This window comes from Spinacia oleracea, chromosome 6, assembly GCF_020520425.1.
Source record: "Spinacia oleracea cultivar Varoflay chromosome 6, BTI_SOV_V1, whole genome shotgun sequence".
Lineage (NCBI taxonomy): Eukaryota > Viridiplantae > Streptophyta > Magnoliopsida > Caryophyllales > Amaranthaceae > Spinacia > Spinacia oleracea.
The window spans coordinates 126,423,435-126,536,437 of record NC_079492.1 but is presented as its reverse complement, the minus strand read 5'-3'; the positions used below and the strand labels follow the sequence as shown (position 1 = coordinate 126,536,437).

Here is a 113,003-nt window from a genome sequence, read left to right as displayed (position 1 = left end):
GTGAAGTTCCTGAGGTACACTTGGAACATTCAATGGAGTTTCAGAGCTGGAAGTTGTATCTGTTCCAGTTTGAAGTCACAAGAGGAGCAACACAGTTACATATCAAGAGTTCCGAATATCCACAAGAACTATTACAGACTCATAGCCAAGAGTTCCTGTGTTAACTAGAGAGGAACTCATCAATGTTCCTTAGCTGGAACGTCTGGAGCTTCTGAGTTGCAAGTTCCAGACAAAGGGAAGACATGAAGTCTAGGTAGTCCACTGTACTTAGAATTTTATGTAAATATTAATTATGCTAATGGTATATAGAGTACTCAAGGAACTTATGATTTAATTAGGCCATTTATTTTATTGGAAGCGATTTTTATGGAAAACATTTCATAAATAAAAACAAGTTTTGCATATTTAATATAAAATAGATTTACGTTTTATTTTATTTAAACAAAACTTATTTTCCTAAAAATACTCCTAAGTTTTTGTAAATAAATAAAATCTGTTTTAAAGAAATGTTTTAGGGTTTGATCGAGTCAAATCTCCAACTGCTTCATGGCTGAACGTGGGAAGTGGTCTTCCCCTTGTTCCTCAAGTCAAGGGACGTGGAGACCAAAGTACTGGCAGTTAGCAGTTGAGGTTTTGAAGGGAACTAACCCTAAGGATAAACACTATAAAAGGGAAATCGTTTTTGGTTTAAAGCACACAAACATTCAGAGAGTTTTTGCTTTCCTAAAAACGTTTTGTCTAAGATTTTCTAAAACAGTTTGTGTCCTAGTTAATTCAAAGTTCCTAAGTTTCTTATATCCTCACAAAAGCATTATTAATATCTAGAGTTATCCAAACACGAATTATATTTTGTATTAGTAAGGATAGAGTTATCCTGTTTAGACTTAGAGTTTAAGTCTGAGAGAGAGAAGTTAAGGAGTTGTAATCGAAGTAGATTACTGTGAGGAACACGAGTTTGAGAGGAACTTGTGTTGGAGAGATTATTGTAATCGAGGCATTACCATAATAAAAGAATTCTCTTCTTGATTAGTATCAAGAAGTTTTCACAATTGTTGTTATTGTCTTCTCTATTCTCAGTTTCTTGATTGTTTCTTAAGTTCCGCAAGAAACTTTATCAAAGTTCAAATTACAATTCACCCCCCCCTCTTGTGCGTGTTCCTACTGGAATAACAGTTGGTATCAGAGCCAGTACTCACCAAAACACAGGAAACCCTGTTTGAGTCAAGTTCCTGAAAGTATGAACTCACAAGAGAAACTGGAAGAAGGTTACTCGACACAAAGGCCACCTATGTTCAATGGCAAGTTCTACTCATACTGGAAGAATAGAATGGAGATATTCATCAAAGCTGAAAATTACCAAGTTTGGCGTGTAATTGAAGTTGGAGACTTCGAGGTAACAAAGACCAATGCTGAAAACGAGGTAGTTCCTAAACCAATGTCTGAATTTTCTAAAGAAGACTTTGATAAATATGAGATGAATGCCATGGCTGTCAAAATCTTGCATTGCGGGCTTGGACCTCATGAACACAACAGAGTCATGGGGTGCAAGAACGCAAAACAGATTTGGGAACTACTTCAAGTAACCTACGAAGGAACTAATGAAGTTAAGCGTTCCAAAATTGACCTTTTGATGTCTAAATATGAAAGATTTGAGATGCTTCCAAAAGAAACTATTCAAGAAATGTTCACTAGATTTACTAACATAACCAATGAATTAGTTTCTCTTGGTAGAATCATTCCCACAGATGAACAGGTAAGAAAAATACTAAGAAGCATGCCACAAGATGATCGCTGGAGAACAAAGGTCACTGCACTGTTTGAGACCAAGGACTTCACCAAGTTCAACATTGAACAACTTGCTGGTTCCTTGATGACACACGAACTGCATCTTGGAGCTGCTGTTCCCGAGAGCTCAAGAAATCGAGGACTTGCTCTAAAGGCTGAGGAACTCGATGAATCTGAACCAGATGAAGAAGAGGCTGCCATGCTGGTCAGAAGAATGAGAAAGCTCTATAGGAACTTCAAACCAGGAAACCAGAAAGGAAGGAACTTTGCCAAGAAAATCACTAGTTCCAAAACTGAGCAAGGTTGCTTCAAATGTGGAGAAACTGATCACCAAATTCGTGAATGCCCTCTGTGGGAGAACGACAAGACCAGAGGAAAAGGGAAGGAACAGGTCAAAGATCGCTTTAACAAGTCTACCTTCAACAGACCAAACTTCAAAAAGGCCATGATAGCTGCATGGGGCGAAGCAACAGATTCAGAAGACGATGAGGAACAACCAAATGAAGAAACTGCAAATCTCTGCCTTATGGCTAGAACAGAAGGAACTGACCAAGTTCCATCAGAAGAAGTAAGTTCCTCCACTCTTCAGTGTCTCTCAAAGTCAAAACTAATTGAACTGTTGCTAGAAACTCTAGATGATTACAAAAAGCTAAGTATATTAAAAGCACAAAGTGATAGAGCCTTGGAACTCAGTAAAGACCATATAAATTATCTGAACAATATTAGATCTGATGTCCAAGGCAGGTTCTTTGAATTACTAGATAGAAATACCTCTATTAATGAGTCATTCGAAAAAATTAGAAATGAAAACATCCTTCTACAAGTTCAACTCAGTCAATATAAGATGTTTAATTTAAGTTTAGATCCTACAAAATCCTTGGAAATCAACATGGGAATTTTTAACATCGACTTAGAAAATTTAAACAAAGATCTGATCACCACAAAGGAACAAAAAGAGAAACTGGAAAGGGAACTATCCATGGCCAGGGCACAGAGACAACCACCTAAAGTTCCTCCCAAATGGATTGAGAATGCTCAATCTAAGAGAACAGAAGGATTGGGCTTTAACCATAAAAATAGTCATAAGAAGAAGTATGTGGATCTTCCTAGTGTAAAAGTCTGCTTCTCATGTGGAAGTGGAAGTCACATAAGTACTGAGTGTTCCAAGATGAAGGAACAGGATCAAAGAAACATAAATTATGTAAAACAAAAATGGGTTAAGAAGTCTGAAGTTATAGTTGAAAAGGAACTCGAGGAAACCCGAGTTCCTGTAACTAACCTTTGATCTCTTTACAGATTCTAGTGAAGGGGAACAGCTCGTGGTATCTCGACAGCGGGTGTTCCAAACACATGACAGGAGACAAATCTAAATTCCTCTCACTAGAAGCCTACAATGGAGGAACTGTGACCTTTGGAGACAACATGAAAGGAGAAATTATTGGAATTGGAAAAGTTGGAAGGTCAAGTTCCTACGCCATTGAAAATGTATTTTTAGTCGAGGGTTTGATGCACAGTCTACTAAGCATCTCTCAATTCTGTGACAAAGGAAACTCTGTAAGTTTTACTTCTGAAAACTGTCAAATTATAAACAATAACACTGGGAAGGTTATTTTGGAAGGAACTCGTAAAGGGAACACATATTCTGTGGATCTCAATACAGTTCCCAGGAACAATCTAACCTGCCTCAGTGCCCTTGAAGAAAATTCCCTACTATGGCACAGGAGGTTTGGACATGCTAGTTTCTCGTTGCTTGACAAACTAAGATCAAAGGAACTGGTTCGAGGACTCCCCTCAATCAAGTTCCTAACTGATAAAGTGTGTGATGCATGTGCAAAAGGCAAGCATGTCCGAAGTTCCTTTAAATCTAAGAAATTGGTAAGCACCACAAAACCATTGGAACTCATCCATATGGACTTATGTGGACCAATGAGAATTCAAAGCAGAAGTGGGAAAAAATATGTATTAGTTATTGTTGATGATTACTCTCGCTTTACTTGGGTCATATTTCTAACAAGCAAGGATGAAACGTTTGATGAGTTTGTTACATTTTCAAAGAAAATCCAGAAAACCACAGGTCATCAAATGATCCATATAAGATCAGATCATGGAACAGAATTTGAAAACTACAAATTCGATGAATACTGCAAGGAACAAGGTATGGACCACAATTTCTCAGCTCCCAGAACTCCACAACAAAATGGAGTTGTTGAGAGGAAAAATAGAACCCTAGAGGACATGGCAAGAACCATGCTAATAGCCAGTTCCTTGCCTAGGAACTTCTGGGCTGAAGCAGTCAATACTGCTTGTTACATTATAAATAGAGTTATGATTCGAGCAATCCTAAACAAAACCCCCTATGAGCTACTAAAAGGTATAAAACCCAACATCTCTTACTTTAGAGCCTTTGGGAGCAAATGTTTTGTCCACAACAATGGAAAAAGGAACTTGGGGAAGTTTGATGAAAGAAGCGACGAGGCAGTGTTCCTAGGATATGCCTTAAATAGCAAAGCTTATAGAGTTTATAACAAAAGATCTATGTGTGTTGAGGAAAGTGTACATATAATATTTGATGAATCTAACAAAACTGACATAGTACAGGAACAAGAATTTTTCGAGATTGGTTTATCTCGTGCTGCAGAAAATGATGAGGAGTTCCAAATAAGCAAACACACAGCAAGAGGAACTGCTCAACAAAATCAAGAAGTTCCCGTACTAGAGGAACAAGCAGAAAACCAAGAAGATCCAGAAACAACACCAGAGGAACCCCAACAGGGAACTCAGGTCATAGAAGGAACTGACGAAAATGCCACAACACCAGTAGCTCAATTTCAACCTAAACCTTGGAAGCATCTAAAGTCCCACCCAATGGAACTCATTGTGAGTGACATCAGAAAAGGAACTCAGACAAGGTCACAACTAAGGAACTTTTGCGCATTCCACGCGTTCCTCTCCATATTTGAGCCAAGAAATCACACTGAGGCTCTGGAAGATGCTGACTGGATCATTGCCATGCAAGAAGAATTAAATGAATTCAAAAGAAACAAGGTATGGCACTTGGAACCCAAACCAAAGCACCAGAAGGTGATAGGGCTAAAATGGGTGTTCCGGAACAAGAAAGATGAACATGCAACAATCATAAGGAACAAAGCAAGGTTAGTGGTCAAAGGTTATAATCAACAGGAAGGCATTGACTTTGAAGAAACATTTGCACCTGTTGCTAGATTAGAAGCCATTAGAATCTTAATTGCTTTTGCTGCTTTCATGGGTTTTAAACTTTATCAAATGGATGTTAAATGTGCTTTCTTAAACGGTTTCTTAGAAGAAGATGTTTATGTGGAACAGCCCCCTGGATTTGAAAATCCCGAATTTCCAAATCACATCTACAAATTAGATAAGGCTCTCTATGGACTAAAACAAGCCCCTAGATCTTGGTACGAGAGATTATCAAAGTTCCTCCTTCAAAATGATTTTAAAAGAGGTAGAATAGACAAAACCTTATTCTTAAAATCTAGAGGAACTGACTTGTTAGTAGTTCAAATTTATGTTGATGATATATTATTTGGAGCAACTAATGAAAATTTGTGCAAGGATTTTGCAAGCTTGATGAGCAGTGAATTTGAAATGAGTATGATGGGGGAACTCAACTTCTTCCTTGGTTTACAAATCAAGCAAACCGAGGAGGGAATCATGATACACCAACAAAAGTATGTGAAGGAACTCCTAAAGAAATATGAGCTAGAATCAGCCAAAGTAAATCACACTCCCATGGGAACTGCTACCAGATTAGACACTGATCCAAATGGGAAAAGTGTGAATCAAACAAAATACAGAGGTATGATTGGATCTCTATTATATTTAACAGCCAGTAGACCTGACATTTCTTTTAGTGTAGGACTATGTGCAAGATTTCAATCAAATCCAAAGGAGTCCCATCTAACTGCAGTGAAAAGAATACTAAGATATCTCAAAGGAACTGATGACCTATGCCTTTACTATCCAAGAAGTGGATCCTTCGAGCTAAAAGGATATGCAGATGCTGATTATGCAGGTGACTTAGTGAATAGAAAAAGCACATCAGGTATGGTACAGTTCCTAGGTCCATGCATGGTTTCTTGGGGTTCCAAGAAACAGAATACTGTTGCTCTATCCACAGCTGAAGCTGAGTATGTAGCTGCTGCAGCTTGTTGCTCACAAATTCTATGGATAAAACAACAGTTAAGAGATTTTGGTATTATCTATGATTGTGTTCCTATCTATTGTGATAACACTAGTGCTATTTGTATTTCAAAAGATCCGGTTCATCATTCCCGAGTCAAACACATCCACATCAGACACCATTTCCTTAAAGATAATGTTGAGAAAGGTTTGATCAAATTAGACTTTTGCCAAACTGATCACCAAATTGCTGATATTTTAACTAAGCCTTTGAACAGAGAGAAACATGAGAAAATGAGAATGGAACTCGGAATGATCAAGCTAAGGTAATTGCCAAATTGGAGTTCCTCTAAGGCAAAAGCAGAAATCATGGTACATATAGACTATTACAAACACAAAATCCTGTGTGCAAACATAGTTGAAGCTTACCATCGTGGCAAATTCACTCACACTTCAAATGAGCAAGGTAAGCAGTTCCTTTCAAACTAGTTAAGTCAGAGATACGAAATTAAGCAAGTCAAAGTCAAACACAATTTTTTTTATTTCCCTTTTATTTTTATCTATTTTTTATTAAAAACCGAATACCCATATTCAAAGAATGTTTGGAACGGTTCCGTTGGCAATAAATAGGAGAAACTCTTCACTTTCCACAATCAATCCATGCAACCCCCTTTCTCTCTCTCACACGCCTTCTCCACTGACATCACCTTTCCTTCCACCTATAAAATAAAAAACCTCAACCATGGTTCTCACAAGCAACAACACTGATCTCACATCCCTCAAACGAAAGAGAAACCCTTCATCACCTGTTCCCATGGATACCTCACCCATTCAATCGCCAATTCCTCTTCGATCCCACAATCCAATGCTCGCAATCACTCAGGGGGAACAAACCAACACTGACATCGAAATGAAATCCCCAATCTCAAACCCTAGATCCTCCACAAGAAAATCCAAAAAACGACGAGTGGAAACTTCTGGTGAAAACATCGAGGAAACAGAGGAGATTGCTCAAACTCAGGGGGAAGTAAAAGGGTCCAAGAAACTCACTGCAAAGGAAAACAATCTGGTCGAGGGGTTCGCAATCAACTCAACATGGTGTGAAGCCACGAAATTTAAAGAGTTGATGGAAATCCTTGAACAACAAAAGTGGGTAAGTCTGTTGAGTACCTATGCCAAATCCCCCTTAATTCCTGAAGCTATGAAAGAATTTTGCAAGAACTTTGCATGTGTTGATAATGTATGCTCAAGTAAAGTGAATGGAACTCGCATCGAATTTGATGCCTCTTATCTGGAACAGCTGTTTGGTACACCCAATAGGGGTTTTGATATGTGGCTCAAAGGTCAAATCACAGTGACCATAGATAATGTAGATGAGAAAGATATAGTTGGTTCCATTGGAGGAGATTCTAAAGTATCCACCTCCACCTCACACAACTGCTTTTCACCTCTTCAAAAATTGCTGTTTAATATTGTGTGGAGAGGTGTAGTTCCTCGAACTCAGAAAAGGAACATAGCAAGTCTGTTTGATGCATGTCTCATGTATTGTCTTGAAAGGAAAATTCCCATAAACTTTCCTGCAATCATGATCAAACACTTATCCACCTGTATCCCCAAATTCAAAATTCCATACTCCTCCCTTCTTACAGAAATCTTCAAAAGCTTCTCAGTTGACCTTAGCCCATACTTTGTGATTCCCTTAAAATCCACCCAAATCCTTCAACTTGAAATGCTCCATCTGTTAAATCTTAAAGTGGTTCAGGGTAAAGTCATTAGGGCTGGAAAGGAAGAGAAACAAGATGAGGAAGATCAGGAAGGAATTGCAGTTAAAGAGGAAGTGGAGGAGGAGGAGGAACTCGAACAAATAGAGGTCCCTTTACCTCGAGGGAACAGGAAGAGTGTAGGAAAAAGAAAGAGCATGAGGGTAGCAATGAAGGAGAACAAGAAAAGAGGGCCTGTCTTCATGGAAATAAATGAGGAAGGGGATGTCAAGGAGATGCCCATAGAGGAGGATGCTGTTCCACTGAATCAAGAGGAACTGCCTGAAACTGTTAGGCCAAGAAAAAGGACACCCAGATCCTCCAAAAAGTCCAAAGCTAGTCGTGTTCCATCTGAACAGGAACATGTTCAAGATCATGGGGGTGCCTGGAACACAAAGGATGACCAGATATTGGAGCTAAAGGCAACAGTTGCTCGTCTGGTGGAACTACAGGAGGGAACAGATCACAGGATTAGCTCAATGCAGGCCCACATAGGTGCATTGGTTACAAGTGTCAAGACTCTCCAAAACGATCTTCACCACTACTCAGAACAAGCCAATGCAACTCGTGCCACAATCCTCACCAAGATCAACAATCTGGAATCTTTTGAGGAGACTGTGATAGAAGAAACTGCTGGTTCTGGTTCCCCATCCCAAGCCTAAATCACCCTATCCCATGTTTCTTTTATCTTTTGCCATGGAACAATCTTTTTAATTTGCTTTCGGTTTGTATAATTTCTAAACTTGGGTATTTGTTCCATCTTATTTTGACTTGCTTGGTTCCACATATCTATGCTTTCTAGTCTTGATCATTACTGCTTGCTTTCAATTTACTGTATGAGTTAGTTTAATACTTTGAGGCTAGCTTAACTTGCCAAACGTTGATCGTGGGGCACTGTGTTTGGAATGGCTATATTTCGTGCTATGCTTTTTGTTGATGTCAACAGGGGGAAGTCATGGGTGCAAACTTCCAAGGCACACTCAATCCAGTTCCTGAATCAATCTCTCTGAATCTCTCTGTAAGCCAAGGGTGCTCCTCTTTCTTCTCTCTAATCTTTCTCTTTTATTTTTCAATTTTTTCTGTTTCACAATAGTCTGTATAAGTTCTTGTTTGTTCGTACTTACTCTCTTTGTAAAAAGTTTGCAAGTGTTGTCATCACCAAAAAGGGGGAATATTGTTGTTCCTAAGTTTTGGTTGATGACACACACATATTGCAAACTTCCTGATTATGGTTGCTAAATGACTTTGAACAGGCATATGCCCAAGTTTCTATTAGGATAGGAACTTGAATAAACTGGTGAAGTTCCTGAGGTACACTTGGAACATTCAATGGAGTTTCAGAGCTGGAAGTTGTATCTGTTCCAGTTTGAAGTCACAAGAGGAGCAACACAGTTACATATCAAGAGTTCCGAATATCCACAAGAACTATTACAGACTCATAGCCAAGAGTTCCTGTGTTAACTAGAGAGGAACTCATCAATGTTCCTTAGCTGGAACGTCTGGAGCTTCTGAGTTGCAAGTTCCAGACAAAGGGAAGACATGAAGTCTAGGTAGTCCACTGTACTTAGAATTTTATGTAAATATTAATTATGCTAATGGTATATAGAGTACTCAAGGAACTTATGATTTAATTAGGCCATTTATTTTATTGGAAGCGATTTTTATGGAAAACATTTCATAAATAAAAACAAGTTTTGCATATTTAATATAAAATAGATTTACGTTTTATTTTATTTAAACAAAACTTATTTTCCTAAAAATACTCCTAAGTTTTTGTAAATAAATAAAATCTGTTTTAAAGAAATGTTTTAGGGTTTGATCGAGTCAAATCTCCAACTGCTTCATGGCTGAACGTGGGAAGTGGTCTTCCCCTTGTTCCTCAAGTCAAGGGACGTGGAGACCAAAGTACTGGCAGTTAGCAGTTGAGGTTTTGAAGGGAACTAACCCTAAGGATAAACACTATAAAAGGGAAATCGTTTTTGGTTTAAAGCACACAAACATTCAGAGAGTTTTTGCTTTCCTAAAAACGTTTTGTCTAAGATTTTCTAAAACAGTTTGTGTCCTAGTTAATTCAAAGTTCCTAAGTTTCTTATATCCTCACAAAAGCATTATTAATATCTAGAGTTATCCAAACACGAATTATATTTTGTATTAGTAAGGATAGAGTTATCCTGTTTAGACTTAGAGTTTAAGTCTGAGAGAGAGAAGTTAAGGAGTTGTAATCGAAGTAGATTACTGTGAGGAACACGAGTTTGAGAGGAACTTGTGTTGGAGAGATTATTGTAATCGAGGCATTACCATAATAAAAGAATTCTCTTCTTGATTAGTATCAAGAAGTTTTCACAATTGTTGTTATTGTCTTCTCTATTCTCAGTTTCTTGATTGTTTCTTAAGTTCCGCAAGAAACTTTATCAAAGTTCAAATTACAATTCACCCCCCCCTCTTGTGCGTGTTCCTACTGGAATAACATTAATATTTCTTATTTAAGTTCGAAATTAACTTATTTATTCGAAACTTTTCGTTTATGTGAATTAAGTACGTTTTTTTTCTTTCTTTTTGAAATTAAATTAAATATTCAAAAAAAAAAAACCTTACTTAAGTATATATTTATTCGTTTAACATTTATTCGTTTAATAAAAATTTCTTATTATTTATTCGTTTAAAAAAAAAATATTCGTTTATTATTTATTCGTTTAATAAAAATTTCTTTTTTATTAATCGTTCTTGTTTCATTCTTTAAATGCTTCAATGTTTTACTTATGTTGATTTATTACGAGAGATGGGTAATATAGGAAAGGGCATATAGGATAGAATTGTATGTGCATTAGTAGTTAATTGCTAGCATAAGAAGTTCATTGCTACGTCACTACGTGCATGTGTTAAATGTTTAAGTGTTGCATTTAAATGTGCATAAAGAATTGTTTGCTTCCACCAACCTATTGCGTTATTGAACTTTGTTTATGATTTGGTTGAAAAATCGTTAGTGAGACCCGAAATTGTTTATTTCAGGAATAAAATGTTTCTTTCCAAGTACACCAACATAGAATCCTTCGAGAAACCTGATATAGAAACCCCTGATAATTACGTGAAGAAAATTGTGTTTGGATGTGAATATCATGATAAAGTTCAAGGGCAGCCTATCTTAATAAGAGAAATACCATAGCATCCACTATTATTAATTGCTTACCTAACAAATTTCCATACCTAGAGCTCAAAGATAGATTTAAAGACATGCATTCTGATGATGGAACACCAAAGTTGATTAAGTATGGGATTAGGGATGGTAGGTGGAGATATGACTTAGAGATCCTGACCACCATTATTGAGGTCGTAGAAAAGGGGTTCAAGGAGGATAGAAACTCATGGAGTCATGCTTGGTATGCAGTTATAGATGAACCTATGGGAGTTGGTGTAAATAACGATCTAGAAGGAAATGATGTAGCCGTTGAGGATGAGAATGTAGGGGTTGAGGCAGAAAACCCTAACCCAAGGGACCACGAGCCTATCATCGAGATCTCTAGTGATTCGGATGTAGACCCTGAAGCTGATGGTGAAATGTCAAGTGAGCCTCATCAAAATGAAGGCATGGGAAAGACTCAGACCTGGAATAAGAGTTCGACGAATACTAAAGATCTAGATTTCACTCCACAAGTTTCCAAGGAAAGAACAGATATGCGAGATGCTTTAAACATTTGAAGTTGTAATATTTAGTTAGTTCTTTTATGTTTTGAAGAATAAGTAGCAAAGCTACAACAGTTTAAAGTTAAAGCAATAGAAGTTCGAGTTGTTCTTTATTCTTTTCAAGGATCTAATAAACCTCTATAGAGTTAGCAATAAAAGTTAAAGTATTCTTTTCGTTCTGAGAATTCCATAATACTCTAAGTTCTAAGTAGCACGCAAGGGATTAATTCTTTTTATTGTTTGCATACTCGATGTGAATTGTGGATCAATTTATTTGCCACAAAAATAGTAAGTGATTTGAGTGCATAAAGGAAATGAGGGGTAATCTAGACCCTTATGACCAATATGATTCAAAATATTATGCCTTATGTGCGGAATGTGGATAATCTTTATGGATGAGTGACGATGGTTACTCTAATATTGTTGTACTTTCTTGAATAAGTGTTTGTTGATGTGATCACTATGATCAAATATTTTCCTTTAGAGAATACATATAAGTTATGTTTCGAACCTAAAGTATAATATATTAATTTCAGGTCGTGTTATAGAATGGCCAACAATAATGACCTAGTTGTTGTTATTCGCCTCTTGGGGGAAAAGCTGACCCAAGAGAGAACTGAGCGACCCGATTCTGTTGGGGACTTGTTGAGAGACTAACCAAAGTTAAGCCACCATACTTTAAGGGGCAAGCTGATCCTACCTTTTTAGAGAACTGAGTTAGAGAGTTTGAGAAACTGTTTGGGGATGTGAACTGTCTTGAGAACATGAGAGTGGGTCAAGTTGTACTGTACTTGGAAGATGAAGCTGATTTGTGGTAGAGAGAAAAAGGGGTTAGACTTAGCGCTGTTGAGAGATTCAATTGGGATTCGTTTGTTACCGCCTTAAGGAAAAAGTTTTATCCTCCTTTTATGAGAAAGCAAAAGGCACAAGAATTCATAAACCTTAGGATGGGATTGGCTAAGTTTGTACAAGTCTAAGATAGACGTACTGTGAAATTCAGAAAGTAAATTTAAGGAACCATATTGGAAATTGACCTCGTATAGATGTTTTGAGAAGTCCAATAACCCTTAGTTATTTCGGTAATGCAAGTGAGATGAATAGGGAGTGTGAGCTATGTCTCTGTAATGTGCAAGTTGGGAGTAAATAAGTTGGAGTGAAGATCGAGGATGTTCCCAGTGTGAATGAATTCATTGATGTGTTTCCGAGTGGAATTGCGAGTATGTCACCAGCTAGAGCATTTGAGTTCACTATAGGGTTAAATCTTGAAACGACACCTATATCTGAAACACCGTATAGCATGACACCTCCCAAAATGAGCTAATTAGGACACAATTGCAAGAGTTGTTTGGTCAAGGAATATATTAGGCCTAGTGCATCACCGTGGGGAGCTCATGTGTTTGTTAAGGAGAAAGATAAGAATAGGGAATTGTGCATTAATTTTAGGGAGCTGAACAATGTTACCATCAAGTATCCCTTGCCTAGAATAGATGACATATTGGACTAATTGAATTGGGAGAGTGTGTTCTCGAAGGCTGATTTGGGTTTAAAGTACCACTGATTGAGAGTAGCTGATAAGAATATACTTAAGACCTCAATAGGATTCGTTATTGTCATTAAGGGTTTATAGTAAAGTCTTTTGGGTTAACCAATGCACCTGCATTAATTATGGATTTGATGAATGAGATTTTCTACGAATTCCGAATTAAGTTCGTTATTATATTATTGATGATATCCCGATTTATTCAAGGAATGAGAAAGAGCATGACAAACACTTGAGGATTACTTGGAGACGCTTAGAAAGAATCTAGTTTTATTAAATGAAGTATACAAATATTGAAGTCATATGTGTATAAGTGACATCGACGGAAAAGTGAAGGACTAAATTGATTGAGAACTATGTTACGTAAGGGAATAAATTTAAGAGAAAATTTGAGTGGTCCAGGATCGTTAGAAATCATTTGTTGTCTGGAAAAGATGAAAGGAAATACATGAATTGGTGCAAGAGCTAAGGGTTAAGCCCAAAAGTTATACACCCCTGAAAAGCGTAATGAGGTTCGGTAAAAAAGAAAAGTTAAATAGAAAGAGTTTCTGTAGATCCTCCTAAGATTCAAGCTGTGAGTGAGTGACCTACTCCAAAGAACGTGTCCGATATTTGAAGTTTTCTAAGCCTAGATGACTATTATAGGAGGTTGTGAAAGACTTTTCGAAGAAAGCAAAACCTGAAGGAAATAATGCCCTTGGTCCAAGTATGCATTCTATGATAAGTCTAATAAATGCGGTTCAGTATTAATTAACAAGTTAATAATTCAGTGAGATCAAGTGAGCTGAATGCCTAGCTAGAGGCCGCTTCAGTTCAAGTGGAATTAATGATATTAATCCACAGCTTACTCTTGACTGAACCCGTAGGGTCACACAAATAGTACGTAAACGGATCAAGTATTGAATGGCATTAAATACTCTATCTATGGATATTCGGAATCGACGGATCTTGGTTTCAGTGGGAGCTGAGATCGTCACAGGCAAGAAATGAATACTCCGGAAACGATGATATTACCGGAAACGGAAATATGGATCGTATCGGAAATATAAATATTATCCAAGTCGTAGATGTTGCCGGAAGCGGAAACATGGTACGTATCGGAAAATATTATCGGAAATGGAAATATTACCAGAATCGGAAATATTGCCGGAAACGGAAATATTGTCAGAATCGGAAATATTACCGGAATCAGAAAATAATTCCGGAAACAGAAATATTAAATATTTGTTCGAAACGGAAATTAATTCCGGAATCGGAAATGTTAAATATTGTTCGTATCGGAAATGAATTCCGGAATCGGAAATTTAATCGGAAGCGTATCGTACGAATAAGCATCGGACGAGGCCTGCCGGACGAGGGCCCAGCACGAAGCCAGGCCATCGCCCAGCAAGCCAAGCGCGCCGCACAAACAGCCACGCCAGGCCCAGCGCAAGGCCAGGCCCAGCAGGCCGTGGCAGCGCGCACAGCGCGCGCAGCGCGCGCGGATGCTTGCGTGGGCTTGTGGCTCGCGCAGGCCTCGCTGCGTGGGCTGCTGCTTGTGCGCACGCATGGGCGGCCCATCGTGGCTGCCGTGTGTGTGTGCGTAAGTGTTTGTGTTCGTGCACGTTTCCTAAAACGTGCAGAGTTCGGTTAATGATTAAATTCCTAATTCTATTTGATAAATTAATTAAATTAGAGTTCTTGTAGGATTCTAGGTTTAATTAATTTGTATCTGAATAGGATTCCGATTCCCTTTCCATACCCCTATAAATATGAGGCTTGGGCTCACAATTTATAATGAGTTTTAAAAGTATTCAAAGTGAGTTTTTGAGAGAAAAATTCAGCAACACATCTTGCTCAAAAGTGCCGAAAATTCTAGTACCTTAAGGGCGATTCTAGTTGGTCAATCTTAAGGCGGATCCGGACGTGCTGTGGACTATCTACGGAGGGACGACACTTGGAGTCCTAAAGACTTGTTCTTGCTCGGTTCGGGCGCAGCTAGGGAGGGCACGCAACAAAGAGTATGCATCTAAATTATGCTATATGATTATGTGTAAATAATATGTAATCCTGGGTTAATGGTTGTTTCCGCATGATTTATGTAATATCATATGTATCATAACCTAACAGTGGTATCACGAGCCCCTTATTATTTTCATAATCTAAATTGCATGAACATGGTTAAATATTACAAATTTGCAAGAATTAAAAGGGGTGATTAATTTTCGTAATTGTTAATTAATTGCAAATTGCGTTTATTTAATTATACGTACGCAGTTTTTCGGCAGTTTCTTCGTTACTCATCCAAATCGAGTGATTTTTGTGTCAATTTCGCATGTAAAAGGCATTCTAAAATTTTGACAAAAGTAGTATTTTTCTGCCGAACCCAGAATTCTCAAATTCGAAGCCTAACTATGACTTTTCGAAGGTTTTAGTTTTTCGAATGCAAAATTTCGTAAATTTAAGATGTTAAATTAAATATTTGCGATTCTTGTTGATAAATCTTGAATTTTTTATTGACCTACTGCATATGTTTAACAAGTTTGAATGCCTAGTCTTGTTAATTATGCAATCTAATTTGTAATTATGATTAATTTGTTGAAAATTAGAATAATTTAGAATTAATTTGATTTTCATAATTAATTGTAATTTAATTAGAAACCTATGATTAAAAACCACCATAAAAATTGTAAATTTATGATAAATTTTAAATTTTTATGACCTAGGCTTGAATCCATAACAATCGGAAATCAATTGAATAATAAATTTTCGATTTTTCGCCCTAAAATTATGAAATTAATAATAGTTATTAATTTGTCATTAATTTTATAAATTTTAAATTTTTTATGCGATTCGTTCATATAACTTGCACGCACAAAGCAATGGACGCTTCGTGTTACCCTTAAGGGGTGTTGTATAATGCGGGCATGCGACGACGAGCAAGGGAGCTCGTCGCCCGTGCGGCACGAATGCAATGAGCAAGGGCGTAGTGCACGAGCACAAGGCAGCAGCCCTGCCTTGTGTCGTGGGCCACGAGCAATGGATGAATGGGCATGGGCGAAGGGCGAGCCAAGGCAGTCGCGTGTGGGCAGCAAGCGAGCTGCGCCACAACGCGCACTGCCTCGCGCAAGAGCGCGCAGCCTCGCGCGCAGCGAGCGCAAGCTCGCGTGCCACGAGCGCTGCGCCCAGCGTTTCTCGCGCGCACAGCGAGCGATGTCGCGCGCCCAGCGAGCGATGTCACGCGCCCAGCGAGCGATGGCTCGCACGCACAGCGAGCGATGTCGAGCGCCCAGCGAGCGATGTCGCGCGCCCAGCGAGCGATGTCGCGCGCCCAGCGAGCGATGACTCGCGCGCAGCGAGCGCTGGCGAGCGCGCACAGCGAGCGATGGCTCGCGTGCGACGAGCGCTGGCGCGCGCACAGCAAGCACCACAATGTGCGATGGCTTGCGAAGGAGATGCAGCAGCTATGCGACGAGCGCATGGGCTGCGCGCACATGGCCAGCGATGGCTGTGTGCGTGCGGCCCATGGGCGTGCAATGCGTAGGGTGTTTGCGTTACGATTAGATCGTTTTGAATGTTTAATTTGAAAATTTCAGTTCACGTAATTTTAATTAATTTTAAAATTAATAATTTAAATTATTTTCTTGGATTTTAATTTTGAATATTGTAATTATAATAAATGTTATTTATTCTAATTATTTTACTAAAATTAAAATCATGAATTAATTTAAATAACGACTGAAATTAAATTAAACTTTTTGGATTCAATTATAAATTTATATGAGCTTTAAATTTTAATTAAATTTGTATGTTTCCGGTTAGACTAGAAATACATTTTTATGTTTAAAATTAGTAAAGCATATGAATTTATTGGTTTAAGTGGGAGCGCTTTTTAGTCATAAACTCTTGATTAGGTCTACAAATCCTTAAGGTTAAAACAACTTGATTAGAATTAATAAGGACTGAATAATTGGTAGATTATTGGTGCCCTTGATTAATTGCTGCAAATGTTTACGTGATGCATAATGTGTTTTACTAACCAGCTATGTGGGCCATTCATGATAATGAATGGGTGAATGGTATATATAGTATATGTACTGTTTTGCAGGTTATGAAGTGACTAGTATGGCCCAAATAGGATAGAAAATATGGTCTGCGTACCATTAATTTGAATGTAATTGGTCTAAAGTACCAAAGTTGTTTTTCAATTCAAATATGGTCTGCGTACCATCAAATAGTTGTAATTAGTTTTAATTATAGCTTATCCTATTTGAAGAAAATGGTGCCTCCCACGGAGATTTTCAAGACGGACTTTGAAGTTAAAGCTTCAAGATGAAGTCGGGCCATACTAGATCACATTTATCTTATGCATGTTTTAAGTTATTTATTGCTTTAAATATGTCTTAAAATGCATGAGATCAAAGCTTGATTATGTTACATGATTAAGGATTTTAGTTCACTTAAAATCTAACCAACATAGTAAGAGCTTAAGTTCCAAACTTAAAAATTGAGTTAAAAGGTGCCATGCCAAAATATACACTTGCTTGGATATCCTTTACATCAATCTAGTAATAGTTTTCGCTCAGCGAGGTGTTACTTATTGGTCATAAAGGGGAAAGGTACACAAATAATTGTGAGTATATGTTAGTTTTGGTGAAACTCAACGATATAAGTAAGGAGTCCTTTTATGTCGTGGCAAAATCGATAGGTTTACCTAATAAGTTCTTAGACGTACCTATCAACCAAGAATAGTTTCTAGACTATTAGCAAAAGGCTTTTGCTTACCTAAGATGTTTTAGGATTAAGTCGACAAACTGTGCTTAGTTCTTCAATGATTTTAGGGTCTTGGAATCATTTTATTCACACCTGCCGGAACAATAAAATCGAATAAAATGCTAATAACTTGTTTGAATTGCATGGTTGCTTTAATTTCAAGTTATTATTCATGATAAATGTTTAGACTTTGCATGCTTCAATGTATGTTTTAATTATTGTTTATAATTAAATATCTTGCACTGAAGTAAATCCTTTTAGAAAGGTAACAGTAAATTTCCTCGATTGGTAGTGAATCCAAGAACGATTCACGGAAATGAGAGAAAGTGAGCAATTTAAAATGTACGTTTCTTATAGCGACTTTCATGGTTGTTTTCGAATATCAAAGTCGAATGGCAAACCAATTGGTGCTTGTGAATTCAAAATACACTGTAGTTTTGAGATCATAAAGCATTGAGTCTAATACGCTCAGCTTTACCAATGGTTAACAACCTAATATCTTTGTCCATTTAATTCTCGAATGAGTCTAGTCCCTAGACATTCGAATAGATCGATGCTTAGAGAACTTTAGAAGCTTCTGGTAAGATCATCTAGTTGAAACTTAATATTCAACATAAATTAAATGTTAAGAACCTTGTTGGTGACATTGGACATGTCTAACAAAGTATAAAAGTCAACACTAAAGAATTCAATTCTTAAGACTATAAGAAAGGGTACAAGAAATAGGAAAACGAGGAACAAATGAAAGGAATTTACGATTCCGTTTCTACCTATAAATTTATGTTTAAAGAGAAGTGACCTAGCAATCAAACTTCCTTGGTATCATATACCGCTTGAGGTTCTTACTTCGGTAACAACTCAAACAATGGAAGCTAGGATACACTAATGACCTACAAGTGGGAAATGAAGCATGGCAATGCTACATTAGTTGTAGGGTCATCTAGTTTGTTTTAAGTCCTTTCAAAGGCTGGAACTAAATGGCTATTTTGTTCCATAATCAGCATACCTAAATTTCTGCTTCAAACACAGAAAGACTCACATTCAGAAGAACAAAAACAATGCTTGTTTGTTTGTTTATTTGAATGAAATGGTCATTTACGGAATGAGTCAATATGCTTGATTAAAACAAACAACTCTTTAAAGAACTTTACTAGGTTCAAATCAACCCCTTGATTTGAGTTCCACTAATCTTTGGCATTGTTACTTAGACCATATCAACAAGTTAACATTCAAAAGCTCTATTTTAATGGACTTTTGAAAGTTCATTGATTTCTAGATCAATTTAAGACAACTAGTCTTACTTGTTGAAAGTAACAAAAGATATGAACTATTGTTAGAACGCCTAGACAATAGAGTTCAAAGCTAAAGAAAGATTTTATGACTTTATTATTTCACATGGATTTGAGTGAATATAGGTTTATTTACTCAAATGTGATATAAGTTGAATCTGTTTGGCTAGTTCAAAGATTCAGAAGTATAAAATCCACTTGGCAAGAAATCATAAAGATCTAGGTTAGATCATGTTGATGATTACTTGAGACCAAATATGATCATCAATGATTGTGTGTTGTAATTTCACAATCTAGCTCCATAAGATATGGCATATCTACGTTGGAATGATCGAAGTCAATTAGTACTTGATTCGATCAATGATGAATCATAAAGACTTTTCCTATAATTTCTAAAACAAAATGCTCAACTACCACCAAACTAAACCAAATTCGTCAAAGCTATTGAAAAGTAATTTCAGAATATCTTTTCATAATATATCTAAAGAGTTCCTAAACTCAGTGGGAGCTTAGTGTTTGTTATTCAACAAACTAAGGCCCAAGTATAGATATATGTTTCATTGTGATTTATTCAAATGAGACACAAGGGTATTGTTTCTACCACGAATTTTTGAGAACATAATGTTTGTTTGCTCGAAATAATGTCCTTTTGGAGATTCGTTTCCAAAATGACAAGTGGGAGAAAATAGACCTCGAAAGTTTTCGAGGCGAACAACAAACATAAACGGACATTCCGGAGGCTTTTCGAAGTGCTTCAGAAAATCCGAACTTATTCTTTAAGACTTTAGAAGTGGCTTTAAAGAATAGACATCTCTTAGAAGACTTTACAAGTGCTTCAAGGAGAACATAATATTCAAAGGAATTTAAGTGGCTATTGATATTCTAATGTTTGATGTTCTATACCCAAGTAGGCATAGAATTCAAGCCACTGAAACTATGAGATTCTTCTATTAGATAGTAAAGAAACATAGAGATCAGGTCAATGAAACTATGAGATTCTTCTATTAAATAGTGAAGAAACCTACAACTTGCAGTCAAACTATTATCATGTAGATTAATGAGTTTGTGACTTGTAAGAAAGCTATGACGAAACCTAGATTCCCTAAAATGGTTAGAGGCCATATATAGACTCAAATGTTTTAAATGGTTAGAGGCCATAAAACATACTCAATGTTTTGATGACAAAATTGAAATTTTGTTGATTTGCAAGAATAGGTTCACACCTATTGGTTGCAAGTTTGTTTTAAGGATAAAAACCATCAAACATGGAATTGTGTTCACACACAAAGCTAGATTAGTTGCTAAAGGTTACAAGCAAATTCATGGTGTAAATTGTGTTGAAACCTCATGCATAATCGTAATGCTCAAGTCTATAATTCAAGCAATGATTGCATATTGGTACATATAGCAATTGGATGACAAAACGTATTCCTCAATCAAATGTTGGAATAAACTATGTACATGGTATGTCATAGGATTTGTGGATCCAAATAAATGCTTGAAAGAGAAAGCTAGCTTATAAAATCTAAGTACAGATTTAAGCAAGCAATTGGGAATTGGAACTGTATTTTAAGTGAAGCTAATAAGCATTTTAGTTTCATAAAATATACATGATTCTTATACATATATAAGAAGTTTAGTGGGAGTACATAAAAACTTAATTGGTCCTATGTGTATCACACACATATCTCTCTATTGTAAAATAACATTCAAATGCTAATGACTTAGATTTGAGATTATTCATCAATGATGGACCATGGCGAAACTTAGTGCATACTAGGTATTAAGATCTATTTACAAAGATCTTATGATATTGTTTTGGATTAAGTAATGGCATTTACTAAATCAAACACGAAAGTCTCCATTGGAGATATTCGACCCATGTGAATAAATCTAAGTAAAGGATGTTTTAACTATGTATAAGCATTTACTAAGTTAAACATCAAAGAGTCTAAATGAGATTCTTAACCTATATTATATGTCAAAGAATTTAGCTGAATTTAGTATCTACTGAAACTAGATAAGCTAAAGCTACATGAATAGAATTCAATTGGGAAATATTCTGCAAAAGAATTTATCATGTATGATATAATATGAGGATCGCCAAAAACGTATCGTATGACTTTAGGCATGACGAACATATACCAATCTCTATTGATCTAAGTGAAGATCAACTAGATTGAGATCAAGAATACTTATGGTACTTGAAAAGGTACATAGGAATAGTTCTTGATTCAAGGAAATAAAGATATGCTAAATATTGATGCTACACGCATAAACACTGGCAAAGGATCAAGCAAGACCCTTTGGAGTTAACCATTGATAAGGACGAGCTATAGAGCATCGTGTTTTGAAATGGCAACATGGATTGGAGACCATGAGTTGTTGCGTGGGAAATTAAAATAATAATTTCTATGTTCTAAGATATAGTTGAAGAGTCTTCCACATATCTATGAACTGCTTGGATAGGTAAATCCAAACAAAGCATCACTAGCAACCTATACAGTTGAAGTAAAAGTGATTATTGCCTAAGAAGCAATAAAACAGGGTTGTTTAAAGTTCTTCACTGAACTTGGGTAGATCACCTATCTGCTGGCTTGATGGTTCTTCATTGAAAAATGCGTAGAACCACTCTTGAAGCAAGAAAAACGTCTGCTAACTTGATGGTTCTTCATTGCAAAATGAGTAAAACCACCATCAAAGTAAGAAAGACTAGATCACATAATAAACAAACTCGAAAAGATCTTATCATCATATCTCGAAGAACATTCGATGAAAAGGATATTAAGATTGGCAAAGCATGATAACTAAACCTATGCAACAAGTGAGAAGCAACACTCACGTTGTAGCACTGGAAATCAAGCATAGCTTTGAATTCCATGAATTGTTTTAGAAGATGGGTTTGAGGCCCATGGTTATAAAACATTTGGGTTGAACATTTATCATATATGAAATATATTTTCATATTCCATTTAATCTTGGTTTAGTATTAAATGATGAGTCCCTTCAAATTTGACGATATATTCAAGATAGACTGTCAGGACCAGTCCTGTGACTAAGAAATGTCTATCAAGTGAACTTGAATGTCAAAGGTTGAAAATGGTCCCTAGTCGGAGTTTTCTATAAAATTGGACGCATAGAAAACGTTAGACGATTAGAATGCAAGATGACTAGTAGTTCTGTTTCTTGAACTATGTGGACATGGCAATGTTATAATCATTTGCATAGATACTTACTTTGGGAAGACTAGTATCGGACAAGACCTATGAAACTTTACTGTAAGAGATGAAAATCTGTCATAAGTAAATTTCATTAAATTATTAGACACTAAATCCTCAATACCTGAGTGATTTGAGATTACTTGTTTGAGAACTGGTTTCTTTGACGTTGACCAACCGTCGCACCGTAAAAGGAGGCTATAAAGGCAACGCTCAGGTAATCACCTATCAAACGAAGTCTAATCTCAAGATCGCAAGATTGGGATTGTCCTCCCATAAATCGGGATGAGATGCTTAAAAGTTGTACAAGGCCACTCGGAGAGCTAGAAACTGTGAAATGCATGGCCGTGCTCGGATGAATCATAGGCTATGATTATCTGTTTATTTGATCAGTTGAACTCTGAAACCGAGGAACACCTCTGGACATAATAAGGATGACAACTCTTACCTTATGTTCAAGAGCAAGCATCGAGCGACAAAGGAATTAGGAAATGCACACTTGTCCCTAAGGACAAGTGGGAGACTGAAGGAAATAATGCCCTTGGTCCAAGTATGCATTCTATGATAAGTCTAATAAATGCGGTTCAGTATTAATTAACAAGTTAATAATTCAGTGAGATCAAGTGAGCTGAATGCCTAGCTAGAGGCCGCTTCAGTTCAAGTGGAATTAATGATATTAATCCACAGCTTACTCTTGACTGAACCCGTAGGGTCACACAAATAGTACGTAAACGGATCAAGTATTTAATGGCATTAAATACTCTATCTATGGATATTCGGAATCGACGGATCTTGGTTTCAGTGGGAGCTGAGATCGTCACATGCAAGAAATGAATACTCCGGAAACGATGATATTACCGGAAACGGAAATATGGATCGTATCGGAAATATAAATATTATCCAAGTCGTAGATGTTGCCGGAAACGGAAACATGGTACGTATCGGAAAATATTATCGGAAATGGAAATATTACCAGAATCGGAAATATTGCCGGAAACGGAAATATTGTCAGAATCGGAAATATTACCGGAATCAGAAAATAATTCCGGAAACGGAAATATTAAATATTTGTTCGAAACGGAAATTAATTCCGGAATCGGAAATGTTAAATATTGTTCGTATCGGAAATGAATTCCGGAATCGGAAATTTAATCGGAAGCGTATCGTACGAATAAGCATCGGACGAGGCCTGCCGGACGAGGGCCCAGCACGAAGCCAGGCCATCGCCCAGCAAGCCAAGCGCGCCGCACAAACAGCCACGCCAGGCCCAGCGCAAGGCCAGGCCCAGCAGGCCGTGGCAGCGCGCACAGCGCGCGCAGCGCGCGCGGATGCTTGCGTGGGCTTGTGGCTCGCGCAGGCCTCGCTGCGTGGGCTGCTGCTCGTGCGCACGCATGGGCGGCCCATCGTGGCTGCCGTGTGTGTGTGCGTAAGTGTTTGTGTTCGTGCACGTTTCCTAAAACGTGCAGAGTTCGGTTAATGATTAAATTCCTAATTCTATTTGATAAATTAATTAAATTAGAGTTCTTGTAGGATTCTAGGTTTAATTAATTTGTATCTGAATAGGATTCCGATTCCCTTTCCATACCCCTATAAATATGTGGCTTGGGCTCACAATTTATAATGATTTTTAAAAGTATTCAAAGTGAGTTTTTGAGAGAAAAATTCAGCAACACATCTTGCTCAAAAGTGCCGAAAATTCTAGTACCTTAAGGGCGATTCTAGTTGGTCAATCTTAAGGCGGATCCGGACGTGCTGTGGACTATCTACAGAGGGACGACACTTGGAGTCCTAAAGACTTGTTCTTGCTCGGTTCGGGCGCAGCTAGGGAGGGCACGCAACAAAGAGTATGCATCTAAATTATGCTATATGATTATGTGTAAATAATATGTAATCCTGGGTTAATGGTTGTTTCCGCATGATTTATGTAATATCATATGTATCATAACCTAACAAAACCAGTGACCAACTTGTTGAAAAAGGAATCGAAATTCAAGTGGAGTGAGAAATGTGAAGAAGCTTTCCAGATTTTAAAGGAATGTTTGACCTCCGCACCTGTTGTTGTGTCAATTGAAACCTTATGAGGCTAATTACCCTACGAATGACCTAGAGCTAGCTGCCACTGTGTTACCTGTGAATATTTGGAGACATTACCTTTATAGGGCAACATGTAAGATCCTTATCGACCATAAAAGTTTGAAATTTTAGCAAAAAGGGTCCAGTTGAATCTTGGGGACAACATTGAAAATGATACTGCTTTCCACCCTGTAACCGATGGTCAGCCTGAGAGCACTAACCAAACCATGGGAGATATGTTGAGAGCATGTACTATTGACTTTAAAGAGAAGTTGGGAGATCATTTAGATTTGATTGAATTTTCGTGCATCGATAGTTTCCATGCGCGCATTACGATGTCACATGTTGAGGCATTGTGTGGAAAAAGTGTAAAAGTCCATTGCTGGAATGATTTGAGTGAAAATATTGTATTGGGGACATAATTCGTTGAAGTGGAAGTATCCAAAGTTATTCCCTGAGATGAGTTACGAGGGCGTAACTCGTTTTCTTTAAGGGGGTAGAATGCGATAGAAATTCGCGCTTTTTACCTATTTTTATAACAATTTTATGCATTTTATGCTAATTTTTAGCAACTTATACATGTTGGTGCAAAGCAAATAAATTCTCCGCATAAGAAAAAGGTGTTCATGAGTAACACAAGCAGATTTGAGTTGGAAAAAGAGTGCACATAGGTGGCACAAATACTTCTCTAGTAAGAATAAGTTAAAAACTTTTGGGGAAAATGTGGGAAATTTCGTATCAAGTTTCGGGACGAAACTTCTTTTAAGAGGGGTAGATTGTAATCCCCCGTAAATTTATAAATTTTATTAATATATTTTAACGTATATTATTTATATTTAAATAGAATTTATGAATTTTAGTAATAAATATATAATTAACGTATATTTATTTTATTTTAATTACGTTCTAAATATTTAACGATTTATGAAATCAAAAAAAAATAATTTAGAATTTGATGTTGAAAAGAATTTATTACTTGCTTGCCAAAAAAAAAAAGAATTTGAATTACGAAAATACGATTGAATTTAGAAAACAATCTTAAGCGGTGTTGTATTCAAATACCAAACCCTCTCCTCTCCTTCACTTCACGTGAAACCCTCCATTCACGTGAACCTGAAAAATTGCTCAAGTCCCTTTGTCCCAGCCGCCACCAGTCGCCGGACACCTACAACCGTCGGACCACCGTCGACCTCCCCTTCTGACCGGTAACTCCTTCCTCCTCTCCTTCGTTCTTCTCTTTTTCTCTTTTGGTTTCAGTTTCTTGCACACCAATTAATCGGTGTTGCTCTGTTTTTGTTTTCGCTCAGCCGCAGCACCACCGCAGCGTCGCCGCCCAACCTACATCGTTGCGCCGCAGCGTTCTTCGCCCACACCAACGTCCTCCTTGTTCTCCCACTTGCTCGCCGGAACTCCTCTTCGATCTTCCTATCCCGCAAGCACGAGTCAGTCGCAGCCACCACCTCTGCACCACCAGCTTGCGGTGTTTGTTGCCGCCGTCTCTGACCGCCGGCTAGCCACCCCTTTTGTCTCTCTTTTTGGTTATTTCTTAAACCCTAAACTAATTAATGAATTTAATTAAGTTTTAATAATTTAAATTATGTTCTTGAATTTAAATTACATGTTTTTACGATCTAACTAGAATTTTCAGATTTACATATTATGTTTAAATAATGAATTTAATGACGTTTTAATAATTTAAATTACGTTTCTTGAATTTAAATTATAAGCTTTATGATTTAATTGTGAATTTCAGAATTATAGGTTTGCATAATTAAATTATTAATTTTCAGATTATGTAATTGAAATGAAATAATGATTTTAATTATTAAAGTATGATTTTTTTAAGGTTTTTAATGGTTGTAAATCATGGTAGAATGTTGTGGATTATAAAATTTATTGTTTCGATGTTCTAAGAACGTAAATTGGTCTTGGTGAAGTTTGTAAACGAATTTATATTGCTGAAAATTTAAGTATGATATTTGCAAAAGTTTTTAACGAATTTCAAACATCGAATTCGATAATTATGATGCTAGGAAATCAAATATTCAAGTTTCGATATTGGGGAAGGTCCTAAAGATGTTTAGGATGCATTTAGAATGCTTTATTATGGTTGCCAATGATTAGAAATTGATTGGGATTATTTGTTGGTTGTTTTAGGCGGAGAATTCTCTTTAGGCGACTTTTGGAAGTGTTAAAGTGGCCTATTATTTGTTTACACAAGGTACGTACATACCTGTGTGCTTGGAATGTGTGTTATTTGTTGAATCTAGGTTGAAATTTGTTGATGAACTTGGTTATGTTGAAATTACATGTTTAATATTGTTGGGTGGACGTGTTGAACATATATATTTCGTTATGAGAATTATAACATGTTAGTATGGATGATTGATGCAGACATGTTGGTTGGGAACACTACATTATTTTATATATATGTATATTGATTCAGATCGATTGATCGTTGTTCCCTTTTAGCTTTTCACTGCTTTATGAGGGCCGAGGACCTTGTTTAGTAAGTTGAAACCTTATACCTATATAGAGGGGTTGTTCAGTATTAAAGGAAAGGTTGAATTAATTGGAATAAGTCTTGATTGATACCTCTGTGATCACTTACTTAATTCCAAGATAAAAACAGTTGAGAATAATTGTTGATTGTATGACTTATGTGATTGTTGAGTCATAATAAAGTATTAATCTGTAAATCATGTAAAGTGAAACTGAGTAGCAATAGCTTTAGACTGTGCACGTCTATAGTGACGGACAATCAGGAGTTGGGGTCATGGGTCGCTTATGGCTTCCTCTGGGCCGGATTGATCACCGGTTCTATTTTATTCAAAAGTCCCTCGATATCGCAGGTCATTGGGGTTTACGGAGTCGCGCCCGTACCTCGTCTTCCTTAGTGAAGAAGAAGAAGTTTCTAGTAGACAGCTCAGTCCATTGACTATTTCAGTTAAAATAATGTTAATGATACAAAGGTCTAGTTCAGTCAAATATAGTCTTCAAGTTAATATGTTTTGGTTATCCTTGCTTATGTTTTATTAAGTATCATGTTAGGATTGTTCGTTTAATAGAATCATGTTAGGATTATTATTGATTTAGTATGTAGTACTCAGCTTTGCTGATTACGTACTTTTGCTTGTGCATGTTGATCATGGCTATGCCTTATTGATCCTGTGATGACCCAATCTTTGGTGAGCAGTCTCTAAGGATCAATAAGCATTGTCCATCTGCAGGTTTGAAGATGTTGCATCATTGGGATCGGGAATAGAGAGCTTGTATTTAGTTTTGATTTGCTAAGTTGACTTGGGTTTGTTTAATTGGACTTTAAACTTGTTAGTTGACCTTATTTTCGTTGATTGGTTTTGGGATTAACTATGTAATCGATTATTTATAAACCTAAAGTTAGTTTTATGTTTTCCGCTGCAAAATTCTGAATAAGCCGTTACGTTTTCACACGGGCGATAATGCCTTGATAATTCTCTATGTTTTATATTAAAAGAGTACTTTAGAAAAGGGAGAATTGTCGGGGTGTTACATGCAAACATTAGATAATTGATTCAAAAAATTTCACATTTTGGATGGTAATTAAAATCTGGATTGTCACTCATATCAGCCATACAACGAGAAAGATAGTCCATGCCTAAAGCAAACAGAAAAGGAGACACATGATCTCCTTGTCTAAGACATTTTTTGGCTTTGAAAGCAGGACAAGGCTTCCCATTTAGAAGAATGGAATAGGAAACAGTGGTAACACATTCCCTAATCCATCTGATAAACAAATCCGGAAATCCCATCTCATTCAAAACAGTAAAGAGGAAGGACCACTCAATTGAGTCATAAGATTTCTTTAATTCCACCTTTATCATGCATCTAGGAGATAAAGTCTTTTTATGATACCCTTTTCCAAGTTCAGTAGCCATAAGTAGGGGTGTGCACCGGTCCAAAATCGGTCCGGTCCGGACCGGAACCGGAATGACCCGGAACCGGAATCTATAAATTTCTTCGTTCGGAGACCGGTCTGGAATAATTCCGGACCAGACTGGTCCGGACCTGAAAATTCCGGTCCGGACCGGTTTTTGTCCTGTTGGACCTGTTTAGCGATTTTCGTTTGAAAAATATTTTCCTTCAAAAATCAACTGGTGAGTAGAATACTTAATTTCACACCAATTTTTCCTTCATAACATACAGTTCATATACATTAATTTTGATCTATAAAATAAACTTATACCATAGACTTACAAATTTTGTTCTATAAGATAAACTTATACGAAGTACCATACATTCAATAGTCCATTAGCTTTAAAAGCGGATTTAATACCTAAAAAGTAACAACATCGATTTAGAATGACCAAATGATTAAACTTGAATATTAGTTGGATAGATTTGTAACATCAGAACTAAGAACATCCATAAGAAGATTACCTTTATTTATTAAAAACATCAAATTACATAAAAAAGGGTAAAAGGGAGTGGAAGGTGAACCGATAAGGGTTCGCCTAAATGATTCTGGATCGATTACTAGCTTTAGTTAAGATGAAGGCCACGTGAATGGGATAATATTGCCCTTGACGAACTCACCGATTATCTTTGTAATAGTCGACACCGCCGCATCGAATCGTAGATCTGAAAAACAGGTGGTCTAAGAAGTAGAAAGAAAGTGGTCGGGATAAGAAGTAGAGAAAAACAAAGACTAACAAAGATAGAGGAAGTAAATAATGGAGGTTGGGCTGAGAAGTAGAGAGGAGAAGGAATAACAGAGGAGAGAGGAAGAGAGGAGGGTGATTTAGATCTTGAAAAGTTGGAGGGTCGGCGGAGTAATAGAGGAGTAGGTTAAATATGAGAGCAGAAATTAAAAATACAAAGCATATATATTTATGTATTCGGGTTTCCGAACTTGACCGGAAAATTCCTGTTTTTACCCGGTCCGGTCCGGAATCCAGAAACTCATTTTCTTTTGGACCGGTGTCCGGTCCTGAATCCACCGATCTGGTCCGGACCGGACAATTCAGATTCGATTCCGGACCGAATTCAGGACCCGGTCAATTTCTGCGCACCCCTAACCATAAGGATATAAAATCTTTCAATTGTATCCTTTACAAGTTCAGTAGCCAGATCAGTAGCCATAAGGATAGTCTTTCTATTGTATTCTTTTACAAGTGCTTAAATTTTTCTATTCTCCCGACTATTTAATTGCAAATTTAACTAGTCCTTGGATTTATTATTCACCCCAAGCACTTGGACACGTGGACCTTCATTTACTAGTTTGCTTTACTTAGGTTTACTCGCAAAAAAAATTCCCTTAAACAAAACTTTCAGCCTTGACCTTCAAAAAAAAAAAAAAAACTTTCAGCTCTTTCCCCGCGTTTCTCCCCCCCCCGCTTCTCACTGCTGCTTCCCCACCACCACCCACCCCAAAGCACCACCATCGTTGCTGCCATCTTCTCTCCTCTCCAGCATCTAGGTCGTCGACTCTCCTAACGCTGGAAACCTCCACCGCAACCGCCTCCTCTCCTCTCCTGGACGCGCACCGCCACCGTCGCTGGGTTCATACAAATAATTTCCGCCGTCTTGTCTCCGCCGACCAACACCCCCTTCGCATCTTCTCCGCCACACTACCCACCCACTCACGAGTCACGACTGTAAGCTATCTCAATTGATAAACCTTAGTGCGTACTTGTTTCAATTTTCTCTTACAAATAATTTCATTATATTATACAAAATGTCAAATTTATGATAATAACACGAAATTGTTTTATTCAATTGACTAGTATAGCATAGTAAAGTTTGCACTTTCACTTTTTCTTGTGTTAGTAGAATGGATTCTTCCGGTGATAGCAATGCACTTATTTTGCCTGCTAAGACAAAAAATCGAAAGGTCAAATCGAATTCTCAGGTATGTATGGAGTTGCTTACAAACTGTTAATTCATTCACTACTTCACCAAGTTTAATTATATTGGTATGTGTTTTACGGGTGTTTCAGCCGATCATAAGCTGTCAAAATAAAAAGTTGAGTAATTCCCAGAAAAGGAAGTTAAAGAAATTGGAGGTAATTTTTGTCTTTTTGTGACAGTGTTGTTATTTTTTCTCCGAGTTTTACTCCGTAAGTGATTAGTGATTGGGTGTGGTTATGTAGGAGGAAAAGGAACAACAATTATTGCTGTCGAAAAGCTTGGAAAACTTAGAGTATGTTTGAATTTTGTTGTAATTCCTAGATGACTGAGTTTTTATCGGTTTTTCTTTCTTGTTTAACTTTCACATTTATGATTTCAGGAAGTATACCATAAGTGACAATGCATATTCGTTTCTCCGGTCCTCACAAAACATCGGTCAGGTTAGATTTTGGGTTTACTTCCTTTTTACATTAGAAAAAAGGATAGACTGTTTTTTTTGAGCAAGCTAAATTGAATTTGAAACACTAATTCCAATGTTATGCAGCTCCAATTTATATAATTTATATGTTTGCTTGTTAAAAATTTAAACTTCATTGCATACCATTATGAAATTAATCTTGATTACCGTCAATCTGTTCTCATCAAATTAATTGGTTAATTTAGTAATTTGAACAATCCCTAATGATAAGAAAGCATATGAGTAAACATATGCCTATCTCGCCTGAATCTGTAATAGAACGGGAACATCGAAAATAGAGGGAAAAGGGTTTATTTGCTACCTATCTGAATATTTGTTTGGAATTGTCGAACATAGATAGTACACGGTCGTCATCTCAGATTTCTTTTGCTCATGGGTCTTGACTTGTTCTTACTGTTTGATAGGCTGAGACAACGAAGGAGAAACGTAGGAGGGTTATGCAATTTTCTAAGGCTGGTTTAGATGTACCTGTGAGTGATATGGGTACCAAGAGAAAGAAAGTTGGATCATGCGAAAGTGAACTTGATGATTCTCAATGCTCTCCATTGGAGGTTGCGGATAAAAATGTCACCTTCAAACCAGTGCTTATTGAAACAGTAGCCACAAATGGTTTTACTTACTCTGTGCCTTCTCAAGGGCCAGACGAGCAACACAGTGTTGATGATCATGGAGGAACTGAGCCTGAAGAATTGATTAAGGTAGCTATCGGAGATAGCTGCAAAGTCACGAACCTAGATGCTGGAAATTCATCACACATTCAGTGCCCTGATACTGACAAGAAATCTGTTGCTGCAGAGGTTAGTATATCAGCTGGTTTATATGGATGCTTACTAATTAGCCCGATCCTTGTCCAATGTCACAGAATAATTTTACACCTAGATGTCATGCATCATATAGGAGAGTTTTTAAAAATCTTTATTATAAAGGGAAGGTGGATTAGTTTTTAGGGCATCCCAGAATGAGAATTTACACTTGTTGTGCTATTGTGGAGTGATGATTATCTTTTATGTGATTTGTATTTGGCTTTGCTGATCTAATGACATTAGTTTGTCATTTTATTGAGCACTAGAGTAATGAAATTGCATATTTATACTCAAGTTCTTGCAATATTTGAGCTTCCAACAAAGAATATCAGTAGTTTGAGTGTTTGAGCGTATCTCTATTTTGGGAATATACAAACTGAGCACTTACATGTTAGGAGATCTTAACTTAAACACACATGATGCTTTAGTATGCTTCGTTTGAATTTAGTTTTTAAGCTCCATGATGTATCTCTTTTTCTTAGAAGTAGATGGTTCAACAAATGACAATTCGTTGAGTTTGTCTTAGACAAAAGAAGAAAGGAGCAGGCCTTAGTATTGCATAAATTGTCAGACATTATATTTTTCACTGGCCTGTTGTGCTGAGTTTGGGAATCTTAATTTTGACTCTTGCTGATAAGCAATATGTATGATTGTGAGCTGTTTTTTTCTTTTTTTTTTCCAACAAAAACCAGATATATGTAAGAGCCCAATAGGCTTTGTACTTACTGTCTGATCAATTGCTTTACTTTCCTAGTACGGTGGTTGACCTGGTTGGTTGATACTTATTATTTGCCATGCTATCAGATTACTGTTATTTCCATATATTGATCTGCTGTCTCTATAGATTCCAGAGACCCTTTTCTAAAATCTATTTCAGCATTAATCTTGACTAATAAAATTGGGCTGCTGGTTCAGAGTGAACTCAATGGTGATCCCCAAGTTAATTCTTATGGAACAAGATGCGTCGAAGGTGATCCCATTCCAGGACCTCGAATTGCCCCTACTGTGGTACATGTGTCACGACCAAAAGATGTGCAAAACACGAGAATGGATCTCCCGGTCATTATGATGGAGCAAGAGATAATGGAAAGTATAAACAATCATAGTAGTGTGATCATTAGTGGAGAAACTGGGTGTGGCAAGACCACACAAATTCCACAGGTGAGATGGAGAAAGGCTACTTTCCTGTAATTATTTCAAGTTTTCCCAATAGCTTATTTCACCCCCCTTTTTTTGATTGCAATTGGCAGTTCCTCTTTGAAGCTGGCTATGGCTCAGGAGATTGTTCCATGAAAGGGGGTGTTATTGGGGTAACCCAGCCTCGCCGTGTTGCTGTGCTTTCTACAGCAAGACGTGTAGCATATGAGCTTGGATTTCGACTTGGTAAAGAGGTCGGTTTTCAAGTCAGGCATGACAAAAAGATTGGAGAAAGCTCCTCCATCAAATTTATGACTGATGGAATTCTGCTTCGAGAGCTGCAGGTTTGGTTTCCCTACTTCTCTTTGCTTCTTAACATTGCAAAGGAATATAATCACATGGCTTCTTTTTATTCCCTCCACCAAAGATATTGTCCTTGTTGTTTATTACGAATTATGAAGGACTACATTTAATGATTAGAAATGAACCTGTAGCATTTTAGTATAGTGGGAATGTGGGATTATGGGAAATTGATTGGGCAAATATGTATTTATTTACCCTAGAGTCCCAGACTCCCAGACAACAAACTGGGATAAACCAAAATAGAAAGGTGGCCAATCTCTTCTAATGGAGGGAGTACTTCTGACTCGTGGAGAGTGGAGACAGTATACTGAACAGATATGATAAGCAAATGACATTTTGGACATAGGAATCTCTCACGAGAAACACAAGATTTAAGGATTAACTATTACAAAAAATAGATACTATCTTGCTGCCATTCCTTTTGTTTATCTACTAATAATTTTTAGCTTGCAAGTTGCAACTATTTGCTCCTTTTGTTTTCTACCCGAGCATAGTCTCCTGGACTTCTTGCTATGTCTTATGGCGGTTTGGCCTTTCAGGCTTTCAGCTGGCATGGCTCTTTGTGATTCCCATGATGTATTGTACTCCTTCCGTCCCATATTAGTTGTTATACTTACCTTTGCACAAAGTTTTAGGTGATAAGTGGTTGTTTGGTTATCAATTATTATTTTATTGAAAAAGTAGATGTGATAGGAGTTGGTTGGGTATTTTTTTAATTGAATGAGAGAGGGTGTGGGGACAAAATAAAATTTAGTGGGAAGGGAGAGACAATATAATAATTGTGGGGATATTCCTAATTTAGAAGTGTAACAACTAATCTGGGACGGACGAAAAAGGAAAGTGTAATAACTAATCTGGGACGGAGGGAGTAATACTTGGTGAAATTAATGTATTCTTCTCGTGCTTATCTCTTGGTTGGTTCATTAGTAGTCTCCACTTGGGGAAATTGCTTTACCCAATAACTAATTGGAGTCTAGCTAAGAGTGTATATGCATATACCCAATAACAAGGAAGCACGCCACGATGCCTCTTAGCTTGGTTGCAAGGTTTCTTGAGGATGAAGAGGTTTTGTGTCTTTGCAGCCCCCAAAATGATGTCACTTTGTAGCCTCTAAAATGACGCACACCCATCTTAAAACACTTCATCTGATCAAATTACACACAGATGCAGAGATATCTATCAACTTCCACTAGCAACTTGATGCTGCTGCTGTCATTGTTATGTAATATTCCATGCACTTTCTATGCAAGTCCAACCTATTTCACTTCCATATTTGAAGAACTGCACCAAATTCCTCATAACTTGCCAATTATTCCAGTAATAGCTTCACCAACGTAATTAATTACTTGCATTTAAGAATAGCAACTAGCCTGTAATACTTATTAAGAACCGATTCGATTCTCAAAATAGGCCATATAAAGTCTGGTTAAATTAATATTGTGCATCAAATTTGATTACATTAGTGGTGTCTAGGATTTCTGATATTGATGCAGACAACTAAATTTTCTTTGTTATGATGATGCAGAGTGATTTCTTGTTGAAGCGTTACTCTGTCATAATTTTGGATGAGGCTCATGAAAGGAGCTTAAACACAGACATTCTTATTGGGATGCTTTCTCGTGTTATTAAGGCACGCCAGGTAATTGTTTTTTATATTTGATTTAATAGGTGGATTGGAAATCAGTATTGAAGTCCTTTGTATTTGACTTAGTCTGTATAGATTTACATAATACTATAATCACTATGGGCTGAAATGTTGTTTATGGTTTATTTGTAGTTTCAAATTTTGTTTAGTTTCGTCTTCTCATATAATCTATTATATATTTCAGAGAGAATATGAGGCACAACAGCTTGTTCAAGGAGAAATTGAGCCTGATAAGAAAATATTCCCTTTAAAACTAATATTGATGAGTGCTACCATGAGGGTTGAGGATTTCACTTCAGGAACATCAATATTCCCTAAGCCCCCACCTGTTATAAAAGTTTCAGGAAGAGAATTTCCTGTAACAATACACTTCTCGAAGAAAACGGTGCTTACGGACTATATTGGTGAAGCCTATAAGAAGGTCTTAAAAATTCACAAGAGGGGGCTGGCTTCTGGTGGCATACTGGTGTTTGTTACTGGCCAAAGGGAAGTAGAGGACTTGTGCCGTATGCTTCGTCAAGCATCAAAGCAATTTGAAACCAGAAGTTGTGAAGTTAGTACAGATATTGAGGCAACTACAATGACCGGCATGGGCCAAATTGATGGGTATGATATGAAAGAGATTGATGAAGCCATTAATACTCATGCAAGCTCGACTGAACAACAAACGGACAGGTTTAGTTGTTATGATGAGAGTCATGATGAATCAGACAACAACGACACATACTCCTCCTTCAGTTCGGAGTCAGACAGTGAGTCAGGTTTTGAAAGTGATTATGAAGATCTTGAAGATCAGAAGACTTCTAAAATGGATGATAGCAGTGTTGACTTTACAGATGTAAACCTTGATTCTTTGAAGGCTTCTTTTGAAGGCTTGACAGATAAGACTGCTAAAACATCAGACATGAAAGAATTAAATTCTACTACACAGGATGTTTGTTCAAATCAACCTTTCAGCTCGACTAAGGAAAAAGGAGAGAAGAAGGGTCCTGTTATTGGTCCATTACATGTTTTGCCTCTTTATGCTATGCTTCCAGCAGCTGCTCAGCTTCGTGTATTTGATAAGATAAAGGAAGGGGAGCGTCTAGTAGTTGTTGCCACCAATGTGGCTGAGACCTCTTTAACAATTCCTGGGATAAGATATGTGGTTGACACTGGAAGGGAAAAGGCGAAAGAGTACAACCCCTCTAATGGAATGGAATCATATAAAATACAGTGGATAAGTCAGGCATCAGCCAATCAACGTGCTGGAAGAGCGGGAAGAACTGGACCAGGTCGTTGTTACCGCCTCTACTCTGCTGCAGCCTTGTCTAATGAATTTCCAGAATTCTCATGTCCTGAAATTTTGAAAATTCCTGTTGATGGTGTTATCCTCCTTATGAAATCCATGGCAATTAGTAAGGTGAGTATCTTCTGTATCTATCATAAGTACTGAAGTAAATGTTTACTTTTGATGAATGTTCTGATTTGGAAAAAAGGGTCAAATTTCCATATTTCGTGTTGTGGCGGTTGTGTGTAAGGTATTGGTCAATATGTATACAATTTCAATGCTTTAATATCTGTTGAGTTTTTTTTTTTCTAAACCTGAAAATTCGTGTCTGAACGTACGTTGATTTTTAAGTCAGGTCTTTGTTTTCCAGCATTGTATAGATACATTTTGATTTGTGAATATAACTTTTTCCTTTCATGGTGCAAGACTTGTGTAACTATGAGCTCCATTAGGATCGTAGAATCCCCTGTTTTAATTTTAGAAAGGGATTGGAACTTGAGTCTATATTTTTGTTCTTGCTCCCATTTTGTCCCGATTGCCGTAGAGTTCATTTATGCTAGTTCATTTATGCTAATAAGTTTCTCTGGGACAATATGGGTTTCTGATAATGCTAACACTGTAGTGCTTTACCAGGTTTACTCATAAGTCCAAAGTAGTACTTGGTGTTTGATTCTAGGGGAACTGTTTAGTATAGGTCATTTTCCAAAATGACCCCACTTCATTCTTCCATAGCAAGAAAGTCTATTCAGGGTTATCATTGATGATTTAACAATTTTACTTGAAATTTAAGTTTATTAACTTATTTTAGATAATGCCAAATAACTGAATAAGTGAGGATCGTTTTGGAAAATGGTTTATACTTTATAGTAGATGCCTACCACTTACCACAGATAACTTCGTTCGGCTCTGCTTCGATGTCTTTGCTAGGGTTTTGTGTTTTGTATATCTGTATAATCACCATAGCATTTATCGGCTTTAATTTGTTTTGTATATCTGTACTTGGTGTTTGATTTTCTGTGTCTTCTGCATTCTACTTTGAGATCTGTACTAATATTCTACGTCCTTGTATTTCTGTATGTTTTAGGTTGCAAATTTTCCATTCCCAACCCCGCCTAATGCCACCGCATTAGTGAAAGCAGAGAAATGCTTAATGGCTCTTGAAGCACTTGATAGTGATGGTAGGCTGACACCTTTGGGCAAGACAATGGCTCAGTATCCCTTGAGCCCACGCCACTCTAGGTTGCTCCTCCTTGCTATACAGATTACAAAAAAGGAGATTAACAATGTACGGCCAAATCTAGTTTTAGGTTATGCAGTGGCTGTAGCTGCTGCCTTGAGCTCGTCAAATCCTTTTCCTTTTCAGTTTGATAGAAGTCAGACCAATGCCGAGGGCACAGAGCTGGATGATGATTCTGGTTCTCTCAGCAGCCAGAAAAATGGAGACCAGCAGCTATCACGGAAGCAAATGAAGAAAACCTCTAAGCTTTCTCGTGCCAAATTCTCTAACCTTAAGAGTGATGCATTAACTGTAGCTTATGCCTTGCAGTGTTTTGAGCAATCTAAGAACCCATCTCAGTTCTGCACAGAAAACACACTACACCTCAAAATTATGGTTGAAATATCCAAGCTGAGAAAGCAACTATTACAATTAGTGTTTAATCAGAGATATAGTGGTTTGGAGCAAGACTTCTCATGGACTCATGGAACCATAAAAGATGTGGAAGATGATTGGAGTGTCTCTTCTGAAAAGAATCCCCTTTCGGAAACTGAGGAAGACGTCTTGTGCCAAGCTATTTGTGCTGGATGGGCAGATAGGATTGCCAAGCGTATTAGAGGAGTCAGTGTATCATCATCAGGAGATAAAAGAATCAATGCTAATAGGTATCAGGTGCCCTTGGTTGATGAAACAGTGTTTCTTTATCGGTCCTCATCTATCTCTAAAGCAGCTCCTGAATATTTGGTGTATAAAGAGATTACTTGTACGAAACGGCCATACATTCAAGAAGCAACAAGTGTGAAGTCAGAGTGGTTGGTGAAACATGCTGGATCCTTGTGCACATATTCAGCACCTTTAGTAGATCCAAAACCATTTTATGATCCTGTTTGTGACCAAGTATTTTGTTACATTACCCCATATTTTGGTCCTCACTTATGGGAACTCCCACGAAACAAGGTGCCAATAAAAGATGTTCAACAACGTGTAATTGTCTTTGCTTATGCTTTGCTTGATGGTCAAGTCCTACCATGCATAAAACCTTACAAGACGTACATGGCAAGCCAACCAATCAGCATCTTGAAACCGGAAGCATTGGGTCAAAAACGTGTTGGTAATCTTTTAAGCAAGTTGAGGACAAGATCAAGAACAATTGATAGTTGTGTGATGCTAAAAGAAGCTTGGAAAGAAGATCCTCACCTGTTGCATTCAGAAATACTGGACTGGTTTCAGAAGGACTTCCGTTGTCAGTTTGAAAATTTATGGGAAAAGATGCACCATGAAGCTCAATCTGGAACACAGGGCCGGTTACCTGACCGAACTAGAAAGAGAAAATGCAATGTGAAAGATTGATTTTCATATTTTCTTTTTGATTTACATTACATGGTTAAGCACAGTGCACGTTTCAAGAACAAGGGTACCAAGGAGAGGAAACTGGCATGAAAAGAAAAGCGTTTTGCACAGGTAAATTTGTCTGCTATATAGTTGGTGCATAAGTAATGTTGTATTACTATTTTGGTTATCTTGTCAAAATCTACTTACTAGTGATTTGTGTCTGCCAATCTCCAGGGACCTGCTGTTGAAGCACCTGCAGCAGCTAAGCAACTTGACAGGAAGCCTTTCTTCTTCTTCTTCTTCTTCTTCTTCTTCTTCTTCTTCTTCTTCCTGTCTCTAGCTTTGTATTTGTCAGAAATCAGTCCAGGGTTATTTACATGTTGGCGACGTAGCTCAATTGTTATTTATACATGTAGCCTCTTGTGTACCTAATTAACACAAAATATAGCATCAATTCGAAGATTTTTTAATTTACATTTGAATTATTTGAATTATTATTACGACTAGCAATCTAGAACGGGTAAACATTTAGGGCATCAAAACTCAGTGTAAACTTGCAGGTGTGGAAATTTGCAGGTGAGGAAACTTGCAGGTGTGGAAATTTGCAGGTGGTGGTTTCATTGTAAACTCAGTTATCAAGAATTGAGTTGTTTTTAGGCTCGGTGAATATTGAGTTCATTACATTTCTTGTATATATTTTTTAAGTTAGTTTCTTTGTTTTTTCTAGTGTATTTCCTTGGTTTTCTGTGGAGTTGGTTTATAGTTTAGATTTAGCATTCTTTTTTCTTTAGTATAAATATAGTGTCGGGCATCGGGTTTGTATTTTTCCGGAGGATGGAGCATCATCATATACCGTTCGGCTAGTCGTCTATCTTTGAAGCCTATTCACTAAGTTTACTTGGAACTGGAGCTGGGTAGTATGAGGTTAGAACGTAGTTTCATTGTATGTTCTGTTCTACAAGAAGTTTGTTATATAACTCGGAGTCATTGTAATTCACCCATTCGAAAGGATGGTGTCAGGTAGTCCGCCTGGGTTTTTTTTCCTTATCGAAAAAAAAGGCATCAAAACAATTATATTATTTCTTACTATATTAGATTTTATATTAAACATTATAAAATAGATGAGGTTTTTCTACCAAAATCTTTTTGATTTTATTGCTTATAATTTTTTGTCGGAGTTCTTGGTAAGGTTTTTCTATAAACAGAAAAATCTTTCTATAAACAGAAATATCTTACTCCATACTACCTAACCAAAATTTCCATACAAAAGGGGTTATAATGTTATATGGAGAACAACCTAGTCATTTAGCCGAACATGCTCTGTTACATTTTAAGGAAAGCATTCTAAAAGCATGTAATAATTATATAAGTATTTGGGACGCATGAATTAATAGAACAATCATCGGTTTTGACTACAAATTACTCCATGTATTCACAGATAATCTTCTTACACGACCTTACTGAGATTCTAATTCTTATTTACAATGGGTGTACAATAAATATTGTGCACCGGAGTAAAAGTTAACTCAAAATGCTTAAAAGTTAAGCATATATATGTAAAAGTTATCTATTTTTCAGTGACAAATTTTTTCATTTAGTAAAACTTATTTCATCAAAATACCTAATAATGTATAAAATTAATCACTTAACCCTTTAAAATATTTACCTATCAATTTTTTTTTTACTAATATAAAAGTTAATCAAAACTAGGTTAAAGTTACAAAAAAGGGGGTTAAGTTATCTTGGTGTACAATAAATTTATTGTACACCTTGTGCGCACAAGACCTTTTGCTTAATATATCTGTGTAGCTAATTTTTTTTTTATTTTTTATTAAGACGATTAATAAAAATTCCACTTAGCTTTATTAAGACGATTACTGAGACTCTTAATATATCTGTGTAGCTAATTTTTTTTTTATTTTTTATTAAGACGATTAATAAAAATTCCACTTAGCTTTATTAAGACGATTACTGAGACTCTTAATATATTCTTGTTTTTCATAGATTTTGATTTCATGTTAGGAATAAAAACTCTATTCTCTCCTTATTGGAGAGCTTTTTTACCCATTTATTGGGTTATTTGTACCCATTTATTGGGTTTTATCTCTCTCCTTGTGAGAGTTTGGGGCCATGTTTTTAATTTCGCAGGGAAAGTTGATTTATTGATGAAGATTTGTGCGGGGTTACAACGGATGTGATTCTTACGTCTACAATCAGTTGAATCGGATTTAATTCAATACCAAAGCTACAACAGATCGAAAGACCCCCTCGTGAAAGGTTGTATCAAACAACGATGTGAAAGAGGGTATTTATCATTATCAGATCTCATCTACAACGATCGTGTTTTGCCGGATTAGAATTTTATTTGATCCAAATTATTTTGTATTTGTTAGTTTTGATTTCTATTGTACATGTCGTATGACTATTTTATCAATTAACTGATTTTTACCTTAAAAAAAAAAAAAAAATTCCAATTAGCCAAAACAACAAGTCGACAAATAATCTTCTTATACGACTTTATTGAAATTCCACTCCACCAAAACAACAATAAGGAGTACCATACTTATTCAAAATCATAAAATCACTTGGATCAAACAAATCCTATTTATGTACTCCGTAAATAAGAATGTCATTTTAGTCTACTTTTAACCCCCAAATCTCCAAACTCTTAATCCTCAATTTAGGTGCATTTCTTACTTTTGAAAATTAAAAATTAAAAAAGTTCCTAACTTCCCCATAACCCCCTAAAAAAGAAAAACTGTCCCATAACTCCCAATAACTTCCACGTTAATTTCAGATCTTTTACCAAACTGACTATTTTTACAACTTTATTTACCAAAATAGCTACTTTTGAATTCTATTTACCAAACTAGCTACACTATTTATTTACCAAAATGACTTTTTGACTTCGAGGTAACAAAAACCAAAGAACCGGTTTGGTTTTATTTGATTTTTTAAAAAATCTATATAGTGAAACTTTTTTTTTTATATATTATTTTTATATTTTTTAATAAAAAGAAAATTTAAGAACTTTAACTTAAATTTAAGAACTACATAACTAACCACTGAACCAAAATTTGTCCAAAACAACCTGTATTTTCAGTAGAACTCGCTAGTCAAGAAAAACCGAATGACATACACATGACAATGAACCCAAAGAAAGGTAGAAAACGAGATACCCGTAAACATTCAAATAATAGATGTCAAATCTCAATCAAAGAATACACTTCTCCAATTTGCTTAAGTAGGCAATTAAATCGGTAAGAACCAGAGCTTTTGTCATACTAGCAATAAGAATGCAAGTGAATTAATTTCCAGAATTTAAATCACCTCCAACTAGCAGGGAACCAAAGAAGAAATTTTAGCAAATCCATACCGAGCCCAACCACAATGAGAAAATGTCAGTTAGAAATAGTTTCGATTTCTTATTACAATTGAAACAAAAATTCCAGAACATTGAATATAATTGATTCTTAATTATGCAGAAAAATAGGCGTTGAATGTTCAAAGAGAAAGAAGCTACATACTTATTCATTTTCTTCTTGGAATCTCCAGTCGGAAAACATTAGGGCTTATGAATGCCAACGATTGTCAATTGGGGAAGTTGAAAAACGCCAGACTCCAATGACGTCGACTAGGTATTACTCCGTATAAAAATAAAAGAACGCAAAAAATATACATATAAAAACTATAGTCCCTAAAAAAAAAATCCCAAATCAGTTCACTATTTAAAAAAACAAAAACTCAAACCAAATCGGTTCACTATTAAAAAAAAAAACTCAAACTGGTTCATTGGTTTTTTAATTCAAAGTCAAAATAGTAGCTAGTTTGGGAAATAGAATTCAAAAGTAGTCAATTTGGTAAATAAAGTTACAAATTAGTCAGTTTGGTATAAAGATCCATTAATTTCCTCAGCGAGATTGAATATATCTCATACGTTGCACGGGTACATTCTATTAAAAAGCAAGTAATATGTTAAAATGTAGAATACTCCCTCTGTTCACAAATAATCTTCTTATTCGACTCTGTTACATCTCTTAATACTTTTTTTTTTGAAAGGACATCTCTTAATATTTTAATTAAAATGAAGATTTAAGAAGTCATTATTTAAGAAGAAAATGAGAAACACCATATGAGGAAAGGCACTACCGTTCACGTGGTAGGAGCAAATGAAAAATAGAGGAGGCATGGGCCGCCATTGGCCCGTGAATATCTTTTATTTGCCCACGGTTTTGCTCGCAGTCTCCACTTTTTGTCAACGCTCACTCTATAAAGTGTTTCAGCACACCAATCAAATCCCTTTCTCTCCCATTTTTTACACCTACAAAATCTCTCCTTTTTCTCTCTCTTACTTAAACAGTACAAATCCCTTGAAACTAGACCTTTTTTTTTTTGTAAAATTTAAACTATTTTATTTTTTGCATGAGAATTTTCTGAGATTTCTAAGGTACTTTCTCTACTATTACTCAATTTGGTAGTAGCATTTGCAATTCCAGAATAAGAAAACCATTTTTTAAATTCGTTCTAGTGATGATTGTTTTTGATTTTCCATTTTTTTTGGTGGGGTAGGTGATATTGTTGCTGAATGCTGTTGCTTGGATCAGATGTGAGGTTTCGGAGTTCTAATGCCCGGTTAGTTCATTCAAATGGGTTGGTTTCATTTTCTTTTTATACTTCTTTTCATACATTTGATTTATTGGGATTGGTGATACTACTAAGAAATTGTTGGAAATTTAACTTGAAGATTATATTGTTGGATGTGTATATGAAGATATGGATCCAGGATGAACTGTTTGAGATTGTGATGTTAGAACTTGAACAAATTGGATGTGGAATTTGATCAAATACCCTTTGAGTAAATGAGAAGAAACTTCAATCTTGTTACTGTTATGAAGTTGAGAGTTATGAGAATGTTGTCTGAGACTCAGAGGTGGGGGAATGTGCTGTAGGGAAATCAATCGTATTGGCCCAATAATCGAGATTGGATCATTTAGAGTGCGCCATTTGATTTGTAAAGTTCAAACTATCTGTAATAGTGCCAATTATCTGTTTATGTTGCTCAAACATGTTGAAATCGATGGACTTGTTTGAAGTATTTGATTTTGGTTTTTGGATATACTCTTTTTCTGACATAGTTGGAGCACCATAAAGTGGGGCATCAGGAATAAGAAATTGACCCCTTGTTGTATTTTATCGAAAATCAACCATGGAGTATAGTTTGTCAGATTATAGGATTTTGTTGGGTAATGTATTGCATTTGCCCTCAAAAACTCACCATCTGTGCTACTGTCCGTATGCTGCTGTTTGATCCATTGTCCGGGCTTAAGTATGTAAGTTGTGGTGCGTACTGTCATCTTCGAGTCTACTTATTTTATATGTAATGGAGATTTCAGACATGATGTGCTTTGGTTATGGTTGAAAATTGAAATCCATATTTGATGTGCTTTTTTATGTTTTGTTGTTAAACCTCACTTAATATGGATGAAAGTGTTCTTTCTGTTCCCTTTGATGATGCTCTAAGCTCTTTTGATGCTTCTTTAATTGGTAATGGTATTTATTTTATCAGATACTATGCTCTTAACTCAGAAGATCAGTGTTCCTTAAGCAGTTAGCACATGTTTTTTCTTATAAAATCAATGTACAAGGTGAAAGTATTGATGAAATTCTCCTCCTTGTCTCAGGTGAATTTCTGTTAGTGTGAAATTGATTAAAAGATGGAGTCATGTGACTGCATTTATCCACTGTGGCAAGATGAACTCCTAGTGAAATACCAATATCTATCGGACATTTTTATTGCCCTAGCATATTTCTCCATCCCTTTGGAGCTGATTTATTTTGTACAGAAGTCAGCATTCTTCCCATATAGATGGGTGCTCATGCAATTTGGTGCATTCATTGTTCTATGCGGGGCGACACATCTTATAAATTTGTGGACATTCTCTATGCACACAAAAACAGTTGCTATAGTGATGACCATTGCGAAAATGTCTACTGCTGCTGTATCATGTGTAACAGCTTTGATGCTTGTTCATATTATTCCTGACTTATTAAGTGTAAAAACAAGGGAAATGTTTCTGAGGAATAGGGCTGAGGAGCTTGACAGGGAGATGGGTCTTATCCTTACCCAAGAAGAAACCGGAAGGCATGTTAGAATGCTAACTCATGAGATCAGAAGCACACTTGATAGACACACAATTCTGAAAACTACTCTTGTTGAGTTGGGTCGGACACTTGATCTAGAAGAGTGTACATTATGGATGCCATCACAAACTGGCATGACTATGAGACTTTCTCACACTTTGAACCACTCAATGGTAGTTGGATCTACTGTTTCAATTAATCTTCCTTTTATTGCTGAAATTTTCAACAACAGTGGAGCAGTGAGAATACCACATTCATGTCCACTAGTGAGGACTAGGCCAGCTGCAGGAAGATATGCTCCCCCTGATGTTGTTGCTGTTCGGGTTCCTCTTTTACATCATTCAAATTTCCAAATTAATGACTGGCCAGATGTCTCAGCTAAAACCTATGCGGTGATGGTTCTGGTTTCCCCCACTGATGGAGTTAGGAAATTTCGGGATCATGAGCTGGAGCTAGTCGAAGTTGTTGCAGACCAGGTAAATTTTTTCTTTCTGTAGTACTGCTGCATACCTTTGAAAAGAACTGTGCTGCTTACCTAAAACCATCTTAAATATGTGAAGTTCCCCATCATAATGCTTAAGTGTTGCTTATCTGTGCGCCATAGATAGTGATAATTCAGACATTGTTAATCCGTCTCTCTCTCTCTCTCTCTCTCTCTCTCTCTCTCTCTCTCAATGTGGCTTCATTTTGCTTTCCATTCTTGTCACTCAGAGATGCAAAAAGTTTGCTAGGGTCAAATTCTATGTTGCCAACTTGCCAAGCTTAGCTTCATTATATATACTTGGATACAAAGAAACAAGCAAAAAGTTAAGTAGATGAACTAGCAATTATAAAGTTGCATCTTAGACTGGACATCGTGATACTCAACTTCTAATCTTTCCCTTGGTACCCTGTCTCCAACCATGTATAAACTAGGCCAATGACGATTTCTATGTTACTTTGTATTCCTCATTCTTTACAGATCGGATTAAAATTCTACTTAAATTGTGGAGGAGAAGCTTTTTACTTAAGTTTCTGGTGACACTTTTTTGTGGTGAAGGGTTCAGTCTGATTATGCCATAATGAGGTTATCGCACATTGACTGTTGTCGCCTGATTGATGTTTAGTATTTCCTAAATTTCTGTAGATCACTGAGCTCAAAATTGAATGCCATATCAATAGGCTGCTGTTAAATCTAGGAGATATCACATCATGACAACTTGCAGCGCAAGAATACAAACTTCTGATAGCAACTCTTGAGGGGTTTGCATTTTAGTTGATTATTATTTTCCATGGTTCTTCTTGATGACATTATAGGGGTTTACTCATAGAGTCATAGGGCACTTAAACTATCTACATTTTGAGGGACTTCTTTCTGCATCCCCCCTACCTTCCTTTACATTCACCATTCATTCTGTGATTCCTTTCCCCTTTTGTTTTGAGGGCACGAATAAGAGGGTTCTCTACAGCTTTAAATAGATCAAGACTTCTGTGCTGTTATTCGATGACTTGAACATTAAATATCTTGGGTGATTTCGAGTTTTGACTCTTTAAAACTTCCTCATTTTGTAACAAGACATTGTAAAGTAGACTTCAATTTTTATTTTTATTTTATTTTTTTGTATCTATTTGTACAGGTAGCTGTTGCTCTTTCTCACGCTGCTATTTTGGAAGAATCTATGAGAGCTCGTGATCAGCTTATGGAACAGAATGTTGCTTTGGATTTGGCTCGACGAGAGGCTGAGATGGCAATTCGTGCTCGTAATGATTTCCTGGCAGTGATGAACCATGAGATGAGGATACCGATGCATGCTATAATCGCCTTATCATCTATTCTTTTGGGGACTGAGTTAACACCTGAACAGAGAGTAATGTTAGAAATTATACTCAAGAGTAGCAACCTGTTGTCGACATTGATAAGTGATGTGCTTGATCTTTCTAAACTAGAAGACGGTAGCTTAGAGTTGGACACTGCCACATTCAACCTTCATGGGGTTTTCAGAGAGGTACTTCTGTCACTTCTGACCGCCTTTTTATTGGATTCTGTTTTATCCGTCTTAAGAAATTTGAATTTTAAGTCCAACAAAAATGTATTTCTGGTGTTGTAGGTGATTCATTTGATAAAGCCTGTTGCATCCATAAAGAAGTTATCCCTGACATTCGGCCTGGCTCCAGAGGTGCCTGTTTGTGCCTTCGGCGATGAAAAGCGGCTGATGCAAACAATTTTGAATGTTGTTGGTAATGCAGTAAAATTTACAAAGGAAGGTTATATTTCAGTTACTGCATCGGTTGCTAGACCAGAATCTTTGAGAGATTGGCGAGCTTCCGACTTTTACCCTGTCATGGGTGATGGTCACTTCTATTTGAGAGTGCAGGTTGATTATATTTCTCTGCATCACTGTCAGCTTTATTTGGTTACACTATGCTTTTTTTTACTTTATTACTATCATAGTGCGAAGTATAACTTTCTGTTAAAACTCTTTAAGAAATACTCTGTCAAAATTAGCCTTCTACTTGATACAGTTGAACTAGCATCTTGAGGCCTTGTTCGCTTCACCTGATATTTACTGAACTGAGATGACTATTACTGATTATATCTGCTTTAACTTGTAAAAAATGCTGACTGAAGCTGATATTCATAGATGAAAACTGAATTTTGCTGATCTTTACTGATTGAAATTGATCAATACCGATTAAAATGGATATTGAAAAGACAGACATATGCAGAATTTGTTTTTACAAGTTGAATAGAACAGGGCCTAAGTGTACTTCTGCATTCCTGGAAAGTTGAAAAATCTTGTTACTACTCAGCACTTTCTAATTGGTACTAATTCTGTCATTTACTTTTACAGGTTAAAGATTCAGGATGTGGTATTAACCCGCAGGATCTTCCTCTACTATTCAATAAGTTTACTCAGTTCAACAGAAACAGCGGTGGTGTTGGTATTGGACTTGCTATCTGTAAAAGGTAAGACCAACCTTTCTTTCCAATCGAGTTTTGCATGCAAGAAGTAATAGCAAAAAATGGTTATCTTTTATCTTTTCCCTTCTATGTTTTTTTGTAAATTTTCCATCATTTGTTCTGCATGTCTAAAAAAACTTGCACATATTTCCTTTCTCTTGGTTTTTTGATACCTTTGATTCACTGCAATGTCGTAACCCCTCCTTTCTCCCATCATCATCTAAAAAAACAGGTTTGTAAGTCTGATGGGTGGTCAAATTTGGGTTGAAAGCGAAGGCCCGGAAAAGGGAACCATAGCAACATTTCTTGTCAAACTTGGGATGTGCAATAATCCAAGTGATGCCTTAGTTCAACAGGTTGTACTTGAAGGGCACACAGAGCAAGGGAGTACAGAGTATTTAGCCAATAATGATGGCATCAATTCAACCTTTCCATACTACGAAAGAAGTTTCTGAAGATTTACTTGACTGCTACTGCTGCTGTGTCTGCTTCTTCTCTGTCCCAGTAGTTACATGTTGTGAGAATTACAAGAAGATGAACCAATTTTATACAACTACCGTGACACTAAGAAAAGAGGTGGTTATGCAGATGTCTGTGACCAAACTATGCCCCCTTAATTGCCTGAGGGGAAAGGATGACCAAGATACTTAACAGAGGGCGTTGTCCACATATTGTACATGTTGCAGACTTACAGCAGGGAGCAGCTTCATTAAATCGTTACATAGAAATTATTATACTAGGCATCTGAACTGGGGAATAAAACCACGAACCAGATGTACAGTATTGAAATCCAAAACACTAGTCTTCTTGCTTTTCTTATTCAGAAGTTGGAATTTCGGGGAGAGGGAGGAAGGTGGTTATGGGGTTAAATCTACCCTATAGATATATATGGGCATGGAAGAATTTGTTTTCCATATCTATTCCGACACATTGTTAGAGCTCTGCAATATATACATATATATCATTGGTTCTCGGTCATTTGCAGATCTTTGATTCAACTATTTGGTTGATTCATAATGAATGCACTTGCCTGTTTGTACAACTTTTACGTCTTCCTTCGGCCTAAATCATTTACACATTCATACAATACCAAAATACTTGTATGTCAAATTGAAATTTGGAACTAGTAATTCCATCAGGTCAAATTGAAGGGGAGTGGTTATGAGATCAAGTCAACATCCAAGTCATTGAGTTTTTTAAGTTCGGGGTATAAACTTCAATGTCTTTGTATGGTAAACACCAAGTTTGTGGGAACTGAGTTTGCCCCACGTAGAAGGAATAGTGTTTTGTTCGATCGGTCTTTATCATTAACGTTGGTGCTTTGTATATCCAATTACAAATTCATTGAATTCTCTAAATCTATCCAAGCAATCGTTGTTAAAACTTAAAATTTAGGATGGTGGATTGAGTTGAGTTGACCAAAATGTATGTGATTATATAAATAACATTTTGGGACACCAAAAAAACGTAAATAACAAAAAAAGTCGTTGGTTACTGTTTTCTTTATATTCTTCTTGCTTTCCTCGTTAAGCGCCTTTACCGAAAGACCAATATTCAAAAATCCATCCCTCGCATCCTCGGCCGCTAGAATTCGAGCAGCAGAGGCGGAAAGGAACATGACAAGAATAGCCATTACTATGAGCACAAAACGCTTTGTGATTAACTCACTCATTTTTGGCCTTTTGTTTTTCGATGATGATTATGAATTGAGTTGAGTTGAGTTGAGTTGAGTTGAATTCCGGGTGTTGAATGAAGCATTTATACGTACAGTATATGCAAAGTAATTAAGATCAATATAAAATAAAATACATCTATCCAAACAGTTGTACCAAGCCAATTAATTAAGCAATACAAACTGTTATCCGATGATACACGAAGTATTACGTGCGTGGAGTGTTTAATTTACACTTTGATTTGATAATGATTTCTTCCTTTAATTAATAACGATCGAGTCCACTTAATTGACATGGGACAAAAATCTAATATATGTATATTATATAAGGGGGAGTTTTTTCAGAAAATTAAAAGCGGCTATGTAGGATTATATATTTATAAAAATCGGACTTAATTTTGTAAGATAATTAAATTTATTTTTTAATAATTAGAGTTTTTGAGATAATAAATTCCGATGGATCACATCTATCTATATATAATAATAATAATATAATAAAAGAGAGGGAATCAATGTAGTGATGACATTTGTTACTCATTGATTGACCTCTCTTTTAATATTAAAAATAAAGTTAAAAAATAATATTAAGCAACAAATATTTTACAACACAATAATATCACGTAATATATGTTCAACTTACTGTATTTTTTGTTACCATAAAATACGGTAAGTTTTTTCCCATTTCAAAAGAACTTACTGTATTTTATGGTAACAAAAACTAATATGAAAAAGTACATAAAGAATTAAAAGATTTATCAATATTTTTACTAACTTATATATAGAGGATTTCCTATATATATACATAATCAAATTCTACACATAATCTAATTCAAACATACATCGCATATATCAAGATAAGTATTTGAAATTTATACGGTTTATAACAGCCATATACTACATATAACTACCGTATAATCTATTTAGCTTATGCTTGGCCTAAACTTTTAACCGGAAATTGACAATTATTCTAGGTTTAACATACATAAAACAAATTGCCAGTTAACAAATATAACTGATTCATCACCACTCACCAGTTATCAATAAATTTGAGATCTTTATACACACCATTTAACATTAAGATATATTGTTCAAAATCTGATATTTGACACACTTCCCGGAAATATTAAGTTTTAATAGTTGTAATATATAGAATCTTAGTGCATACGGAGTGTAATTTAAACATTTTAACTATAATATTAAGTTTTTTTTAAAAGTGGTAAGCGTTAAAGATAAGGTTTTGAACGCTCAATAAATTATACATTCGTCAACACAATATAGCTGTAAATCTGACAATCGTCCTACAATAAAATAATTACGGAGTACTCCCTCCGTCCCGGAATACTTGACCTGTTTTCCTTATCGGGCCGTCCCTTAATACTTGACCTGTTTCTAAAAATGGAAATGTTCTAACAATATTATATTATTTCTCACTCTACCCCTATTAACCCACCTACCCCCTACTCCATACAAAAAATAATTAAAAATTCAACCCCTACTCTCTCCCAACCCCACATCTTAACACATTTCCCACTAACTACATTAAAATAATACCCCACTATCAACTACTACCTATTAAATTAAATAAGTCAATTCAAGTATCTTAAACTCTGTGCCGGTCAAACCGGGTCGAGTATTCCGGGACGGAGGGAGTATCATATTTCATAAAAAAATACGTAAACCTTCTAATTACGTATAGTAATAATCGATTATAATACAAAACTCCGTATATTCTAAAATTATTATTTGACCGGCTATATTGTTTAATCCGTATAAAATATTTTTCCCCCTAAAGCTAATGTATAATTAATAAATATCGAAAGTACATATTGATTGAATCATCTAATATGAAATTTTCGTTATACTACGTTTACATATTTCATATGCTTAATAAATTTGATCAAAATAATGATTAAATATATTTTTCATTATTGATATACCGATTTGACTAAATATTTCCAAAATAATTTTGAACAAATTATTATTATGTGATATCTATTATTGTCCTATTATGTTATCCAATATTTTCTCCATACATAAACCATTTATAGAAAACGATATAAAAATAAAATAAAATAAAGTATGTATATATTAGGAAATAGGTTTTTGGCAAGGAAAAATTGCACTAGAAATTAAGTGACATGTGTCATTCATGGTATCTGTTTTAGTATAAGGTAACAGATATATTTATATTCATGGGGGTAAATTTCTTAATTTAAACGTACTACTAAGTACTAAATTAACATGTTTTGAATGTACTCAATACATCTAGATAATAGAGTAAAAGAATTATACCGAATATACTTCAATATCACAATATTCACAACTATATGACAATGATTTGTTTCATACATGAATGAAAGTATTTTAACATATTTTATCATTTCATTTTGTAATTTCTGAATATTTTAAATGGGAAATAACTTCAATAATTTTTAGTTTAATTTTTATGAAGTATTTTTTTGGGGCTTACTATTTACCGTCCCATATTACTCAAAACCGCCCCATTCATTTACCCTTATACCCTTCTTTATTTACCCCCTCCTTCAACATATACCCTCCCCAAATCCAACCACCACCGCTGGCCACCACCTCCGGCCACCATCGCCGGCCACTACTATCAAGTCGTAGGCGACAAAATGCCCGAATCTTCACAAGAGTTTTTTTTTTTTTCCGGATTTTTTTTAGAAACTTATGCATTTTTAGCTTGTACCATGATTCAAGCTTATGAATTTTAAGCTTGTACCATGGTATAGACTTATGAGTTTTAAGCTTTGACCATTGTATTGACTTATGCAGTTTAAGCTTGTACCATGGAAGAAGCTAAAAATTCATAAGCATGTATGTACCATGGTACAAGCTAAACATTCATAAGTCTATATTATTTAAGATTTTGATTTATTGTTGCATTTGATTTAATGTAATCGGAAAAAAAATAGATTTATGAATTTTTAGCTCCTTCCATGGTATGGACTTATAAATTTTAAGCTCATTCCATGGTACAAGCTTAAATTGCATAAGTCAATAGCATGGTCGAAGCTAAAAACTCATAAGTCTGTACCATGGTACAAGCTTAAAATACATAAGCCTGTACCATGGTACAAGCTAAAAATACATAAGTTTCTAAAAAGAAATCGGACAAAAAAAAACTCTTGTGAAGACGTGATGGTGGTGGCCGGAGGTAGTGGCCGACGATGGTGGCCGGAGGTGGTGGGGTGGTGTGAGAGAATTGGAAAGTAAGATTAAGTAAGGGTATTAATGAAAAATAGTGTGGCGGTTTTGAGTAATCAATCGGTCTTGTGCGCAACAGGTGCACGTTAATATTAACGTACACCACAGTTTTACACGTGCGAACCTTTTTCACCCAATTCCTTCCCTTTCCTTCCTTTCACGCAATCAAGAGGAGAAAGAAAAAAGAAAATAAGAACCGAAAAAACCAGAGGAGAGATAAAGAGAGAAATTCGATTAAGCGATCGAATGGCGATGCAACAATGGAGAATCGAATATCTGCAAATGTGAAGGAGAAAACGCGAAAAAAATTCGGCGAATGGGAGCTTCTCCTCATGCGATTGATAATCGTGTAGGTATGTATTCAACCTCTTTGAATTTAATTTTTTTTTAATAGATTGAGGAATTTAGGTATATATTCAAAATCCTTGGATTTAGTTATTGTTCTGCTAGATTGGTAGTGAAAAATTCGTTGATCTATTCGTATGTCAGGTTGATTTGATTTTGATTGATTTTCTAAGTAGTTGTTGTCTTGATTCTGATTATTTTATTAAATTTGTGGCTGTGAGGATCGTTGTTTCTGGTCTTACTCTTTCTGATGTTTTGGTTTTGGTGATCTGATATTCTGTTTTGGTCTGATGATCTGATGATATTGCTAAACTGCATTGAGGAGATGACTGAGTAACAAGTAAGGCAGCTTCACTTTGATCTCGGGTCGTTTAATGAAAGGGTGTACAGTAAATTCATTGCGGCAACCTCACTTTGATATTCTCCTCTTGTTAGTTGTTACCATATCTTCTAAGAGTTACTAGGGAATTGCTGGTTTGTTTATTTGATAATCTGCAATTTAAAAGATTTGTTGAGGGATTATCAACATTGGCTCTTGTTTAAAAGGCTTGAATTAGTTGTTTCCTTCAAATGGATTTCATGATGTTGGTGGTGGTTTGTAGGAGATAATTTTTTGTACCTATGATTTGACCTCATATGTTGAACACTTTGCTCCTTGTTATGATCTATATCTGTCTGAGAGTTACAGCAGTCCGATTTGAATTGGTTTTATCCCGTTGTTGTTAGCACTGTGGTTACTTATTCTTTGCAAGTGTTGCAAGCCTGAGCTCAAAGTTCTGTTCTGAATTGCTTAGAAATGATGCGGGTGTACGTTGCAGCAGCTACCACTAGTGATTTCAGCACTTGATGCATATATGGGAAATGGCTTACATAGGTATTGTATCTCATGATTTTTATACCAAAATTTCAGTGAAAATTAGTTAATTCCTTTTAAATAGGTCATTGGTTGCTAACCCTCATCTTGTTGGTTTGAATGTATGCAACATTCCTCATTTAAAGACTGTGACTCAACTTCTCACATACATGGAAAGCTCCCAGCTCAAGTCATCCTCTCAACTTATTCCCTCTGAACAGGTAAGTCACTTTGACCCCCTTTCCCCTTGGTAACCACAAATGAAATTAGTCTTGTATCATGTTTTAGAATTGCTTCATCACTTTTGGTCTGGAATTATGCTGCTGGGTTTGGCTTCGATATCCATACATGCCTTTGTCTAATGAATGAAATTCGTCTTTTCTCAAAGATTTGTTTATCAGCTTGTATACTTCTAGAGCATTGATGCCATTTCTTTCAAAAAGTGTATCAAAAAGTTTTAAAACCTAGGTGGAGAAAGCATCAAAGCAAAAGAACGCACTCCTAGTTTTACATTGTGTGTTTTCAATATTGTAAGCCTATTAGCTCAACTGGTCGAGCACCGTGCAACTTGCGCGGAGATGTAGGTTCAAATCCTACATAGGCTATTGGTTTTATTTAAAAAGTAAGTCGGTATTTTGGGTAACTTTTACCAATTTAGGGATGACTTAAATTATATTGTTAGTCATTTCTCGGTATATCAAAACACAACCCAATAGTATGTAGGCTATATGGGACTTGAACCCACACCATGTACATAAATGCACATTGCTCTACCATTTGAGCTAATAGCCTTAGTGTTTAAACATTTGCATACTGAGTAGACTGGTACAAAACTTTTCTTAACTTTTAACAATTTTCATAACTTTAACCTATAAAACTACAACTTTAACACAGAAAAGTACAATGGTGTGAAATAAAAAGAATGCATGACTCACATTAGCTGAAGAAAAGTAAAAATATAAAAGTCGGACTTTTAGCAGTTAAAGTTAAGTTATTAAAAGTAAAAGTTAGGTTTGAGATGACAAAAGACTGTCTTAACTTTTAGAACAATTTTCATAACTTTAACCTGCAGAACTACAACTTTAACACATAAAACTACATGGTGGTGAATAAAAAGATTGCACGACTTACATTAGCTGAATAAAGGTAAAAATGTAAAACTAAAGACTTTTAGCATTTAAAGTCAAAAGTTAAGTTTGAGATGACGGAAGACTGTCTTAACTTTTAGAACAATTTCTTTAACTTTAACCTACAGAACTACAACTTTAACACAGAAAACTACAATGTCTGCAATGAATAGATTGGATGACTTAGAGTAGCCGAAGAAAGGTAGAAATATAAAAGTCAGACTTTTAGTAGTTAAAGTTAAGTTATTAAAAGTAAAAGTTAGGTTTGAGATGACGGAAGACTGTCTTAACTTTTAGAACAATTTTCATAACTTTAACCTAAACACTACAACTTTAACACATAAAACTACAATGTGTGCATTCAATAGATTGGATGACTCAGAGTAGTTGAATAAATGTAGAAATATAAAAGTCACACTTTTAGCAGTTAAAGTTAAATTATTAAAAGTAAAAGTTAGGTTTGAGATGACGGAAGACTGTCTTAACTTTTAGAACAATTTCTTTAACTTTAACCTACAAAACTACAACTTTAACACAGAAAACTACAATGTCTGCAATAAATAGATTGGATGACTCACAGTAGCTGAAGAAAGGTAGAAATATAAAAGTCAGACTTTTAGCAGTTAAAGTTAAGTTATTAAAAATAAAAGTTAGGTTTGAGACGATGGAAGACTGTCTTAACTTTTAGAACAATTTCTATAACTTTAACCTACAGAACCACAACTTTAACACATAACATTACAAAGTGTAGAATAAAACCGATTGTATGACTCACATTAGCTGAATAAAGGTAAAAATGTAAACAGATTGCATGTTCAGGTATAACATGTCAAGTTTGAAAGCCCTTAAGTGTAAAGGTGTTATAGTCGATAATGCTCTATTTGTAAAATAGTTTTCATATCAGGAAGGAGAAATACTCCAAAAAGGACCTCCCATCAACAACTCAAACGTTAGCTTAGAAAACAATCACAAATTAGACAATTGAAATCCACAACTAGAAAACATCGATTTGCTGCTAGAGCTCCTCTTACGGATCAAATCAGTCATGAGTTTAGTTTTGTTTGCAATTGCTTCATAGTTACTCCCTAGGGCTTCGACAAAACCTTATGAAAATAACTGGATACTCCATAGCATCTACAGAGTAATTCATAAATCCAAGCTTTGTCTTCTGTTCTGGTTATAATACCATCGTGAAATCACAATATGAAGTCCCAATGAGTACTATATCCGGTGTGTTATTTAACTTCAGAACAATCAGTATTTTTAAAACAAAATCTCAACATAATTCGAATAATAAAATCCTAAAAATCGCAACAATCGATCAAACCTATTAGAAAACCTAAATCAAAACATAACATTGAAAAATTATGCACAATGAAGAACAATCGCAAAGAATCAAGTAGAAACCCTAAAATATGAAAACATAAATATCAAAAAACGAAAAGACGAAGTAAACTAACCTTGAAGAACAATCTAGGTAAACGAAGCCAGATCGCATAAGAAATTGCGAAGAAATTGCAGAAGAATGCAAGAGATTCGATCGCATAAGAGAGAGAGGAGAGAAAACAGGGGAACATGGTTGAAGAGAGAGAAAGAGCGAACGACAGAGAAGCGTTCTTGATTTTGCGAAATAAAAGAATTAAAAAAAAAAGTTCGACTCACGCGTGTGAGTTTTTGCGGGTTGTCTAAAATGGGCTTGGTGTACAATAATTTATTGTACACCTATTGTAAACAAGATTTTGTGTTGACTAATATGGGGCGGTTTTTATTATGGGTTTTACGGCAGGAAACTTGGACTGGACTGTGGACTGTCATAACCGTATATAGCACTCATGAGTCACGAGTCACGAGTCACGAGTCAGGCCAGATCGCCAACCAACCACCTCAAGCCAAATTTGAATAAAACGCTTCTCTGGAAAAACGTCTGTGTTGAAAAAGAGATGGTAGCTCCAGAAAATCGTATGGCAAAACTTCCGCGCTTTTTTCTCATGTTCGTGAATGCTTCACCCTTTTTCCACCATTGAAAAGCGACACAGAACTTCAACAGGTTCATCAAACATCAGTAAGTTAATTCAACCAACTATAAATTCTTTATTCTTGCTCTTTCTCGCACTAATTTATTCAAATTTATGTAATATCTTCCCATTAATTTGTTCAAATTATCAAATTCTTTCAGATTTTACTCCTTCCATTTCTCAATTGACCTATTCAAGTGCGCAAACATGATAAGGATTTGTTAATATTTGCATTGTTTTTATAGTTTGATTTATAATTTTGCATTAGCTCATTGAATAATGGTGATGAGGAATGTTGGAAGTAATCACAAAGAATTGAATAAAAAATCAATTTTTTTAAGGTTTTTGGTAAACATGATGATTTCCTGGTGAAAGCAAAATTGTATAATAAAATGGAGCGACTATTGTTTTTCCGTGTTCGTTTTCATAGATAGAACAAGAGTTGAGTCATGAGACTGATGAATTCATGAGTGTAGATATTGCAGAACTTTTCCGTACTTTACACACAGTTAGGTAGTTAGGTGGAGCCGAGTACTAATCAACTGCGACTTACGAGTTATTTATACATGACGCCTCTAATGGCCAAATATCTGGAATTGATGCTTGTATATCTCTAGACTTTGGGGATATAAGATGAGCAATGCGAAAGCATAGAAGAAGCCTTTTGCTGTAGTGGTACATTACCAGGCGTCATACACTTGCGTGTTCTTATTCTAGTACATGCTCTATGTTTGTTGTTTCAGCGTGTATTTATAGCACGTTAAGTGAGCATGCGTGGTTTTGTAGGAAATGCTGGGAAAGGAGGGGGGGTTCAAGCGTAAACTACCTTGTCTCTGCTGTTGCAAGAGTTTTTTTGCTTTCAATATATGATTTGTAAGCCATAGGTTCACTTCAAGTAACTATTGCTTAATGACACATTTGATTGAGTCACTATGATCGTAAACTGTAATGCGAAGTATTACCCAATACTCCATGTGTTCTAAAATGTTTGCCTTGGTTCCCATTTGGCCATTTCTTCTTGGTTAGGATTCTTTCTTTTTATGCCTCTCTTCGAGTCTTCCCCATTAAAGAAAAAGAAAATTAGCTATCTCTCCTTCCATTAGAGTTAGAGAGAGATAGAGCTCATGGGAGCAACTCCTTGGTTTTCCCTCACATACCCTCCAAAGAGAAAACTAAAAAGAACAGTGGGAGTATAACTTGGTTAAAGAAAAATAAATTATGCATATCTTTGTGAAGGAAATAAGCATTAAGGATTTGAAGCTTCTGTGGAAAAGAAGGTATTCAAGAAGCCTTTTAAGTTTTAATTGTTGTTCTGCAAAAGTGTGCCTTTGAATTGCTCGATTCATTTACACATTGTCCTTGGAAGTACTCAATGACTCTATAAGCAACCCTCACTTCCCCTGTTTAAGTAAAGCTTATTTGCAAATTTTTCCAGGTGTTGTAACTTCTGTTGCTGCATCATTTTTGGTGTATTAGTTGTCATTGCCCAAATGTGGTAAAGGGAACCACATTTCAGTCTTTATGGAACTTGATTAGACAAACTTGAAATTCTACCTATCATTGTATTTTTTTTTTTTTTTTTTGGGGGAGGTAATTCTCAACACTCAACAAAGGCAAAAGTAACAGATCTGCAAGCCTGAGCTTTCCTTGAACATCGTAGCTAGGTAGTTTATGCAAAATTGCAAACCAACCTAGGTTTGCTCAAGTCATTGATTCTAAGTTGCCAATACTTCATTCATAATGTTCAGGTTAGGGGCTCGTTTGGGATGAACAGCTTAAGTGCAATTTTTTTGGCGGGTGATCTTCTGTCCATGTATCAAGCGCCATGTCATGGCCCTATTGGGGACAAAAAGAGGCTATTTTTTCTACAGAAAAGGTTAGTGCTGGAATTCTATTATGATAATATAGAGTATCTTCTTCTGTCATTATGTTTCTAGTTTGGAAGGTCCAATTTCTGACGTTAAAAAGCAACCTGATCAGACTGGACTAGAGCGAAGTGGCCTGATATTGAAGTGTCAGTCAGTCTCAGTCCCTTGGGTATCAGATCGTTATTCTCACCAGGATGTTAGAAGCCAGTGAGAAGCAAAAGTCTTAAGCATATAAAGCTCATTGAAGATGCTATGAATGACAAGAGGAATGTTGCTGATGATTACATGAACTCAGTAACTTACAAACTAAATATAACTTCTGGCGAAACAGGTGGTCCAGTTTATTTAAAATGTTGGATTCGACCACCATGAAATTGGAAAAGGAAACATGAACCCCGGTCTTATTGAAGCAGAAAGCTGAAGAATACAAAGCTTCAGCAGAAATAGCTTCTCTCAAGTCTAGAGGCAGCGCCGATGAAGCAAGTCTGGGTGAACGAGCCAAGTCCACAAAAGAAGAAGCTAAGGGATGGTGAAGGAAGTATGATATTGCTGCTAGGGAGGTGAAATCAGCCTTTGGAAAGGAAGCTTTTGTGCAAAAATGTACAACCAGAATATGCACTAAAGGGAAGATAGGCTAAGAGTTAATTTTGCTAAGACTTTGACTGAAAAGGTCTGAGTTACCCTGCCTTTTTCAATTTATATTTCCTAACAATTCTTCTGTCAATGTTCTGGTTTTTTAATGCTCTAAGAGAGAGGTGCATTCATTGACGCCTTCACTCATTGTCATGAAACTCTCTGTAAGGATATATAAAGGGGCATCTTTAAATGATTTATATCTATTTATCTGTTAATTATTTAAATTGCAGGACCAGGGGCTTTAGGACAAGGTTGTAAAGATGGACCAGGCTTTGCAATAGTTGACAACTTTTAGCTAGTAATGGAGGTGAGTTTATATGGACTTAAGGATTGCTCTATTAACTAGTCTTCAGATTTTCCTTATTGTGTTATTGTAGAAAATGTTGTGCAATGATAGATCCCAGCATTCAGTAAATAACGGTTATAATTGGGTAAAGATAACAGAATAATTGCAAGGATTTGCAACTCATGCACTATTGATATGCTCTACTTTTAGTAATTTGAAGTTTGACATTCTTGTTCTCTTGTTTATCACAACTAGTACTTCCTCTATTCTCTTTTGATTGCAACATTACTTTATTTTGGCTAATGGTTCTCTCTAGCTCTCTCCTCATCACACGGGTCCCTCTTCTTATATGTCTCCTCTCTTAAAAAAGTGTGCATTCTCCCATGTCGCAAACAAGAAAAAAATGGAAGAAATATATTGTTTGTGAATGGTGACGGACCTAATGACTTGGGAGTTATTATCATTCTCCAGTAAGTTCATCATCAAAATAAACTTTAACAATAAATAGAGGAGGATTTGAGTTGAGGGAGAAGGAAACTCTTAGTATCATCGTCCACTATTGATTGATTGTGTTTGCAATGTGCTGAAAGTATAAGATTCTCATAAATTCAGCTCACTTTTACCTACTTCCTCCATTTCTTATTAACTGACAAGTTTTTGGCACTATTCAATTAGCTAATTTGACTTCCTTTTGTGAGTTAAACTTAAGCAAAAACTAGTGATGTGTGTGTGTGTGTGGGGGGGGTGGGGGTAGCTAGATTCACCGCATTGTATACTTTTCGAATATCAACTTTTTTTATAATGTTTGCTTATTCATAGTTGAAGATATTATTGTCTAAAATCATGCATGGGAAAACGTGCTTAATGAAATGTGTCAACTAAAATGAAAAGGAGGAAGTAGTTCGCAAGTACGATATTGGGTACAAGTGCACAATTTGCTACCAAGCATTGTTAAGTTACGCCAAATTGTACCATATTCACCTATATAAATTCGCCTTGTTCAGTTTGCTGGTTGTGGGAGATTAGGGAATTGGGTAACTATGACTCAGCTCTTCGACTAAGGCTCTTTTTTTTCCATTTATTTTTCGAGTAGATAAGACAATCCTAGTTAAGATAAAACAGCCTTATATTAACTAAATAATTCCTTAAAACCTATGCTTTGTACCCTTGTCAGTACCCATAATTCCTTCAACTCCTCATTTAGTCTAAGTACCAATGTCAGTTACGTGACACTTTAATTTTCATCCAAACACCTCAATTGTCTTGATTTATTTAAAATAAAAAAGAAGTGTAATAATAGAGAAGTAAAGGGAATGATGGAAAATTATCTGAAACTAGTCTCACAAATGGACTTGAAATCACAATACAAACAAGTTTTAGCAAACAAGTCAACCTGAAATATGTTTATTTGTAATGCGATAAATACATGCAAAATTCTTATAAAATCAGGAATATGTTTCATTAGTGTCATTCCAAACCCGTGCCGTAGTTCTAATCCTCATGTCCAGAATTTTGAATATTGGCATCTGTAACAATCGCTTATATATACCCATATCCGGTATTATTTGAGTTTGTGTAACATAGAACTAAAAGGATCATAATTAAGAAATTGATAAATAAAAAAAGCTGGCAAACCAGGGGTAATATCAGCACATTGCACTTGTGGAATCGTGATAACTGTTATGAATTAACATGTATGACAACAGAAATTAAAAGTAGAGGAACAAGATTTTGATTGATAGAATGGCATCAGGACAAGTTTTCGAGTGTCTGGATTCACTCCCAAGAGCTAAACAAAACTAAATGACACTTCAAGTATTTTGGATGCTTTTCTCTTTGCCTACACTGCCTTATTATAGCAATTATGAGTCTCTTTCCCCTCTAACCAACCAACTACCTTCCTCTTTAAGCTACCCTTAACCAACTAATTATGCAATAACTAAACTACCCCTCGCTATTACAATAACACCTACAATATTTGACTATGCCCTTTAAAGTTTTAACGCTTCACCTTAAGTTTCACCTGACCGTGCTCTCTTCATCAAAAGCGTAAAATCAATACCACATATAGAAGAATAGAAACATAGTAGAGACACAACAAAGGAATATGACCTATGAAAACAATTAAAGGTTAGGATATAGGACAAACTCAAGAGTCGAAATTCCGTTATGGTCTAATTCGGATCGGTATACCGGGACTCACTTCACTCCTATTGAGCAAAGAAAAGTTGGCATAAATTCTCATATGTTGCACACTCACTTTGTTTTGGATCTTTTTACTTATTTATCATTTTATACTTCCATGATCAATTTATCTTGTAGGCTCTTCTAATTAATTGATTCCATTTAGGATTTTTTTTAATGTAGTATTAATTATAGTAATGTAATAAACTTCAAAAGGTTGAAAGTCGCTTAAATTCTAAGGAAATGTTTTTTCTTTAAATGATAGTAGCCTATACCTCATTTCTCCACATAGAATTCTAGTTGTTGTTGCAAATTGGACTTGGAGAAACGGTGGTCTTTGTAAAAGTGTTACTTGGATAGTCCTGTAGTTGTTTGATTTTTTAGTTTTGTCATATTTATTTATTCTATAAATTTATTAGGGTGTAATTATATTTTTTAAATGAGTTGAAAAGATCCATTTAATTCAAACTACGAAGTATAACAACTTGAAGTGAAAAAAGAAAATATAATTATAATAAAAGTATGAATAAAATGATCCAGGTATTAAAATGGATTAAGTAAAAGAAGATAGATTTTATGATATTTTGAAGTATTTTTGTTAGTTATAAAGTTTCAAATTAGGAGAGTAAAACCTTTAAAATATGGGCACTGGATTTTAGGTCTGGTGTAAAAATGACTAAGAATATTATTTTTTTGAAATGTGGCCAATTCAAAATGGTGTTGGAAAAAAACGGATTGAAAAGGAAAAATATATTTAGTAGTTATAGCCCATGTATGTGGTTCTCTTCTTAAGAAGGTATGCAATTTCTTATAAACGTTTGATCACGATAACGGTTGTAGTGGATAACACGGATGGTTTGCGGTTGTTGGAGTGTAAACTTGCAATAAGCTCAAAGCCTTTACAAAGTGATTGCGATACGGTGATGCGGCTGGAGCTTGTGATATAATTCCCACTCAAAGTGTGTTCTACTGTTCTCTACACAGAAGTCATTGTAGTTGTGAATTGAACTTAGGTAGCCCTTATTTAAAATCAATTGAATTTAACTAATACGAACTTGGACTTAACTCCTCTTTCCCGGAATAACAAGATCAGAACTAATTGTAGTTGTGAATTGAACTTAGGTAGCCTTATTTAAAATTACTCGAATTTAACTTATCTGAACTTGGACCTAACTTATCTTTCCCGGAATAAGGGAAAGAAAAGGCGAGGAGAACAAAGCCTAGAACTTCGTTAAAGCTTTCCATGGAGTGAGATTAAAAAAACATTCCTTTGGTCAATGTCGCATTAGTCACAACCATGTCATTTGTACAAGTTCCTTAAATTATTACTCTTTCTTTATAGGAGCATTCTCACATATAAGGTATTATGTAGCACATATGAGGTTCCTATTGGTAGTTCTCAATTTCCAACCATCCTAAAGTTCTTGAAATAGAACCTAGTATTCTACAAGTAGTGAGCCTCTGTAACATAGCCCTATTCATGTAAGATGATTTGAATGGCCAATTTGTGCTTAAACATGCTCTTCTTTTACAAAAATGCGAAGGGATTGTTAATAATTTTATGTGAACAATTTCTATTTCATTTGATAACATATTTTGAACTCCAATAAAATGTATGATTATATGATGTTTTTTTCAAAAGTCATGTAGTGTGTAATCATATGACTTTTATAACCTGAGTTTAAGTCCCTAAAAAAGTTGTTGTATCTTTGTTTGTGGTCCATGGAAATTATTTTTGTAAAATTATATGATTGGAGTTTTTCAGGGGATTTGTTCCAATCTAGTGTTATATGTTTCTATATTCCTTGAAATTTTTACCTAATAGGTTTAAACTGTTATGGAAAGATATACAGGAGATTTAGACCGAAGACCATGGGTATTATTTTATTAAGTTGAAGAACAAATAATTTAATATGTGAATAGGCATATTAGAAAACTCATCTTAATCTAACCATGGTCATCAATATATGAGATTGAACAGTTGCACTTCCTTCGCTATTATTGATATTGTATAGCTATCCTGGGATATTGAAGTTCTTTGATAAGAAGTCTAGCCTTGTTTGTGCATCACCATCTGATCTTCTTGTTTGTAAGTATGCATGCTTCCTTTTCTACTGTTTTCTGTTATCACGTCTAACATATATATGTTTCAGTCTGTATCTTCATTGATTAATCAACCAAGTTTCATACTCAGAGAATAAATAATAATTGTTTACTGGTAACCTTTCATGCCCAAACTCGCCTATGCATATCAATGTATTTTGAAATTTGCTATGCGCTAGTTCAAACACGGTTGAATTAAGGCTGCATACATTTGCCAGTGGTTGGAAGGATTGATATTGGGTCATTGCTGTTATTATTGAAGTATGTGTTTATATTCAATTGTACCATCCCGTATAGTGTCTGATATTGATTTATCCCTATGTGTTATTTTCATGCATATTATCTGAGTGGATTCTTTACAATGACTATCTGCTTTCCTTTTATAATATAATCTGGATTCATGATTATACCAGTTAACCACTGTAATTATTGCTTCATGCTTGGATGGTATGATTTTTTTTAAAGAGGAATATGAGTTATCTAGATTTGTATGAAGCCAGTCATTAAGGACTGTGATCAACAAATTATGATTGGACTAGGTGTTGGCGTCTTGGAAGTGAAATTTATGGAGAATGAGCTCTCTTTATGTTTGTAAGGTTTTGTGAGGTGAAAATAGTGAATGGAAACTCTAATGTTTCGTGTATGGAGTATGGAGTGGGCTATTCAAACTTTGGAAAATGTCATATTCAGAAAATGGAGAGAAATTTGCATCTGCTTGATTGGTGTAAAAAGATGTGGGATTGGAAGCCTTCAGGATGATGAATAGCCCACTCCATACTGCATCTGCTTGATTCGTGTAAAATGATTTTAGTGCTGGTTTCCTGATTTGATATTCTTACTGTGGCTCCAAATCTTTTTACTTTGAATTGGTCAGTACATCTGGGCGGATGGGGAAAAAATAATTTTTTTTGTGTTTGAGGTTATGCTGAACTTGTGATAGTGAGATAGTGATATCATACTTCATGATGGCAGATTAGGAAGATCAAAATTCCTTAAGATTTCACCTAATTTTGTTAAATGGATAACAATTCTAACTAGTTTTTCATGGCTGAGAATTTTATTGGAACCTATCTTAATGAAAACTCAAAAGGTTGCTCAGTTCAGAAATGAACATGGTTTCTTGTCTGGATTGGATTACTTTCTCTGATAATTTCATGGCATACTCATTCTCATACCTCCTAGGTGGATGTAAATGATAGTTCAAATACAAATAAAGAAACACATTTAACTTAGCAGTGATATGGATTACCATGGATGTGCATGGGACATTTCTAGTAAAATTACGTACAAACTCATTACCATTTCCCTGGTTCGTAACCTTGTACGTGTATAAATCTTTGACGATTTTTTTGTGGAAAGATCAAGGAATTAGGATCTGACAGTAAGGTCCTATTTCACTCTGAAATGGTTAAGGCCTCAGGATTTGACAGAAAAGTAAAGGTCTCCACCCCCTCTCTTTACCTGTTGTCAAAAATCCTTCCATGAAACTAAAATTTCCCCTGTAAAATTCTAGATTAAGTTAACCAACCGAGCTGTGAGTTGTGACCATACCCATTGTCATTATATTTTAGCTTTAGTTACATTATTAGTTATCCCTTCATAAAGAATTTGATTAATTTCTCATTTAACATAACCTTTGAGTCCATGTCATCTTTTTCTTTATGGTAATTTTTTCCCTTCTTGTGGATATTGTGAACACTTGTTAATCCCAAAGTCCTACTATTTTTCAGGTTCATCGAGGCCTTTTGTGGCAATGGATTTTTGTAATTGCATTGGTGAACGGTCAACTGATAACTTTGTGGTGAAACTTCAGCATTATTCTGATGCATTAACAGCTTTTGCACATTTTATCATTCCCCTGGCGCTTATCTATTTCATCTGGTGGCATGGAATTTTCCCTTACAAATTGGAGATCATCTACTTTGTAACATTCTCCATTCTCTGTGGGGTAAGATATTTGACAGACATGTGGAGATATTCCAAGTTCTCAGAAACTTTTGCTTCAGTGATAACGAATGTGCAACTTTGTGCTGCTGTAGCATCATGGTTGACAGTTGTGGTTTTGTATTTTGTGATGCCAAAGCTACTAAGTCTAAGAGAAAATGAACATCTTCTGAAGAATAGGGTTGAAGTTCTCAGTAGACAAAAGAGCCTTATGCTTCGTGAAGTAGCAACAAGACGATCCATTGTAAGCTTAATAGATGATATTCGAAGCACCCTCGATGGGGAATGCGTTGTTAAGTCGACTGTTGTTGGGCTGGGACAGATTTTTGACTTGCAGGAATGTTCATTTTGGTTCCCGTCGCAGACTAATAAGACCCTGCGGCTTTCTCACTCTCTTAACCACTTAGTTTCTGTTGGTTCTGCTGTCCCTATGAGCCTTCCCGTGGTTGCTGAAATCTTTAATACTATTGGAGCTGTGAGGATACCACATACCTGTCCCTTGGTGAGGGCGAATAGGTCAAAGTGTACCAAGAGAGCCATGAATTTTGAGGCTGTGGCCATTAGAGTACCCCTTTCATTCACTGAATCTGATGACTCATCTAATGCGTGTGCAATTAACTGTGCAGCGATGGTTCTGGTTCTCCTTTCGGATAATATCAGGAAGTTCCATGAGTATGACCTGGAATTTCTGGCAACTGTTGCAGAACAGGTTGATATTTTCCCTCTCTTACTTTTTCTGTGTACTTGTAACATGTTTTTACTATTTACTGCTAGTGCTACGTACTACGTAGTTAATAAAATTGTGCAGCAGACTGCTTAGTTTCCTAAGCATTTCATAGGTTTCAAATGTCCATTCACTGATTCTCATTTTGGAACCATGGTACTTCACTCATTTAAGTTTCTATTTGGTCTTGCTTCTGTAATTTCAACTGCAAGTGGATAGCTATTTTCTATTAGAGATTAAGTCAATTACAGAAGCGTGGAACTTTTGAGAGTTTTTAAATAGGCACTTATTACTATTCATTGCCTGCTTAGAATTCCTCTGATCCCCAAAGAGATATGTCCAATATACAGGCATGCTTGTGTTTGTGCTTTCACATTTGATATTTAAGGTTTATGCTATTGAAATATTCTGGTAAGATACCTGTCTCTTTTTTTGTAACTAGATTTTCCTCCACCACAAACCCCGGTTAAATTTAGGCATGATATATCTAATCCTTTATTTCAAATGTGTGTAAATGATATGATCAATTTTTCATTTCTTCAACGTATAATCTCTTCCTTCCGAGCTTTGTTTGATCATGCACTGGTCTGTATTTCATTGCTTTCCTTGTCAAAAGTTGGTGAATGGGGGAGTATATTGGTATCAGACTCCTAAACCATTAGATTCTCTTGTTAGTATGTGTAATGATATAATTACCTTAGAAATTCTTGTTGGCTCATAAGCATAAAATACAGTCAACAATGTGTCTGAGTATAAGTGCTAATAGCAGCCCACCATTCCACAATCTATGTTTTCTATTTCCATCAGACACTCCACATTCCACCGTATTTCCACGTATCATGGCTTCGATCTTTCTTGTGGATCCGGAAATATGACACCAGAGTATTTGATTATGGGCTTCTAATTTCTCAATTCTTCTCCAAGTATAGGTATCTGTTGCACTTGGTCATGCTTCAGCTATTGAAGAATCTATATTGGCTTGTGATCATTTTAAGAAGCAAAACTCTTGTATGGAGGTGGTTTTACGGGACAGAGAGATAGCTCTACAGGATTTCAATGATTCAAAGAGTGGTATCTTTAATCAGATGGAAGTACCTGTTTGTGCAATGATTAGCTTGTCATCTTTTCTTCTAGAAACTACATTGACATTTCAGCAGAGGGCAATGGCAGAAATGATATTAAGAAGTACTGGTTCTGTAGAAACACTATTGCAAAATAAGAGGGAGCTTTCTGAACTTCAAGATGGTATGCTTGTGTTAAATCTTAGGACCTTCAACCTTTTTGATTGCATAAATGAGGTATCGTATTGAAACTACGATTTTGGCATTAATGTTTGCTGAATGCCTCTACTCCAGTAAAATTTAATGCAATTAATGATTTTGTTGCAGGTTGTTAACATGATAAAGCCTGCAGCAGCAGTGAAAAAGTTAACACTCTCTCTTGCTTTAGCCCCTGATTTACCTGTCAAAGCTGCTGGAGACCAAATAAGGCTAATGGAAGTTATTTTGATTGTCATTGGTAATGCTGTGAAATTCACTAAGGAGGGCCATATATCAGTCACAGCATCTGTGATCAAACCCAAAACTCGTAGAGCTTGGCGGCCTTCTACGTTCCATTTGGTTTCTAGTGACTCCCATTTTTACTTAAGAGTACAGGTACTTATTTTTAAAATCAGGGCATATGTGAAATGACATTTTTCTTTAATAGTCTTGCGTTTGTGTGGAGTTTACATCTTGCTCCTTTCTAGTAGCGAATTTTATGTTGGGAAGATAAATCATTGCAAATCTTGAACTCTGTCTAGGAATGTCCTTTAACATGATCAACCTTCTTAACTAAATACTGCAGGACTCGAAAGTTCCTACTTTAATGTTGTATTTTACCATAGTTAGAAGCGTCTTTAGTTGTGTGACTGGTGTGCTGAATGCTAATATATCTAAGATGCAGGTTGAAGATTCTGGTTGTGGGATTGACCCACAAGATATACCAACCCTGTTTCATCCTCCACGCATTTCAAATCGACAACGGAGTACCAGACTTGGGCTTCCCATTTGCAAACGGTATCGTCTTCAAACATGAATTTCTCTCCATGATATATTTGGGTTTACTACCTTGATGAAACGTTACGGGGGGTTTTATCACTCTATGTGATGTCATAGATCTTTATTAATAAGCTCTTACGATCCTTTTTAACTCAACTTATTATGAATTCAGGTTAGTTGAGCTCATGAACGGTCGTATTTGGGTTGAGAGTGATGGTTTAGGCAAAGGTTGCACAGCTACTATCATCGTGAAACTTGGAGTGTTTAAGTCAATTGGACCATGATCTTGTCATGGATTTTCACAAATTGACGAACTACTTGGAAACACTACAAGTTTATGGCTTAATAGGCATTCCACATTTTGTATCAGATCACATTATTTTTGACAAATTTTATGTATGATTGAAACTTTCTTATACTTCTTCTGTTTAGTAATTGTACATAAGTTAATTACTTCCATGTCCTTTGTTCGGTAAGGGTACAAATCCTAATACTTATAAAGCTTCATACTTCCATTACTATTAATGTGCTGCCTCCATTTCGAAATAATAGGGACAGTTTAACTTTTGACACTGTTCATAAATTTCAATCTGACCATCATTTGTGATTTATGGTTAAGGACAAATATAGTCGTGGGGGATCTTGTTTGATTCGTCTCGATATGTATTTTCATAATATCAACTTTTTATAATTTTTACGAATACAAAATTATAGATATTAATGTCCAAACATTTACATTAGCAAGCGTGAAAAGGTAAACTGTCCCTATTATTTCAAAACAGAGGGAGTAAAAGTGAAAGGAATGGAATAACCTCAATTTTGGCCTATTTTCGATTTGTTTTCTTATTCTTAATAATAGTACACGGACCATTTTACCCTAAGTCATTCAACTTCCACGAATGTCCATTGCTTTCTCTGTGCAAAATCTGCCCCGCTCTTTTGAGCCCTGCTCCATCGTCTCCCCTTCCTTCCTCCCCTTCCATCGTCTCTTTCACTTTCCTCTCCTTCCATTAAGCCATTCTCTACATTTTCTCTCTCCTCTAACATCTGTTTCTTTGATTGTTATTGTAGCACCTACAATCCTTATGTTCAGGTTTTTATCCAACTTCTCTCTTCATTTTCTTGCTTTTGATTTTTGTGATTTTCATGATGATCTTTAATTTGTGTTCCATCTTCTTTGATTTCTTCCATTTTTTGTTGGATTTTATTATTGTTCCAACTTTTTTTTTGTGCTTGTTGGATTTAATTAGTGTTCTTCCTGAGAAGATGGAGAGAGTTTGTAATTACTGGGTTCAAGGGAAGTGTAGCTATAGTGGTAATTGCGAATTGTTGCATTCTTGGTCTGTATTTTTTGCAGTACTATATATTCCTTCTAACCTTTTGATTTTCGATTTCAATTCTACTTTTGCCGCACAAAAGTGAATGCTCGGAATCTCAGATCACATAATGACTTTCAGAAACTCGACCAGAAGCAACAACGGTGGTCGATGGTGGTTACAGTGCTGCAGATGGTCAAAGGGGTCAATTTCTCAATCAATTTCTTCTTCATTTTTTTTTAATTTTTTGTTGTTCCCTGAACTTGATATGTTTAATTTCTCTAAACTTTGATGGGTTTCTTACTTAATTCCAAAACCAAGGGGTTTTCAACATAATTGGTTTTTATTTGGTTGATTTATGTGTAATTGTAACAACATATGATCAAGTTGAATCTATACTAATTTTCTGGAAAACCTAGATTTTTCTAGCTTTTGTCTTAATAATTTTATTTTCCTAAGCTTATTGGTTTATTAATAGTAATGTGCTAAATCTTGATGATACGTGAAATTCATGCTTGCTATTAACAAGTTTATTTTGTTGTTCATGTGATTTAATGATGTTGGGTTTAAAATATGTCCTCTTTGTGAAATTAGATGACCGCAGTTTTAATTGTTACTGTAGTTGCTAATGCTTGGTAATACAATTTCGATATTTAGCGAATTGAATGTTGAGAGATGTGCTTGAAACTAGGGGTATTGGCACTTTGAGCTATATGTTGAGAAATGATTAGTGGGGAAAGCTGGATTGAAATGCTTGTTTTCTGTGCTACTCATGGGTTTAATGCCTTCTCCTGTTGCTTGATTGTTTCTTTTACTACGAATTGTGTTTATTGTGTTGAAGAAATTAGAGATGATATCAGTTTGAGTGTTTGATCATGGTTTAGAAATTTAAAATCATTGGTACTCTTGGGGTATGTGTTCTTTTGTGAGATTAGACGACTGTAATTTTAAATATTAGTTTCTAATTCTTTGGTAATGCGATATTGCAAAATTGAACGTTGAGAGATGTGCTCGAAATCAGACTTTCGACACCTCTTCATATCACATTTGCTCGAACTTTTGGGTAATCCGTTCTCCCGTCTTCTTTTGCAACCATGTGATTGTATTTATTTTCATTTTTCACGGATTTCTTGCTAATTTACGTATTCTTTTACATCATTTATCTTGATCTTCTTCTGGGTTGTTGTGCGTATTCATTTTTTATTTCTTGGTGCAGGATTATTCAACGGTAAGTTGGGTTTGTTCTCTTTGTTGCAAAACTGGTATCAATTGATGGATTTTTAGAAAAAGATTACATATTATTATGTTGTTCTGGTACTCTTTTTTAGGGAATGCTCTTCTGGTACCTTTTCCAGCGAGATGAAAGGTGTGGTAGAGGAAAGCATGCTTCAGAAGAAGTAGAATAGGGGAATCCAAAAGAATCAACTCCTTTTACGGTTATAAGGGGTCAGGTGTAAAAGTCGTGAATTCGCGATCAAAGAGGTTTTTCACCGTTGCTCTCCCCTGCCAAATTGAAAACTAAAAGCTTTAGAATCCAAACTTGAAGCAAAAATTATGTTTCTGGTGATACTAGGAAACGTAGTAACAGTTTTCTAGTTCCAAAACCAAACCACTGGGAAAAGATATAAAATAATAAGATTCTACGGCTTATGCAGCAATCCGTGCTCCATTTTCCACGCGTAAATTCATCTCGCCTTTATCAAGCCTTCTACTACTCCTTAGTCCTTGTGAATTGGAACATAAGTGTGAGCCACAACCAGTATCCAATACCCAAGAAGTTGAATTTGTAAAATTACAATGTATAACATACATATATGAAGTAGAAGCAATGTTTCCGTTCTTCTCATCTTTCTTTCTTTTTTGGAAATCTCTCTTGTAATGACCAATTTCATCACTATAGAAGCATTGCACCGTAAAAGGAGAACGATCCCTCTTCATCTGTCTCTTCGAAAGCGCCACTTGCCCTCCTGGAGTGGATGAAGATGCAACCTTGCATTGGTTCTTCCCCTGGATCTTTTTCTTGATTTTACTACTCTTTACTTTTAGTGACTTTTTGTTATCATTTCCAAAGTCCAATTCGAATTAATGAAACATATTGATTAGCTCACTAACAATGTTTTCTCTTTTCTTAGAAAAATAGAGTAGCTCGAATTTCTTGTAACTAGCGTGAAGAGAATTCAACAATATTCCCGCATCTGTAGAATCCGGGAATGGATCACTAAGTAGCTCAAGGAGATTGAATAATCCAACCATCTTCTTCGTATGAGCCTTAATTGGTGTTCCAACAGTCATCTCGACATCAATGACTCTTTCCCTTACTTTTTGTCGTTCGACCTCAAAGCAACAACCCAGTGGAGCATAAAGCTTTAGATCCCTGAATGAATGTACCAATTCAAAAACATTTTGGTCAACTTGTTGACCATTATGCTGGAATATTCCACGACATATATCTCTAAGATGCCTTAGAAGTGCCATGGTTCGTAAGCAACAAACCTAGCATTCCATTCTTTGGGGATAGAGCCAAGAATAAGATTCATCACTAGCGTCACGTGGTTCGCCCATATACAATGCTTTTCAGGAGTCATATCCTTTGAGTAATAGCCGGGGATGGGATTATCAACAACATATGTTCCATCTGAGGACTTGTCGAAGCTTTCTCTCCCAATCAAGAAATTTTGACAAGTTTAACTTGACGTCCAGAATGTCTGATGCTTTGATTGTTATTTTAGACATTCTACAATTGAAAATAATTGCAATAAATAACCATTCATAATCCTTTAATAACTTTGAAATAAAAATAATCATGCAATCATTAAAGATATTAAACATTTCATTCATACAAACAAAACATGGTTTATAAATGAATAAAACGAATCCAAGACCCTAAAAGTTTCTAAGTCTTAAGCATGCTTTGGCTTGTCTTAAGCATGCTTTGGCTTGTCTTAATCTTTTTAAGATTTTAGGTAAGCAAAAACCAATTGCTAGTAATATCCAAAATACTCTTGGTTAACAAGTTAATGCCATAACTTATTCCTTTGCCACAACATATACCAATATTGTTTGAGTTTCAACCACAATCAACGTGTTCCTTTGAGATACCTTACTATCTAGGAATACTAAAAATAGCACCTCGCTTTGGCGAAAACCTTTCTGATTTGGAAGGCAATTTTAAACCCAATATTATTTGGACCTGGTTGTTTCTATGTTAGTTTGATTAATTTAGTGAACTAAATCCTTAATCAAAACATACAAACAACGTACTCATGCATGATATACATAGACAAATATATAAAAGCATAAGTAACTTTTGGTAGCCTTTGTAGACACCTACTTTTGTCCCCATTCCCGAAAGGGAAAGGTTCGATGATGAAAGCATAAATCTCCACTTGACAACGCATCTCCTATAAAATAACGAATCTCAATTCCCCTTTTCATTTCACCCGAAACCTGCTATTTATGGAAACCTGCTAAAAATAGTAACTGCCGTATAGGGTAGCTTCTAAAAGTGGCAAGTCATAAAAGATAGAAACCTGTCAGAATTAGGTGTTGCACTCCAACATAAATCCTAAATGAGATAGAAAACTGCGAGAGTCCTATTCCTAATATGATTCGGAAATAAGAGTTACGTATTAATTGAAATCCTAACGAGCCTAGAGTTCGTAACGGACCCAGACGCATTCCGTCATGAAATTGATACGCACTAAAAGACTCGATTAAGTCTCATACACTCCGGATTCTAAGAATCCGAATCTGACAAAGAAACAGCCCAAACAGCAATTTCAACGCCCAGCCCTGGGCGCTGAAATTGCTTGGATCCTATTTCCAACGCCCAGAGCTGGGCGCCGAAATCTTTGACGCCCAGGCCTGGGCGCTGAAAATACCTGGGTACGTGTTTTTTCCTAATTCTTTGTGGATTAGAACTCTGCAATTCTATCTTTCCACGAACTCTTCCCTATAAATAGACCCCTAAATTCGACGTGAAAAAAACACACAACACAATTATATTCTGAGTATTGACTCCAACCCTTAGCCTAAGTCTCACGCTGCGAAATTGTTCACGCGTTCTGTCGCAATCGATCCATAAATCGAACAGAACGTACCCTGTCCCATAATTTGAGATTCGTTAAATAAAAAGGAGAAATAGCAAAGTCAAAGTGGTTAGTTTTCTGAGAACCGTGACGCACCTCTCAAGGGTGCGTCGTAATGTGTCCCTTTTCGATGATTTAATTGCTTTCCTCGCCCTTTTTATGAACTGTTAAACTAACTAAATCTGATTGTTCTACCACGCCTAGCAAATATAATATTTTTGGGAAATTGGATTATCATGCTAGGTCCCTTAATACTATTTAAATCAGATAATCACGATCGATCTAGTATTATATGTTGCATATTGCTAAAATCAACTTAGATTAGTTTAATAGTTAACGCATGTCCCTTCAATTATTTATGCTGAGCTAGTAAGGATATCCTGCCTCTAGAGTTATCGACGAGCGAAGTACTCCTCTCGGTAGTTACAGTCCCCCGAACCCTCAATCTCTACCTTGCGGGTGTATGTTGAGAGATCCCCACACCAGGGATCACAAGGGAACCTACGGCCGTCGTGGTCAAACATAATTGCACTCCCTTTATGTCACGATAACCGGGTTTTGTCAGTTTTTCTCATTGTCGTTAAAAACTGAATGGCGACTCCTATATTAGTAGTCAATTGGGTGTAGACTCACAGGAAATCCAATTACACTTGATTGAATAAAAAGAATCGTCACACCCACGAGGGACGAGGTCACACATTAGCCTCGTGCTTTTTCGACCCCCTCACAGTGGCGAATCCACTGGGGATAGTGAAGGAAATACTCGTGCTTGTAGGTAATCAAAATAGCCGAAGGGTGAAACGATCCTACCCCGCGTTTATTTCCCAATCAAGTTGGGACGACCTGAAAATCAGCATATTAATGTGAACGGGCAGAACCACATAACGAATCTCGGCTCCCTCGGGAGTAGGGACTAAGGATACCTTTTTTCGCCAATAGGGGGGTGCATACGCCGCGCATGTTTCCCACTCGGTACTTGTGCAGGTAGTACACCTATCCCGAACCCAATCGCTCGCTCATTAAGTCCCTCTCGCCTGCATGCCCCCTTGGCTTGCACTTGCGGGTTGGCCTCTTGGGCGAAATTCGTCTGTTGAAGACACTACCTCGACCGGGGCATGTGTTGGATCTACGATAGAAGCGGTACCAAGCCAGGCGCAAATACTACCCATAGAAGCCTATCATAAACTACGTGACATATTTAATTTTCAAATCCATGTTTGTAATGTAGTTATGTGTAGCGAAATATGTGATTGTGTGTGACAAACTATCCTAGAAAACCAACGACCTTAAAAATTGCCCAAACATTCATAAACCAATTTGCCAAAGAGTTATACCGAAACACGTGTTCCGCAAGCCCGAACGATCGCCACAAAAATAAGCGACGCTCGGGATGGCCGTAACGAATCCCACAAACGCTGCACAACGCGTAAAGGACGTTATTAGGCAAGCACGTAAAATCGAAGTCGCATAAACAAAAGTAGACGCAAACAGAAAACGAGAACCAGCCAGGGACGCATTTTCAACGCCACTGGCTTGGCGCCAAAATTTCTCACGCCCACTGCTGGGCGCTGAAGTTTCTGCCTGGCCTTTTGGTCAAGCACAGCAGCCTCGGTGCCCGCTCATTAAAAAAAATACGTAGCAAAAAAAAACTTTTCGTGAAAAAAATTTGCTACGAGGGCATATGAAAAAGCACTCGATTCTAAAAGCGACTAAAAAATAAAAATAAATAACTCTTTGTGTCGTTGTTAGGCCTCCTACGACGACAACGCTCGGCACCAAAACCGAGCATGCTAATTAAAAGACCTTGAATGTCACATGGGCAAAGTATTCAAAAAAAATAATGTTCAAATGAAGTTTTCAAGAAAAATAATGTTCGAATAAAAAATAAATCCGAGTCTAGACTAGGCTATGCCAAAGTACAATCTAAATCCTAAGTCTTAGTTGTCTTATCCATAGAATCGGTCCTAATACTTGGTGTCGTTCTGCAAGGTTAAACCATATTGAGTCTCCCTTCCTAACATTTAAATCAATGAGCACCCATATGTAATTGTCATCCCTGAAGGAAATAATGCCCTTGGTCCAAGTATGCATTCTATGTTAAGTCTAATAAATGCGGTTCAGTATTAATTAACAAGTTAATAATTCAGTGAGATCAAGTGAGCTGAATGCCTAGCTAGAGGCCGCTTCAGTTCAAGTGGAATTAATGATATTAATCCACAGCTTACTCTTGACTGAACCCGTAGGGTCACACAAATAGTACGTAAACGGATCAAGTATTTAATGGCATTAAATACTCCATCTATGAATATTCGGAACCGACGGATCTTGGTTTCAGTGGGAGCTAAGATCGTCACAGGCAAGAAATGAATACTCCGGAAACGATGATATTGCCGGAAACGGAAATATGGATCGTATCGGAAATATGAATATTATCCAAGTCGTAGATGTTACCGGAAACGGAAACATGGTACGTATCGGAAAATATTATTGGAAATGGAAATATTACCAGAATCGGAAATATTGCCGGAAACGGAAATATTGTCAGAATCGGAAATATTGCCGGAATCGGAAAATAATTCCGAAAACGGAAATATTAAATATTTGTTCGAAACGGAAATTAATTCCGGAATCGGAAATATTAAATATTGTTCGTATCGGAAATAGATTCCGGAAATGGAAATTTAATCGGAAGCGTATCGTACGAATTAGCATCGGACGAGGCCTGCCGGACGAAGGCCCAGCACGAAGCCAGGCCATCGCCCAGCAAGCACGCACGCCACAGCCCAGCGCGCACAAGGCCGCGCATGCGTGGGCCGCGCTGCGTGGGCTGCTGCTCGCATGCGTGGGCAGCCCTTGTGGCTGCCGTGTGTGTGTGAGTTTGAGCTCATGCGAGATTCCTGAATCTGCAAGAGTCAGTGTATGATTAAATGTCTATTCCTATTGGATAAATTGATTAAGTAGAATTCATGTAGAATTCTAATTCCAATTAATTCGCATCCTACTAGGATTACGATTCCTTTTCCATAACTCTATAAATAAAGGCCTAGGGGTCATAATTTATATACAAGTTTCAAAGTATTCAAAAGTGAGTTTTTTGAGAGAAAATTAAAACACATCTTGCTCATAAAAGTGCCGAATTTTCTAGTACCTTAAGGGCGATTCTAGTTGGTCAATCTTAAGGCGGATCCGGACGTGCTGTGGACTTTCTACGGAGGGACGACACTTGGAGTCCTAAAAGACTTGTTCTTGTTCGGTTCGGGCGCAGCTAGGGAAGGCACGCAACAAAGAGTATGCATCTAATTATGCTATATGATTATGTGTAAATAATATGTTTCCTGGGTTAATGGTTGTTTCCGCATGATCTATGTAAATGTCATATGTATCATAACCTAACAGTGGTATCACGAGCCCCTTATTATTTTCATAATCTAAATTGCATGAACATGGTTAAATATTACAAATTTGCAAGAATTAAAAGGGGTGATTAATTTTCGTAATTGTTAATTAATTGCAAATTGCGTTTATTTAAATATATGTACGCAGTTTTTCGGCAGTTTCTTCATTACTCATCCGAATTGAGTGATTTTTGTGTCAATTCCGCATGTAAAAGGCATTCTAAAATTTTGACAAAAATAGTATTTTTCTGCCGAACCCAGAATTCTAAAATTCGAAGCCTAACTATGACTTTTCGAAGGTTTTAGTTTTTCGGATGCAAAATTTCGTAAATTTAAGATGTTAAATTAAATATTTGCGATTCCTGTTGATAAATCTTGAATTTTTGATTGACCTACTGCATATGTTTAACAAGTTTGAATGCCTAGTCTTGTTAATTATGCAATCTAATTTGTAATTATGATTAATTTGTTGAAAATTAGAATAATTTAGAATTAATTTGATTTTCATAATTAATTATAATTTAATTAGAAACCTATGATTAAAAACCACCATAAAAATTGTAAATTTACGATAAATTTTAAATTTTTATGACCTAGACTTGAATCCATAACAATCGGAAATCAATTGGATAATAAATTTTCGATTTTTTCGCCCTAAAATTATGAAATTAATAATATTTATTAATTTGTCATTAATTTTAAATATAAATTTTAAATTTTTATGCGATTCGTTCAAATAACTTGCACGCACGAAGCAATGGACGCTTCGTGTTACCCTTAAGGGGTGTTGTATAATGCGGGCATGCGACGACGAGCAAGGGAGCTCGTCGCCCGTGCGGCACGAATGCAATGAGCAAGGGCGTAGTGCACGAGCACAAGGCAGCAGCCCTGCCTTGTGTCGTGTGCCACGAGCAATGAACGGATGGGCATGGGCGAGGGGCGAGCCAAGGCAGTCGCGTGTGGGCAGCAAGCGAGCTGCGCCACAGCGCGCGCTGCCTCGCACAACAGCGCGCAGCCTCGTGCGCAGCGAGCGCAAGCTCGCGTGCCACGAGCGCTGCGCACAGCATCACTCGCGCGCACAGCGCGCGACGTCGCCCGCCCAGCGAGCGATGTCGCGCACCAGCGAGCGAGGGCTCGCGCGCGCGCAGCGAGCGATCTCGCGCGCCAGCGAGCGATGGCTCGCGCGCACCAGCGAGCGATCTCGCGCGCCAGCGAGCGATGGCTCGCGCGCACCAGCGAGCGAACCAGCGCGCCCAGCGAGCGATCTCGCGCGCGCACTGCGAGCGATAGCTCGCGTGCGATGGGGCGCTGTGCGGAGGCTTGCGTATGGGACAGCAGCAGCTATGCAACGAGCGCATGGGCTGCGCGCACATGGCCAGCAATGGCTGTGTGCGTACAGCCCATGGGCGTGCAACGCGTAGGGTGTTTGCGTTTCGATTAGATCGTTTTGAATGTTTAATTTGAAAATTTCAGTTCTCGTAATTTTAATTAATTTTAAAATTAATAATTTGAATTAATTTCTTGGATTTTAATTTTGAATATTATAATTATAATAAATGGAATTTATTCTAATTATTTTACAAAAATTAAAATCATGAATTAATTTAAATGCGACTGAAATTAAATTAAATTTTTGGATTCAATTGTAAATTTATATGAGCTTTAAATTTTAATTAAATTTGTATGTTTCCGGTTAGACTAGAAATACAATTTTATGTTTAAAATTAGTAAAGCATATGAATTTATTGGTTTGAGTGGGAGCGCTTTTTAGTTATAAACTCTTGATTAGGTCTACAAATCCTTAAGGTTAAAACAACTCGATTAGAATTAATAAGGACTGAATAATTGGTAGATTATTGGTGCCCTTGATTAATTGCTGCAGATGTTTACGTGATGCATAATGTGTTTTACTAACCAGCTATGTGGGCCATTCATGATAATGAATGGGTGAATGGTATATATTGTATATGTACTGTTTTGCAGGTTATGAAGTGACTAGTATGGCCCAAATAGGATAGAAAATATGGTCTGCGTACCATTAATTTGAATGTAATTGGTCTAAAGTACCAAAGTTATTTTTCAATTCAAATATGGTCTGCGAACCATCAAATAGTTGTAATTAGTTATAGCTTATCCTATTTGAAGAAAATGGTGCCTCCCACGGAGATTTTCAAGACGGACTTTGAAGTCAAAGCTTCAAGATGAAGTCGGGCCATACTAGATCACAAATATCTTATGCATGTTTTAAGTTATTTATTGCTTTAAATATGTCTTAAAATGCATGAGATCAAAAGCTTGATTATGTTGCATGATTAAGGATTTTAGTTCACTTAAAATCTAACCAACATAGTAAGAGCCTTAAGTTCCAAACTTAAAAATTGAGTTAAAAGGTGCCATGCCAAAATATACACTTGCTTGGATATCCTTTACATCAATCTAGTAATAGTTTTCGCTCAGCGAGGTGTTACTTATTGGTCCTAAAGGGGCAAGGTACACAAATAATTGTGAGTACATGTTAGTTTTGGTGAAACTCAACGATATAAGTAAGGAGTCCTTTTATGTCGTGGCAAATTCGATAGGTTTACCTAATAAGTTCTTAGACGTACCTATCAACCAAGAATAGTTTCTAGACTATTAGCAAAAGGCTTTTGCTTACCTAAGATGTTCTAGGATTAAGTCGACAAACTGTGCTTAGTTCTTCAATGATTTTAGGATCTTGGAATCATTTTATTCACACCTGCCGGAACACATAACTTGAATAAAATGCTTAATAAACATTGAATTATGCATGTATGCTAGAATTTAAGTTTATTAAGAGAAACTGTGAATGGTTATTTATTTGTTTATTCTTTTCAATTGTAGTTTTTAATATGGCAAACAACAATTCATTCAACATTCGATCAATTCTCGAAAAGGAGAAGTTGAACGGGAAAAACTTCCTTGACTGGCAAAGGAACTTGCAAATAGTTCTTATGCAGGAAGAAAAGGAGTATGTCCTAGATGAGGCGATGCCCGAAGCTCCAGGCGACGGGATCACTCAGGCAGCCCTCAATCGTTGGATTGATGCCAACAAGGATGTGAAATGTCTAATGCTCGCCACTATGAGTGCGGATCTGCAGAAAACGTTCATCAACTCAGATGCTTTCACAATCATCAGTGAGTTGAAGAACATGTTCCAAGATCTGGCTCGAGTCGAAAGATTCGAGACTCATAGGCAAATTCTTGAGACCAAGCTTAAGAAAGGCGAGCCCGTAAGTCCACATGTTCTCAAAATGATTGGACTCATTGAGAATATGAGTCGGCTGGATCAGCAATTTTCTCAGGAAATGGCTATAGACACCATCCTCCATTCTCTTCATAGCGGGTATGATCAGTTCAAACTGAACTACAGTATGAATAGTCTGGACAAAACGCTCACTGAGCTTCACGGTATGCTGAAGACCGCTGAAAAGACGCTCAAAAGTGATAAGCAGGATGTGCTTATGGTGCGTGGGGGCAAGTTCAAGAAATCTGGAAAGAAGAGGAATGCTAAGAAAGGTGGCAACAAGGCCAGCCCAACTAAGCAAACTGGCGCCAAATCTGCAAAGAGGAAGGTCAGTCAACCCACTTCTGAATCCGAATGCTTCTACTGCAAGAAGAAGGGGCATTGGAAGAGAGATTGCTTGAAGCTAAAGGAAGATCAGAAGAACGGAACAGTCGTTCCATCTTCAGGTATTTTCGTTATAGACTGTATACTTGCTAATTCAACTTCTTGGGTATTAGATACAGGTTGTGGCTCACACTTATGTTCCAATCCACAGGGACTAAGAAGAAGTAGAAAGTTAAGCAAGGGAGAAGTCGACCTACGAGTGGGAAATGGAGCACGGATTGCTGCATTAGCCGTAGGAACTTACTATTTGTCGTTGCCCTCCGGGCTAGTTTTGGAACTGGAAGAATGTTTCCATGTTCCAAGTCTTACTAAAAACATCATTTCAGTTTCTTGCTTAGATGCTAAGGGATTTTCCTTTATAATAAAAGACAATAGTTGTTCGTTTTATTTTAAAGAGATGTTTTATGGATCTGCTAGATTAGTCAATGGACTTTATTTATTAGATCACGACAAACAAGTATATAACATAAATACCAAAAAGGCCAAAAAGGATGATTCAGATCTCACCTATCTGTGGCATTGTCGATTAGGCCATATAAACTTGAAACGCTTAGAAAGACTTCAAAGGGAAGGAATTCTAGAACCATTTGACTTAGAGGATTATGGTAAATGCGAATCATGTTTACTTGGCAAAATGACAAAGCAACCTTTCTCTAAAGTTGGAGAAAGAGCAAATGAACTATTGGGTTTAATCCATACAGATGTATGTGGACCAATGAGTACAAATGCTAGAGGTGGTTTCAGCTACTTTATCACTTTCACTGATGACTTCAGTAGGTATGGTTATGTCTACCTAATGAAGCATAAGTCTGAATCCTTTGACAAATTCAAGGAATTTCAGAGTGAAGTAGAGAATCAATTAGGCAAGAAGATTAAGGCACTGCGGTCTGATAGAGGCGGTGAATATCTGAGCTATGAATTTGATGACCATCTGAAAGAATGTGGAATTCTATCAGAATTGACTCCTCCTGGAACACCACAATGGAACGGTGTGTCAGAACGGAGGAACAGAACCTTGCTAGACATGGTCAGGTCAATGATGGGTCAGGCCGAACTTCCATTAGAATTTTGGGGACATGCACTAAATACAGCTGCACTCACTATAAATAGAGCTCCGTCTAAAGCTGTCGAAAAGACTCCATACGAATTATGGTTTGGAAAGCCTCCAAATGTGTCTTTTCTTAAGATTTGGGGATGTGAAGTATACGTCAAACGATTAATTTCAGACAAACTTCATCCAAAATCTGACAAATGTATCCTTGTGGGCTATCCAAAGGAAACAAAGGGGTATTACTTCTACAATACATCTGAGAACAAAGTGTTTGTTGCTCGAGATGGTGTCTTTTTGGAGAAAGATCACATTTCCAAAATGACAAGTGGGAGAAAAGTAGACCTCGAAGAAATTCGAGTCGAACAACAAACTCTAGAGAATGCTCAAGATGACATTCAGGATGAAACTCAGAGACCTTTAGAAGAATCTGGTGAGAATCATGGTCAATCTAGAAATGTTACCCCGCGTAGATCGCAAAGATATAGATCTCAACCGGAAAGGTACTTAGGTATTTTGACGAACGAGAGCTATGACGTTCTATTACTTGAAAGTGATGAACCTGCGACTTACAAGCAAGCTATGACGAGCCCTAGCTCCAAGCAATGGCAAGAAGCCATGCAATCTGAATTAGACTCCATGTCTGAAAACCAAGTATGGGATTTGGTCGATTTGCCAGATGGCTACCAAGCCATTGGAAGCAAATGGGTTTTCAAACTGAAAAAGGACAAGGATGGGAAACTTGAAGTTTTCAAAGCTAGATTGGTTGCAAAAGGTTACAGGCAAGTCCACGGTGTGGATTACGATGAAACCTTTTCACCAGTTGCAATGCTAAAGTCTATTCGAATAATGTTAGCAATCGCTGCATATTACGATTACGAAATATGGCAGATGGATGTCAAAACTGCTTTCTTAAACGGCGTTTTAACAGAAACTGTGTTTATGACACAGCCTGAAGGTTTTGAGGATCCAAAGAATGCTAAAAAGGTATGCAAGCTAAACAAATCAATCTACGGATTGAAGCAGGCATCCAGGAGCTGGAATATACGTTTTGATGAAGCGGTCAGTGACTTTGGTTTCATCAAGAACGCAGACGAATCTTGTGTATACAAGAAGGTCAGTGGGAGCAAAATTGCTTTCCTAGTATTATATGTCGACGACATATTGCTTATCGGAAATGACATTCCTATGTTGAACTCTGTCAAGATTTGGCTTGGGAAATGTTTTTCGATGAAGGATCTAGGGGAAGCACAGTACATATTGGGCATCAAGATTTACAGAGATAGATCTAAAAAGATGATTGGACTTAGTCAAAGCACTTATATCAATAAGGTGCTTGATAGGTTCAAGATGGCGGACTCCAAGCGAGGCTACCTACCCATGTCTCATGGAATGACTCTAAGCAAGACTCAGTGCCCAAAAACACTTGATGAGCGTAGACGAATGAATGGGATTCCATATGCATCATTGATTGGTTCAATAATGTATGCTATGATATGTACTCGCCCGGATGTTGCGTACGCACTCAGTGCTACGAGCAGATACCAGTCAGACCCAGGAGAGGCGCATTGGACTGCTGCCAAGAACATTCTGAAGTACCTGAAAAGGCACAAAGATGACTTCCTGGTCTATGGTGGAGATGATGAATTAATTGTTAAAGGCTATACGGACGCAAGTTTCCAAACCGACAAAGATGATTTCAGATCACAGTCTGGGTTTGTCTTCTGCCTCAACGGAGGAGCAGTAAGCTGGAAAAGTGCTAAGCAAAGCACCATTGCGGATTCTACAACTGAAGCGGAGTACATTGCTGCACATGAAGCAGCAAAGGAAGCTATATGGCTAAGGAAGTTCATAGGAGAACTTGGTGTAGTCCCCTCCATTAAAGGACCAATAGCCCTGTATTGTGATAATAACGGAGCTATTGCACAGGCAAAAGAGCCTAGACACCACCAGAGAGTCAAGCATGTACTTCGTAGATTTCACCTTCTACGAGAGTTCGTTGAAAGAAAAGAAGTCGAGATAAGCAAAATTGGAACTGATGACAACATATCAGATCCATTAACTAAACCTCTGCCGCAAGCGAAGCACAACTCGCACACTGCAGCTATGGGAATCAAGCATATTGGAGAATGGCTTTGATGTCTCTGTTTAATGTTTTAAAGTTTTAGAGTTTAAATCTTTGTAAAACATTATTGGTTAATCATTCACAATAAATGAAAGAAATTCATTTTTCCATTTAATTTGTGGTTTATTAAATGATGAGTCCCTTCAACTTGACGATATATTCAAGATAGACTGTCAGGACCAGTCCTGTGACTAAGAAATGTCTATCAAGTGAACTTGAATGTCAAAGGTTGAAGATGGTCCCTAATCGGAGTTTTCTATAAAATTGGACGCATAGAAAACGTTAGACGATTAGAGTGCAAGATGACTAGTAGTTCTGTTTCTTGAACTATGTGGACATGGCAATGTCATAATCATTTGCACAGATACTTACTTTGGGAAGACTAGTATCGGACAAGACCTATGAAACTTTACTGTAAGAGATGAAAGTCTGTCATAAGTAAATTTCATTAAATTATTAGACACTAAATCCTCAATACCTGAGTGATTTGAGATTACTTGTTTGAGAACTGGTTGCTTTGACGTTGACCAACCGTCGCACCGTAAAAGGAGGCTATAAAGGCAACGCTCAGGTAATCACCTATCAAACGAAGTCTAATCTCAAGATCGCAAGATTGGGATTGTCCTCCCATAAATCGGGATGAGATGCTTAAAAGTTGTACAAGGCCACTCGGAGAGCTAGAAACTGTGAAATGCATGGCCGTGCTCGGATGAATCATAGGCTATGATTATCTGTTTATTTGATCAGTTGAACTCTGAAACCGAGGAACACCTCTGGACATAATAAGGATGACAACTCTTACCTTATGTTCAAGAGCAAGCATCGAGCGACAAAGGAATTAGGAAATGCACACTTGTCCCTAAGGACAAGTGGGAGACTGAAGGAAATAATGCCCTTGGTCCAAGTATGCATTCTATGTTAAGTCTAATAAATGCGGTTCAGTATTAATTAACAAGTTAATAATTCAGTGAGATCAAGTGAGCTGAATGCCTAGCTAGAGGCCGCTTCAGTTCAAGTGGAATTAATGATATTAATCCACAGCTTACTCTTGACTGAACCCGTAGGGTCACACAAATAGTACGTAAACGGATCAAGTATTTAATGGCATTAAATACTCCATCTATGAATATTCGGAACCGACGGATCTTGGTTTCAGTGGGAGCTAAGATCGTCACAGGCAAGAAATGAATACTCCGGAAACGATGATATTGCCGGAAACGGAAATATGGATCGTATCGGAAATATGAATATTATCCAAGTCGTAGATGTTACCGGAAACGGAAACATGGTACGTATCGGAAAATATTATTGGAAATGGAAATATTACCAGAATCGGAAATATTGCCGGAAACGGAAATATTGTCAGAATCGGAAATATTGCCGGAATCGGAAAATAATTCCGAAAACGGAAATATTAAATATTTGTTCGAAACGGAAATTAATTCCGGAATCGGAAATATTAAATATTGTTCGTATCGGAAATAGATTCCGGAAATGGAAATTTAATCGGAAGCGTATCGTACGAATTAGCATCGGACGAGGCCTGCCGGACGAAGGCCCAGCACGAAGCCAGGCCATCGCCCAGCAAGCACGCACGCCACAGCCCAGCGCGCACAAGGCCGCGCATGCGTGGGCCGCGCTGCGTGGGCTGCTGCTCGCATGCGTGGGCAGCCCTTGTGGCTGCCGTGTGTGTGTGAGTTTGAGCTCATGCGAGATTCCTGAATCTGCAAGAGTCAGTGTATGATTAAATGTCTATTCCTATTGGATAAATTGATTAAGTAGAATTCATGTAGAATTCTAATTCCAATTAATTCGCATCCTACTAGGATTACGATTCCTTTTCCATAACTCTATAAATAAAGGCCTAGGGGTCATAATTTATATACAAGTTTCAAAGTATTCAAAAGTGAGTTTTTTGAGAGAAAATTAAAACACATCTTGCTCATAAAAGTGCCGAATTTTCTAGTACCTTAAGGGCGATTCTAGTTGGTCAATCTTAAGGCGGATCCGGACGTGCTGTGGACTTTCTACGGAGGGACGACACTTGGAGTCCTAAAAGACTTGTTCTTGTTCGGTTCGGGCGCAGCTAGGGAAGGCACGCAACAAAGAGTATGCATCTAATTATGCTATATGATTATGTGTAAATAATATGTTTCCTGGGTTAATGGTTGTTTCCGCATGATCTATGTAAATGTCATATGTATCATAACCTAACAATCCCTTGCTAGGAATCCACGGCCTCAACACTCTCTCTCACCAATAAAAAGAATATATTATAGTATTTGCAAAATGGAAACGGTCACGTTCTGGAAATCATTCCCCCATAGTCGCACAACCCCCAAAGTGAACCTAAGGTGTTAATACCATTGGCAAAGAAAAAATTAATGGCCCCAAGGCTTATAATCACATTGGGTCACGACTATCATAGTCCTCTCGAGTCACTCGCTCCTTGAAATACTACTAAGTATAGACTAAAAGATTTTCCATGAATGCAACATGACCAACCATGAAAATACCCAAATCGGCATACCATAAGGCTACCATTGGGGTAAAGCAATACACACTAAGAGAGAAGCCGCACTAATGATTCTAGTCTTGCAAAAATAAAAATTCGATCTCCCCAACTAACTACCTTGCCAACATTAAGCGAAATGGCGCATGACAAATGAACACCCAAGGGTTAAAATCTAAAGTGTCAACCAACGAAAGTTATGGTCCAATTACCCTAAGTCTGAGAGTCGCTTGGTCAAGTATTATAGGCTTACGCCACGTCATTATTTTGAGTCTAGGCCACCTCCTTGTATTCATACACGGGTTATAATCAGAAAGATTAATGAAAGTTTGAGTCTAAATCACAACTTCCAATTAAATCCCAGAAACAGGAGTCTGAAAAGAAGCAAAAAAGGTTATTTTCGATGTAATTCTTTCGTTAAATTTCAATAAGGTAAAAATAACATTTTGAATCTACGCTATTTGCGCATTTTAAAGAAACGACTTAATACGCTTGCAAAGTAAGAAAATTTAAAGGTCCACCCTAGGCCTACTAAAGTTAAAGGTCCACTATAGGCCTACCAAACGAGGCTCACTCAGTCTCGCCTCGTGACTCAAAGACCACAACCATCTACTTTTTAGCCCAAATAAAAAAGAATTTGAAGGATTTATGTTGGGGAGAAATCCCAAGGAAAAAGAAAGAGAAAAGGGAGAGCGAAAAGAGCAAGCCATGAAATACTCAAAAAGAAAGATAAAAGGGAGAGCGAAAAGAGCGGGCCATGAAATACTTAGCCCGTACCTTCCAAGGTGCGGAAGTTACCAAGGTGAACGAAGGAAAAGAACTGAGTCAACCAATCCAAATCATGCCAAAAAAGCTACATAAAATTCTACGATGTCTACCATTTCCAATCCTTATGCTCTTAGACGCCTTCACTCTAGGGCCCCTGTTCAGCTCATTTAACCCATCCATGTTCTCATTGCCATAACCCAAGAAACCATTACCTCGACTCTTGTTCTTGAACTTATTGTCAACCACAAACCACGCACGGTCATTGACACGTGCGTCATACCCATTACCTGCTCTTACACCACCACTAGCATAACGACCATATAACTTGTGTGGATACATCCTGTTGATATACCCTTGAGCCGTCCCCATGCTACTCATTGGCCTTGGCAGATGTAAACTCATGACACTAGCTTGAGGCTGCAAATTGTGAGTCCTAGCAGATATAATCCTCGTGCTTACCTATACAAATTATCCTATCTCATTCAACCCATCTTTCAAACCGTCTTGAGTCACGAATAAAAAAGAAAACAAATGAAAAGTACAAAAAAAATAAATAAATAATAAAAAAGAAACTTTGCAAAGCGCCTCTAAAGTTAGTCTAAAAAAGAAAAGAAGCATTTAGCGCACCAAAAAAGATCCTCCCAGAAGTCATTTTCAGCGCCCATAGCTGGGCGCCGAAATCTTTAGCGCCCCAGCCTGGGCGTCGAATATCTCTGCTTGCTAAATTTGTCCAGAAGTGCTCGTCATTTTATCCGCACATGCACGGAAAAATAACGAACACTTGGAGGGGTACAACACGTATTCAGATATACGTACCACCAAAAAAAATTCATGTACTCAATCAAAAAAAATATAAAACAAATTTTTGGCTTACGGCAAGGCAGCAGATTAAAATAATAATAAACTTCACTTATTCTACCGTTTCAAATAATATGTTTCCACCCCAGAACATACTTATCGAATTCGGCATTCTAAGAAACCATTTTCTAGGCTAAGAACTACGCAAGACCTGATTCCAAATTAAATCTATTTAAGGCGGATACGTAGGCAATCCATGATTCGGTCCAACCAATTTGCAAAAATATTAAAGCCTATAGAAAAACAAGAATACAAAATAGAAGTCCCTTATTGAAATTTAATTATTTGCAATCAAGTCGAAAGAAAAATTTAAGTCAAAGGAAGAATCCAAGTCATCAAGATGCCAAAATTAATGAGCACACATCGAAAAATAATAAGGGCACGTACCCTTGCTAGAAGGAGCACTCACACTCCTAGGCACTTAGCCAGGACTCAAAAGATCGCCTTGCCTCAATCGAATGGGGGCTAGCGTAAGCGCCCATGACCTCTAAAGTACTCGACTTGACCCTCCCTAAAAGCGAACTAACCCACTTAAAGACTTTCTTTCACCACTAGACATAGTCGTTCGCTTAAAGACCTTCTTTCACCACTAGACACAGTCATAATCGCCAACAAGTAGTAAAGGCAGTAGGCTTGCAATAAAGAGAATTGGTCTACGGCATTGCCCCATCGTTCCATCGAACTCAGGGCACCCGTTCATGGTAATTCAAATGCTTGCGAATCCCCTTTGAAAAAAAACAAACAGACATTGTCAATAGGACTTGGCACTTAACCAAGGCTCACCTTACTCAGACGTATGACACGGGCATATAAAATCGAAATCTGAAAGCATTATTAATGGGAAGACATAACAGCAACGGGGGCCTAAAAAACTGAAATGAGAGAGCTAGGGAAAGAACTAAGTATACCTTGACCTTTTGTACGGACATACACCAAGTAAATCTAAGTCAATTTTAAAACGGTTTATATTCCCGCAATTCTGGAAAAGATGGCCCTAAAAGCCTAAAGTATATGCCGAACGGGCACAACTAATATCTTGACGCCTGCACCCTGGCTTCCTGCAGCAAATCCTTAGACAGCATTCCAAAAATCGTAACAGTATTTTGATTCACTCATGTAATCCTGTACGAACCCTTCTATAAGTCAACCTACTTAGGACACCTCGGATTGTACACAGTAAGACTCGGATTTTAAATAATTTTCAAATGATTTTTAAAGACTTCTTCGAACATAATAAAGTGTCGTTGGTTTAAGCTTAGTATGCGTCTATCTCAACGTTGCAAGTGAGTCAAAAAGATTTTTAAATATGATTATGGGTAAAGAAAGGCACCTAGCTTTTTGTCAAGGCACACTTCGACATGTGACTACCTTGACCATGGCAATGTCGCACAATACGACATTTACAAGAGAAGTAGCAAATCACTACTCGAACATACCTCGCACTAAACGAGTCTGGTTCAAACTATTCATGATCCGTGTCACCATGAATGCATAAAAACGTATGCAAAGCATTATAGCACCAAGCCAATCCCGTAGCTACAATTGGGGGCTTTTGAGAAAAACACTCTAAAAATGCTCGAAATGACTATTTTATCGCAAATTCTCGACGCTAATGCTATACATACATCATAGGGGCACGATCCTAAGGACTAATCATGCAAAACGAACCTTAGAATGGCTACAACCCCTCCCAAATTCTAAGCACTACTTAGAATATATAAAGCCACCCCACTAACAAGGGTAACTGAAAATCGCGAGTCACCAAAACTCCGATCAAACTACTGCACCTAACGCTCGCCCTATAAGCGCCCGTTACACAGTCTACCTCGTTCCAAAGCAAAAGCGAAAGAAAGAAATCAAGGATAAGAACTGTCAAAATATACGCAGAAATCATTTCCAACGCCCAGAGCTGGGCGCCGATATCTTTAACGCCCCAGCCTGGGCGCTGAATCTTTCTGCTAGCCAAGTTTTGCCCAGAAATAAAAATAAGAAAGAAACACCTACGAATCCTCGCATCGAACGAAGTAATAAGCCGTGCAAACCCACGCAGAAGGTGCCACACTTATTCAAGCATCTGAACAAGGCATGATGAAATACTCTAATGCAAATGATACCCCAACACCTGGAGAAATGTTCTAATACATGTTGCCTACGGCGCACCATAAGTTCAACCATCCCACGGTACGAGCTGTAAAAAGAGTAAGGCATATTGCACTAATGTAGGCACGACCAAGAGCACGTGTAAAAGAGGCCAAGACTACTTATCGCCCAAATTCAAAATACAAGCCACACGACTTCTACATTAAGGATTAAAGGTAGCAAAATATTACCTACCACGGAAGGGATAGCTCGCACCTACACGAGCGGAACCCCAAAGCACCTTTCTCGAAGGAACCTACAAAAATCGTACGCCAAAAGGAAGCATCCCAACATGCATACTTGGGGGCTCCAAGCTACGAAACAACCATAGCAAAATAAAAAAAAATCTCGAAGCAAATGTTTGAACAATCGAAAGGGTACGATGTTTGAGCCCACCTAGTGAATGGGCCTGAACCCTATCAAGCTTCTAAGCAAACTATTCAAAATCAGTCATTGCTCAAAAAAAAAAAAGATTCAAGCAAACTGATTAATGGACCGCACACAACGGCCATTCTATGAACGCTCGTTCGCACATACATATCATCATTCTAAGTATCGAACATTCACGAACGCGTTCCAAAGAAAAAAGGAAAACGAACGAACAAGAGGCCAACTGTGTCATCAAAAAAAAACCTCGCCAGAAATTATTTTCAGCGCCCAGCGCTCCGAAATCTTTAACGCCCAGGCATGGGCGCCGAAAATGATTATAGACCCAAAAAACAGCTCTGGCTTCTATAGGGCCCCGCCATATTTATTCGACTTGAAAATTGCCGATTCCTTTACTGAAAGTCGCACCTCACGGCTTTGTTAAGAGTAGCACACGACTACAAAGATCGCTCGCACTTACGAGCACAATCCCAAACACGATCAAGGACATTACAGAATGCGTATCCCCAAGGAACCTCTTTGACAAGAAATGACCGTCAAGCACGAATGCTTGGGGGCTCGAAAGAAAATATATATTTCAAAAGAGAGTATGCAAAGTTAAAACAATATTCCCAGACTACGCTGTACCAAGTCCCGTGTTTGGATAATCTCGAAAAAATAAAACCGGATTACGACCTCAAGACAAAGGTCGCCGTTGATACTTATACATAGTCCCCTAATCAAGGACCCAGGTAGTGGCAAGATTGAGCCGTAAATGTTAGGTTATGATACATATGACAATTCATAAATCATGCGGAAACAACCATTAAGCCAGGAATACATATTATTTACACATAATCATATAGCATAATTTAGATGCATACTCTTTGTTGCGTGCCTTCCCTAGCTGCGCCCGAACCGAACAAGAACAAGTCTTTAGGACTCCAAGTGTCGTCCCTCCGTAGATAGTCCACAGCACGTCCGGATCCGCCTTAAGATTGACCAACTAGAATCGCCCTTAAGGTACTAGAATTTTCGGCACTCTTAGGTAAGAAATATGACTGAATTTTTCTCTCAAAACTCACTTTGAATACTTGAATTAATCTCTGAAAATATGTGACCCTAGGCACGTATTTATAGAGTTATGGAAAGGGAATTGGAATCCTAGTAGGATACGAATTAATTAAACTTAGAATCCTACAAGAACTCTAATTAATTAATTTATCCTTTTAGGAATAGGAATTTAATCATATACTAATTCTAATAGTTTTAGGAATCATGCATGAACACAAACTCACACACACACGGCAGCCACGAGGGCCGCCCATGCGTGTGCGTGCGAGCAGCAGCCCACGCAGCGAGGCCATGGCCTTGGCGCGCGCTGGGCCTGCCTTGCGGTGGGCCTGGGCGCTGCCTTGGCTGGGCGCGCGTTTGGCTTGCTGGGCGATGGCCCGACTTCGTGCTGGGCCTTCGTCCGGCAGGCCTCGTCCGATGCTAATTCGTACGATACGCTTCCGATTAAATTCCCGGTTCCGGAATTCATTTCCGATACGAACAATATTTAATATTTCCGATTCCGGAATCAATTTCCGTTTCGAACAAATATTTAATATTTCCGTTTCCGGAATTATTTTCCGATTCCGATAATATTTCCGATTCTGACAATATTTCCGTTTCCGGCAATATTTCCGATTCTGGCAATATTTCCATTTCCGATAATATTTTCCGATACATACCATGTTTCCGTTTCCGGCAACATTTACGACTTGGATAATATTTATATTTCCGATACGATCCATATTTCCGTTTCCGGCAATATCATCGTTTCCGGAGTATTCATTTCTTGCCTGTGACGATCTCAGCTCCCACTGAAACCAAGATCCGTCGATTCCGAATATCCATAGATGGAGTATCTAATGCCATTAAATACTTGATCCGTTTACGTACTATTTGTGTGACCCTACGGGTTCAGTCAAGAGTAAGCTGTGGATTAATATCATTAATTCCACTTGAACTGAAGCGGCCTCTAGCTAGGCATTCAGTTCACTTGATCTCACTGAATTATTAACTTGTTAATTAATACTGAACCGCATTTATTAGACTTAACATAGAATGCATACTTGGACCAAGGGCATTATTTCCTTCAGTAAAGACTAGCTCAAAACCATGAAAGATGATGACCACAAGACAATGGTCCGTCTAAGCACGTTGTCAACCCACATTCAGGTTACAACTAAATCCGAGCATCCCTCGAAACAATTCGCTCTTACAAGAATGAATAAAAGAAATTCTCAAAAGAAATCACGATAAGGACTTGCCCACCTCAATCGGGCAAGATCGCGCCACGAACCACGCGAGTTCCACATCAAGAAAAAACGAATTCAGGGACGTCCACCCTCAGCGGACAGGGCTCGCCAACCTTCAGCGGGCGGGGTCTGTGTCACTAGCCGCGCAGGTCCTCAGTTTTCGAAAAATAAAAATGAAACAGGCTCGCCATCTCCAGCCGGCGGGGTCTACATCACAAACCACGTAGGTCCTTATTTTCAAAAAACACAAACAAATTTCAAAATAGATTCCTCCACTTCTATCGGACGGGGTGTCCACCCTTAGCGGACAGGCTCGCCATCTTTAGCCGGCGGGGTCTACGACACAAACCGCGTAGGTCCTTATTTTCAAATTTCAAAAACAGATTCGTCCACTTCTATCGGACGGGGTGTCCACCCTTAGCGGACAGGCTCGCCATCTTTAGCTGGCGGGGTCTGCGTCACTAACCACGCAGGTCCTTAGTCGCTGCAGCGATAACTTTTTTCGGTTTTCCCTTTTTCCAAAAATTAAAAGGATTGGTTTTCCATTTTTCCAAAAAAGAACGATGTGCTGGATTTTCCTTCGTTTTACGTCCCATAAAAACAAGGGGGTTTTCTCGTTTAGCTAGCCCTGAAAATGAGAATCTTTAAAAACATTTTTACCTCGTGATTGGGCTTGGCCAGGCCCAATTACACTTTATAGCTTTGATTTCGAAAAAATCTGTAGCTACTCCCAATGACAAAGTGAGGGAGTTTCTACGCACCTTTAGATCCTTCCAATGACAAAGTGAGGAAGTTTCTATACTATTAGTTGACAAATCCCAATGACACGTGAGGGATATGTCGACACTTCAAGTGATGACCCTTAAGTCAAATGTTATCACTTGGGGGCTCGTGAGACCCTACAAAACAGGTCACATACACCATGGCTTGTGTGACGCACTCCGTCTAGTACTTTGACCATCGTCTTACTCCAAGACTCAGTCAAAGTGGGGGCTAACTGTAGACACCTACTTTTGTCCCCATTCCCGAAAGGGAAAGGTTCGATGATGAAAGCATAAATCTCCACTTGACAACGCATCTCCTATAAAATAACGAATCTCAATTCCCCTTTTTATTTCACCCGAAACCTGCTATTTATGGAAACCTGCTAAAAATAGTAACTGCCGTAAAGGGTAGCTTCTAAAAGTGGCAAGTCATAAAAGATAGAAACCTGTCAGAATTAGGTGTTGCACTCCAACATAAATCCTAAATGAGATAGAAAACTGCGAGAGTCCTATTCCTAATATGATTCGGAAATAAGAGTTACGTATTAGTTGAAATCCTAACGAGCCTAGAGTTCGTAACGGGCCCAGACGCATTCCGTCATGAAATTGATACGCACTAAAAGACTCGATTAAGTCTCATACACTCCGCATTCTAAGAATCCGAACCTGACAAAGAAACAGCCCAAACAGCAATTTCAACGCCCAGCCCTGGGCGCTGAAATTGCCTGGATCCTATTTCCAACGCCCAGAGCTGGGCGCCGAAATCTTTGACGCCCAGGCCTGGGCACTGAAAATACCTGGGTACGTGTTTTTTCCTAATTCTTTGTGGATTAGAACTCTGCAATTCTATCTTTCCACGAACTCTTCCCTATAAATAGACCCCTAAATTCGACGTGAAAAAAACACACAACACAATTATATTCTGAGTATTGACTCCAACCCTTAGCCTAAGCCTCACGCTGCGAAATTGTTCACGCGTTCTGTCGCAATCGATCCATAAATCGAACAGAACGTACCCTGCCCCATAATTTGAGATTCGTTAAATAAAAAGGAGAAATAGCAAAGTCAAAGTGGTTAGTTTTTCTGAGAACCGTGACGCACCTCTCAAGGGTGCGTCGTAATGTGTCCCTTTCCGATGATTTAATTGCTTTCCTCGCCCTTTTTATGAACTGTTAAACTAACTAAATCTGATTGTTCTACCACGCCTAACAAATATAATATTTTTGGGAAATTGGATTATCATGCTAGGTCCCTTAATACTATTTAAATCAGATAATCACGATCGATCTAGTATTATATGTTGCATATTGCTAAAATCAACTCAGATTAGTTTAATAGTTAACGCATGTCCCTTCAATTATTTACGCTGAGCTAGTAAGGATATCCTGCCTCTAGAGTTATCGACGAGCGAAGTACTCCTCTCGGTAGTTACAGTCCCCCGAACCCTCAATCTCTACCTTGCGGGTGTATGTTGAGAGATCCCCACACCAGGGATCACAAGGGAACCTACGGCCGTCGTGGTCAAACATAATTGCACCTCCCTTTATGTCACGATAACCGGGTTTTGTCAGTTTTTCTCATTGTCGTTAAAAACTGAATGACGACTCCTATATTACTAGTCAATTGGGTGTAAACTCACAGGAAATCCAATTACACTTGATTGAATAAAAAGAATCGTCACACCCACGAGGGACGAGGTCACGCATTAGCCTCGTGCTTTTTCGACCCCGTCACAGCCTTGGCCCCTTGACTTGGTCTTGAAGCATCCAATCTTCAAACTCCACCTTGTTAGCTTGGCACCGTCTTGAAATCCATTCAAAATGATAACTTAGAATTTTTTATATGCTATCTAGAAGTACTTGAATTAAATAATCTAATTATTACAACAAAACTTCATGGTACGCAGATCATATTTAAAATTACATTCAAATATTAAACGGTTTGCATAACGTATTTAACTATACTAGTTGGGCCATACTAGTCACCTGCAAAACCTGGAATACATAATAATATAATATACATTCATCCATTCGTACTTTAAAACGAGTGGCCCAAGTAAGCTTACACATAATTTACATGATTAATTAAAATCATGTTCATGTACACGCACTCTAAAAGATTAATCAATTCCAAATTATTAATCCTTAATTATATTCTAATCAAAGATTTAATTAATAAAAGTGATCTTCCTACGAAAATTAATTAAAATAATTAATTTCAATAATTTCATTAAAAGGCTCCCACTTAAACCAATATCGTTTGAACTTTTAATTTTAAATATTTAAACTCACGGCCCAATCCAAGTAAAATAAAATAAAATATTAACAAAGTCCAATGTTAGCCCCTATTTGCAAAAATAAGCCCAAAGCCCAAAAATTAGGCCTTGAATTTAAACGTAACAAAATTGCACAAAACGATGCAACGTGGGATTGGCTTGCGCCCATCCCATTGATGCGCTGTACAACAGCCACTATCGCACAATCCATAGGCGGCAAGGCCCATGCCCGTGCATCAGTGCATATGCGCGAGTAAGGCTTGATGCTGCTCCCTCGCTGCTCCGCCCCAACGCGCGTTGGCTTGCGATTGCTGGCTTACCGTGTCGCTGTGTGGAAACAACGCTACACACTCTCCCAAAGGGCTTCGCCCAACGCTAGCACTATGCCACGTTGCAGGCGCAAGCCATGCGTGCAAGCGCGACTCACTCCCAATGCCCCTCGTCTCGCCGCGCATAATGCATAGCACTAGGACATCAACCCCTCGCCCAAATGTGAGTGGTTGCTCGTCCAACCAAAAAAACAATCCAGTTTTTTTTTTCCGAAACGATAATTTTCACAATTTAATTTTCATAATTTCAACATATCTAATCGTTTTTGTTCCGAAAAATAATTTAAGTGGGGTGATTTATTAAAATGTCACACAATCCAATTCATGAAAATAATATGTCTAGGCTAACTTTTATACAAATTTAATGAACGATTCCAATCAACATAAACTCGAATATTTTAGATAAACCAATCCGACAATTAAATTTCAGATTTTTATCAAATTTGGTTTAGGTGAATGATTAATATTAACGAATCCAATCAAAATTTTAATCCTTGAATTTTTAAATGAGCTATTGAAACATGAACTCATATTCCCCTACTCGCCTAAACAAATTTTCAGATCTAACCAACTAATCTAATCAATTTTTTTTTTTGCTAAGCAAGTGAGAGATAATATTAATGATCAAACAAGATTACAACTAAGGAAACTTCAAGCAATAAGAACCAACTAGGTTGGACCCTATCAACAAGAAGCAGCAGAAATCCAGCTATACAAAACTGCCCCAACTACAGCTATACTCACAAAGACATAAACCAAGTATTATCCCTTCTACTGATACTCTTAGGCAAAACAGTTTGAATTCTCCCTCTCACCACTTGTTTCAACTTAGACACTGTGTGATTCACAGTAGGAACACTATTCTCCCAAAAGCTATTGTTCCTACATTGCCAAATCAGATACACTGCTGCAACTATGGCTGCATAACAGACCTGTTTTCTGAACATGGACATTCTGCTATGCCCAACATGTCTAACCAGCTGAGTCAAGGAGCTACTAGCAAAAGAAAAGCCTAGCCAATCTTTAACTGCTCTGAGGCATTCTGCACTGTAAATGCACTGAAAAAACAAATGCTGATGGGTTTCATCACTCTAACCACAAATCAAGCAATTAGCAGATTGACTGACTCCAATCTTGGCCAACTTTGAAGTGGTCTGCAGTCTTGATTGTATGGCTAACCAGCCAATGAATCTGTGCTTAGGGATATTCAATCTATAATCTAATCAATCTCCGACCATAAAAATCATTACTTTAAGCTTTTCGGAATTAGGTTTTATAATTATAATTAATCAACGAAATTAATTTAAAAATTCATATTAAATATAAACAACCAGTAGGACAATCCACAATTAATTATTGATTAGCAATAATAATTAATTTTTAAAGCCGATTTTATTCACAATTTGATAAATTTGAAACGAAAAACCTCTCAAAGTCCGACTTAGAGGCTGAATTTTTAATTTTTTTTTTTGGGGGGGGGGGGCTTTATGAGAATTTCTTAGAATGTCGTTTCCACCCAAAATACACTCATAAAAATCGAAAATCCGACACTTTTCAGAAACAACAAATTTTCACTGATTCATCCAATAATCCGAAAAAATTCGAAAAAATAACAGAAAAATTCGAGCACATAAATCATGAATAATACATTAAAAATACTTTAAAATATGAATCTCTGATACCACGTTGGGTAATGCTAATCTAATTAATTAACAAAGCGGAAAACATCTAGATCTAGAATCCATGTAAAAGTGTAGATTAAACGAATACATACATTTGATGCGTGTACTCCCACTAGCCTTACGAACACGAACGAGAGCTCCACTTGTAGTTCCTCAACAATCGTCCACCAACAAGTTCAGATCCGCCTTGATTCCGATAGCTTACATCTTCCACAAGGTATTTGGCTTTTGGGAATTATCAACTTTGGAGGCACACAGAGAATTAGGGTTCTTGTGGCTCTAGGGTTAGATTGAGTGTAGTATGAAAAATTAGTGTATTAGGTTATTAGAATAACCTAGGGAATACATGTGTGTTAACCGACCAAAGCACAAGGGCCATGGCTGGCTAACACACTCACACGCACACAACCTGCACGCGGCTGAGACTTGAGTCGCGCCCTAGCCAGCACGCTGTGCAGTGCTGCTGTTGTGTGTTGCTTGGCCCGCGCACACGCACATAATCATAAGTCCATGGACATGTGCGTTATTGTTCTTTCGCTGCTCCCTTGTTGTTGCGCCCATGGGATTGGCGCTTGCGCGCTTGAGCTCGTGGGCCAACAACTTGCTCGTTCCCTTTTCGTCTTGCGTCTAATGCCTTACGGCTATTATTTATCGTATATTACTTGACGATCCAATGTCGTGCGATAAGATTATTCGTCTTGTCCACCTTACGAATATACGTTGTACGATATACAATTCCGATCCTACGTTTTATCGTATATTTACGTTTTTTGATCTAAATTTCCCGAATAGCCATTAAATGGGAAAATTCATTTAATCCGAAGATCTACTTTATTTCATTGGTGTGACCTTGTAGGTCCAGTCAAGAGTAAGTTGTGATCCTAATAAAGATTAGAATTCACTTATCGGAACATTGCTCTAGCTAGCTGTTCCGATCACTTGATCTTACTGAATTAATTATTCGTATTTAATCTGAACCTTAATATTAGACTAATTCACCTTGGGTGAATGACACATTTCCTTCACACATGTCCACCAATTCCAGCAAAAGACATTTGAGAAGCCTTTTCCACCGAGTCAATTTCAACATTATAGGCAAAGAGGAGCCTTATCCTCCAAACATGACCTTCACTGCCGATGATTGTCTCGGCGTCCAATACGAACATGACGATCCCTTGGTAATTTCCATGGATCTCAACAATCACAACATACACAGAGTACTGGTCAATAAGGGAAGTGTCGTCATCATCATCTTCAGGAATTGCTTCAACCAACTGGTCCTCCAACCCAACGAGGATGAAGAGACGAAGATGAGTTACCCGCTGATTGGCTTCAATGGTTCATCAGCAATTTCCCTCGGGAAAATCACCCTACTAGTCACCGCCGGCAAAGGCAATGCTGCAAGAAATGTCCGGGAGGAATTCTTAGTCATGGACTGCGATTCAGTGTACAATGTCATCATGGGACAAACCATGATCCACTAGATGTAGGCCATTCCATCTACATACTATCAAGTGATGATGTATGTCTCGGATGCATGCTTTACCGAACGGGTAAAAGGAGATCATGAGATAGCAAGGAGAACTTGCCACACTTCTATCCGAAAGCCAAGGCCAGGTGATGGTCCCGAAGATGATGAAGAAGATGAGCCCCCGCTTGAGTAGCAAGAGGCAAAGAAGAAAAAGGTCGGCCTGAGCAGTCAGGTGAAACCCGTAGAGGTTGATGCTCGGCCCGAGAGTCCTTCTCTCGAGCCAAATCAGGAAATTGAGGATATCTTCCTAGAAGATGATTCTGATAAGAGCGTCCGAATAGGCAAGGGCCTAAGCTCGGGGCTCCGAATTGATCTCATACCGCTGTTGAGAGATCACAAAGACATTTTTGCATGGTCGGCAACTGACATGCCAGGGATAGATCCGAATATGATATGCCACAAGTTGGACGTCAGTGTCGAAGCCCGGCCAATCAAACAGAAGAAGAGGAATTACTCTTCAGAGAAGAACAAAGCCATCGTCGAAGAGGTGAAGAAGCTACAAGAAGCAGGGTTTATTGAACCTTGCATCTATCCCAAGTGGCTAGCCAACGTGGTGATGGTCAAAAAAGAAAATGGTTCATGGCGCATGTTAGCCGACCCCAAATCATTTTGGGACTAAGGCTTTGTTGCTGTTGGTGGTGGTGGTGGTTAAATGGGTAACTGCCGTAAATCTATATTGATAGGCCCTTGTTTATGCTCTACAATTTATAGATATGTTGTATTAGACCTGATCAAGATGAGCCCGGCCCGTCGGCCCGGCCCGGCCCGCCCGAAATTTTTGCGGGTTTGGGCAGAATTTTCCGGCCCGACCCGGCCCAAAAATTTTATTTTTTTGGGCGGGTTTGGGAAACACAAAAATACACTTTTTAGTTATAAATTTGGTCCGGCCCGAAAATGGCCCGAAAAGCCAGGTAGGCCCGGCGCGAAAATAACAGGTTTGGGCACAAAATTTTGGCCCGAATCTTGGCCCAGCCCGGCCCGACCCGACATAGCGGGCTGATTTTTTACGCTCAAGCCCGGCCCGGCCCTCCATTTGATCAGGTCTATGTTGTATTTATGCTCCCTGCCTCTTATAGTGTGTTTGGAAATTTGATAAACAAATTCACCTACTATGTATGTTCAATGTAGTACCAAATACCAAATTAGATACTCATTGCTTGCGAAAGTTAGAAAGAGATTTGTTTAATGTCGTTCCCATTATTCACACTTGATGAAGGGTTTTAGTTACGGCTTGGTTCGTATAGGTTCAATTTTGAAGTTTTGGCTTTAAGTGTGTCTTGGTCGAATTTAAGTTAGTAATGCTATATTAGATAGCAATTAAGAAAGGAGGGCTACCACGAATAGTCAAAATCTTTTTAGGCTACCATTGAGAAAATACAAAAGTATGAGGTCACCAATGAGAATTTTCCTAAGTCAAAAGTCACGTGGACTATAAAGTGAAAAATGAAGGGCAAATTAGTGAAATTGAGTGATTGGTTGTTTCGGATATTCAGGCTTCAATCCCTCTATCTGCGATTCGGCGCAGACACTTTCCATAACGACATTTGCTGACCTGTACACTTCCAAACTTACTCTTTTTAACTCTTTTTTCTTTTTTAATTTCGAGATTGGGAAATTATAAAAATGGAAATTTTATTTTAAAATTATTTTCAAAATGGAGATTTAAACTATTTTTCACTGTATTTTTTGAGTTTTGGGTTAGATAGAAATGAATTCAGTGAGTAAGCAAGACGAGAAATCACTATCAATCAGAGATTCTGTTCAAAATGCAAGGCTAAAACTCAAAATCTCCAACTCCACGTTGCTAATGTAAGTTTGTTTTTCTACCTTCAAATGATGATAAATTTAAGTTTCATCCAGGTCAAGGTGTTCCTCCTCCCCTTCATATTTGCTCCTCTATTTTCAAAATTATCTATGTTCCCAAGAAAAGGAATATAAAAAACAAATCAAAAATCGTATTTTCTTTCGGAAGTATACTCTATAACACGGAAATCATTTTTAATTGAAAATGTTTTATTTTCAAAGTATTTTAAACAGATCCTAAGAGAAAAACGTTGGTATAAAACTATGGATTTTTTGTTGTAACGTAAATGAATTCTAATTATGAAATAAAGAATATATCATTGTAAATGACGATTACCGATATGTACCACAACTAACATATATTCGTAAACGACGTGTACTTATATGTGCCACAACTAAGATATATTTGTAAATGACGTGTACCAATGTGTACCATAACAATATATATCGCTATGTATTACGAATAGTTATTTACTTATTTGACAGAATGACCAAAATTGAAAAGAAATATTATTTACGATGAAAAATGAAAAGGTAATAAAAATGATTCAAAAGTTATAAATTAGGAAAAATAATTCTAATAATCCAACATTTGGGCGCTCTTCTTAAAACATTTCCACCATTCGATTAATTATGATTAACACAACCTTTAGAGGATATCTTTTCAAAATGGTTCATGACTTGTTGAAAAGTAGAGAAACCGATATTTTAAGTTATCATGACACATGTTTTACTCTGATTGACCAATCTTATTTTAATTTCAGTTTTTTTTAAGAAAAAAATTACATACATTTTCTCTTTTTCTCACCTCTTTATTCTTCTGAGAAATTTCAAAACTATCCCCTTCATTGGCATATCAAGTGGCATTTTCGTAATTACAATGAACAAATATACAATCTAAAAATTGCAATGTACAATATATTTGATATTTTTTTAAAAAAAATGAAAGAAAATAATTTTAATATAAAAAGATATTGTATTTTTAAATATGTAGATGGTATATTTTGACAATTTATTTACGAAAATACCCCTTGATATGTTTACTCGCCAATCATGGTGATTGACTGGGGGAGCTCTTATCCTTCATTCTCCACAGTGATACTCCGTGTTATGGGTAGATTGTACCACACTTGCCATGGTCGGTTCCTACGTTCGAGGAGCCGTTATCTGCTCAACTTGACCTAGACTTGTTCTACACATGGGTTGCTTGATAGACAAGCTCAAATCAGTTGGAGAGTATCAAGGGAGGTGGAGAAGATCAAGTAACAACTACCAGAATTATTCCCTCAACAATGCTAGCCTTGTAGTTCTGTATAAATACTACCGTCTAGTAACACCAGGGGGCATTCAACCCATCCACAATCATATCTACACTTTTCATTAACTACACCCTCCTTATCATGTTTATTTTCTTCCCGTAGCCCATTAACTACAAATAAGAGCAAACCTTTCTCTCTTAAACTCCACATGTACATTCCACCAATAATTTCTCGCCATTATTAGTTTACAAAAACTAGTACCATCCTAAACTAAACGTCTTCCCCTAATACCTTTGGTACTTCACCAAATAGCCGATATCGTAATAATCACAATACCTTTTGTGTCTGCTTGCATACTCCTAAGTTCCCCTTTTACTCATGCTTTATTATTAGCTACATTTATATATACCCGTAAATAAACATTGTACTTGTACTCAATTAGGCTTTTATGCCAACAACATAGTGGATTGGTGGACTCATGGCACCCACGGTTTTTATCCCTTTCGGGTTTTCCGCGTCACCATCTCTTGTCTCGTCTCTCTTTATTTCCGTCCTTTATTTCCTGTTATTTGCTTGCTTTATTTTATCTAGTCGTCTATGTCCCAACTAAAGGTCGTCCATTAGAAATTTGGCATAAACACTCCGTACCTCCAATTCACTCTCCCCTTCCTCCAACTCTGATCAAGTTTCTCTCTTCACTTGCCCCATCCTCTTCCTGCCATGTCTTTCTCTTCTGACCACTTCTCTTCACTCGATTTCCCTCTTCTCCTAAAGATTTATCAAATTATGTTCTTAATTGCAAAAGCTTTTGCTAAATTGTAGATTTGATTTTAAATTACATGATAATGGTGTTAATCTTCCTAATTGGAGGAAGCTTTCAATTGTTGTTTATGATTTCTCTGTATAATCAGTCGCGAATTAATGGGGAAATTTTTTGTTTGGCAAATTGCGGGTTTAATTGGGATTTTTTTTTTTTGGGTTCAAATAATGGGCTATTGATGGGGAAATTCTCAAATTGATAACACCATCCCCCTATACTTGAAGGTTTATGGATTGAGGGGAATTAAGGGATTATGATATGGGATTGAGGAGAATGTATAAAAATTTCAATTTCCACTGTAGAAACTGAGAAATTTAAACCCAAAACAAGTCAATTTCACTAGAACTGTAGTTTAATTCTCCCTGATTTGGGATGTTCTCATTAATCAATATTTATAGGTGTACAATCCTATTTCTATGAGAGCTCTAATTTACATAATTACACAAAATCTATCAATATCGGAAAGAATATTAACATATATTCTATCACACCCCCGCAGTCGGAGCGGGAGGAGGCCGGACGCTCAGACTGGATCTGAAGTCAAGGAACAGTTGCCGTGGTAGTCCTTTAGTGAAAATATCTGCATATTGATAAGCCGACGGGACGTGAAGTACCGGAATATGCCCTAAGGCAACTTTCTCGCACACAAAATGGATATCCAACTCAACATGTTTGGTTCGTTGATGTTGAACCAGATTGACTGATAAATAAACCGCAGAAATATTATTTATCACAATATATTAATGTGGCTTTACGGAGAGGACACTGCAGCTCAACAAGAAGATTGAGGAGCCAACAAGTTTCGGCAACGACGTTCGCAACGCCCCTATATTCTGCTTGTGCACTCGAACGGGAGAGCATAGCCTGCCGTTTAGAAGACCAGGATATGAGATTATCACCTAGAAAGACACAATACCCAAAAGTAGAACGACGTGTGTCTGGACAACCGCCCCAATCGGCATCCGTATAAGTGATTAATCTGGTGGGTGTAGATGGATAGACATGTAAACCAAGATCAAGAGTGCCTTTAATGTAACGGAAGATGCGTTTGAGAGCATTGAAGTGAGGTTCTCGCGGTGTATGCATAAATAAGCAACATTGTTGCACAGCGCATGCAATATCAGGGCGAGTAAAAGTGAGGTACTGCAAGGCACCTGCAAGGCTCCGATAGAGTGACGGATCAAGAACCGGATCACCATCCGTGGCACTAAGTTTGGATTTGGCGTCAACATGAGTGGGCATGGGCTTGCAATTATCCATTATCGCCCCATGAATAATTTCCTCTGCATATTTTTGCTGACAAAGGAACATACTCTGTGGAGTACGAGTGACAGAAATCCCCAGAAAGTAGCTTAATTGTCCCAAGTCAGTCATAGAAAACTCGGACTTGAGTAGGCCGATAAGCTATGTTTTCAACCTTTCAGAAGAAGCAGTTAGAACAATATCATCCACATAAAGTAACAAGTAAGTTGTATCGTTCCCCCTACGATAAATAAATAAGGAAGTGTCACTCCTAGCACAGACAAACCCAATATCAAGAATAAAGTTGGCAAAACGTAGGTACCAGGCTCTCGGAGCTTGTTTAAGACCATAAAGAGCTTTACGAAGTTTGCAAACATGAGTAGAGGCTGCTCGATTTACGAACCCTGGTGGTTGATGCATGTAAACTGTTTCTTTTAAATCCCCATGAAGAAACGCATTCTTCACATCTAGTTGATAAATAGGCCAATTCTTACCCATAGCAATACTCAAAACAGTGCGAATGGTAGACGGTTTCACGACCGGGCTAAAAGTTTCATCACAGTCTATGCCCACTTGTTGAGAATTACCATTCACTACAAGGTGTGCCTTGTGTCTTTCAAAAACTTTATTATCCCTGTACTTATGACGATACAACCACATGCAACGAATAATATTGACCCCATGTGGTGGTCTTGGAACAAGATCCCAACTATGTTGTGACATAATAGCATTATATTCCTCAGTCATGGCCGTATTCCAGTTAGGGTCTAGCATGGCTAGTTTGGGATTTTTAGGTAATGGTGAGATATATTGGGAAGTGTGAGTTGTGGAGGAGAGATTAAAAATCCGTTTGGGTTGCTCTCGTCTCCATACGTTCGGTTGGCCGAATTTGGGAAGAGAGGGGACTGATTTCTGAAATTGGAGTATTGGGTGGGAGTGAGTCAAACTGGAATGGGCTTGTTTGGCTTGTTGGGTTAGTAGGTACTCTGGGAGGAGTGTGTGGGCTGTGGAGTGTGGGCCGCAGGGAAGAGGGTAGGCGGTCTGTAGTTTGGCCAGGGGGTTGGGGTTGGGTTTCTGTAGAGGGTCCGCCAGGGGGGGTTTGGGCAACATGCGGCTGGGCCGTATGAGTATTGGGCCAGGCATGGTAATTTTGGGCTAGCATATGGGACAAGAGAGGAGATGGTCTAGTATTGAAGCTAAGTTTTTGTACGGAAATACATTTTCCATAAATTGAACGTGATGGGAGAGTATTATTTTACTTGTGGAAATGTCATAGCACTTGTACCCTCGATGGCTAGTTGGAAAACCCAAAAATACACATGGCGTTAACCTTGGGCAAGTTTGTGTTTGGAGATAGAGGTGAGATTGGGGTAACACAAACAACCACATACCCGAATGTGATCATATGATGGAAGTTTATGGAATAAGGCTTCCATTGGACTTTTATTGTTGAGAGTTCTCGTGGGTAGAATGTTAAGGAGGTAGACGGCCATATCTAACCCATGAACCCAAAACGAAGGAGGTAAATTGGCATGTATAAGAATGGTACGGACTATATTATTTGTGGTGCGTATCAATTTCTCGGCTTTTCCGTTCTGAGAGGAAGTGTGGGGACAAGAGAATCGGAATATCATGCCATGATCAGATGCTAGCTTAAGAAAAGGGTTGTTATGAAACTCACGGCCGTTGTCACATTGAAAAGCTTTTATGTCTTTTTCAAATTGAGTTTTAACATAATTTCGAAAGCTGAGAAAATAGGAGGATGCTTGGGACTTAGATTTGAGCGGAAAGACCCACGTGAATGAAGGAAATAATGCCCTTGGTCCAAGTATGCATTCTATGTTAAGTCTAATAAATGCGGTTCAGTATTAATTGACAAGTTAATAATTCAGTGAGATCAAGTGAGCTGAATGCCTAGCTAGAGGCCGCTTCAGTTCAAGTGGAATTAATGATATTAATCCACAGCTTACTCTTGACTGAACCCGTAGGGTCACACAAATAGTACGTAAACGGATCAAGTATCTAATGGCATTAGATACTCTATCTATGAATATTCGGAACCGACGGATCTTGGTTTCAGTGGGAGCTAAGATCGTCACAGGCAAGAAATGAATACTCCGGAAACGATGATATTGCCGGAAACGGAAATATGGATCGTATCGGAAATATAAATATTATCCAAGTCGTAGATGTTGCCGGAAACGGAAACATGGTACGTATCGGAAAATATTATCGGAAATGGAAATATTGCCAGAATCGGAAATATTGCCGGAAACGGAAATATTGTCAGAATCGGAAATATTACCGGAATCGGAAAATAATTCCGGAAACGGAAATATTAAATATTTGTTCGAAACGGAAATTAATTCCGGAATCGGAAATATTAAATATTGTTCGTATCGGAAATGAATTCCGGAATCGGAAAATTTAATCGGAAGCGCATCGTACGAATAAGCATCGGACGAGGCCTGCCGGACGAGGCCCAGCACGAAGCCAGGCCATCGCCCAGCAAGCCAAGCGCGCCGCACAAACAGCAAGGCCAGGCCCAGCAGGCTGCGCGCAGCGCGCAGCGCGCACAGCGCGCACAGCACGCGCAGCGCACAGCGCGCACAGCGCGCGCAGCGCGCAGCGCGCGCGGGCGCTGAGTGGGCTGCTGCTCGCGCGCACGCATGAGGCCCATCGTGGCTGTCGTGCGTGTGTGTGCAAGTGTTTGTGTTCGTGCACGTTTCCTAAAACATGCAGAGTTCGGTTAATGATTAAATTCCTAATTCTATTTGATAAATTAATTAAATTAGAGTTCTTGTAGGATTCTAGGTTTGATTAATTTGTATCTGAATAGGATTTCGATTCCCTTTCCATACCGCTATAAATATGAGGCTAGGGCTCACAATTTATAACACAAGTTTCAAAGTATTCAAAGTGAGTTTTTGAGAGAAAAATTCAGTCACACATTTGCCTATAAAGTGCCGAAAATAATAGTACCTTAAGGGCGATTCTAGTTGGTCAATCTTAAGGCGGATCCGGACGTGCTGTGGACTATCTACGGAGGGACGACACTTGGAGTCCTAAAGACTTGTTCTTGTTCGGTTCGGGCGCAGCTAGGGAAGGCACGCAACAAAGAGTATGCATCTATTCTATGCTAAATGATTATGTGTAAATAATATGTTTTCCTGGGTTTATGGTTTTTCCGCATGATTTATGAATTGTCATATGTATCATAACCTAACAGTGAAATGAGTAAAATCATCGAGGAACAATAAATAATATTTGTGACCAGATTGACTAGAGACATGAGATGTCCACAAGTCCGAGTGAATAATATCAAATGCGCTAACTGTATTGCTCATTGAATTATTAAAAGGAAGTCTAACATGTTTCCCTAAAGGACATGATGGACACGATGTAGAATCGAGTCTTTTATTACAAGATATAGATTTATTATGCCTAAGTAAGCTAAAAACTGGAGCTCCAGGATGCCCAAGACGACTGTGCCAAGTAGAAGGAGACACATCAGAGAGTGCTAATGGTTGGTTGACAACGGAAGATGGTGAAAATGGATAGAGATCCCCCACACTATTGCATCTCGTAAGAGTTGTCCCCGTATTGAGGTCCTTCACAGAAAAACTAAGAGGGTCAAATTCAATGGACACATTGTTATCACTAGCAAATTTTCTAACAGAAATAAGATTAGTAATGATATTAGGTGCATAAAGGAAATTTTTAAGGGAGAAGGGTGGGTGTGGTGGTGGTGCCAATACCTTTAACGGGAATACGATTGCCATTACCAACTAAAATAAACTGAGAATTATTAGAATGCAACATGTTTGAGAGATTACCAGAATTTCGAGTAAGGTGAGATGAGGCCCCTGTATCCATGTACCCTTGATCATCGGGTTGTTGCATAGTCATGGTGTTGAAAGCGGATCCGAGATCAGTTAGGGGCATGGGCTATCCATACTCGTAATTTTAAACAGAATAAGCCTGCTGGTTATATGGGCCTCGCGGACCAGGCCCAAGGAGACTTGGTGGTGGCCTTATTTGAGTCTGATTTCCAGTGGATCGATAAGGGCAAGGGGTAGTGGCCCAATTCTGCTGCTGGACATGTTGTGGAGATGGTCTGGTCCATTGTTGCAATTAGGCCGGCTGAGATTGGGCTTGAGAAGGTTGAGTCTGGTTGTGAGAGTTGTAACTGTTGTTGTTTTGATTATTGGAATTGTAATTGTTGTTGTTGTTATTCGCACGACCGCCGCCCCTTCCCTTGCTTTTCCCACCTCGCCACTTTTCGTTGCCACGGCCGCGGCCCGACCAACCACCGCGATTATTTCCACCACCACGTGGGGTGTGGTGTTGGTGGTTTGCAGGTGGCGTGTTGCTGCAAGAATTGGGTTGATTCGGGGGGATAAGGGTCGTGTCACCAATGTCATCCTGGTTTGCGCGTCGCCGTTCTTCCATCTGAGGGAAGAGCGCGCCTCCGAGAAGGTGGGTAGTGGTTTGGATTGCTGAATCATGGTCGCTATGGTGTCGAACTCACCCTTGGCTAACCCTTTAACCAATTGCAGGACCATTCTTTTTTCTGAGATTGGGTTGTTGACATCCACGAGTTGATCGGAAAGGAGTTTTAGTTGCTGACAATATTCGGTGGTGTTTGCAAATTGTTCAAGGCGGGTGTTGGTGAATTGATCCTCCAGGTAAATTGCTCGTGTGGTCATATTGTCATGGAACATTCCTTCCAATCGGTTCCATAATTCTTGTGCGGTGGCACCGGGTTTCATGATTGTATGGGCAAGATCTTGAGATATTGTGTTGTATATCCATTGTTTGACAATGGCGTCCAACCTTTTCCATGTGAGATCATCGATGTCAGAGGGGCGGGGAACAGAAGGGTCAATGTGATCGATGACGTTGAAAGCACAAACATGAATTTGGAAGTATTCCACCCAAGCGGCATAGTGGCTTGTTTCTTCATCAAGAACCGTGGGTATGGCGTTCTTGATGTTGTTGACAGCAAAGGCAGGGTGAAAGGTGGTTGGAGGAGGAGGAGGAGGGGTAATCACTGAGTCTTCATCAGACATGGAGGACTGCACCATAGCTGCGGGAGTAGGGAGTATGGTGCACGACTAATCACTAGGGTCGGATTCAGAGAAAACAAGAGGAGTTTTCCTTAGGCTGTGATACCATGTAGAATAGTGTAATTCTCCCTGATTTGGGATGTTCTCATTAATCAATATTTATAGATGTATAATCCTATTTCTATGAGAACTCTAATTTACATAATTACACAAAATCTTTCTTTACAGAATATCGGAAAGAATATTAACATATATTCTATCAAGAACTATTATCAACAAATCCACATGTTTTTTTTAAATTGGGTATTCTTCAGTGGTATATAAAGCTTAATTATAGATAAAGCTCAAAGATTGAGGTAGCTACTAAGCATGTTGACCAAATGTTGGATTACTAAAATTAATTTTTTCTATAAATTATGAGTATATATGTATAATAATGTATTACTTTTGCGACACACAAAAGAAAAATACAAAAAATGACAAAGCGGGTGGAAGATAAATGAATTTTAATTATGAAATAAATAAAGAATGTATCATTATAAACGACGATTACTGATATGTACCACAACTAACATATATTCGTAACCGACGTGTACTAATATGTACCACAACTAAGATATATTTGTAAATGACGTGTACTAATATGTACCACAACTAAGATATATTTGTAAATGACGTGTACTAATATATACCGCAACTAAGATATATTTGTAAATGACGTGTACTAATGTGTACCACAACAATATATATCAACAAATCCACATGATATTTTTTTAATTGAGTATTCTTCATTAGTATATAAAGCTTAATTATAGATAAAGCTCAAATGAGAACTCTCAAAGATTGAGGTAGCTACTGTCCTGTACGTTGGACGGTGGGAAGGAGGAGACGGGAGAAGAAATTGTCTGCTTTTTTTTTTCTCTTTCTGAATGTCATATTCTTTTGTACGTTTTTAAACTTTTAAACTCTTACTATATCGTTTCAAGCTTGCATAAAAAAAAGTAAAAAAAATATGCTAAAAAACCGAGTAGCTAATAATGTAATGACATGTGTCATATCTAAGTTGGTTTTGGAAGAAAATCGTACACGTTAGATTTTTTTTTTTTATCTAAGTAGCCGGTCACTGGTCATTGCGATCATTAAAAGAAAATGAGGTGGATATCATGGACTATTCATTATTAATCAAATGGTGGGACTGTTTTAAACATGTTGACCAAAGATTGGATTATTAAAATTAATTTTTCCTATAAATTATAGACTTTGTGTTTTGGTTCAGTTTGAGCTCTAGTCGTTTATGTTTAGGTTTGTTTCGAGTCATTGTGAACCTGGACTATTTGGTTTGGTCAAGTGTGAACTAGAAACACAACTACACAAGTAATATTGAACTGAACATCCCAACTAAGATACATAAATTATCGTACTACATATAAAAACTTGATACATTATTAATAATTTGAACACTTAAAAACATTAGACTACCACAATCAGAGGTATGGTGACATTACGATTATTACCATCAGTCCAAGTAATTGAACTCATTGCATCTTCATCATGCTTAAAACCTTTGAATGCTGAGACCTTAACCGAGAATTTCCGTGTCTCATTTATTGCCTTAAAGCTTAATTCCAGGGGACTAACACTCACACTTAAGCCTTTAGGATGTGCAACTTTTGCTGTGTATGTCGATGAACCAGACTCCACATTTTTTACAGTCCTAACAATTTCAATCTCTTTACCTTTTGAATTCGTTGGAACAATCAAGGCAGGGTAGTTTAAGTCCCATTCTTTAACCTTCGTCTCATCGTCGCATTTCACCGGTTTCTTCACTATGATCTGAATTTCAGTCGAATTATAGTTCGAAGCACATAAAAACTGAACATAGTCATCCTCACTTAGATCAAACACTAACCCGGGATCGTTGGCCTTCTCTGGATTAACATGTCCTGCACCACTCACCCAATACGATAGCTGATGTCCGTTTTGTCGTGTAGTCTTGGTCTTGTTCATCTCATGATGGTATCCAGTGTAGGCAGTGGTCATTAAGGCTGATCGGATCATGGTCGGGGTCCAATCCATGTGAGCACTCTTAAGCAAAGCGGCTAACCCCGACACATGAGGGCATGACATGGAAGTACCTGACATAATATTATAGTCGGACCTCCTATGATCGATATCCAACCCAGAAGGTGACAAGTTTTTAGGCCAACCAGCTAGTATGTCGACTCCTGGCGCAATCACGTCCGGCTTTAGAACATATTTCGACAAGGTGTTTGGGCCTCGAGATGAGAATGAGGCAACCATTGGGGCCGGTTTTTCGCCGTAACGAGTCCCTCGAAACACTATGGTGGCCTGTTTCACTTGCTTGTTCTTTATGTAGTGTAAAAGTCTTCTAGTTTCGAAGAAAGGAATGGTTACTCCCGGTATCAAATACGGGTCGCTTTTTACTGTATCATTAACGTCTACTGTAGGATCATTCAAGGCGACGATAACACCTACTCCACCCGCCAATTGCACTTCAACTCCCCTCCCAACCCTACTAGACAAAGCCGGCGATGAGCATATTACAATTTTACCCTTGACGTCTACTCCACCCAATGAACCTGGGTAGCAATATTCCATAGAGTAATTCGATGTAAAGTGTACTAAAGGGAACGTTTTATTCTTTGGTAATGGACCCCCGGTGTATAGTGAACTACCAGATAAAACCTCTTCGTTATCGAGGATAACATCTGCTCGAAATGTTCTGTCGATGGTACTGGCTCCGACCGCAGTGATCCACGGGGCGACATTCGATAGTGTTCCAGGAATAGGCCCAGAATTGCCAGCCGATGCTGAGACAAACACCCCCTTTTGGAATGCTCCAAATGCGCCCAAGGCAATTGTGTCATCGGTGAAACGTTCTAGGGGGCCGCCTAAGGAGAGGGATATGACATCCACACCGTCTTCTACAGCTTTATCGATGCCAGCTAGTACATCCGAGCTCGAGCACCCGAACGACCAGCACACCTTGTAAATAGCCAACCTTGCCTTGGGAGCCATTCCTGTGGCTTCTCCTTTAGCATAACCAAAGAAGGACACATTTTGGTTTAGAGTCCGACCAGCGATTGTGGAGGCAGTGTGAGTCCCATGCCCAAAGTCGTCCCTAGCTGATAGTGATTTATTTTCGG

The 113,003-nt window shown here is 37.5% G+C and overlaps 5 protein-coding genes and 2 long non-coding RNA genes across 11 annotated transcripts in view; 5 read left to right on the top strand and 2 right to left on the bottom strand.

The window, feature by feature from the left end:
* Nucleotides 1-25,336: 25,336 nt before the first annotated feature.
* Nucleotides 25,337-27,668, top strand: LOC130462410 (uncharacterized). Its single transcript, XR_008922542.1, has 4 exons — nt 25,337-25,458; nt 25,561-25,791; nt 26,411-26,474; nt 27,450-27,668. It is a non-coding gene; the product is annotated as an uncharacterized lncRNA (long non-coding RNA).
* Nucleotides 27,669-29,604: 1,936 nt separating this feature from the next.
* On the top strand, nt 29,605-38,889 carry LOC110801550 (ATP-dependent RNA helicase DEAH13). Of its 3 annotated transcripts, none has more exons than XM_022006905.2 (12): nt 29,605-29,889; nt 30,065-30,143; nt 30,232-30,297; nt 30,385-30,434; nt 30,522-30,582; nt 31,025-31,417; nt 32,339-32,584; nt 32,674-32,904; nt 34,449-34,562; nt 34,753-35,970; nt 36,923-38,515; nt 38,621-38,889. In XM_022006905.2, the coding sequence occupies exons 2-11, from the start codon at nt 30,066-30,068 to the stop codon at nt 38,402-38,404; spliced, it is 3,939 nt and encodes a 1,312-aa protein (XP_021862597.1). In that variant the 5' UTR covers nt 29,605-29,889; nt 30,065; the 3' UTR covers nt 38,405-38,515; nt 38,621-38,889. The 3 variants fall into 3 exon arrangements, with proteins under 3 accessions (XP_021862597.1, XP_021862596.1, XP_021862598.1); XM_022006904.2 differs by having other exon boundaries at nt 30,062-30,143; XM_022006906.2 differs by having other exon boundaries at nt 29,605-29,916.
* A 3,637-nt stretch (nt 38,890-42,526) lies between these two features.
* Nucleotides 42,527-48,452, top strand: LOC110801552 (probable ethylene response sensor 1). 2 transcript variants are annotated; one of them, XM_022006907.2, is made up of 7 exons: nt 42,527-42,833; nt 42,956-43,018; nt 44,068-45,003; nt 46,144-46,512; nt 46,615-46,881; nt 47,359-47,474; nt 47,701-48,452. In XM_022006907.2, exons 3-7 carry the CDS (start codon nt 44,101-44,103, stop codon nt 47,921-47,923), a joined length of 1,878 nt encoding a protein of 625 aa, XP_021862599.1. In that variant the 5' UTR covers nt 42,527-42,833; nt 42,956-43,018; nt 44,068-44,100; the 3' UTR covers nt 47,924-48,452. The 2 variants fall into 2 exon arrangements, with proteins under 2 accessions (XP_021862599.1, XP_056686907.1); XM_056830929.1 differs by having other exon boundaries at nt 42,610-42,833; nt 42,956-43,036.
* A 4,100-nt stretch (nt 48,453-52,552) lies between these two features.
* LOC130464244 (uncharacterized) lies at nt 52,553-53,961 on the top strand. The gene is made up of 3 exons (XR_008924620.1): nt 52,553-52,721; nt 53,508-53,587; nt 53,713-53,961. It is a non-coding gene; the product is annotated as an uncharacterized lncRNA (long non-coding RNA).
* Nucleotides 53,962-56,498: 2,537 nt separating this feature from the next.
* Nucleotides 56,499-69,057, top strand: LOC110801568 (probable ethylene response sensor 1). Of its 2 annotated transcripts, none has more exons than XM_022006924.2 (9): nt 56,499-56,755; nt 58,457-58,584; nt 58,689-59,246; nt 59,443-59,519; nt 65,516-66,438; nt 67,383-67,751; nt 67,842-68,108; nt 68,398-68,510; nt 68,665-69,057. In XM_022006924.2, exons 5-9 carry the CDS (start codon nt 65,539-65,541, stop codon nt 68,774-68,776), a joined length of 1,761 nt encoding a protein of 586 aa, XP_021862616.1. In that variant the 5' UTR covers nt 56,499-56,755; nt 58,457-58,584; nt 58,689-59,246; nt 59,443-59,519; nt 65,516-65,538; the 3' UTR covers nt 68,777-69,057. The 2 variants fall into 2 exon arrangements, with proteins under 2 accessions (XP_021862616.1, XP_021862615.1); XM_022006923.2 differs by having other exon boundaries at nt 56,525-56,755; nt 68,392-68,510.
* Nucleotides 69,058-103,360: 34,303 nt separating this feature from the next.
* Nucleotides 103,361-104,899, bottom strand: LOC130463590 (uncharacterized mitochondrial protein AtMg00810-like). Its single transcript, XM_056832760.1, has 2 exons — nt 104,281-104,899; nt 103,361-103,473 (listed from the first exon to the last, which is right to left on the bottom strand). Exons 1-2 carry the CDS (start codon nt 104,897-104,899, stop codon nt 103,361-103,363), a joined length of 732 nt encoding a protein of 243 aa, XP_056688738.1.
* A 6,287-nt stretch (nt 104,900-111,186) lies between these two features.
* The window catches only part of LOC110801589 (subtilisin-like protease SBT1.5), a 2,461-nt gene continuing 644 nt past the window's right edge, over nt 111,187-113,003 (bottom strand). Inside the window, exon 1 of the mRNA XM_022006946.2 lies at nt 111,187-113,003. This exon is cut by the window's right edge and continues 644 nt beyond it. Within this exon, the coding sequence (XP_021862638.1) occupies nt 111,307-113,003 (1,697 nt within the window). The 3' untranslated portion in view covers nt 111,187-111,306.

Bases quoted from the DNA above. Each gene is read 5' to 3' on its own strand.
- LOC110801550 (XM_022006905.2), top strand. From the start codon at position 30,066: ATGGATTCTTCCGGTGATAGCAATGCACTTATTTTGCCTGCTAAGACA. The intron at 30,435-30,521 runs GTATGTTTGAAT...TTATGATTTCAG, and splicing joins AAAAGCTTGGAAAACTTAGA to GAAGTATACCATAAGTGACA. The intron at 31,418-32,338 runs GTTAGTATATCA...CTGCTGGTTCAG, and splicing joins AGAAATCTGTTGCTGCAGAG to AGTGAACTCAATGGTGATCC.
- LOC110801552 (XM_022006907.2), top strand. From the start codon at position 44,101: ATGGAGTCATGTGACTGCATTTATCCACTGTGGCAAGATGAACTCCTA. The intron at 45,004-46,143 runs GTAAATTTTTTC...CTATTTGTACAG, and splicing joins TCGAAGTTGTTGCAGACCAG to GTAGCTGTTGCTCTTTCTCA. The intron at 46,882-47,358 runs GTTGATTATATT...TTACTTTTACAG, and splicing joins ACTTCTATTTGAGAGTGCAG to GTTAAAGATTCAGGATGTGG.
- LOC110801568 (XM_022006923.2), top strand. From the start codon at position 65,539: ATGGATTTTTGTAATTGCATTGGTGAACGGTCAACTGATAACTTTGTG. The intron at 66,439-67,382 runs GTTGATATTTTC...CTCCAAGTATAG, and splicing joins TGGCAACTGTTGCAGAACAG to GTATCTGTTGCACTTGGTCA. The intron at 68,109-68,391 runs GTACTTATTTTT...AATATATCTAAG, and splicing joins ATTTTTACTTAAGAGTACAG to ATGCAGGTTGAAGATTCTGG.
- LOC130463590 (XM_056832760.1), bottom strand. From the start codon at position 104,899: ATGACTGACTTGGGACAATTAAGCTACTTTCTGGGGATTTCTGTCACT. The intron at 103,474-104,280 runs GTAAAGCCACAT...ATAAATCTTTAG, and splicing joins TGAGCTGCAGTGTCCTCTCC to GAGAAGAGGGAAATCGAGTG.